The 144,179-nt window shown below is 41.9% G+C and overlaps 2 protein-coding genes across 2 annotated transcripts; both read left to right on the top strand.

Moving 5' to 3' along the window:
• Window positions 1-12,629: 12,629 nt before the first annotated feature.
• ZNF592 (zinc finger protein 592) lies at window positions 12,630-56,771 on the top strand. The gene is made up of 9 exons (XM_063449429.1): window positions 12,630-12,816; window positions 29,543-31,815; window positions 36,387-36,565; window positions 47,795-47,971; window positions 51,286-51,445; window positions 51,766-52,026; window positions 52,993-53,102; window positions 55,671-55,824; window positions 55,921-56,771. The coding sequence occupies exons 2-9, from the start codon at window positions 29,563-29,565 to the stop codon at window positions 56,377-56,379; spliced, it is 3,753 nt and encodes a 1,250-aa protein (XP_063305499.1). The 5' UTR covers window positions 12,630-12,816; window positions 29,543-29,562; the 3' UTR covers window positions 56,380-56,771.
• A 23,447-nt stretch (window positions 56,772-80,218) lies between these two features.
• Window positions 80,219-121,369, top strand: SEC11A (SEC11 homolog A, signal peptidase complex subunit). The gene is made up of 6 exons (XM_063449436.1): window positions 80,219-80,337; window positions 92,943-93,052; window positions 99,327-99,476; window positions 100,357-100,476; window positions 114,014-114,071; window positions 120,660-121,369. Exons 1-6 carry the CDS (start codon window positions 80,287-80,289, stop codon window positions 120,708-120,710), a joined length of 540 nt encoding a protein of 179 aa, XP_063305506.1. The 5' UTR covers window positions 80,219-80,286; the 3' UTR covers window positions 120,711-121,369.
• The last annotated feature ends 22,810 nt before the right edge of the window (window positions 121,370-144,179 follow it).

The following is a 144,179-nucleotide window of genomic DNA, read 5'->3' on the forward strand; positions in this document are numbered from 1 at the left end:
CCTCTCCCTATAACTCCTCCTATTACTCCATATAACCTCTCCCTATAACTCCTCCTATTACTCCATATAACCTCTCCCTATAACTCCTTCTATTACTTCATATAACCTCTCTCTATAACTCCTCCTGTTACTCCATATAACCTCTCACTATAACTCCTAATATTACTCCATTTAACCTCTCTCTGTAACTCCTCCTATTATTCCATATAACCTCTCTCTATAACTCCTCCTATTACTCCGCATAACCTCTCACTATAACTCCTCCTATTACTCCATATAACCTCTCCCTATAACTCCTTCTATTACTCCATATAACCTCTCCCTATAACTCCTAATATTACTCCATATAACCTCTCCCTATAACTCCTCCAATTAGCTCATATAGCCTCTCCCTATAACTCCTCCTATTACTCCATATAACCTCTCCCTATAACTCCTCCTATTACTCCATATAAACTCTCTCTATAACTCCTCCTATTAGCTCATATAACCTCTCCCTATAACTCCTCCCATTAGCTCAAATAACCTCTCCCTTTAACTCCTCCCATTACTCTATATAACCTCTCTATAACTCCTCCTATTACTCCATATAACATCTCCCTTTAACTCCTCCCATTACTCCATATAACCTCTCCCTATAACTCCTCCTATTACTCCATATAACCTCTCCCTTTAACTCCTCCCATTACTCCATATAACCTCTCCCTATAACTCCTACTACTACTCCATATAACCTCTTCCTATAACTCCTCCCATTAGCTCATATAACCTCTCCCTTTAACTCCTCCCATTACTCCTCCTATTACTCTATATAAACTCTCTCTATAACTCCTCCTATTAGCTCATATGACTCTCTATAACTCCTCCTATTACTCCATATAACATCTCCCTTTAACTCCTCCCATTACTCCATATAACCTCTCTCTATAACTCCTCCTATTACTCTATATAACCTCTCTATAACTCCTCCTATTACTCCATATAACCTCCCTAAATAACTCCTCCTATTAGCTCATATAACCTCTCCCTTTAACTCCTCCTATTAGCTCATATAACCTCTCCCTTTAACTCCTCCCATTACTCCATATAACCTCTCTATAACTCCTCCTATTACTCCATATAACATGTCCCTTTAACTCCTCCCATTACTCCATATAACCTCTTCTTATAACTCCTCCTATTACTCCATATAACCTCTCCCTATAACTCCTAATATTCCTCCATATAGCCTCTCTCTATAACTCCTCCTACTACTCTATGTAACCTCTCCCTATAACTCCTTCTATTACTCCATGTAACTTTCCCTAAAACTCCTCCTATTACTCCATATAACCTCTCCCTATTACTACACATAACCTCTCTCTATAACTCCTACTACAACTCTATATAACTTCTCTCTATAACTCCTCATATTACTCCATATAACTTCTCCCTATAACTCCTTCGATTACTCCATATAACCTCTCCCTATAACTCCTCCTATTACTCCATATAAACTCTCTATAACTCCTCCTATTAGCTCATATAACCTCTCCATATAACTCCTCCTATTACTCCATATAACCTCTCCCTATAACTCCTCCCATTAGCTCAAATAACCTCTCCTTTTAACTCCTCCCATTACTCTATATAACCTCTCTATAACTCCCCCCATTACTCCATATAACCTCTCCCTATAACTCCTCCTATTACTCCATATAACCTCTCCCTATAACTCCTCCTATTACTCCATATATCCTCTCCCTGTGACTGCTCCTATTACTCCATATAACCTCTCTCTATAACTCCTCCTATTACTCCATGTAACCTCTCCCTATAACTCCTCCTATTACTCCATATAACCTCTCCCTATAACTCCTCCTATTACTCCGTATAACCTCTCTCTATAACTCCTACTCTATATAACCTCTCACTATAACTCCTCCTATTACTCCATATAACCTCTCCCTATAACTCCTCCTATTACTCCATATAACCTCTCCCTATAACTCCTCCCATTAGCTCAAATAACCTCTCCCTTTAACTCCTCCCATTACTCTATATAACCTCTCTATAACTCCTCCTATTACTCCATATAACCTCTCCCTTTAACTCCTCCCATTACTCCATATAACCTCTCCCTATAACTCCTCCTACTACTCCATATAACCTCTTCCTATAACTCCTCCCATTAGCTCATATAACCTCTCCCTTTAACTCCTCCCATTACTCCTCCTATTACTCCATATAAACTCTCTCTATAACTCCTCCTATTAGCTCATATGACTCTCTATAACTCCTCCTATTGCTCCATATAACATCTCCCTTTAACTCCTCCCATTACTCCATATAACCTCTCTCTATAACTCCTCCTATTACTCTATATAACCTCTCTATAACTCCTCCTATTACTCCATATAACCTCCCTAAATAACTCCTCCTATTAGCTCATATAACCTCTCCCTTTAACTCCTCCTATTAGCTCATATAACCTCTCCCTTTAACTCCTCCCATTACTCCATATAACCTCTCTATAACTCCTCCTATTACTCCATATAACATCTCCCTTTAACTCCTCCCATTACTCCATATAACCTCTTCTTATAACTCCTCCTATTACTCCATATAACCTCTCCCTATAACTCCTAATATTACTCCATATAGCCTCTCTCTATAACTCCTCCTACTACTCTATGTAACCTCTCCCTATAACTCCTTCTATTACTCCATGTAACTTTCCCTAAAACTCATCCTATTACTCCATATAACCTCTCCCTATTACTACATATAACCTCTCTCTATAACTCCTACTAAAACTCTATATAACTTCTCTCTATAACTCCTCCTATTACTCCATATAACTTCTCCCTATAACTCCTTCTATTACTCCATATAACCTCTCCCTATAACTCCTCCTATTACTCCATATAAACTCTCTATAACTCCTCCTATTAGCTCATATAACCTCTCCATATAACTCCTCCTATTACTCCATATAACCTCTCCCTATAACTCCTCCCATTAGCTCAAATAACCTCTCCTTTTAACTCCTCCCATTACTCTATTTAACCTCTCTATAACTCCCCCCATTACTCCATATAACCTCTCCCTATAACTCCTCCTATTACTCCATATAACCTCTCCCTATAACTCCTCCTATTACTCCATATATCCTCTCCCTGTAACTGCTCCTATTACTCCATATAACCTCTCTCTATAACTCCTCCTATTACTCCATATAACCTCTCCCTATAACTCCTCCTATTACTCCATATAACCTCTCCCTATAACTCCTCCTATTACTCCGTATAACCTCTCTCTATAACTCCTACTCTATATAACCTCTCACTTTAACTCCTCCTATTACTCCATATAACCTCTCCCTATAACTCCTCCTATTACTCCATATAACCTCTCCCTATAACTCCTCCTATTACTCCATATAACCTCTCCCTATAACTCCTCCTATTACTCCGTATAACCTCTCTCTATAACTCCTTCTATTACTACCCATGCATGCGCATCAGGTCTCCCCCGCCGGCTGACGTTGGCAGGGTAGGAGCGTGGGCAGAACCTGACCCAGCGCCGAGGGACATCGGCGCTGGATTCAGGTAAGTCACTGAAGGGGTTTTAACCCCTTCAGCAACATGGGATGGGGGGTGGGAGGGAGCACTGCAGGGTCCTGTAGTGCCAGGAAAACGGATTTGTTTCCTGGCACTGGAGAGTCCCTTTAAGTAGTACTAGTACAACAATATATAAGTAATCGCATTTTGTATTTTATCCTTATCTCCTTTACCTATATGTCCCACTTCCATTTGTTTCTGATATTTAAAAAAATATATATCTTCTTATAGCTTCATCAAATTCCAGAAATCTGTACCACCAATAATTTATATTTTTACCCTAGAAAAGGGAACACAGCGGGATGCCTTCTCTCCCCTTTATTATTTAATTTGACAATTGAACCTTTAATCCTAATTTTCCAGTTAGATAGATTGCATAGGGGTATCTCTGTTGGAGGGAAGGAGCTCAGCATGGGGGCATTTAAAGACAATCTCCTCCTATTTCTATTGGGGGCCTGGAAGATAAATCCCCCCCACCTTGTGTTGTTCTTTGAATTATATTTTGCGGACTCTGGCTTTTAATTACGACAAAACCAAAGCTCAACTGAAATATCCATGAGCACAAGGATGACGGAGATTTGATATAGAATTTCTTTTATACATTGCAGCAACTTATTTTGTAGGGGAGAGATATATTCCCCATATTTATAGGAAAACAAACACATAGATATGCTATAGACTGGATCACTGACTCTACCACACCATCCTTGGACGTAGCTTTTAGCTCAGTGATGTTGGAGTTGGAGACACATATTGGGGTCCTGTTAAGCCCTGAGTTGGACATTGCCATCCTCTCAACTCATTCCTGAATATTTTTTGCAGTGTGGCAGGGAGCAGCATTGCCATGAATGGGTGTATGTGGTCTGCAACAATCTCTCGGTAGGTGGTACATGTCAACGTAACATCCACGTGAATGCCAGGACCAAAGGATCCCATTGCCCAGAACACAACACTGCCTCCACCGGCCTGGCTTCTACCCATAGTGCAATCTGCTGCCATGACACACCAGGCCTCCCATTTCTAAAAGAAAATGTGATTCATCAGACCAGGCAACCTTCATCCACTGCTCCATTGTCCAGTTCTGACGCTTTCAAATTTAAGGCTAGAGTAGTCAAACTGAAAAATGTGAGAATTTTTTCCAGTTAATTTTTCTTTTTACCTTTAAATTCACTTTGAATTCTCACTTTAGTATGACACCCTCTTACTGATTGTATGACACCTTCTGATCCATTTGAGGAAATTCACATTTTAGATACATCTACCCCCCCACCCCCCAAATGTTACTGTAAAAATAAAATCTCATGGGTTTCTTATCTCAGTGTTGGAGATGCCTCCTGCCATTCTACCGACCCCCTTCTGAGCTCGACTCTCTTCTGAGTCACACCACGCCACCACACATCTCAAGGGGAAGCTGTAAGATAGCTGGATGTGTCAGGAATACATCAGCCGTTACACACGTCTGGCTAGAGGAAGACTCATAACCTCGGAACAGTCACACCAGAGAGATGTAAACAGCACAGATAGTGTGATTCTTCCTGTGACTTGTTAGCATTTCAGATACAATACAGTGACATTTCAGGAAAGAATCCTCTGAACTAAAAAAAATCCGATAAGGAATGTGAAGAGTTCTTTTTTGTAATCTTCATTTTTGATATGAGGAATGAGAATAGTTTTAATCCTTTCCTTGCCATCGGGCCTGAAAGGGTTCTGTTAACTTATACTATATAGTTATTTCGCTCTGCTAGTCATTCATATTTAGCATCTTATTCACCCGAAAACTGGTTATCTTTATAATCTAAGCCCCATTTGTTTTACACAAACAAAGAAAAATCTGAATTTGCTGGGATAATTGCAAGGAGACATTGTGTTGCGCCCGTCAGTGTGCCCTGCTTTGGAGAGAACATAGGGCAAATGCAGACGATGTGCTTGAGCTTCAGCAGGGCAGGATCAGACACCAATTTTTACATACATTTTGTTTAAAAAAATTAAATTACATTTTATAAACACAGATTCAATTGCTACAATGAAACTATTTAATGATAGTTCTGCTTTAAGCTCTGTTTCTGTTGTTAAATTCATTTACCCATAATTCATTAGTCAAAAGAATCCCACAGAAGAGCAAACTGCAAGACATCATGGGCAGAATAGAGGTTCAAGTATTAAAATATATATATATATATATATATATATAAAAAGATAATAAATATAAAGTGGCATGGGGTGAGATGTTCAAGATACACATGGCACAAGGGAAATAAAGTGGTAAGAAAAAAACAAAAAAGGAAACAATTATTGTGCAGCATTTCACTCCAATTCTGTAAGTCTTCTTCGTTGAGCTAAGCAGGTCTGATCTGAGAGCTTGCTTATTTGCTGAGAATTCCTAGCAGACTCTGAACGTGGCCCGAGTAGCTCAATAGAGTTTACCAGATTGTCCAACAAAGAGAATCCATAAGCAGGTAGAATAGACATATGTTATAAACTGTTATAAAATAGTTTGACAAATTATTATGGGAGTGTGCCGGGACACTAAGCACCATAATCATTACAGTATGCTAAAGTGGGGATGGAGATTGGATGGTTCCTTTAAGAGGTACACTCTAGGCCAGGGGTCCTCAAACTTTGGCCCCCAAGATGTTGCTGAACTACAACTCCCATGATTCTTTGAATTACATAGATAGCCAGAGAATCATGGGAGTGTTCGTTCAGCAACATCTGGTGGGCCGGAGTTTGAGGACCCCTGCTCTAGGCACTATAACAGCTTAATCTCAATGAAGTGGTTATAATGCATGGAGTCCCCGGCGCAATCCTTTCATTCAGCATTAAAGGGTCAATCCAAGCACCAAAACAACTCCATCTAAATGAAGTTGCTGCTGGGGGAAATGCACATCGCAGCTGGAGGCAACTTTGGGGTTAAACCATTCGAGAACGGTTTAACCCCTTGAGGCAAGAGTGGCTCCGGGGGCCTCCTGGCACCATAACTTAATTTAGATGGAGTTGTTTTGCTACCTGCAGTGTCCATTTAAGCTATTTTTGAATGACTTCACTGGGGGGGACTTCCCTGGGGTTTAGTGGTTGCCTCATGCTGCTGGGAGTCGGAGCTCCCACTCTGACTCCCTCCTCTCCTCCCCGGTGGTCTCCTCCCACGGGGCGCTCTGTTAGCTGGGAGGAAGTGACAGCCTCCTCCCTCCCACATCATCACTGGGGCCCGATCGCACTATTAGAGCACCGCAGTGCTGACCGGACCCCAGGAAATCCATTGCCATCGAGTGGCCCCAAGAGCATGGGCCACCTGATAGGCCCCTTAAATGCAGCCGCACCACAATGGATTGACGGGCCTGGATTGACGGGGCCGGTCACAGCTGTGACCCCTGCGACCGCGGTACCTATCATCGTATTGTCTCCATTCCTTTTAAATCTCAGTTATATCAATTAAACTGTTAACAGTCTTTCCCTCCCCACACCTCACTTCTCTTCACTTCCTCTTTTCCAAATGTGCCATGCATCAATTAACATTTCATTTTATTTTAAACTCTCCTAGCAACTAGCATTTTTTATGTATGAAATACATTTTACTCTTACCATTTGAGTGATTTTCCCACACTCCTCTGTATGTGAGCTGTGAAAAATGTGTAGAATTCTGCACCGACAATGCTGTAAATGTGTGCCCCCATCTTAGCCCAATCTCAATCATCGTCTTAAAGGGACACTATAGGCACCCAGACCACTTCATCTCATTGAAGTGGTCTCGATGCAGTGTCCCTATTGCAGTTAGTGCTGCAATGTAAAACACTGCAGTTCCAGAGACACCTCTGGTCCGGTAAATCGGTAAATGATGCTAGACGTCTTCACCCTCTGTATGAGGACATCCCGCGTCAGATTTTTCCCCATAGAAAAGCATTAATTTAAAGCTTTCCTATGGGGCGTCTAATGCACGCGCAACATTTGCCGCGCATGAGCATTAGTGCATGCTTATCAAGGGACGCAGGAGGAAGTGGAACTGTGACCCAGCTCCAAGGGACATCAGCACTGGGTAAGGTAAGTAAATTTTTTTTTTTAACCCTTTATTCACTAGGGAGGGTGGCGTGTGAGGGAGGGGGAAGCTCTAGTGCCAGGAATACAGTGTATTCCTAGCTCTTATAGTATCACGTTAAGTTCTGTCTGCACTTGGCAGCCAATGTATATATATATTTAGAGAGAGAGAGAGAGAGAGAAAGAAAGAGAGAGAGAGAGAGAGAGAGAGAGAGAGAGAGAGAAAATGTTTCTCCTCTTCATTTGCAATGCTTACCCAGGGTTTACCTGGTCTGAACAGGATTATGATGTCATTTGCAAAAGCTTTTAAGGGTTCCTCAAACAAAACAGAAACACAGCGTTTTAAGAAACACTTCAAACAACAGAAAGGCCAATTTCCTCCTGTAGCCCGATCCACCTTGGCTGGCGTAATATATGCTGCATTGAATTTGAAAGAAACCGGAACTTTCTATAGTTTATTTAATAGTGCAAATTTAAATGAAGAGACAGTTCCTCATTTAGGTAAAAAACTAAGTCATGTTGGGCATGAAAATATATATACTAAATGGACCTTTATTTAGAACAATATGTTCTTTGCATTAATTAAGGTTTAAGAAGATTTCTTGCTGCTATATCCCTGTAAGCAGTGTTATCCCCTTAAAGGATCACTATAGGGTCAGGAACACAAACGTACTCCTGACCCTATAGGGTTAAAACCACCATCTAGCCCCCCCCCCTCTCGGGCCCCTCATGCCTCCCTAAATATAGAAATCTTACTTGTATTCAAGCCTGAAGCTGCTAGCCTCTGTTTCCTTTAGACCTGCCCACTGCCTGCTGACATCATCAGAAGTGGTAGCCTGATCCAATCACAATGCTTCCCCATAGGATTGTCCGAGACCCCTTATGCCTCCATAAATATAGCAACATTTTACTGTATTCAAGCCTGAAGATGTAGATCTGCATTCTGTTTGTCTCAGAAAAAAACAAGCTGTCTGCTGACATCATCAGAAGTGGTAGCCTGATCCAATCACAGTGCTTCCCCATAGGATTGTCTGAGACTGACAAAGAGACAGATCAGGGGCAGAGCCAGCATGATTCAAACACAGCCCTGGCCAATCAGCATCTCCTCATAGAGATGAATTGAATCAACGAGGAAAGTTAAGTGTCCTCATGCAGAGGTTGGAGACACTGAATGTTTGGATGCATTTTAGGCAGGAAGGATCTCTAACAGCCATCTGAGGAGTGGCCAGTGAAGTTATCACTAGGCTGTAATGTAAACACTGCATTTTCTCTGAAAAGACAGTGTTTATAGCAAAAAGCCTGAAGGCAATGATTCTACTCACCAGAACAAATTAAATAAGCTGTAGTTGTTCTGGTGACTATAGTGTCCCTTTAAGTTCATTAGCCCCGCACCTAATGGAGAAATTAAAGTGTTCTGTCACTAGCGTTAGTAGATATTCCTCCACCTGAAGCAAGGAGGGTAGGAGCACATAAGAGATATTATAACTTCCCATAGTTAAATGGAGGTCACATTGACCCACATAGTCTTTTTTGTATTATTCCTTTGGTAGCTGGCCCATTCGGGTCAGTTGCCACATAACCAAAAGGACCACTCCAGACACCATAACTTTATTTCCACATTATACTGTTAGGCAGTCAGAATCATTGACTAAAGTCCAAATGTTGACTAAAATCTAGGAATCGACCAATTATCGGTCTGGCCGATATGATCGGCAGATATTCTGTATTTTCGGCAATATTGGTATCGGCCTATATAGATACCGATATTGCTGATAATACAGACCAGGACCGCCGGGCCCATTAAAAGCCCAGCGGTCCTGGAGGGCCCGCAGCAAGCTCTTACTTACCTGCAGGCTGCGAGATTTAGACAGGGGAGCTGAATAGACCTGCTTGGAAGGTAGTTAAGAGCTTGCTGCAGGCCTCCACTGCACAGTCCATGACACAGGACCACCAGGGAATGCTATATCCCCCCTCCCTGGCCAAGTAACAAGCAGGAAGGGGGGGACTAAAAAAAAAATTTTAATAAAAGATACTCCACTCCCCCCCATTTTACACAAATTACATACCTACAGAAACACACGCTCTGCATTCATTATATACACACACACTACACAAACACACTCTGCATTCATTATATACACACTACACAAACACACACTGCATTTACTTTATGCACACTACACACACACACACTGCATTCACTATACACACAGTACACAAACACACTCTGCATTCACTATATACACACTACACAAATACACACTGCATCCACTACACAAACCCACACAGCTCCCCTGTCTAAAACACACTGCAATATTTTATGCATTTACCTTTAGAAACAGTTTATTTTTTCGAAATGGTAAATGTACAGAATATCGGCAAGTTATTGGCTATCGGCCTGAAAGATCACAGATTATCGGCTCTAAAAAAAAAAAATCAATATCGGTCGATCCCTACTAAAATCTACTGGGGATTTGGTTGACTAAAATAATTCAGATGACTAAATTACGACTAAAATGGCTTTTTAGTCAAAAGTCTATGCCTAAAACTAAATTAAAATTTGCTGCCAAAATTACCACTGCAGCACAGTGGGTGTGGGCACATAGTTAATATTATAACTTGCTATAGATAGATGGGGTCACATTGATCCTTTCAGGCATTTTTTTTCTTCTGGATGCAGGTAGCTGGCTAGCAGCCACATAACATAAAGGATCATTAGTCGCACCACAACAACTTCATCACAATGAAATTCATATGGTGCAAGGGCACCCTCACCTTAAGGCTGTCCGATTGCTCTGCCCCTCTACTTCCATTACTGGTATCAGGAAGCCTCAGACCAGGTGGGGCTGATAGGTGACACTCTTAGCCATGAATAGCACCCCTCATCAATTCTGAATGAGGAGCTAGTCATAGGCTGAGCGTGTCACCTGATACTCTGTCCGAGGCTTCCCGATTGTAGACTCAGAGAGGAACTAGTTAGATAGAACTCAAGAGAGGAACTAGTTAGATACAGCGATCGGGCGACGTCTTCCACAGTTCAACAATTAATTAAATGATTTAACCACTTAAAGGGACACTACAGTCACCAGGACAGCTTAATGTAGTGGTGCCAGTGTCTATAGCCTGTCCCTGCAGGCCTTTTAATGTAAACACTGCCTTTTCAGAGAAAAGCCAATGCTCACATTGCTGATTAGTTATTCTATATCGGATCAGTTGCACTGATATTCAATGCATGAGGCCAAATTGTGCAGATTCAGAACAAATTAATTTCAACCGGATTTGGTTGCGAGTCTGGTCATTTTTTACCAAATTTGGCCCCATCAGGGTAAAATTTGATGTTAGTAAATAACACCGTAAAAAAAAAAATTCTCTTTTATTCCAGGCTCTGTGGGTTTCTTACTCTACATCCCCCTGGCTGCTATGTGTTTGGTTTAACCCCCATGCCAGGTCTCTCTGTCAGCTATCAGTCTCTCCCCCATGCCAGCTCTCTCTGTCTCTGTTCAGTGTGTCTGTCAGCAATCAGTCTCTCCCCCATGTCAGCTCTCTCTGTCTCTGTCAGCTATCAGTCTCTCTCCCATGCCAGCTCTCTCTGTCTCTGTTCAGTGTCTGTCAGCTATCAGTCTCTCTCCCATGCCAGTTCTCTCTGTTCAGCGTGTCTGTCAGCTGCCAGTCTCTCCCCCATGCCAGCTCTCTCTGTTTCTGTTCAGTGTGTCTGTCAGCTATCAGTCTCTCTCCCATGCCAGCTCTCTCTGTCTCTGTTCAGTGTGTCTGTCAGCTGTCAGTCTCTCCCACATGCCAGCTCTCTCTGTCTCTGTTCAGTGTCTGTCAGCTTTCAGTCTCTCTCCCATGCCAGCTCTCTCTGCCTCTGTTCAGTGTGTCTGTCAGCTCTCAGTCTCTCCCCCATGCCAGCTCTCTCTGTCTCTGTTCAGTGTGTCTTTCAGCTATCAGTCTCTCCCCCATGCCAGCTCTCTGTCTCTGTTCAGTGTGTCTGTCAGCTGTCTGTCTCTCCCCCATGTCAGCTCGCTCTGTCTCTGTTCAGTGTCTGTCAGCTGTCAGTCTCTCCCCCATGTCAGCTCGCTCTGTCTCTGTTCAGTGTGTTTGTCAGCTATCAGTCTCTCTCCCATGCCAGCTCTCTCTGTCTCTGTTCAGTTTTTGTCCGCTATCAGTCTCTCCACCTGCCAGTTCTCCCTCGCCTGTGTCATCCCTCTCTTTTCTTATGCCAGCTTTCTCTGCCTCATCTGTGCCATCTTCCTCTCTCTTTCATGTAGTAGCACTTTTCTTCTTCCCCCTCCCCCCCAAGCCAACTGTCTCAACCATGTCAACTATCACACTGTACTGTGCCACTTCTTCCCTGTATCAGCTCCGTCTAACTTTCTGTCCCATGCCATCTCTCTACTTTTCTCTCCCATGCCAGCTCTTCCTCTACTTGTCTCTCCCATACCAGCTCTCTCTACTTTTCTCTCCCATACCAGCTCTCTCTCTCTTTCTGCATGTTTCTTCCATGTTAACTCTCTCTCTTCCAAGTCATCTCTCTCTCCAGCATTCTCTCATTCCCTTGCTGTCTCTGTCTTCTGCCCCTCCCTGTGCCCCTCTTCCCCCTCCTCCTCCCCCCCGCCCAGTAACAGTCTGCCATCACTCTGTGGTTGACCTCCTCCTCCTCACAGACACAGTGTATCCATCCTCCCTCTGTATGTAGAGCCCTCCTCTCCCCAGTGCCAGGCTCTCCCTCTCTGTGAGACCACCCTCTCTCTCTCAGACCCTCCTCTCTGTGAGACCTCCCTCTCTCTCTCAGACCCTCCTCTTCTCAGTCCCAGGCTCTCATCCCTCTCTCTGTGTGAGACCTCCCTCTGTCTCTCAGGCTCTCCTCCCCCAGTCTCTCCCCCTCTCTCTCTCTCTCAGACCCTCCTCTCCCCCTGTCTCTCTTCCCTCCCTCCCCCCCAGTCTCCCTGTCTCTCCTCCCCCAGCCTCTCATTTTCTCCTCCCCCCCTCTCTCCTCTCTCTCAGTCTCTCCTCCCTCTCTGTGTTCGGGCCCCACCTCTTCCCCAGGCCCAATCTTTCTCCGCCATGTTAGTTTTTCCCGGTCCCGGCCTACTGCCCAGGCCGTCTCCCGGGTTTCTAGCTTGGCAGCGGGCGCAGCTGGCCCCCAGGGGCCCCGGCGCGTGACCGGCGGACAGAGCGAGGCTGGGTGAGTGCACAGGGCCCGGGCAGGCCGCACGGCCCGGGGGGGCCAGGGCTTACAGACACAGGAGCTATGTGCACAATATAACCCTATATACAATCTATATAATACCCAGCCTGGAACTCTACCTCCAGGAGGGGGATACATAACATTCTATTTATATATACACACTATATTATATATACACTATGTAGCACCAGCTGCTGTGCTATGTGTAGTCATAGACATTTGTTTTATTTATTAACCATTGCAGGAGGTCTGCCTAGAATTGGGTCTCTTTCCATATGTCATATTATATATATATATATATATATATATATATATATCTATATATATCTCCAATTAAAGGGTAATAATACAGGCAGAGAGCTGGGTTCATTGCATATGGATGTATAGGTAAAGAGGGGCGTGTATATGTTTGTGATCTGTGTTGTACTTGGTTGTAGGTAGGCTATGTGTGAAAGTCCTAACTAAAAACCTTACTTTTTTTGTGTATCTACATATAGAAATTGTGACATATGTGGGGGTCAAAATATATACATACACATAAATACACTGCATGTTTTATTCACTGGGCAATTTGCATTTGTTAGGAAAAGCATGCATAGGGGGGACTTCTGCAGTGTATGAGAGACCCTCATTGCTTTTAGTAATATGTGAGAGTTTGAAGGAACCGATTGCTTTCTGTAGTAAATGAGAACTGGGAGGCACATCATGCTTTCTGTGATAAAGGAGAGCTAGAAGTAATCTCATGCTTACCCTTTGTACACTAAATATAACATGACCCTTCATACAGCCAGTTGCCCTGCCTGATGCACTAATTGCTTGGTGATAAAAGGAATTGCAGCAAAACTATTAATAATAAAATAAATTCGGGATTGTAGAGCTCCAGGTGTAACCTGGAAATGCTCCTTGTGAAAACCACATATGGTTATTATATCAGTACTCCTTTAATAATGGCTAAGGTGCACACTGCTGATCTGCCACTGTTGCTGTTTTTAATTTATCAGGTACCTCATATAGTGAAGAGGGACACCTGCAGGGACAGAATATAATATATTGAGGACCTTCTATCGCACTTGGTAAAACTTCCCTTGACAGATGGTGATGTGAGTTATAATCGGTACATACTACAAAGCACATCAGATTTGCTCAAAGTGGGGCAGGAGTACAATGTAACAAGCAAAAAATTTTATAAGGGTGCTTTATTGCACTCACTCATGTCTAAGCCAGTAACTTTTTAATCTGATTTCTTATGTTTGTGCGCAAGGTAATAAGTGACACTAAAATTAAATTCAGAGTCTGTTAAGGGATACTCCAAGCACCAGACCACTTAATTGATTTATAGTTATGGTGCCTGGAGTCTATACATCTAATGTTTCACTATAAAACACTGCACAAAGTTTAACCCCTTTGCTGCTGGACGTGTAACTCCACCATTGGCATCGGCATTATTAGCCAACACGGAACACAAGTTCTAGTCTGGCTATGTCAGTTCTGTGCATATTGTTATGCACAGTGTTGTATTCATTGGCTAAATGTGGTCAGCTGATATTCTCTGCTACTGAAAGCTTGGCAGCGTTGCATCGGATGTCATAAGCATTGCAGAAAAGGAGACCAGGTTGTCTACAGTGATCTAGTTAAGAGGGAAAATGTTTGTAAAACAGTTTTTCCAATTATTGGGAAACTTCACCTGGGTACACCTACCATCATAATCACTAAAGTGGGCTGTAGTAGATATGATGGTTGGAGTGACTCTTTGATAAATCAATTATGAAAATATCCATATACTCCAGTCACTTTTCTTGACAAGACCTCCTTTATAGGACCTATTCAAGTGTATGTTAGCACATAGCTTGTTGTGACTGATCTTTCAGACCCCATACAATGGGAGCAGCTTTTCACATGTGGTAGTTGAACTCTGTGGTACATCCGACAAGTCACGTGGTAGATAAATATGTATTCCTGACACTATAGTGTTGAACTATTTAGGGGACTGCCCCCTCTCAGTTCACATGGGAAAGGTGTTTTACTCACTTTTTTTTTTTTTTTATCTCAACCAATCGTACAATAGGAAAGCATTGGGAGGCTGTTGCACATGCACGACAAAACGCCACGCTGCACCAATCAGCATCTGCTCAATCAATGCATCTCTATAGGAAATGTTCTTATGTTCAGTGTGTGGAGACGTTAAACACAGCAGTTGATTAAAAAGCAAATCTAGTTGCTGTCTGATTGACTGCCACAAGAGGTGTTCCTAGACAGCAATGTAATCACTTTTTTTTTTTTCTGAAAAAAAGACAGTGCTCAGCCTGTAGGGACAGGCTGTAGACACCAGAACCACTACAGCCCCACAAGCAGTTATGGGTCTTGGAATGCCCTGGACCCACGCAGTCAGGGTTATGCATTCGAGTCCAAATTGGCAGGAATTTAAAATAAATTTTTAAAGGCCAGAATAGCCAAACAGGAAAAATTATCTAAGTCAGCTGTGCTTCCAGTTTGGCTACCTTTTGCCCTTTAATTTGAAACTCACTTTTGAATTCCAAACCGTTTAAAAAAAAAAAAAAAAAAAATTATTTGGCCCCCCCTTCCCAGGCACCTACACCGCATCGGGTCTTTTTCTTTAGACAAGCTATCTTCGTTGAGCTAAGGATGACCCATCTAGGACCATGCTCATTGGCTGGAAGCACTCAGCTGACACTCTCAGCCAATAAAAGCAGTCCTACTCAGTTCAGTGGAGCAAACAAGATTATCCTTGGAAGTGCTGTGGTTTCCCAGTGGAACCCAAATCGGTTATCAAACTGTTCCTAAACACTGCCAAATTACGCAGGGCACCTGGCTACACAACTACAGGCAATATGCAAAATTGAGATTAAGGCGGTCAATATAGAGTTGGAAGGCTTTTCCAGATTGGCTATTTTGGCCTACATTTGGTTTTCAGTTTGGTACAGTGAGGTGGTTACTGCTAAATCTCATAAGAGCTGTATTAACTACGGTAAATGTCGTGATTTAAAAACTAAATTCTAAAAATAGGGCAAAAATATCTGGTTTGGAAAAATCCTCCATCTCAGCAAATTTTAGCCTGAATTATTTTTGTAACTTGATTTTCTGTTCACTTAGCTCTACAGTTTAGTAAATAAAGCTTAACCTCATTTAAAAGGTTAATGTCAGAGATGTTTTGCTAGTTGCAAATTTATTGTTTTGCTCGTATATGTGAACATTTGTTTCTGATCATTTACTTGTAAGCTTAGTTGAGCATTGTATATCAATGGAGAACGTGTTTGCAATATATAAATATAATCATCTTAAAATAATTGAGAACATCGGGTATGGAATGTGTTTAAATGCCACAGTAAGGCCTCTCCAAGTAGAGTGCCACTTCATACCATGTCTATAAGGCTAGACTGAATGCCATCTATGTATATCTTTGTGAGATTCCAAGCAGTTTGGGAACAAGACCTTTGTCCATTCTTTGTTTGCACTAATCCTAGTTGTCCATTGTTGTATTTGTAAACATTCAAGGAGCACAGGCATCTATTTCCTCTCTTACAAACACTTAGGTAAAAGGTAAATCCCAAAAATCTAAGCACAGCAGGGTTTTATGGATTATGTAGATCCCCACTCTTCATGACGGGGAGAGGGGATATGTATAAAAGTGTTGTAAAAAGTGACTGATTAATACCAACATTATTTTGATTGCATTTATGAAAGTGATGATAAAAAAAAAGTTTTAGTTATGGTGAATTTCACCAGTTTTAACAGAAACTTCCATTTCAGAAGACTGTCATATCTACACTGGCAGGAAAAAAGAGAACGGAAACTGAACAATTTGTGGAAAAAGTGTCTGGGAAAAAATGGCGTGTATTCAAAAATGACATTTAGGATGCAAAAAAAAAAGGGAAATAAATGAAATTTTTGATCAATTGTGTCAAATTGTTGAAAAAGTATCATAGGCACTTTGATGAACCTTAGCTGGTGTGTCTGCAGTACTTGTTAAAGGGACACTATGGTCACCAGAACAACTACAGCTTATTGAATTTGTTCTGGTGAGTAGAATCATTATCTTCAGGCAGTCTTTTTGCTGTAAACACTGTCTTTTCAGAGAAAATGCAGTGTTTACATTACAGCCTAGGGATAACTTCACTGGCCACTCCTCAGATAGCTGTTAGAGATCCTTCCTCGGTCCATGGCTGCCTAAAAAGCATCCAAACATTCAGTATCTCCTCCCTCTGCATGCAGACACTGAACTTTCCTCATAGAGATTCATTGATTCAATTCATCTCTATGAGGAGATGCTGATTGGCCAGGGCTGTGTTTGAATCATGCTGGCTCTGCCCCTGATCTGTCTCTTTGTCAGTCTCAGCCAATCTTATGGGGAAGCACTGTGATTGGATCAGGCTACCACTTCTGCTGATGTCAGCAGACTGCTTGTTTTTTTGTTTGTTTTTGTTTTTTTTCCTGAGACAAACAGCATGCAGATCTACAGCTTCAGGCTTGAATACAGTAAGAATGTGCTATGAGGCATGAGGGGCCTGGGGGGCTAGATGGTGGTTTTAATGCTATAGGGTCAGGAATACATGTTTGTGTTCCTCACCCTATAGTGATCCTTTAATAGAAGTCACTTGGAAGGTTTCTCTTAACTTGGACACGTTGTTTCAGTTCTTGTTTTCCATTAGTGAAACTGCTCACTACTAGGTCTGCCACACATGTGCCAACCAATGTTCTACAGGTATTTCATGGAAAGCTGTGTGAGCATAGCAATTACTAAATGCACACACAGTTTTCCTAACCGTTGGTTATTGGCTTTATTTTAATTTACATGCGCATGCTTTGGGTACACTGGGCAAAGCATACAGTTTTGTTAAGCAGTATGCACGAGGTGCCTATGGCAGTGTTGTTGAAAGTGCCAAGCTCTAGGCATGATGGGATAACTAGAACATGGAAATCCAGCAGATTTAAAGTCCTCCCTCTTCTTAACTCCACTGGTTTATTCACTGGCGTAAAAATTGCGATTGTTACTGGGATGAAGTTCTGCTTCAAGAATGATTATTGCACGGTAAATGAGAGTTCAAAGGAGCCTCAACTTAATTGTGTGAGAAACAGGGTTAGCAAAAAAGGTTCTAGTGCCCTGGCACCCTCCAATATTAAAGGAACACTATAGTGCCAGGAAAACAAACCTGTTCTCCTGGCACTATAGGGTTATTAGGTCCCCCCCTCCCCCCCCCCTCCCACTGGGCTGAAGGGGTTAAAACCCCTTCAGCCACTTACCCTAATCCAGCGCCGGGCTCCCTCTGCACTGGTGACCTCTCCTTCCCTGCCGACGTCTCATGTGCGGCCAGAGCCGTGCGCGCATTAAAACCACCCATAGGAAAGCATTACTCAATGCTTTCCTATGGGGATCTGAACTCACGCTGCATGAGTCAAATGCGATTTTTCACACTGAGAATCGCGGAAGCGGCCTCTGGTGGCTGTCAGGTAGACACCCACTAGAGGCGGGATTAACCCTGCAATGTAAACATAGCAGTTTCTCTGAAACTATGTTTTCAGCTGGAGGGTTAAAACTAGGGGGATCTGGCACCCAAACCACTTCATTGAGCTGAAGTGGTCTGGGTGCCTATAGTGGTCCTTTCAGACCACAAACGTTTTGAGAATACTTTGACAACTGACTTGAGTTCCTCAGTGGAGCTAATTGCTCCTGGCTGGAGAATCTAAGACGGGTAGTGCAGCTGTGTGTGCCCAGAGGGACACAGGCAAGTTATCAAACTGCTCTTCAACGGTTTGACTACCTACTCTAGGAGGGTAGGTCTCCTGATGTGTCATGTGTCAACAGTTTAGGATTTCGAAAATTCTATATTTTTTTTCTTCTCCAAGTAAGAGTATTGATTGAAATCTAGGGTGTTGGAAGTTTATGGGGATGAGGAAACAGCTGATTTACTGTGGAACAGTTTGACTTGGCTAGCTCTATTCATATATTGATTTGTATTACTTGAAAGAGCCCTTTTCATGCTTACACTTGACTGACAGGTCCACATTAGCCTACTCAGTTTTTCCTGACTAACTTGGGTTAAAGAAGCACTCAATGTATCATAACTCACAGTTAACATAACTTCACTAAAGATGCAGGCAAGCTGGAAGCTTCTGCTTAGGGACTTCTATTGCGTCTCACGAGCTAAGCCCTGCACTGCCAGGCCTGGTTTAGGGAGCTTCCTGCTCTCCTGTATTTGTAGTGTAGTTGGGAGTTCTGCCCAGCAAGTTAAGAAGTAACATTTTAGAACTAACTGTTCTAAAATGTTATGGCTACTTACAATGGTGGAGAATCCAGGCACAGTGTGCTGTAGTGGTTATGTAGCATTTTCCTTTAATGAAAAATAGGTAAAAAATGGCGTAGAAGTAATACAGAATCAAAAAACTATATGGAAATATTGTCCTGAAAAGAACACTATCAATCATGAGAGCATAAACACACACTGTATTTAGCATTAGGCTGTTTTGAAACATATCCAATGTTTTTCAGAAGACATCACTGTTCCTGTTAAAGGGACACTATATAGTCACCTGAACAACTTTAGCTTAATGAAGCAGTTTTGGTGTATAGAACATGCCCCTGCAGCCTCACTGCTCAATCCTCTGCCATTTAGGAGTTAAATCCCTTTGTTTATGAACCCTGGTCACACCTCCCTGCATGTGACTTGCACAGCCTTCCATAAACACTTCCTGTAGAGAAAGCCCTATTTAGGCTTTCTTTATTGCAAGTTCTGTTTAATTAAGATTTTCTTATCCCCTGCTATGTTAATAGCTTGCTAGACCCTGCAAGAGCCTCCTGTATGTGATTAAAGTTCAATTTAGAGATTGAGATACAATTATTTAAGGTAAATTACATCTGTTTGAAAGTGAAAACCAGTTTTTTTTTTTATGCAGGCGCTGTCAATCATAGCCAGGGGAGGTGTGGCTAGGGCTGCATAAACAGAAACAAAGTGATTTAACTCCTAAATGGTAGTGAATTGAGCAGTGAAATTGCAGGGGAATGATCTATACACTAAAACTGCTTTATTTAGCTAAAGTAATTTAGGTGACTATAGTGTTCCTTTAATGTTGTTGTGAAACTGCAGCTCATTGCGACCACCCACTCGCCTAGTGACCCTGTAGCTTTGAATTATCACAAGGCTGCTTGCGATAAGATATCAGCCTTTTGCTTAATGACAGAGTATTAAGTTCCACTCTGATGTCCAAAAATGTTTCTAGATCTTAACCACATTAGAGTGCTTTTTGGCTATGTTGGTTTGGTAGGAGTGATGTATACATTCACTTTTGTGAGAGAGATTGTGCAACCCAACACCATTTTTTTCTGCGCATTGCTTTCTATAAGTATGGAAGCAGTGAACCTCTACGAGAGCAGGGCTTCATTTTAAATACTGTGTAGACATGGGTGCAAATGTGGGTTTTTAGAACCCTTTTATGCAATCCAATACTCTGATGTCTGTAGTTGTTTGTGCACAAGCAATGCAATAATTCAAAGTTGTGGTGCTTTCTTGTTGTCCTGTATAGGTAGCAAAATCTTGTTAATTACCATGCTTAGTGGTTATTTGCAGATCTCATCTCCTCTTGTGACTGTTTTAGCCCTTGTTGCTTTGCATTCATTGATTGACAGTAGCTTACACCTTAAAATCAGGTAGCACAAAAAGTACCTAATAACATGTCGTTTGGATTATATGGGTGGTAAAAGCTTAGGGCGTCAGAATACACACATGCTGAGTTAAAGGCTCACTGCAAAAAAAGACAAGAATTGGAATGAGGAAATACAGATCATTGTAATAATGTAAAGCACTGGATTTTGTTGGCGCTATGTAAATGGCGATAATAATCTAATTAAAGCTCTTAATGCTAATACGTTTTCATATATTGTTTCTTCATTGAGAGCAAAGCTATTCTGCAGCATTGTAAACAAATACTGTAGGAGCAAAGGAGCACATGGAGCCTGGCGTTTATGACAAATGCATATTGCTACAGGAAATGATACCTGTCTGTCAAGAATGACTACAGTGTTCATCTTGGAAGAAGATAAACTTTTACTGCTTCGCAGGAGCACACCTAGTGGAGTTGGAGAAGAGACATACTGGGATTGTGACAGAGAGTATGACCGTGTGTTTAAGAGTTTGATTGTATTCCTGTAACTTAAATGATGGGCACTTGCTGCAACCTGCCTGGCTCAGACCCAGGTGTATGTTGGCCAACAGGTGAATCAGGAGTGCCCCCGAGTAGGACTCTGGTTCTACAAATACATTATAAAACACATGCACAAACAAGAATTAAAACACATGCACAAACAAGAATTATGAATACTGCCCAGGAGCTTGATGGCCCTTCTTGTGAGCTTACGTACGAAATGATTAATTGGCATAATTGAGATGCAAGGTAGTGAAAGCTAATAATTATTTAAAGTGGTAGTGTTAAGCAATGAAGCTGTTTACACAACGGTGTAACCCAATGAAGCTGTTTACCCAACGGAAAACAAACTTGTTTTGCTTGCACTATAGGGTCTTTAGGTCCCCCCCACCCGCGCGGTCCTACACCCGCTGGGCTGTAGGGGTTAAACACTTACCTTTCTCCCTCGCCAGGCTCCCTCGGAGCTGAGGAACTCTCCTCCCTATGCTGACGTCAGTGTTGAATGCGCATGCGCGTCCATTTCTCAATGCTTTCCTATGGACGTCCAGCGTCTTCTCACTGTGATTATCACAGTGAGAAGCGCCTCTAGCGGCTGACAGTGAGACAGCCACTAGAGGCTGAATTAACCCTAGTGTAAATATAGCAGTTTCTCTGAAACTGCTATGTTTACAGCTACAGAGTTAACAGTAGATGGACCTGGCACCCAGACCACTTCATTGAGCTGAAGTGGTCTGGGTGCCTATAGTGGTCCTTAATGCTTTAATGAATGAGCATGCTGTATCCTTTAGGATACACTTTAAAGTCCTATCATATTTTTGTTTAATTGGAGGTATATCTAAAATGGCTTGCACATTCTTCTAATTTAGTCTGAAAAATACCCTTAGAAACCAGTATTGAACTTCATTAAAGGGACACTATAGTCACCAGAACAACTACAGCTTATTGCATTTGTTCTGGTGAGTAGAATCATTACCTTCAGTGTTTTTGCTGTAAATACTGTTTTTTCAGAGAAAATGCAGTTGTTTACATTACAGCCTAGGGGTAACTTCACTCCTCAGATGGATGTTAGAGGTGCTTAATGTGGCAGTGCTGCACAGCAAATTTGTTATGTGCTCTTTTTGCTTCCTCCCTAAACAAAAACAAAGTGGATGTTTGCTATTTCAAAAATCTGTTTAAATTTAGAGAAGTGGCTTCCAGCTCCTTGGTCAGGATTCAATAATCCTATACTGTTGCTATATCCGTGATACCGCTCAAGATCAGAGCAGGTACATCCTATTGATCAGGCCCCAGACAAGTACCCACAAAACATTAAAAAAGTGCTAGCAGTGACTTCATAAGTGAATCAAAGAAAACCAAATTGCAGAATTTCGCGTATTTTTTCTTTTTTTTTTCTTCCATGGGCTCTTGTCCCAGTAATTTTTGCCTACATTTTACAGTTCAATACAATTCTGAATTTATTGAATTATCCTTAGTTTATGATTTGACCCTACTTAAAAAGAGCACTAAAACCACTACAACATGATAAGTTTGACAACTTGGCTCCATCATGAATGTATATGAGAGCATCATGTACATTTACGTTTTTTTGATGGTATTTGAAGCTTCAAGTCTATCAGCCATCACTCAGAATGTCTCTCCCAGTACATCTATTATTTTCTTTTTTTGTCAGTCTTTGTTTTTATTGAGGCATATAGTAAAACAATACAGAAATTAAAGCCAGGAGTTAGTGCACATAGATCACATGGTGTGTAAAACATAAAGATAGCAAGGTCGCTGCTGGAACTCCTGCAAATAACAGCCTCTATTTTACAAGTTTTAACTGAGTGTTATTATACATTTTTAACGATACAGAAATTAAAGCCAGGAGTTAGTGCACATAGATCACATGGTGTGTAAAACATAAAGATAGCAAGGTCACTGCTGGAACTCCTGCGAATAACAGCCTCTATTTTACAAGTTTTTTTTTTTTTTTTTTTTAATTCTTTATTTTGGTAGTGCATTGTTAAGTACATAGGAAACATAAACATGTCAATAAAGAGCAATATAGAGTGTCACAGGAAGTAATATTATACACGTTGAGATTGCTGCACTTTTTTTTTTTAAATGGAAAGAGAATATTAATGAATAGTGGTGTTCTGCGCTTTGGGTAGGGGAGAGTGAAAGGTGTATTATCATAGGCTTCGCACCGACTATGGTTATGAGGTATAAGGATTCAGTATTGAGGTGATGAGCCGATTACAGCTTGTTGGTGGGTAGAAAATCTAGACCTATAGATAAGCATGTATGCAGACTGCAGATGCGCGTTAAGTAAGGCCAGTACCTAGGCTGGCAGCTGTAAATGAGCCTATCGGGTAGAGCTGTAAACCATGCTATAGCAGATGTTTAGAGGTGGTACCACCGTTATGAGACCTGTTTTTACGTAAAAGCTAGCTTGGGACCAGGTACAGGTCTTAAGTTACATCTAGTGGTTTCCGCGTTAGGGTGTCGGTAGTGTGAGTGGTGCCCTCGTCTTTTCAGGGAGGGGGTGCTGCCTGCTAACGGGCATGGCCGACCTCTCGGTGGAGGTGTTGCCCCTAACCAAGGGGGTAGCGGGGGGGGGAGGGGGTATTAACGAGTCAGTGACTGAGCCTGTGTGGCTGAAGAGAACCGGACTGGGTCCATGGGAGGCACCACTTTATGTCGAATCTCCCTCCTCCTGGGTGGTCAAGGTCGAAGATCGTGTCTTCGTGTGGGAGATTCTGCAGTGATAGACAGAAAAGGAAAAAGAGAGGAAAAAAAATGAAAAATATATAAAGACATTCGGTGAAAACAAGCAAATAAAGTCATATCGTTAAAACTTTGCAACTCTGCAACTGTGCAGCCTAGAGCTGCTGGTGGAGCAAGTCCCTCCATTGGGTTTGGGTCAGGGCTGGTAGAGTCCCTGTCAGTCAGGTGTCCGGCGGGTCGTTGCTTGCAGGTCTTGGCACAAATGGTATCACTTTGGATGGGTCCCATCCGTGGGTGTGCTTTGGGTCCGCCGTGGCTGTCGTCACCTCCTGTACATCCATCGCTGCGAGGAACGCTGGGATATCAGTCCCTGTGGTTATCTTTCGTGTGATCCCCTTGTGTGTAACTAAAAGTGATCGTGGGGGTCCCCACCTGTAGGGCACTCCTGCAGCCCGCAGTCGGGCCGTGACGGGAGCCAGGGTTTTTCGCCACTGCAAAGTGGCTTTGGATAAGTCCTGGTAGAAGGACAATTGTGCGTCCTCGAATGTAAGCGGGGTCTTGTTCCTTACCGCTGTCATTATTTGCCCCTTGTCTTGAGGCAGTGCGCAGCGGAGTATGACATCGCCCGATGTTGTGGTATCGGTAGCGGTGGGCGTCGGTAGGCGATACATCCCAGCGATGTTTACTTTTTTAGCGGTGGCGGGTGGGAGCACAGTGGTTAGTAACCTTCTTACGTAGTGTGGTAGTTCCTCCTGAGGAACGGTGGCTGGGATGCCCCTTATTTTAATGTGGTTGCGGCGGTACCTGTCTTCCTGCGTTGCCACCTGTAGTGATAGAGCCTGTTGGGCTGCCTGCAGTTGGGCTATAGATGCCTGTATAGTGGAGGTGTCCTGGCGAAGCTCTTTAACGTCTGCTTCTGTAGCCACCAGTCTGCCTGTGAGTTGTTGCATGGAGGATTTCAGGATGGGCAGGTCAGCAGCAAGCAGGCCCTGAATGTCTTGTAGCATAGTGGATAAGATTAGTAGGTCTTGTTTAGTTGCAGGCTCATTGTTACCTGCAGATGCTGTGGGCTGTGGCTGTGTGTCCTCTTCTGGGCTCTGTAGCTGGGATGCTGCAGGGGCTGCTGTGTGGGGAGGCCCTGGAGAGGGTGGGTGGTCTGAGGCCGCCATTGTGGCTGAGGTGTGCCGCTGGAGCATAGCTCCGATGTCCCTGTGATCAGGTACATTACCGGGTGTGGGTTTTTGATTTCTGCGCCCCATGGGTGTATTGGCAGGTGTTGTTTGGGGCGACCACAGCTCCGCTGCGTTTCCTTCAGGTTCCCCGCCCCAGAGAAACTCGAGGTCGTGGTATGAGGGCTTGTAGTAGGCCCCGGTTTTGCGTTTTGCCTTAAGGTGCTTCGGGGAGTATTGGAAGGGCATCTGTGGATTCAGCGGGGTGTCCCCTGGCTGTGTCTGGTGTTTGCAGGGCCGGATGGTTGCTCGTTTCCGAGATATCGTCGAGATTGTATGTGGATTTGGCGGAGCTGGGAGAGATGGCGTCCGGTCCGGTTCAGTGCCAGGCTCCGCCCCCCACATCTATTATTTTCAAATTACTTTAGTTATGTTTGCAGATTAATGAAAGCCATCTCAGAATTATCACACTGATGGCAGAGCCTGCTCTGTGTTCATTCAGCGCTCACACAAATGTGTTTTTAAAAGGTGGGAGCACCTACATCTGTAACAGGTTTAGAGCCAAAGTGTAAGAATGTTTTTTTTTTTTTTTTACTATATATATATATATATATATATATATATATATATATATATATATATATATATATATATATATTCTATTTTAAAACATGCACCTGATATTACACAAATGTATTGTTTCACTTCATAGGCAGAGAATCTTTTTTTTTTTTTTTCACCTGACATCTGTATGTTTTTATAAGTAAGAACATGCTATGACTGTTCTTGGAATCAACAGCAAACCAGAAAACAAACTAATTTGAAAACGGAGTTAAAAAGTTTAAACATTATTTGTTAAAGGAACACTACACATGTTTCGTGTTCCTATCTAAAGTTTTGTAGGTCCTGTGGTCAATTAGAGGGTTAAAAACCCTTGCATGGTTAGAATGGTTAAAATTAAATATAATCATTTCATCATTTATTGAACAACAACATTTTTCACACACAGTATGTGATATCCAATTCTCCAGCTATATACATACTACTTTGGTTGCAAAGTGTTTGAAAACAGTCTTTTTAGTTTTCCCTACTTTTGTGCATGGAGTGGAGCAGGAATGATCATAGAGACTGTCTTTTTTCAAACACAGTATGACCAAAGATGATGATAATAACTAGTATTTTTATATAGCGCCTTTCTCCAAGTGGGACTCAAAGTGTTTGTCTGCGCACGCTCTCGGAATTAAAGGGACTCTCCAGTGCCTGGCACTGCAGGTCCCATCTCCCTCCCACCTCCCTTCCCCGGTTGCTGAAGGGGTCCCTCGTCGCTGCTTCTTCCTCCGCCCATGCTCCTCATCACATCAGTCGGCATGGGAGACTGATCAATGCCGCGTACGAGGGACCCCTCCAAAATGATTTTCAATGCTTTCCTATCAGGATTTTAAGCGATGCTGTAGGTCTGTGCTAAAATCCCGGAAGTGCCCTCTAGTGGTTGTCTAGTAGACAGCCACTAGAGGAGGAGTTAAAAGACCACTATAGGCACCCAGACCACTTCAGCTTAATGAAGTGGTCTGGGTGCCAGGTCCAGCTAGGTTTAACCCTTTTTTTTATTTTATTTTTTATTTTTTTTATTTATAAACATAGCAGTTTCAGAGAAACTGCTATGTTTATAATAGGGTTAATCCAGCCTCTAGTGGCTGTCTCATTGACAGCCGCTAGAGGGCTTCCGCGCTTCTTACTGTGATTTTCACAGTGGGAAGACGCCAGAGTCCATAGGAAAGCATTGAGAATGCTTTCCTATGGACTGGCTGAATGCATTCGCATTCAGCCGGTGACGGAAGAAGGGGGAGGAGAGGAGGAGGAGAGCTCCCCGCCCGGCGCTGGGGAAAGAGGTAAGTTTAACCCCTTCCTATCCATCCAGCCCGGCGGGAGGGGTTCCCTGAGGGTGGGGGCACCCTCAGGGCATTATAGTGCCAGGAAAACGAGTGTTTTCCTGGCACTATAGTGTTCCTTTAACCCTGCAAGGTAATTATTGCAGTTTATAAAAACTACAATAATTACACGTTAAGGGTAGTGGGAGTTGGCACCCAGACCACTCCAATGAACAGAAGTGGTCTGGGTGCCTGTAGTGTCCCTTTAACCAAATCGGCAGCTGACTAGTAATAGATGTTGTTATTATTATCTAATTGATGGTACTCATTTTATCGACCTCGGAAGGCTGAAGGGCTGAGTTGACCCTGCCGGGATTTGAACCTGTGACCTTGCATTTTTGGACAGGTTTAGATTGTATATGCTGAAGGATCCAGTCATTTATTAAAAGTAGGATTGTATTTTGTCACTGTTATACATATAATATAAAATAAAAACAAACTTTATTTTTTTTCCTTTTAAAACTTGATGAAAGGATTAGTATAGTAAAAACAAAAAAAATTTAGGTGAAAGCTGACCTTTGACCAATGATATAAATATTATATGCACTGTCCTCTATATCGATGAGTATTTTAATACATCCAAGGTTTGTGTTTAATCAATGTATCACAGTTTAGCCATAGCAGTAGGGGAGACAGAAGCCTGATTGTATCTACCTGGCTTGAGTTATTTATGCCAGTAAGCTACATAGCACTGACTTTTCATTTCAGTACATCTAGCTGAAGAACACAGTTAACATAACAAGGATAGAAGCTATAGATTTCACCATAAATATTGAATTTTGTATTTAAAATGATGTACATAAAGCTTGATTTGAAAGATACACTTGTGTGTACATATATATTGTATACACACACAAAGTGTATCTTTCAAATCAAACTTTATGTATTAGATATATTTGTTGCATCACACAGTCATGTATACAAAATAACTACTGCAGTAATAAATCCTGTAGTTTGTTCCTTCACTCCCCCCCCCCCCCCCCCCCCCTTCTTATGCATCATAATATTCAACTAAAGTTCTGTTTTCTCTATCATTCTATTTACTTGTAGTTAAACTAAGAATGTTTACATGGGGCCAGAGTTAGCAGGACCTATCATAAAAAAAAAAAAAACTTGTCAAAGGGGTGGATTGATAAAAAAAGGGCTAGTTTGTACCTTGCTATTTTCTTCTCCCCTGACTCCAAAAGTTTTATTTTGGGAGTGATGGGGGTCCTCATATCAAGATATTTAAGCAAGGGACTGGAAAGGAAAGCTTCTAAAGTTTCCATTGTTTATACAGTGTGATGTTCCTCTGCTTTAGTCTCTCTCCTGGGAGGTGAGAGCGCACAGACCAAGTTCTGAGTGTTCTATGCCGAATGCAGAATATGGATAATACAAATTTTCCAGCTGATTGACTGACAGAAGGCAGAGTTGGAGCTCTTGTCAATGAAGACAAACTAAATATCTCAGAACTTGTTTAGTTGATAGTTGCCTACAGGGTCAATGTAACCCAGTAGTCTAATCTAAGTATCTCAGATCTGGCAGATTTTTTTGTGCACTCTCCTGCGCAATCAGGAGTGTGCACGAAAAGCTACAAACGGTGCTGTAACCATATAAGTAAGATGATTTGGTTATGGTGCCTGATATGTACCTCTGCAGTTAAACAAAAAAATATTGAAATATCCCCCCAAGTGCAAAAGTGCCACCACCCAGTGTATAATATTACCATAAATTGGTAAAGAAACATAACTAAAAAAAGGGACAGCAGCGGGTGTACATTATGGATGTCCCATTTCAGGCTCAGAATATTGCCTGATTTTGTGTTTTAATGGTTATTAATGTATTTACGTGTTATCTGGCTACTAGATTAGTCTGTTAAAGCGCTGTTTTAAGCACCCCCCAAACTGTATTCCATAACAGCTTCTGTGGCTGCCACCACTTTTCCATGTAATTACATATTTCAGCAGCACCAATGAAACACGGTTTTTATATTGTCTGAAACGTGGTGGGGTTGTAGTGGTTCTTGGAAGGAATATTACTGGTCTCTGCATGCATATGTGGATACAGCCCTATTGTAGCAGTATACCTATTTGATTCCTTGCCAGTCTAATGGCAAGTGTATAGTACATCTGAAAGGAGTATACTGCCCTTTAGAAATACAAAAAGAAAAAAGTCCTGCGCTCACTCCCATCACTCCTGGGCGGCAGCAATGACTACTGTACACATCAGCTAATACATATAGTAAAAACCCATCTAGGGGGGGTCTGCCTTGACGTTGGCAGGCGGGCATTCTCTCCAGTGGCCATTGGAGTAACTTAATGACCTCCTTTTGTTTAAATATACATAGGGATTAAGGAGAGAGCGCAGGTAACTTTTTCTTTTCTTTGCCCTTTAGAAATAGTTGCTCTCTTATACCATATCTACTTAATGTACTTCCTCAACAAGCACTGAATAGGGATGCATTTATTGAGCATCCTTTATCCACCAGTCCCCGAAATATCTTCTGATTATGGGATTTTTATGGTTTGAGTTCGCTGGTTTCATTTATACGTGATTGGTATCGGCTAAATTTCCCACCAAAAGCGGCTATAAATAATTATATAATCCATAATTTTAATTATATAAATTTTACACTAAAGACTATTTTTCAAAAATACTGCCGGGCGCTCCTCCTTGCCTCTACTATCTTTGGCTGAAAGCTACTTTCCATTTCAGGATATAATTTGGGACTGAATGGTTAATTGATGTAAATAAATGGATAGTAATTTTCTTCTATCTTTGTTGCAGTTATTGTCACTCCACCAGTCATGGGGGACATGAAGACTCCAGACTTTGATGATCTTCTGGCAGCTTTTGATATTCCTGACGCCACAAGCCTGGACCCCAAAGAAGCTATCCAGTCTACAAGTGATGAACCAGAAAATCACCTTAAGCCCTCAGGAATGTGCTTGGATGAAAACTTGTCCTTGTCTCAGTCTGTGCCAGCTCCTGATGTTCCTGCGGTCAGTGTCATTGTAAAGAACACCAGTCGACAAGAATCCTTTGAGGCAACTGAAAAGGAGGGTAACCACATGGGTTCAACTCTTCTGCAGAATGGCTTCCGTAGCCCAGAAGTGGGAAATGAACCACATGCTCCTGAACAGGCGTATGTCAAATTTGAACCAGGCTTCATTAATGGAGACAGTTCAAGAGGTTATAATGACAAACTAGAGTCACATAAGTCAGAACCATTACCGACGTTTAACCAGTTTAGTCCAATTTCTAGCCCTGAACCTGATGACTCTTCAAAAGATAATGGAGTTTTGAGCAAACATAAAGCAGCAGAAAGTTCTTACTTCCCACAGTCCTCTATTTACGTCCCTACAGAACCTTGTGTTGTGGATTCTCTGCGGAAGCCTGCAGAAACTGAGCTTAGCATGTTTGATGAATACTGCAAGAAGGAGCAGAAATCTGACTGCAAGGAAATGGAGAAGGAGAGGTCTGCAGAGCAAACCAGAGACACCGATAAATCCAATAGTTTTCTTGGTGTGTCTTTGCCGTTTAAAGATGTTCAGGAGAATACAACAGCTGAAGAGAAGGTCTTTTCAGAGTCAAGTGCGTGTTCTTCAGCTGTGCCTCCTCGACAGCGTATTAAACCTGCTCATTCTAAGCTGTCTTCCTGTGTGGCTGCTTTGGTAGCCCTGCAGGCCAAAAAGGTTGCCATGGTTCCAAAGGAAGAACCAATGAGTACGCCTAAGGAGACAGTTGCACCATTAAAAGAAAGTATTAAGGGAAGTCCAAAAATGCCCAAGTCCCCAAAAAGCCCTAGGAGTCCACTGGAAGTGGTTAAGAAGATTATTAAACCCCCTGATAGTCCAATGAGTGTCTGCAGTGACACAAGCAGCAAGGATTCTCCTTCTGTCTGTGCTGGCTCACCTCCTGCTATCCCTAAAGTGCGGATTAAGACAATAAAGATGTCTTCTGGGGAGATCAAAAGAACAGTAACCAGAATTTTGCCAGAAGTTGAATCTGATGACATGGTAAAATCTCCAGAGGATTTGCAGGGTGAGAACTCCTCTGGTGAGGATGTAAAAACCACTATTTCTTTGGAGGATGTGTCTTCCTCTGAAAAGTTAAAGACTCCAGTTAGAACTGCAACACCCACCAACAGTCAGGGACCCAGTGCAACAATTCCCCAGGTAACCAATTCCAAAGGTGAGAAGAAAAAGAGTGTGCCTACTTCAAATCTTCATAACCCTGGCAGCGGCTCAACAAAGACTTCAAACTCTTCACAGACCAAGAAGCAGTCACCAGCTACAACTAAGGCAGCATCAAACCCAACCACTCAGCTTCCCAAAGCAGTCCATCTTGCCAACCTAAATTTGGTTCCTAATAGTGTCACTATACCTGTGGCAGCAAAGACTACACCAGTCAGACCAATACAACCTTTGACTGTGCCATTGGTACACCAAGTTAAGGTAGCAGCCCCTGTCATTGTTGAGGCTTTTAATAAACTTCTGCACAGTGCAAATCCTGTACCAACATATGCCCCAAATTTAAACCCACCTCCTGAATGTAATATTCTGCTTCCTTCTTCTGGCTATACATGTTTGGAGTGTGGGGACTCATTTGCTTTGGAGAAAAGCCTTACCCAGCACCACAACAGACGGAGTGTGCATATAGAGGTTATGTGTACTCAGTGCTCTAAAACAGTCCAGTTCTACAATAAATGCAGCTTGTTGGGTCATGCCAGGGAGCACAAGAGCAAGGGCCTTATTATGCAGTGCTCTCAACTCATGATGAAGCCCATCTCTGCAGAGCAGATGCTTTCGGCACCCACTTTAATTGCTCCCGCATTCACTGCACAGCTTTCACCTGCCGTTCAACGGACAATAGGTTCAACAGCGTCATCAACCACGTGGTCTGGGGGGACTTCATATGCACCCGCCATGCCTCTTTATGCAGACCCATACGGACTCATACGCCATGGGTTCAAATGTTTAGAGTGCAGCAAGCAGGTGGAGGATTATACTTGTCTGGCAGGACATTATCAGAGGGTGGCCGAGGAAAAAGATGGACTGGTGAGTGTGGGTTGGTCTTCATTCAAGTTAGGGTGTAACTGTATTTTGCTTTCAAAATCATGTATTCGTTCTATTATGGTTACTTGATAAGAACTGTGTTTGTGCGCACTGACTAGTAACATTACAGAACATTGTTATCATTAGGCATTTATAAGATAAAATAATTTGGATCTCAAATCCTTTATTTTCATTTTTGTTTTTCACTTGTATTACATGTATATATTGATTTGAAAATTTTAGTTTGGTGTTTGAGACAGACAGTTCTTATCTAAAATAATTATAACCATGAAAACCCATTAGCCTAACCAAATCCAGAATTATAATGTGTGTATGTGCGTGCAATTTAGATACATTTAATGCTGCAAATTCATTAATGAAACACATGTCCAGTATCACATTGGTGCATCAGTGTTGCCTTTTCACATCTTTTTTTCACTAGTCAGGAGGCCAAGAAAGAGAGTTGTTTGCAGAATGCGCCTCCTAAGCCACACTCCCTCACTCCAGAAATATAAACATCCTTGTCAAATGTATGCGCTCAGCCACTCACAATACTGAATGATCTGAATTCTAAAGCATTAGGAGAGGATACCCAGGGAGACATAGTGAGGATATCATTACCTGTTTGTAGTATCCCTGACAGTCTGCAGTCATGTTTTTTGAATTAAAAACCGCTGAGTGTTATAGGGGCTGAGCTGTGTCCATACATTTGATAAGGAAGTTTTTCTGACATGAAGGGCTGTGGCTTAATGTGCAGCATTCTGGAAAAATATTAGATTTTTGTACAAAAACTATAAAGACGTGAGTGTGCAAAAAAAAAAATTTTAAAAAAAATATATATATATATATATTTATTATTAAGGAGGCCATATGCATACAAGTTGTATTAGGGCCTAGAGTGCCCCTTTAACTATGTAATTAAAGGGACACTATAGTCACCAGAACAACTACAGCTTATTGAATTTGTTCTGGTGAGTAGAATCATTACCTTCAGGCTTTTTGCTGTAAACACTGTCTATTCAGAGAAAATGCAGTGTTTACATTACAGCCTAGTGATAACTTCACTGGCCACTCCTCAGATGGCTGTTAGAGATCCTTCCTGGGTCATGGCTGCCTAAAATGCATCCAAACATTCAGTATCTCCTCCCTCTGCATGCAGACACTGAACTTTCCTCATAGAGATTCATTGATTCAATTCATCTCTATGAGGAGATGCTGATTGGCCAGGGCTGTGTTTTGAATTGTGCTGGCTTTGCACCTGATCTGCCTCTTTGTCAGTCTCAACCAATCCTGTGGGGAAGCACTGTGATTGGATCAGGCTACCACTTCTGATGATGTCCGCAGACTGCTTGTTTTTTGTTTTTTTTAGGCAATCAGCATGCAGAGGTACAGCTTCAGGCTTGAATACAGTAAGATTTTGCTATATTTATGGAGGCATAAGGGGCCCAGGGGTGCTAGATGGTGGTTTTAACACTATAGGGTCAGGTATACATGTTTGTGTTCCTGACCCTATAGGGATCCTTTAAGAACTAGTGGTTATTAACCAAATAAGCACCTCACATTTATCAGTTTGCCTGTTAAATAATAAACAATCCTGGTCACAATCTATGCTCACTAAATTCTTTATACAGTCCCCTTTCTCTTATACATACCCACATATTATGTATGATATTTATGTAAAGTATTGTATGCAGTGTTTTTTAAGGTATGATAATGGCTCATTTCAATTGTATAAACACTGGAAGCAACATAACCTTTAAAGGGTCACTACAGTGTCAGGAAAACAAAGTGGTTTTCCTGACACTATAGTGCCCTGAGGGTGCCCCCACCCTCGGGGTCCTCCTTCCGTGGCACTGAAGGGGTTAAAGCCACTTGCCTTAACCCAGCGCCGGGCTCCCTTGGCGCTGGTGACCTCTTCTCCCCGTCCGACGTCAGCTACCCCGTCCGATGTCACAGGAGCCGCATGCGCATTCAATGTGTCCATAGGAAAGCATTTCTCAATGGTTTCCTATGGATGCTCTGCGCGATGGAGGCAAAATTTGCCTCCAGCGCCACAGATGCGCCTCTAGTGGCTGTCCGTAAGACAGCCCTAGAGGCTGGATTAACCCCAAATGTAGACATAAGTTTCTCTGAAACTGTTATGCTTACATGTGAAGGGTTATAACCTGAGGGACCTTGCACCCGGACCACTTTATTGAGCTGAAGTGGTCTGGGTGACTATAGTGTCCCTTTAAAGATTGCTGTTGTGGTCATATTGCCTCTGTTACCACCACATGTTTAATTTCAAACCTTTTAGCAATGGTTTGATAAAAACTAGAGAATTTCCCAGGCCCCGGGGGCGTTCACATATCGGCCATGTTGGTTGGTTGAGAGTGATGAGCAGACATACCCCCAGCAATCACTGCTGTCCAGGTTTAAACAAAATTGACCATTGTTATGCAAATAGTTAATTACACATTATGAATTTGGCGATGAGGATTGCTGGTTTCAGTCACTGAGCACAGTCCCAGTTTATATTGAACTTTTCCTAAACTGTTTGATATTACACCATTTTATGGGACAGGGATACTTTAGGCTACCTAACCACTAGAGCAGGGATAGGTAGCCTTTTAGTTGGCGTGCTGATCCTATTTTTCTTTTTCTTTTTTTTAATTGAGGTGTGTATGTTGTCGTATTTTGCTTGTCGTATTTATTGGTGCTGCAGTTGCTTTGGAGAGTTGTTTGTGTGTGTATATAGGCTGTTATATGGTACAAGTTCATAATTAATAGTTTGTGGTATTGTGTATGATACCTATCAATGTGGGCTGCTTATGGATTTGTGTGTGTGAATGATATGTCACATTGTGTGTTTGGTGTGTGTATGTATGTGTGGGGCTCCTTGTGGTATTGCATGTGAGAGACTGCTTGTGGGGTTGTGTGCATATATATGGATTGTCAGTGGAGTTGTGTTTGTGTGTGGGAGGTTTATAATTTGTATGAGTGGAAGGTTTATTCTGCAGCCCTATGTATATCTATCAGTGTGGGTGACTCCCAGGGGTCCAGTAAGGACCAAACTGGCTAAGTACAGATCAAAGGTGGGAGCTGCAATAGCTGCTGCAGGCTTCTCTCCTCCATTGCAGATTTCTATTCACAAGTGGTGGGAGGAAGTGATCAGAGATCCCTTGACTACTTTTTGCACGAGCAGATATCTGAAGTTCCACTGGAACTCCTTATAGGCCAGAGACTGTTTGGTTCTGGCAGCCTTGAGTGCCGTGCAAATGCACCTCAAGTGCCATTGATTGATTGACCCCTGCACTAGAGCAAGCTGTAGTGATTAATTGTCATAAATTGCCTTTATTAATTGTTATTGTTAACAATGATACAAGTGCCTGTAAATTAAATTGTTATGGGAAAGCCCTCTCTTATGTCATTTGTTTTTTGTTTTTTCCTTCTCTGTTCTGTTCATCAACTATCCTAACTAGAAATGGATAGCCTTGGTATCCCAGATGTTTGTATAGTCCTTTTCCCTTGATTGCTCAACCAACAGCATGGGAGGTAGCATTTACTAAAATCTGCTGGTAAACAGTTGCTCATTAACACACCCTCAACTTTTAGAGCTTGGTACCTTAATTAAAACGTGGAGAGTCTGCTTTTCACATTTTATATGCAGTTTGTGCTTTTTGCTGGGGCAACACTAGTTGTTTTCTTCTGCATAGCACTTTTGTAGTCTTCTACTTCTTTGTAGTCTCACTGCGGGAAGTCATTTCACTTTTAAATTATATTGATATCACTACTTCTTGATTTCACTCCTGCTTCTCACCAGCTAATTGTCAGGTTGGATTATGGATTGGTTATTAGATTTTTATTTTTCATGTACATTTTATATGAAGTCTTAAATAAGGTGTTTACGTTTAAATCCCAAGATCTTTTTAGTTTATTGAATGGCATCTGATACTGGGCTATATCTTACATAATTGTGTGTTTTTTTTTGTAGACCGGGTTGATACAATACTGCCCATCACCTGGCATGTTAAATCAATCCAGATCAAAATGTACTACTAATTTGATACAATTTGTGATTTTTAGTGGTGATATTTTTTTTTTAAGTCTTCATGTATTGGTATGGAAATAAATTTACAAGATACAATATCTTTGTCAATCTCTTTATATGCTTCCTTAAATTATAAGGGTGGTGCACTAGACTTATTTATTGAATAAAACTCCACAGGTAAATTTGTACGTACCACCTGAAAAGAATATACGCACATGTCTAGGGTGCAATGTATGTGTGTCATCTCACAGTATTTTTATTTTATTGTTTAGGCTGAGAGTAAAAAAAAAAAAAAAAAACACTATCCTTTATTTAATTTTTTTTTCTGAGCTGTTCTGATTTATTCCCTGTATATATTTGCATACTGTGTTTCTCCTTTTTTAGCTTCACACTTTTTTCCCCTCCGTTTTTTTATACTTTTATTTTATAGCTTTATTTTTTTGTTTTGTTTTGTTTTCCATCCCTCTCACTGACATGATAAATGTATGAGTGCACAAGTTGTATTCCTCCCCCCAATCATTTTATTTTGTCTTTCCTCATCCAGACATGCCAGGTATGCCAGATGATGCTTCCTAACAAGTGCAGTTATGGCGCTCACCAGCGCATTCACACACACAAGTCTCCGTATTGCTGTCCAGAATGTGGGGTGCTCTGCCGATCTGCCTATTTTCAGACCCATGTGAAGGAGAATTGTCTACATTATACTCGCAAGGTGGCATTTCGGTAAGTCTTCCTATCAGCTCTGTAAAATATCATCCTCGGTTGTACAGGCAAAGCAGTGAGAGACATTGTGTATGTACTTTGTGTTTGAAATTTGTATCCGTATACCCAGTGTGTAACAGCATGCATAGCGTCTTGCTACTAGTCCAGATGCCTGTGAGAAAACTGGTACATTAGTTTATTTTTGTTTAGTTTCTATACTGCCTGAAGCTCAGCAGTGATTTTCTAGGCATTATCAGTGTAGAACACATCACCACATATTTGACAATTAAAGTAGATCTGTCACTTTCGGGGATCTCTGCATATTTCACAAAGATCCCCCAAAGTGACTGATCCGGTGTGGGTCTAGTGGTTGCGGTGTGCAGGGGAAGTACATTTTAATGCATGCTGCTGTCCTCTACAGTTCCTGGCACTTAATACGCCAGGAGCCGTGTCAGTGCTATACTCTCGCACAAGCGCTAGAGTACAGCTCTGAAGTCTGTTGAGTATCCAATGATTCATCAGGAGCCTCCATAGATCGATGTCTGAATCCCACAGTACTCAATTGTGAGGACTGCTGGGATTGGACAAAAGTAGAGTTTCGCCTTTTGTCAACCTCAGATATATCATAAGACAAAGTAGTCCCTAATTTGTCATATCTATTGATTGTGTTGGAATTTCAGTGAAATTCTAAAGCAGTCTTGATCTGTATTCCAGAAGGATTATGAAGAGTATGAAATGCTTGGCAACGTAATGTTAGGTATTTAAATATATGTAGTTTTCCATACTCTGTGAGATTGCCATCAAAATTGTATTCTTTTATTTTTCATTTATAATTGATATTGTGAATCATACCAATACATAAATATGCTGAAATAATAAGACAAGTCTGAATTGAAATGTCACACAATTTAAACATGTATACAATGCATTTTTATTAAAGGAACACTATAGTCACCTAAACAACTTTAGCTTTATGAAGCAGTTTTAGTGTATAGATCATGCCTCTCGGGGTTTTACTGCTCAATTCACTGCCATTTTGGCGTTAAATCACTTTGTCTCTGTTTATGCAGCCCTTGTCACACCTCCCCTGACTCTGATTGACAGAGCCTGCGTGGAAAAAAAAAATGGTTTCACTTTCAATCCGATGTAATTTATCTTAAACAATTGTATCTCTTGCTCTGTAAATTGAACTTTAATCACATACAGGAGGCTCTTGCAGGGTCTAGCAAGCTATTAACATAGCAGGGGATAAGAAAATCTTAATTAAACAGAACTTGCAATAAAGAAAGCCTAAATATGGCTCTCTTTACAGGAAGTGTTTATGGAAGGCTGTGCAAGTCACATGCAGGGAGGTGTTCTAGGGTTCATAAACAAAGGGATTTAACTCCTAAATAGCAGAGGATTGAACAGTGAGGCTGCATGGGGCATATTTTATACACCAAAACTGCTTCATTAAGCTAAAGTTGTTTTGGCGACTATAGTGTCCCTTTAAAAGAAAAACAAAAAGCAAAAGTATATTTTATTTAAATTGAAACCCAATTCATATTACTATAGTAGGATGCCATTTTGTATCAAAGTTAAATATTTAAGTAATTATCTGGAAAAAAAACTTCCACCAAAGTAATCATCTCATGAGTTATTCACTAAAATCTGAAAGGCCCTGTACTGAATGGAGCAAAATCCAACATTGTTCACAGTTGACAGGATTTGGGAAACCAAGCTCTGAATGAGCCTGAATTTGGTCCTGGTTTCAGCCAGACTGAATGTGGATCCAGAGTGTTAAAAACCAGACCCAGTACTTAAAATCGGAGTCTGGGTTTTAAAAATGTGATCCATTTGCACCGCCAATGGTAAAATATGAGTTTAAATTATCATTCACTTGTAAAAAGCAGGTAATGAATATCTGAGAATGTAAAATTGATTGTGTTCTACCAGTTGCATTCGTTTTTTTTTGTTTATATCAGTGCTTTGTAAATATTTCAGATCCTACCCTTTTGTATAGGGTTTGGATGCACTGATTTTTAAATCAAACACCGAATGCATCTTTCGGATTTTGTGTAGATTCGGTCAGGTTGACCAACTTCTGACCAGAGTTGGCGTTGGCAAATATGAGAGATGCTATTTTGGTTGGAATTTGTCCATTTTCACTGAAATCTTCCATCTGGATAAAATTAATGTTAATATGAATAATCTTGTAAATATTTTTTTCCTTTTCTGTTGGCAACATATTATTGTTGGATTGAGAAAAGTCCCTCACAGATCAAGAACTACAAATTTTTATATAGAACTATGTATTTTTTTTATTTATTTTTTTTACTCGCTCTTCTCAATGACGAACTAGTGTAAGGCTGAGAGCGTCAGCTGATGTCATTAGCCTATCACTGGCGCCTGGTGCAAGCTTTCCGAACTAAAGCCTCAGACATTGAGCGGAAGTGCAGTGTCAGAGCGATCTGGTGCCGGCTTGCAGACTTTGGAGTTAAACCATTCATTAACAGATTAACCCTTTCAGGTAATAGGGTGCCTGGGACCTGATTACACTACAACAATTTAATTTCATTGTTGCTATTAATATATTATTTTCACCAACAGATTGCTTGCACTGTAACCTGTTCATTTTGTTATTTTGAAAATTTCAACTTAATGGCAAGGCCACCAAGTATGTTCAAAGTGTACTATGTGAATTATAGCTTGTATACGGAAACTACCAGTACCATATAAGCTTTTTGTGCTAAAGTTAGGAAGAACTTGGTATGGCCATACCAAAAGAGCTCTAGTGATTCACAGCTGCCAGATTGTCCTTGGCCTAGTGCACAAACACACAAGAAAGTGAAATTTAGTCGTTATAATATTGCAGTAAACCATAGTTAGGATGCTTGGAAAATGTCTACATAAAAGCAGCTTAAATAATGGACTTATGTACAGCTTTTAAAATGAATAGCAATTTAATCAAACTAATACACCTTTCTAAATAACTAGTGTAATGATCCAAGAAATGGGCTAAACCTGCAGACTTTTTATAGCAATTTGCCTCATGTTCAAAGGAAAACATGAATCTTGGTCCTGGGAGAACCTTAAATTACCTATGTCATCCCTTAATGGACAATCATAAAGGTCTCTTAACAGTAACCAACCCATAGTTTATATCTGTTATGTATTCATTGAATATCTTGAGAACTGTAACATATGTTTGGAACACCAAGTTATGCTCTAACATAGATGTCAAGCATACCTTGCTGCAGTAATCTGATAATTGGCTTGTGAAAATCTCAGTTTCCTATTAAATAAACTATTATACATTTATAAGAAACATAATATAATAAAAAAAAAAAAATTTAAATTTTTTTTGCATAAGATGGTGATTGCAGTGTCTGGGGAGTCTTTTTGGTTTTCCAAGCAGAATTGACTGCAGTATGTGACAGATCTAATAGAAGGCCATGTACATTGCAAGTTGGTTGTCATGAGGAAAAAAAATATGCTATATTTTTTGCTTGTCAAAGAGCACAACAATTGAAGTAGACAGGAGGGAGTTAGATGCCTATATTAAAATGTATAAAACGTGTAAAAACAAAGTATGACAAGACTTCTTTTTCAACTAGCTGTAAGCTCAGCGGATTGTAACCAGGTAACTGATGATAGATTCTCAATATAGATGTGTTAACATTAAGAAGTGTTTGAGAACACACTGAAAAAGTGAGGGAAACCATATATATGTAAATGGTCATAGGCCTAAATTTGTGGGAGGAGTTTTCCTATATAAACTGTACCCCCTTACTTACCTATGCCATTTCCTGTTCAAGCGACCAGGTTGCCACGACAACCTGCACTTCCGTTCCGGTCCTTCCCGCCAATTTTCACCTCTCCGACCCAGCAGCCCATGGACCCGGCTCCCGTGTCAAAAGACCTGGCACGCTTACGTATGTAGTCGTGGGAACCAGTTTGCAGTGTTCCCACGTTCGGGCATACCAAACACAGGGATTGGCTTTCATTACGTTCTCATACACATGTACCTTGGTTTGCTTTCGTTTGAACTCTCCTGTGCTTATTACTGACATTCGTGGGTTTCCGCTTGTTCCCATACAGCTTGTTCGTTCACTTATGTTCATTTGTCTGGTTCAAACCGTACGTTTGTTTACTTTATTCCCTTTGTACGTTGTTTGAACCATGCGTTCGTTCGGTTAAATCTCATCCTACTTAGATGCTGACACTTAAGCTTTCGTTTCATCTGTTTGGTTGGGCTTTCTCAGAAATTCATTGTTCGCATAACCTATAAGGGTTGGACAGGGTTCACTGTTCGTTTCAACAGGCACTGTATTTCACTCCATTCGTGCAGGCCTTTCTGTTCGGTTTCTTTCCTGCACTTATTAATAGATATTTGGATTCCCGCTCACTACCTCCATCTGTGCATTTCATTGCTGTTCAAGGTTCGGTACTTTCCCAATGTTCTTAAATATATGGCACGTTTTAAATTCACATATCTATTTGTAAAGCGTTATGCGCACTAGGCTACATAGTCTATTAAACCTGGTCCAGTTCATCTGGGATTCCGGTTCACAAATTAATATCACTAGGTGGTCACATACGCTTGTTTGTAATAACGCTAGGTAAAACACAATTTTAGTGCATAGGTCTTTTCTATTACATATATATTTCCCAACTTCGTACTCACTTTATCTTATTATACCATGTACTTTAGGTGCCCATATCAATTTAGTAGCAAGCTTATTAGGAAAACCAAGAACAGCGGTGTTCATTCAGCAATCTTGTTCCAGGTATTTTTCCTTCCGTTTTATATATTTTTCATTAAACCTGTATATTAAGGCCTCACTCTGCCTTTTAAGTTACACGTTTGTGCTTAATTAGGGGCTTGTCTCGTTGCATCGGACCCACATTTAGGTCCTTAATACGTTTACGTTCATACAGTGACTTCTGTTGTACTATCTGTTTTGCAGCCTTTACTATTACTCCACTAGGCAAACTAGGATACTGAAGTTATATTCCCACATCTATCAGGTATTTTATAAAATTTTATCTTTATCTCTTCTCCTAAATTTGTGCCTTCTTTCTTTACCCACACATATCTTCAGTTATTCATAGGTGCACTTAACAGGCCCCTCTCTGGTTATAAGTACGCTCTCATCAGCTCCTTAAGGGTATGTTCTGTTTATATATACAAAACATTGAACCAGTATATCACGTGTCACAGTTTAATTGTTGATCTTTATTTCAAATAGGTATAAAGATCCCTGCTTTAGGATCCCACGAGGCCAACTCCCCACCTCTCTCGGAGGTATTGCCCACACTGCCCTACGTTTAGATAAGCTTGCCTTAAATCCCCTTCTGCAGGGGTTTTAGGGTGTCGCATGCCACAGCCATACGCATTTTGACTCTTTACTGTCACAGAGAGGCAGACACCCCGCCATACCAATAGTGGCCACGATCCCACACGGGGCAAATCACAGGTAGAGCCTCTCATGGCCACTTGGCAACTAGCAGGGATTCACCTGTCACAGGGTAGTTAAGTTCTACGCCACCGGCACTAGCTAGCAAGCCAGTTCTACATACGGATATCATCATTGGCTTTCAAAATAGCTTTATTTAGTAATTTCTTTATAGGATGTCGCAAGAATCAATCAAAGGTGACGACCTGTCTCTCCAGGGCACTCCTTCCAGGCCCAGCATGCCTGTTAGACCAAGCTCACCTGCAGAATCTCTCATTCCCTCTACCCCTGAGTCACTGAGATCCTGGACCATACCTAACCTAGCCGCAGAACTACGCTGTAGAAACATCTCTTTCCCAGCCACAGCTAGGAAAGCGGAGCTCCATAGGTTGCTAGCAGTTCAGTCCACTGATCACATCCTCGGCACAAGTTCACAGGAGTTCCGTGCCAGCAGTTATGGACAAGTTCAGGACACCTTGTCATCTATCTTGTATACCCTTCAGTCGCTTAACGAAAGGATGACCAAGATAGAAACCATCATCCTTACTACTAGCAACGCTTCTGACATTCCAGTCTCCACACCTGCACCCTCAAACACACAGGGTAGTGCCATTACTTTCGCTCCCACGCCCACCACTTAACGCGTTATTGCACCTGCACACTCTGTTCCCGCTTCTATTAAAGACATTCTTGATGGTTAGGATGTCAGTCTAGTCTCTCTCCTTAGTGCTTCACAGGACGTAGTAGAAAATAGAGCTTTTAAATAGAGATATTTTGGTGATCCTCGTCACAATAAAAAAACTCTCCATCCCCGAATTTGTCCTCTGCTTTAAGTTATACATAGGTAATTTGCTATGTATACCCCTAGAGGTGAGAGGAATTCGACCTCTATTTACACAAGGTGGTGGACCTGGGGCACAAGTATGGGGGTTTCGCCTTTTACGATTACCACAAGTCTGTATCAGCTAAAGCAGCAGCAGCTCTGGCCCAGTTCAACACACATCGATTGAAGTCAGTTGGACACAGAGCTGTTCTGCAGGCATTTCACAGTCTTGAGACCCCCTTCTTGTTCGTTTTGTTCCTCCACCACTCCTCCAACTTGTGTCCCTGCGAAGGAGACCCCTCCACGTCCCACCCCTCTACCACCCCCTCTGTCAGTCAGGATAGGGGCCAAAGAGATAAGCTAGGCAGACTGGTCGTATTCTTGGGCAAGGCACAAGAGTGCAAAATTTTAACGCAGGGACTTGCAATTACAACACTTGCAGATTGTTGCACATTTGCTCCATCTTCAGGGCACATATACAATCCATGTCCCTCTCTAAGCTTTTCTCTAAGAAATGACTGAGATTAACATCGACACTTTAGCCTATCACTTGCGCACCCACCCCTCCTACCACCTGATGCAATTCTTGATAGTTGGATTTTCTAATGGTTTTCACACAGGGCTAGTAGCACTCCCCACAGGCACTCTAGAATGCCCTAATTTACTCTCGGCTATAAATGACCAATCTGCAGTTGACGAATTGCTACGGAAAGAGACCACGTCACGTTTTATGATTGGTCTTTTTCCACATGGCGGACAAACCCTATTGGAGTGTTTACCAACAGCACCTCTAATATAAAAAAAAAAACGTTTAATCATCGATCTGTCCGCGCCTCATTCTTTGCACAACTCAAGTTTAAATCAACTGATACCCGCCAAAGAATTTTCTCTCCACTAAGCCACCGTGGATCATCCCGTACAAGCTATTCTACTGGCTAGTGAACACGCCTGGCTAAGTAAAATGGCTATTACAAACGCATTCAAACTATTACCTATTCATCCGTCACTCTGGCATATCCATGGCGTCAAATAGATGGAAAATTTGCCACCAGGCTCACTTTTGGCTCCAGGAGCAGCCCAAAACTGTTCGACATCTTTGCAGAGACTCTCTGCTGGCTGCTCCTAAACGTAGTCAATTGTCCCATGGTTATATACTATTTGGACGATTTCTTACTGGTCGAGGCAGGTTCCCACACACCACGTAGCATCCTGAGCACCACAGCACTGTTTTTAACACCAGATGTTTCATTGTCCCCTGACAAAACATTTGGCCCCACGACAAAGTTGGTGTTCCTGGGTATCTTACTAGACTGTATCAATGCAGGCACGCCTCCCTGATGTGAAATTATAAAGCATTAAGCAAGAACTAGACCAATTCCTTCAAAAAGGTTCTGGTACACGGAGGGATCTTCAGTCTTTACTGGGATACCTCAATTTCGCGATGGCACCATAGTCCTCAATCCCCCATCCATGGCTGATTTGTTCATGTGGAAGCATGCTATACCAAAACAGAGCCATTACAAAGATAACCTACAGAATATTGATTTGAAATCAAGCTAATCTGTGATCTATTCTAATAAAACATTTTTTTTTTTTGTGTGCAATTATATACAGTAGAACTAACTGTAGCATGAACTTATCATAAACATGACATAAATATATAAATTCCAGTAACAAATATAAGACTTCGGAATATCATGCTGAGATTGTGGCACAGAAGGCTTGTACATAATTGTTTGACATTAGGGTACACACTATTCGCTAACCAAATGCGCTAACTGTAACCTGCTATATATGGTGTTTTAGGATTATAAAAGTATACAGTGATAATTACGCATCACCTGCACATTTTATACTGGTAAAATAATTTGTGTATAAAGACAGAATTCTAACATCTAGATCCATCCAGGAGGCCCCCAGACTGCTCAGATAGTGTAATTACCGTATATACTCGAGTATAAGCCGACCCGAATATAAGCCGAGGCCCCTAATTTTATCCCAAAAAACTGGGAAAACGTATTGACTCGAGTATAAGACTAGGGTGGGAAATGCAGCAGTTACTGGTAAATTTCTAAATAAAATTAGATCCTAAAAAAAATATATTAATTGAATATTTATTTACAGTGTGTGTATAATGAATGCAGTGTGTGCGTATGTGTGTGTGTATGAGTGCAGCGTGTGTGTATGAGTGCAGCGTGTGTGTATGAGTGCAGCGTGTGTGTGTATGAGTGCAGCGTGTGTGTGTATGAGTGCAGCGTGTGTGTGCATGAGTGCAGTGTGTGTGTGCATGAATGCAGTGTGTGTGTATGAATGCAGTGTGTGAATGCAGTGTGTGCAGGGCCGGTGCAAGGATATTTGCCGCCGTAGGCAAAACATTTTTTGCCGCCCCCTCCCCCCCCATATGTCCTGACTTCCCCTCCTCCTCCCTCAGTGGTCCTTATCCCACCCCCTCCCTCTCATAGTGGTCCTTATCCCCCTTCTCCCTCCCATAGTGTTCCTTATCCCCCCCCATCCCTCCCATAGTGGTCCTTATACCCCCCTCCCTCCCATTGTGGTCCTTATACCCCCCCTCCCTCCCATAGTGGTCCTTATACCCCCCCTCCCTCCCATAGTGGTCCTTATACCCCCCCTCCCTCCCATAGTGGTCCTTATACCACCCCCTCCCTCCCATAGTGGTCCTTATCCCCCCCCTCCCTCCCATAGTGGTCCTTATACCCCCCTCCCTCCCATAGTGGTCCTTATCCCCCCCCTCCCTCCCATAGTGGTCCTTATACCCCCCTCCCTCCCATAGTGGTCCTTATACCCCCCCTCCCTCCCATAGCGGTCCTTATACCCCCCTCCCATAGTGGTCCTTAACCCACCCCCTCCCTCCCATAGTGGTCCTTATACCCCCCCCCCTCCCATAGTGGTCCTTATACCCCCCCTCCCATAGTGGTCCTTATACCCCCCCCCCCCTCCCATAGTGGTCCTTATACCCCTTTTTTTGTTATTATTAATTTTTGTATTATTATTATTATTTTTATATTATTATTTCTTATTTTATTAATATATTTTTTTTTCGTCCCCCCTCCCTGCTTGATATATGGCAGGGAGGGGGGCTCTCCTTCCCTGGTGGTCCAGTGGCAGTTCAGTGGGGGGGAGAGGGGGGCTGGCAGAGCTGTACTTACCTGTTCTGCAGCTCCTGTCAGCTCTCTCCTCCTCCGCGCCGTCCGTGCAGCTCCCTCTGTCAGCTCCCAGTGTAAGTCTCGCGAGAGCCGCGGCTCTCGCGAGATTTACACTGGGAGCTGACCGAGGTGCTGACCGGACGGCGCGGAGGAGGAGAGAGCTGACAGGAGCTGCAGAACAGGTAAGTACAGCTCTGCCAGCCCCCCTCTCCCCCAGTCTGTATTATGGCAATGTAAATTGCCATAATACAGACCTTGACTCGAGTATAAGCCGAGTTGGGGTTTTTCAGCCCAAAAAATGGGCTGAAAAACTCGGCTTATACTCGAGTATATACGGTATGTCTAGAGAAAGCTGAATAAATATGAGCGAAACTAAAAGGAAAAACCAAACAGTTTACACCACATAGACTTATTTGTGCAGTAATGATGAATGGCCATATGCCAACCAGAGGCCAGCCTGTGTCTTCCAGGGGTAGAACAACATAGTTTTGCACCAGAGAGAGCAGCTCTTCAGGCCTAGTTGGCCAAGTGGAAGTAGGTGTGTTGTTCTGCTGTAATATTGGGATAGGCCCATAGCTGGCAATATGCCCTTCAGCGACCTAGCCCGTCATGAAATCTTGCAACATGCCTCCTGCGGACTGTGTCCGCACAGCCCTCTACAAGGCTGGTTTCTCTGGCCTCTGCATGCATGTTCGAGCATTTTCTTTGGTGAAAGCAGGCATTCACTGGGGACTTAGAGGCAGTCTCTGAGATGGGTGACCACTCTACTCCTGTGGTTTAGGTAGGTACCCTCTGTCTCTGCCAAAATATAGCAAAGTTTGTGTCTAGCTTATGCATAATACTGGAATACTCACTGCTGTAGTCCGGGGAGCATGCACTGCCCGCCATAGCATGCGCTACTCTTACGGCAGCAACACATGGCCCCAATGTGTCAGGAAAGCCTCCGGGGGTGGGGGGCAACTGGGTCATTGTAGGACTCTGCAATATGCAATTTTTATACTATTTTCAGATTTGTAGTTGAGAATAATATAGGATTATATTGTATTTTGTATTCTTTCGTGAAGTTTAGTGCATTACCATATAAATATCAACAACAACAAAAAAGTCTTTAACAAGAAATATAGATTTTGTCGCTGGGTGACATGTCCACTTGCATGGTGGTGGCCGTGGAGAAACATACCTTTTTAGTTTATGCGCAAAGAGCAGTTCCTTCTCATCTCATAGAATACTGTACTGTTGTGTTATCACTCTATACACTGGCTCAGATCTCTCTATGGGGAAAGGAGAGAACCTTCCCTATAGAGATGAAATTGATTGCAACCCAGATTATTTTGCTCATTGATGCCTGATTTTATAATCCTAGTAGGCAGTCTTATAGTAGCAGTGATTTTTTTTTAATTTGATTTTTTTTACAAATAACTACTTTGTCCGTTACGAAACGGAGTTCAACATGCAAGCTGCAAATGGTGCTTAGACTAACACCGTATCGTGTGATTTCAGCCATGTGAAGATATTGGTGAAATTATTATATGTGTAAAAAATTAGTGAACTACAATATATAGAGTTCTGTTCTCGTAAACTGATTAATGAATAGATATTGACATTTTATGAAAATATCAGTTTATAAAGAACTACAAGTAAAAGGGAATTTTTCACCTGAATTGTTTTTTTTTGTTTTGTTTTTTTTTCTATGTTTTACATTGCATTAAAAAGGTAAAATGTAGTTCTCGGTAGTGGGGGTCTTAAAGAAACCGTTTTAAAGGGGTTATGTATTCCATCTGTATTACAAAATCTAATTATTTCTCCTCTCTTGCCTTGTCAACAGGTGCATCCATTGTGGAGTGGTGTTTATGTCTCTAGGGATGCTGAAAGTTCACATTCAAGACAAGCACTGTGAGGTCTTCCACAAGTGCTCTTTTTGTCCGATGGCCTTTAAGAGCGCAGAAAGTACAGCTGCTCACATCACTACCCAGCATCCCACTGCCAACCATAAGAACGCGCAGTAAGTCCGGTTATATGACATTCCATGTAATAATACTAGTAGGTTTTTAATTTGTGTGGGAATGCATGTGCACATTTTTGTATATATATTTTGGATTAATTGTATTCATGAGAATTTTGTTTTAATTTGTGTGAATATGCATTTGTATGTGTATTTTGCAAAAAAAAAAAAAATTACTATAAATATTTCTTTATTGGGAAACATTTTTGAGAAAAAAGACAGGATAAGGTTTGAAGGTCTAGATGGTCGTGCAGGACCCAATATGTAGACAGGACATGGTAAACATAATAAATCCAAAGGGGAAAAAGGGTAAGAAAAGCAAACATAGCCATGTATGCAATTATTTCCAATATTTATCAAGCCTTAATAGTGTGCCTTCTTTTTTCTATACCAGCATTTATCTTCACCCCCTTACACCACGACCAAAAACCAGAAAAACAATAAAGATATATATATATATATATATATATATATATATATATAACAAAAAAAATTTTTTTATTTTTTTTTATTCTTTATTTTTATTCGTGCATGGAGTAACAGTAAAGCGTACAGCGCCACAACAGCTGCTGCAAGCGGTTTGTCATCATTTCAACATGTGGCTTGTTATACAGCACAATTTTTTATGTTTTAGAACATGAAAATAACAAGATGTAGGCAGTTGCATAGAAATACAAAGCGTGGTAAACATGCGATTTGAATTGTGAAACACTCTGAATTATTATGTCTAAGGCAGTAAGACATGATAGGGTTACAGGCTTGCTTCGGTAGACATATGTGCCCCTACAAAATATGTGGACGTACGCTGTCTCACCTATGAGGCAGAAAAATATACAGGTAGCTTGACTTTTTAAGCGAGTTACAAACGTGGGTTAATGGTGCTAATTTAACCTGCTGGGTGTGCATTGCTTGAGGTGCAGGAACAGGTATGTTAGAAAGGATGTATGCACAATTTTGACATCAACACTGTCAATATTAACAAGCTGAACAGAGCTTATTGTTTGCGTTAGGATATGCTTGACATCGATTTTTAGAGTACATCATGCCAGGCCATACGTGTATAAAAAACAAAAATGTTTTTAAGTGATTAAATAAAGATTATAAAGTCCTATCCTCTGGCCCCTGGCCCATTAATTATTTAATATTTAAATCTATAGCCTCAAGACGAAGCCCTAAATCTCACCCAGAATTTGGCAATATATTTATCATTCCCCTCCATCCCAGCATAAACTAAATGCATTATAAAATATTTTTTTTGATATCCTAATATAAATCATTAATCTATTATTTACAAAAATTTCATTAAAATAAATACAAATGTAAAAATAAATTTTTAAAATAAATAAAAAAGAGAGAGAGAAGGGGAAAAAATATAGAGGAAAAAGAAGAAGAAAAAACCTGTACATACTCATTTCTGGGCACACGTGTCGGATTTCTGTGCCCTTACTCAAAAACCTGCTCTGACATCCCTTTTTGACAAAAAATGTGCAGGTACCAAGTCTCAATGTGTTTATCTCTATCTCCCAATAGTTCAGCCTGTAGTGCCTTGGCAGCCTGGATCTCTTCTACATTTGATAGCCATTGTTTTATTGACGGGGTGGCTGTTTGCTTGCAAAGGGCAGGTATCAACGATTTTGCTGCATTAATCAAATGTCGGAGTTTCAACTTCTTGTATTTGGAGAGATAATTGTATTGCATGTAAAAGGACATGGTCTCTCTCGAACAGGGGTGCCTCTCCAAGGATATGAGCTAATTTAGCCGCAATCGCATCCCAAAATGGTGTGATAAGATGGCAATCCCACCATAACCTCTTTACCAGCACATATCCGATACCGAGGGAAATATTCTGTGCAATAATACCCGGTGTTCTGTACCAAAATGAGAGTAATTTATAATTTAGCAAAAACATTACATTATGACCTGAAACTTTAATTTGCTATAATCTCACTTTTAGTAAGTTTTGTTTTCTAAGCCTAGTGAATGAGTGAGCTTTGCAGATTGTGAATATTGGATTACATGAACTGCACGCAGGATATTTTGATTTTGGTACACCTGTTTGTTAAAAAACCACTCCATTTTAGTTTTTTTGTTTCACTGTTTAGAAGATATACCTCTAAATACAACTTTCATGCATTTTGTTCTGCATGTTTTCTTTGGAGGTATATGAATAAACAGCTTGTAAATGCTGCAGACCTGATGCCTGCACCCGTTGCAAATCCTGTCCTCTTTTGCAGACTAGTCGGTCTCATTGAGTACATGTTTTCTTAAGGCTCTCTAGGTCCCCAGATTAACAAAGGATATGCCGAGATCTATTGCCTCATGCAGTGTCCATGTTGATGAAGACCTTGACCAAGAGTAAATCTGTATGGCTTTAAAGTGGTTTGTCTTACTTGCGGGGCAAAAGCACCCCTTCCTGCTTCCACTACTGACAAAGGAGAACTGGAAGCTCCTAAGCAGGAGCTTCCAGTACCTAGTACCACTGGACTGGGCTCTGACATAAAACTACAGCATGCTTAAGTATTTTTGGTGCTAGGAGAATCCCTTTAAAAAATATTGCTACCTATTGCAAATTTGCCAAATAACACTTCTGAAATAACCAGTCTAGATGGTTTTAGATGCATCTGACATGAAGAAAGGAAAAGAGACCATATATATATATTTTACGAAACCGTTTTCTATGGTGGCAGGGGCAAAACGTAACATTTATTGAGAGTTAATAAAGAGTTTAAGGAAGTTAATCACAACACTAACTTTATGAAGGTACCAGAAGGCAGTGTTGTCCAAAGAATGGTCCCAGGTGGATTCTTGTGTTCAGTGTGAAACAATTCCCAGAACAAAACATGAAGGACTGGGTTGTTTAGAGGAGAGTTTTGTAATTGGAGATGGGCAACAAAAAAAATGTAAAACTCAAAAAACATGCAAACATACAGTGCCTTAATCTAAACACATGGTTTGCGTATTCTGCACAATTAAGGCATGGTGCCTATTTTTTTAATGGTGTAGAATAATAACCTGCACAATTCTAAAGTCCAATAATGCTAAATGGTTCACGCAGGCAAACCAGGTATTCGTGTAATTCCTGTGACATTGAGTTATGGGGGATACATGGCCTCCAAGGGCATTTGCAATCAGTGGGTAATCTCCGCAATCAGAATCTGAGCATAGCCTGGAATTCTGCCTGGGGTGCTAAAAGATGTTCTGATATTCAATAGTTTTAAAGCATTCAAGTAATCTAGTAACTAGATTTTTCATTTTCTTAATCCGCTTCTCGAGGAATTTAGCATGCCTATTTTAAGTCCGTTTTTATATTGCAGAATAATCTACAAATGTTCATGTGAAACTGTCTTCAATAAGAAAAGACTGCTGCACCAGCATTTCTACCAGAATACAAACTCCCTGCTCGTCAGTGTGTTTAAATGTCCAGAGTGCCAGCTGGCTTACATGCAGAAACAGCTACTAGTACAGCATCTCAAGGTGAGGATGATAAATGTCTCCCTATGCAGTGAAACAACTCCCTCAGTGAGATGTAAACATTCACACGAAACCGAAAATTTATCTAGATCCGCAGCGTGTAAATACATCATAGAATTGCCTAACTACAATGTGTATCTGAATATAACCAGAGTTTTGAACATCTTCTACAGTTGGTGCATTAACTCATGGCTCGCTAACCTCATCACACATGAATGCATCTGTAACAATGTTATCACATGACCATATGACCGTTCCCAGCTGTACCACCTAAAAAGCCAGTCTTTGAGTTAACATTATGATATGACCATTCTCCAATGCAGAATGTACATGGCCTTCCTAAAGCCTCTGAAGACGCTGCAGCTGCTCAGAAGAAGTCCGATACTACAGAGAAAACCGAAGACTCCTCGTTACCAGGAAAGTCCGGGGGAAAGGCTGAGGGGTCGTCCTCATCCAAAAAAGAGACTGGATCTTCAGAGTCACAGCAGAATGTGAAGCTGTCAGGCTGGACTTGTGGAGAATGCTCAGAGTGGATTCTGGACCGAGAGACCTACATATTCCACATGAAAAAGAGTCATGGAAAAGTAAGTTTTATTGTAATCCATAACTATTCATTTGATATATTGGCCAGCAGCCAGTCTCTCCTCTGTGATGGGCCTCTTCTATCCTTATACCACCTTCTTGTTTATCCAACTTGTCTTGATCCATCCTACCTTGGCTTACGTTTTGTATCCGTTTTCATCTTTTTGATTTTTTTTTAAATGTATTTATTTCAATATACTGTCTTTCTATTTCCCCAACTGTGTTTGTTCTGATCCACCCTATTTCAGCCCACTTTATGGGTCAGGTATTAAGTGTTTTTTTATTTATTTATTTGCAATGGTCTGGATGTCTATAGTGTCTTTTTAAAGGACCACTATAGGCACCCAGACCACTTCAGCTCAGTGAAGTGGTCTGGGTGCCAGGTCACTCTAGGGTTAACCCTGCAGCTGTAAACATAGCAGTTTCAGAGAAACTGCTATGTTTACTTTAGGGTTAATCCAGCCTCTAGTGGCTGTCTCACTGACAGCCGCTAGAGGCGCTTCCACGCTTCTCAATGTGATTTTCAGTGTGAAGACACCAGCATCCATAGGAAAGCATTAAGTAATTTCCTTTGGAATGACTGAATGCGCTCTCGGCTCTTGCTGTGCATGTGTATTCAGCGGATAATGTCAGAAGGAGGAGGAGAGTCCCCAGCGCTGAGGGAGCCCGGCGCTGGAGAAAGGTAAGCCTTTAACCCCTTCAGCCTGGCAGAAGGGGGGCCCAGAGGGTCGAGGGGACCCAAAGACCCTATAGAGCCAGGAAAACGATTTTGTTTTCCTGGCACTATGGTGGTCCTTTAACCACTTAAGGACCAAACTTCTGGAATAAAAGGGAATCATGACATGTCACACATGTCATGTGTCCTTAATGGATTAAGCTATATTTTATTCTCAAAATTACTTTTTTTTTTTTCTTCTTTGTTTAGAATGTCGTCTTACTATGTCTATATATATTTTTTTCTTTTTCAGTGTATGAAGAGGTACCCATGCAGACAGTGTGAACGATCTTTCAATTCTACTGCTAGTTTAAGAAGACATGTCCGCAACAACCATGACACAAAAGCAGATTACTCATGCTGGTAAGACACTTCTAGGCCATGCATGCCTGAAGGACTTGGAAAAGGGTGTCTTCAGTGTTTTTCTCTACAGACGTTTTCTTTGAATGAAATGTTAATTTCTACCTATCCTGGATTTCATTTGGGTACAGAACACATTTTGCATTCATAGGCAGTTCAAGCAAGCATTTAATCTTCCCTACACGGTAGAAAAAAATAAGGTTGGTAAAAAAAAATTAATAAAAATAAAAAAATGCCAAGTTCTGGCTAGCTACTGCCATCTAAAGCGGACAACAATACATGTTAAATACTTAATGTTTCTATGGTGGCCATCCACCAAAGATGCACAATTCTTAAACTTATAGTTACTGTTGTTTGGGTAAATGGAAAATATCAGGCTGCTAGAAACAAATTATTTAAAGGTATTGTAGGAGATTGTGGCATAGGCGCCATGCTGGAAGGACATCTTTACCATGAGCTCCATTTTTCAACTGAATTTATTTGGCTAGTAGTTTGCAATCCACTTATTTATTCTACAACATTGGGCTCTATATGACAAGAGTGTTACTGAACCAATATCCGCGTATATTGTCATTTTGCTATATTGGCCCCCGAGTGCCATGCTTGTGAATTGCAGGCTAGCTCCACATGAAAAAGTCTAGCTTCTGAGCTTAATTTCAGCAGTAACCAGAGAATCTCACAATCTCCTGTACAGCATATTTTGTATTGCAACCTGGCGGTCAGCGTGCCTGGTACTTTCCCTATTCTTATTTAGTATAGTAATGTTATTATTCCTTTAAATGGTGCATTATTCAAACCCCGTCTGTAATAAGTACTACCTAAGTAAAAATAGAACAAACAAAAATTGGTGTAGGTTATATGTCCTTGGTTCTTAGATCCTTATATTGTGAAAATGTCTTATGTCTGTTTTTTGAATGGGGGAATTTTTATCACTCCTAATAAACCATCCTACTTCCTATCAATTTATTTCCAAGAATTGTTTTGCTGCAGACTTGTAGTCCTTGCAATCTTTGATGTATGATACTGTTTAATAGTTTGAATGACTGAGCATTTTAGTGGGGATCATGTAGCCGCATGTGATAGACATACACCTTACTTGTAGATGTGACCTTTAACTTATTTTTGGTTTCATAACTTTGCTTGAGGTCAGTCATGACAAGTGTGTCTCTTTGTCTCCACATCCTGGAACATCGATAACCGTATTCTTTTAAAATTCTTAAATACCATACTTTACTTCATATTATAAATTATAAGGTATTCCATGTTTTCCATAACAGTTTTGTGAAAATGCTTAAATTTAGCTTTAGCCGGTCACTGAAGATGCGTTTGATTTGCGTAGCTCATTTGTTTGCATAGTTAATCTCTGCATGTTGATAATCATGTTTGTAAAGGTATGTGAGGGTGCTATTTCCATATTCATTAACTTCCTTTTTAGGGGTTTGTGTAGTTTTTGTTTCCCTAGTAAATTGTGTTTCTGCTGTAAACTTTGAGAAGTGTAGAGATCCTTTTTATTTGGTTAAAGGATCGCTGTAGGGTAAGGAAGTCAGGAACACAAACATGTATTCCTGACCCTATAGTGTTTAACCCACCATTTAGGGGACTTGCCCCCCTTTAAAAGTCTAAACCTCACCTTATTTCCAGCACCGCGCGGGTGTCCCGGCGGTGACACTGCCCCCTTTGTGACACCATCAAAATGGCCGATTTTTAGCCAATCCAATGCTTTCCCTTTATTGGATTGGCTAAAATCTGCACAGGGGCAGGGCCAAATGCCATTTTGGCCAATCAGGACCTCCTCATAGAGATGCATTGAATCAATGCATCTCTATGCAGTAAATTCGGCGTCTCCATGCAGAGCGTGGGGACGCTGAACGGCAGGGCTGCTTACTGTGCAGCCCTGAGCCAGGAAGCCCCTCCAGTGGCCATCTAAGGAGTGGCCACTTGGAGGTGTCTCTAGAGGCAATGTAAACACTGATTTTTCTCTGTGCAGTATGAAAATGCCTGAATGGAGCGATTATACTCACCAGAACATTTACATTAAGCTGTAGTTCTAGTGACTATATTGTCCCTTTAACCAGCCATTTGCAGTTGTTTTCTTGCTGCTTTCCATTAGGAGTGCATTTTTATGTCCGATTTTGTTTGGGTTTTTGTGTGGTATTACCAGAACAGAACGGAACACTTTTAATGCATGACCACGCTCATTTGCTTTCACACTGCATTCTTCTCATCCTCTATCTTAATGACATCACATGTGGTGAGCATTTAACATTCTAGACTATTTTTGACAGACCTGAAGATATACCCAATCTCTTCTTAATTTTCTATCAATATGCTTGCTAAGAATCAGATTAAAAAAAGTAGTGACATTATTAGTCTGCTTTTACTCTTATGGTTAATTCATTGGTGGTGAAGGCAGATGTTCTCCTTACTTGTGTGTTTTGTTTAATTGATTCAGGTACCAAATTAAACTGGGTCTCAAGATGTATCTGTCAAATACCTCATGCATGTGTATTTTAGAATACATAGAATTATAAAAGTTTATTTTATTTTTTTTCTCCTCTCTCTGTATTCCAGCTACTGCACAGAGAAGCCGAAATTTGCCAAGCCATCCCTGCTGGCCAATCATATCCTCCTAATGCATGGTATAAAAAACCCAGAACTCAGCCAGGTGACAAAGAATGCGAAGATACCACCAGATACACCAACACAAAGTGGAGGAAAAGAGCAGGTATTACTCTTCACATTTATCATATTGTGTTTTAATGATATTACACAGATATATAGTTGTTTTATTCTCTTTTTCCTTTTTATTTTCCTCTTTTAGACCACAGGCACGAAGCGAGCAAATAAAAAGGCGCAGGGGGAGTCGGGTGAGAAGGGGAGTCCTGATGCAAAGAAACTGAAAACTGTGTATAAGTGTGCAAAGTGTGGCTTCACTACAGACACCAGCACAGAATTCTTAGAGCACATACCTCAGCATAAGACTGACAACTCCACTCGCCAGTGTGTGCACTGTGGCTTGTGTTACACCTCCCAGATATCACTGAACAGGCACCTCTTCATTGTGCACAAGGTGAAGGAGGATGAGGAGGAGGAGAATGATCAAAGAGAAGTAAGCTCTGACCCCAAAACCTCACAGCGCTCACGCATAAAGCAAGATCATGGAGTGTCTTGGGAGTGCAACCAGTGCAATTTAACCTTTGACCTTGAGAGTGCGCATGATGCTCACTTACGGACTCATAAGGACAGCTCCCATAGCAATCAAAAAAAGGTTTCCCAGTAGCCTATACGGTTTGGACTCTGTGTAAAAAAATCTACTTTTGGAAGCAAAACAAATGTGTAAAGACTTAGAAAAAGAGAGAGTTTAACTGAACTATTTTTACTGAGAAATTGAAAAGGGTATTGGTTTAAATTAAAACAAAACAAAAAAAACACACAAATATCGATTAAGGTACTGTGTATGTTTATATTGTTTATATGGACTGTTAAATGTTTATTTAGGAACCAAGTCACAGTCGTCCTTTACATGGACACACAAGGCCCAATATTTAAAAGGGGGGATCAGCAGAAAGTGTTTTTTTTTTCCTTTTTTTTTTTTTTTTTTTTTTAAAGAGAGTGTGAGATGTCATTTTGATTCCTTTTATTTTAAATAACATGTCTCCCATTTCAACAGTATTCATTTCTGTCATGTCTGGGTTTTTGTGTTTTTTTTTTTTTGTTTTTTTTCTCTTTTCTCAAGTAGGGCCTGCAAAATGTGTGCGACCAAAGGGTTGGGAACAGGGGGTTTTTAATGCTTTTATTTTAATCCACTGTTATTTTTTTTTTTTTTAGGTCTTATTTCCTTGTCTCCTATTGCCTGCCCTTTTACGTAGCTTTAATTTAAATAGGTTCCATCAAATTGTAAGGAGAAAAAAAAAAACTGCGTTTTTAAAAACCGTAACATTTTTTTTATTTTTTTTATGTGCAGTATAACCTTTCTTGACATGTGCTGATACTTTTTCTGCCTAATGGAAAGCTGGAAGTATTGTTGTCCCTGATGTTAACAGAGAAGCAAGAATGCCTGACACATAATGTCTAACTATACATTTCTATGGTGTATTCCTCCAGGTACTGGAAGTAGAATCCTGGAAAACTATTTTTAATTTGAAACCGTGGGAGGTGTCTGGAACATATTATAATAAAACACAATTAGAGCAAGTAAATGCACACAAAACAACACTCCTTGTTTTATGAGAACAAATAGAAACTAATTACTCTTAGAATATCAGGAATTGATCAGGAATACTAGTTTGCAAGAAATTGTTTTGAAACAATTCTGCCTCTTGCCTGGCGATATGTCTAACTGCTTGACTGAAAGGCATGTTGAATTCTGCCTCTTTATGATCACATGTGTCCAAGTAAAATGACAGTGATTCATTCACAAGTCCTGGGGGTATATACAAATGTTAGTGTAATGTATAAAGCTGTACACTGAGAAAACTACCATCAAAAAAGTATTGCCATTTTTAAATTGAGCTGGCAAGTATGCAGTCTGTAACTTTTCGCAAGTAGTCATGAAGGCAAATGTACAGATTTAAGGCGCACTATTGTGTTCGGAATACAAAGACGTATTCCTAACGCTATAGGAACCCACTGCCTCCCCCGAGCAATATAAAAGGTTAAAGAACTCTTTAACCCCTTAAGGACACATGACATGTGTGACATGTCATGATTCCCTTTTATTCCAGAATTTTGGTCCTTAAGGGGTTAAACACTTACCTGAGGGACATTGTGCTCCTCCTCTGCCAACATTGCACATATTAAGCCTTCCCCATAGGAAAGTGTTGACTCAATTCTTTCCAGTGAGGATTCAGAAAACATTGGAAACCCTCATGCAAAGTGTAGAGACACACAGCGTCTTTCCCCAGAGTTAAACTCTCTGTGAAACTGCAGGAAGCACCTCTAGTGGCCATCTAGTAGACGGCCACTAGAAGCAGTCTTAACCCAGCAATATAAACATTGCAGTTTCTCTAAAACTGCAATGTTTTACATTGCATAGCTAACGGGGACAAGGACACTACCCAGACCACTTCAATAAGACAAAGGGGTCTTGGTGCCTATAATGTCCTTCAGTAAAAAAAAATAATACAATCTTTAAAGTATGCTGTTTTTGTTACGGGTGGCCAGTAGGGATATCCAAAGCTGTTTTGGGTCTATATTTTCTGTAATGCGAAGGCTGGTTTAGTAATTGGAGTGTTTTTTTGTTTTTGTTTTTCCACCTATGTTGATATTAAGATTTCAGGTAGTCTTGTGTGACCTACACATTACGGCAGTACACAGAGTTGGGATTCCAATAACCCTCAGTCATTCTAATGTTTAAGCGGCAGATTATAATAAAGTAGAAATATCCAGCATTTGTACTGTATAGCTAGCAGAATGCACCCAATCTCTACTTTGTCCAATCAAATGGCTCTGTACATTGTTGGTTACAGAAAACACTTTGAGTCTTATTGTGGTTGAAATAGAAGCCCCTGGTTATATCAGCTGCCTTGGTAGTCAAATTCACATCAAATTATTACATTGGTCTTCCAGGAAGTCCAACACCATTAGATCAGTGTGATAACGATGTAAAATCCCATTATGGTCTGTTTTTTGGGGGTTTTTTTAAATCTATCTTTTAACATACATAGTACCTGTTACAGATGTTGATGATACTGCAGTTAGGTAGACTACAAATATTTGGTTGTTTTCTGTTGATCAGAGGTTGTCTTTCTACCTGTGCAATTTGAAATGCTGGTTTGGACAAATGAGGGATCCCTCCTTCCTTTACATCTAATGACACTGATAACAAGGCATCTGGGCTGTCTAAAGGCAAATGTTTAAGGATATTTTCCATAACACAAGTGGCATTTGCCAATTACCTCTACTACTCATGGTGTCAAACTGTCACGTACAGTTTGGTATTAAACTAATTTTGGCCCTCTACACCACTCTTATGCTGAATTGTTTTACTAGCACTGTCAGATCTTTTGCATGTGAAAATATATCCAGGAATGCCCATCCTCTCAAAAGAAAATATCTTCATAACTAGTGGCAGTCACGGTTGGTACTGGACCATCCTACGTTAAGATAGATGTGGCTTAGCTCGTTTATCATTAGCAGGGTTATATAGAGTTGATTGTAAATTTTGACATTTTTTGCTTGCGCAGGGGAGAACATTTTTCTTTAACAGGGTTATAAAATTGTTCTAGTTTCTATGAGATCATAAAACAAGAGTGAAGCATTTGATTCTCTTGCTTTTAGAATCTTGTTATGAACAGTTGGACTATGATTACTTGAAAATGTCTGAGAGAAACAGTCAGCCGAGAGTAAATGCTAACTTTTGGTTTTACAGCAAGCACTTATTTTGATATATAGAAATATATATAATTTTTTTTTTTTTAAATCATTTCAGAACCCTGCTTTCTGTTTCTGGTCTCAGACATGCAATTTAAACAAAATGAACTAAACCATAACATAAATTGAAATCAAACAGGAAAGTTTGGCCTGACTAGAAGAACCGTAAAGTGGAACTTAGTTTCTAAGCAATGTCATTTTACTATAGATTTTGAATTCAATTGTCAAAATACCACAATTACTGTTTTAAAGGGACCATAGAGTCCCCAAAATAACAACTAATAACAGTTTATTGTATTTGTTCTGGTGAGTATACTCATTCCCTTCAGGCTTTTTGAAGTAAACACTGCCTTTTCAGAGAAAATGCAGTGTTTACATTATAGCCTGGGGATAACTCCACTGGCCACTCCTCAGATGGCTACTAGAGGTGCTTCCTTCGGCAGTGCCATTCAGTGCCTCCTCCCAATACATGGGGACACTGAACTTTCGTCATAGAGATTCATTGATTTAATGCATCTCTATGAGGAGATGCTGATTGGCCAGGGCTGTGTTTGGATCTGCCCCATATCTGCCTTCTTGACAGTCTCAGCCAATCCTATGGGAAAGCATTGTGATTGGCTCAGAACACTTCTGATGATTTCAGCAAAGCAGGCAGATCAGGGGCAGAAGCATCAGCTGCAGACTTGAATACAAGTAACATTTTACTATATTTATGGAGGCCTGAGGAGGGGGGGTGCTAGATGGTGGTTTTAACACTATAGGGTCAGGAATTACGTTTGTGTTCCTGACCCTGTAGTGTTCCTTTTAAGTTTAGACAACTTAAAAGGAGAAAAATAAGTACTTTGTTTATATTGGACATTCCAGGCACTAACCCAACCAAAAGATAAAAGATACAATTTCATTTTTAGAATTTCTAATAAGTGTGCACGGACACTAAAGATTGTGTCTACGGCTGTTCCCACTTTATTATATTCTCTCTATTTCTCTTTATGCCCAAACTTTACACAAAATGTGTGAGTATGCACCAAATACACTAAAGTTTGTTAAAGAAGTGTTCTCTGCATTATTACGGTTTTATTTCCCCTTTCTGTGCTGTTGATCATTATATTTGCCACTGTGCAATATGGAGACAAAAATTCTGAACGTAGAACATTTGCATGGTGGTAAATTAGTCCGTGTATTTTTCCCCTATGATTATCCCCTCTCCTTTTATGTTCACAATAAAGGTTTAATGAGCAAACATTTAACTTTCCCATAAGGAATCGACTGGGATTTTGAACATGTGCAGCTCACTTGCAATTGACTTTACATTTGGCATGAGAACCCCTATATAATTCCCCATAGGAAGCACTGCATTTATTTTGTACCATTCTTGTGTAGCATATATTCACATTTTGATTCAGCTCTCCTGTAATTACCTACAGATGAGATGTAAACTCCCTATATGACCAAGTAGTTGAGGGGAAGCCACAGCTGTGACCTTCTCTGTATTCCTCACAATGTTTCCTCTGAGAAGTGGCAGAGAGTGGGTATAAGCAATCACGGAAGACTATTTTGCATATTTTTTAGCGAAAGAAACTTAATTTCAGGATGCATTGTTCATTGCCTTGCATTGTATGAATTATTACACTTGGTGCCTGGAGTGTCGTCCTCATGGTAAATGGCATAAATGGGAATATGTTTCACAAAACTGGCTGGGTATATATGATATATTAATATCAATTTACATTTATATTTTCTTTAAATGAAGGAGATCATGCGTGTTCTGCAAAAGTTAGTCATTCGAGAAAACTCAATTAAGTCCAATAACCTACCCGTTAAACAGAATCCTATTTCTGCTTTGATCTCTTTTAACTATCTATAGAGTGGTAGACAAGTAGAACAGACACAATTACGTTAATCCCCATTACCTAATTGTGTCCGAAGCTTGGGGAAAGTACTCTTGGTGTCAGTGCATTCACATCTGTATTAATTATTTAAAAAGATACACTGGTATTGTTATCATGTGCATGTTGACCGTGGTTAAGGGCATCTCCATTCAGTTGCAATAACTTGTGGTCAGCAAATATGGCCTCTGTTTTTATTTTATTTTTTAAGGAAGCATATCTTTTAGAAAAGTGATAAGGACTTAATTGCAAATAGAAGTTATCTCAGAAAAAGTACTGTAGAAGGTTGTAATCTCCTTGGTTGTCTACTTTAACATATTAGACATGTTAAATTAGTGGGCCACTCTACTCTCCATAAGTATTACAGGACATCACAGTGGTCATGGTGCTTGAAGTCCATGGACATTACTTGTCAGATTAACCATTTCAGAGGGATTCAACAAAAGCTAGGGTCCTTCCCAGCACCCATATCCCACCCCCTGCCGGGCAGCAATGATTGAGCACTAGGGAAAGCTTAGCAGACCTTTGTTCCCACCATATCCTAGCTATCCTTGATCAAAATTACAGTAAACAATGCTGTAGAGGAAACCGTCAGTGAGTGCTAGTAAGAGCCTTGGTTTGTCGAGTTTTGTGTTTGTCAAACTGCTGCAAACATTTTGACAAATATAAATAAATGGAGGAAGGGATACCATAGACTTCAGACACTATATAAAAAGTACAGTGCGTTGCAGTAGTTATGGTGTTTAGAGCTGCTCTTTAATCTCATGCTTGCATAAACTCGATGTAGGACGAAGTCAGGAGGAGGTTCCCCACTATTAGGCAATGGGCCTGGGGGATCTTAAAACATTAAACTCCTTAGTTACTCTATAAAGCCAATACATGCACTTGAATATAAAGCTTTATAGAATGATTATCTCTAATGTAGGAACAATACATTCTTAATTCTAAATCGCTCTCCCTTAAAAAAAAAATGGGGGGGGGGGTTTAAGCGAAGCCATAAATGTTACATTTGATAAAATCATACATTTCAGTAGCATCCTAATAGCAAGGCTATAGTGAAGACTGCAGAAAGTGATTGCATGTTCTTGTATGATCTTCATTGACAAGCTCTTACAGAAAGTGATTACGGTTTTCATTATTACTGTAACGTGCAACATTGTGACTGCTTAACTAAACAGGAAATGGTATGCAACGTTTAGCAGAAACTATACCTAATCCAGTAAAAGGAAGTGGCTGTTTCATCTGAAATGCATTAAAGTTATATTTATTGTCTAGCCCCATGCTTAAATCTCATTCTCCAATTTGGATATTTTATTCCCACCCCACCCCCCAAAACGTGTGTGTTTGTTTTTTACTGCCGCAATTTGCAACATATTTCTTTTTCATAACCTGTTACATTGTTTTGCAGTTCTTTGCTGCTTTCCTCTCCACCTGTCCCCTTGTTCAGGCACTTAGTAGGGTCACAATGAAAGTGGTGTTCTGCCTATTCCCTTGCCTTGTATAGCCTCCCAATTTGCAATTTTATAAATTACTCATTGGATATCATTTTTATTGTATTTAAATGTAGTCATATTGACTATGTATATATACATACACATATATATATAAATATACACATCAACTTTTTCTTAAAGGTGCTTTTCCACTTGCCACGTATGGTATGAATATGTGTGGGTGTAGACCGTTTTATCCATTAAATACACATGTCCAAAAAATGTTTTTTTTTTTTTTTTTTTTAAATAGCATTTATACATATATGCTCAACTGGATCACCTGTTATTGTTAGATTCCTACAGTTGAGTTATCAGTATTGCAGACATGGCAATTTGGGGGACACTGTTTTTGTGACTGGTTGCAAGTATTTGACGACATTCTTTCTGTGCTAGCAATAAGGCCTTACGGCTGGCAAAGTATAGTGAGATTTGTAGTTCCTCAATAGCTCATACGGCCCAACATTTTGTAATGCGTACCTAGCCCTCTGATTACACAAGTTATCCATCCAAGGCACATTTGAATGTTTTCATTTGGCTATAAACATCTGTAGTCCGACAGCTGTTAAACCCTGATATTAGTGATATGGTATAACAGCTGCAGAGCGGCTGGCTGACATACAGCCTGCCTGAAGTGTTTTTACAACCCATACATGCTGCTAAGTGGCACTGCACCTTTACATTTAACATGCATATATTATACCTGCAATATGATCCATTTTTTTCTGCTGAGCCAAGATTTTCTCTTTTTGTTTACTTGCTTTAAATGATTATATAATTTAATAAAGAGAGAGAATTGCTATTTATCGTGTCACATTTAAAAATTAGAAAATTCTACTTTCCTTTCCTTGTGTTTTGATACAAACAGATCTGACCATTTCTACCCATTTTCTAACAATGTGCAGAGTAGCTTAGAAGAATGTACAGAGTAGACTGTCCTCGTAGATTTTATGTTATAAGAAAGTCCTCTTGCGTTTGTTTAATCCAGAGGATTGTATGTATGTTTACTTCCAAATATTTGAAATAAATGTTTTAAACAGGCCTACTGAGTGACAGTCTATTGTCTGTTTGTAAATTAAGTTGCTGGCATGAGCAGGGGTACTAGAGGCTTGTGTTGACCTATTTAAAAGGGACACTGTAGTCACCAGAACAACTACAGCATAATGTAGTGGTTCTGGTGTCTATAGCATGTCCCTGCTGTCTTTTCAATGAAGATGCTGTCTTTTCAGAGAAAAGGCAGTTTTTACATTGCTGCCTAGAAACACCTCTAGTGGCAGTCACTCAGCCAGCCACTAGAAGTGCTTTCTGGGTCAGTGCTGCGATGTTCTGCGTCTCCACACTCTCCATGGAGGCACTGAGCATTCATCATAGAGCTGCATTGATTCAATGCATCTCTAGGAAAAGATGATTATTGGTGCAGTGTGGCGTTTTGCAACGCATGCGCAATTGCCTTCCAATGCATTCTTATGGGAAAGCATTGGACTGGCTGAGATTGTCAGTTTTGATGATCTCAGCCAAGGGGAAGGAGCCAGCCGTGGCGAATCTGCACAGAGCTGTAGTGAAGGTAAATTTTAACGGGAGACGGGCAGCCAATTAAATGGTGTTCGTAACACTGTATTGTCAGTAATTAATATTTGTATTCCTGACACTATAGTGTACATTTAAAACATATAGATGCATTAAAAGTATGCAAAAACAGGAATTCATTTTTTTCAAAAAGGGAAAACTAACATTTGACGTTCCTGTGTTTGCTGCAAAACTCCAGTTTCTGCAATGAGCTCTAACTAAATAAAGGAAGTATTTTGGATTTGATATAAATTTGTCAGGAAGATGCAATCCTTATTTTGACAAGGATCCTACTACGTGTCTGAGTCAAAATATAAAATGCTTGCATTATTTTAAAACCAATAGTTAAGAAGCATGAAAGAATTAATTGTGAAATTATAGCATGATTATATTACAAGGGTTCTCTATATTCCTATCCAATACATCAAGCTGGATTGGTTATGGTGGCAGGAGTCTCCTGGTGGCATATGGTAACTTACCTTGCTGTGACTGGTGCATTCCACTCTTGAATTACAATGCTAAAGCAGAAGTTGATTCTTCGCATTACCATGCCAACCCATGCCAGGCTTGGGTGGTAATCATTGGCTGAGAGTCAGCGGCTGGCACGTTCAGGTGTATGCTTAACAGACTGCGCACAAAACTCAACAAAGTCATGCTTTGTGATGATATAAACTACTCTGCGTGGATACATTTTCTTTTTCCCCATCATAATTCCCTGCTGGAAAAGGAATTATGAAATAAGATTAGTCCCTTCAGACCAGAATGAAACGCTCCTGAATATAGCCTCTCATCCTGGTGTGGGTGGCGATCCACTAAACATGCGCCTAAGTACTATTTAAAGGTATGTAACATTTTATCTAAATTACTATTTTATTGTAAGCCTTCTCTTTAAAAATATACTGGGTGAAATTAACTGAAGAACACTTTAAAAAAAATATATATATATAAATTTATAAAAAAATATATATATATTTTTATATATAAAAATATATACCCTAATATATATATTAAGGTCTATTCACTGGAGAATGACCAGCTATTGTAGCCGCCATAGTTTCATTTAAAATGAATGTCATTGTATTGACATAATACAAGTGTCTCCCATCAATCCAAGGCACTGCTGTGAATTGGCAGTATGCTGAACATACTTCTATACATTCCCTCCGAACTTGCTTAAAACCAAACAAAGGCTGTTGTTGGATCATCACAAAATAGTGATGTTAGAAGGTTTTAGCTTGTTTATCTACTGCAGAATGTAATAAGATCCATTTTTAATATTCTAGTTGTAGCCTCATTACAATCAAAGGAAAAACCAAACCCCATTCTACAAGTTACATATAACATGTGAATGAGAGTAGGGTTCAGGGACTCAATTCAATATTTGTTATAATATGTGTGGTTCAGTTTGAGTGTAAAAATAGATGTAATGTAATTCTGTGGAGATAAGCGCCTCCACGTGTTGGGTATGAAACTCTAATTGCTGCCTCTGGGAGAACGTTGGTCCATAAAACAGTCGTAAAACAAATATGTAGATTCAAGGCTTAATGGAGGTCCTCAAGGTAGTAAGAAGCTGCATGATGTTATTGTGTAAAAAGAAAACCACTATGCTTTGTAGATTATTAGGGTCATTCACGATAGTGAGAATTGACAGGTAATAACTCAGTGTATTTCACAATTAAGTCCAATGTAGGCATACTGGGAGAATTCTCCAAGTCAATTCTGTTCGCATTTTGGCTGATGTGGTATAAAATTCACATTGAATTCCTGGCAATTTTCTCTTTAGTAAATAATCCTTTTTGGCGTTTCCCTACTAGCAACACCAGAAATGAGATTTAATCTGGGACAAAGGCAATGTATGATAAAACATCAATCCAATTGCCCCCCCAAAAGAAGGGCAGAAGGTGCCTGTCGCAAGTGTGTTAAAAAAAATAAGCTTAGAGTCATGTCTACAAATGCTCGCAGTTTAGGGAATAAGATCCACGAACTTGTGGCAATAATGGCAACTGATGATGTAGATTTAGTCGCTGTTACTGAGACATGGTATAAGGAGATAAATGACTGGGACATAGCAATACCAGGGTACTCTTTATATAGAACAGACAGGGAAGGCAAGAAAGGGGGAGGGGTGGCCCTGTATGGGAAGGATAGCATAAAATCTAGCCAAATAAAAGTTAGTGAGGCGAACAGAGTCCGTTTGGGTTACGTTAGAATTTGGTAATCTTTAATCTTCCTGATGTGAATTGGAAAACAAAAATAGCTGCTTGTGCCAGGAGCACACATATTCTAAACTCCCTACTGGGATTGTCTCTAAAACAAGTCGTTGAGGAGCCAACTCGTAAAGAGGCCATACTAGATATAGTGTTAACAAATGGAGATTTGGTATCAGATATTATTGTAGGTGAAAGTTTAGGATCCAGTGATCATCAGTCAGTGCGGTTTAATATAAGAACAGTGACTGAGTCACACCACACAAAAACAAAAGTTTTAGACTTTAAAAAAACAGACTTTTCTAAAATTAGAATTTGTGTAAAGGAGTCATTATTAGACTGGAGAAATTTAAATGGAGTCCAAGAGAAATGGGATTATTTAAAAGATGCACTGCTGAAGGCAACAGAAATTTGCATTAGGCTTGTCAGTAAAAGCAAAAAAAATCAAGAAACCACTGTGGTACTCCGCAGATGTGGCCAAAATAGTAAAAAACAAAAAAGTTAGCATTTAGTAATTTTAAAAAAATATGACATTACGCTGTGAGATACATAGTTGTAACTTAAAGTGGTTGATCAATAATCATGCAAGGTAAACGTCCCTCATCGGTACACACTAACTATCAAACAAGCCATCTGCGTACAACTTGAATTAAAGATAGGTATAGCACAGTACATGGTAAGATACATTAACAGGAATAATATGGATTGTTCTGTGACAATTTTGCATTTAGTGACTTGCCGATGAGGAAGCCCATTTTATATGGTAATTATAATGTTGAGCGGAGATGTCTAGTTAATTGGGGAAATAACACATTCAAACATAGAATAGCTGCTAGACATGATGAATAACTGTTAGCTGAGTAATGCCACTGGGTGTCAAATGCTTGGGGAATTGGTGTACACGGTCACAATGAGATTATTGCCCGCAGAAAGATAAAGGGCTGCAGACAAGAAATAAGTAATTAAGGGGTTCAGCGTACTCCTTTCATATAGTGAATGTTGTCATAGGTCCCGGGAAGGTGGTGTGTAAAGTAAGTCTAGTTATTTGTTTGTTACAGGGGGGTAGGCTGTCCATGCTTGGCCCTTTTACAGTCGCCCTAATCGAGGCCATCTTCGGCACCCTGTCCCCGTATCCCTGAGTGGTCTGTATGAGTTTGTCCTCTCTCTACTGTTGGACGATGTACATTTTGAGGCATTAAGATAATTATGACATGCAATGGCAGATAACATCAACAACGGAACATAAGATTAAAATCGAAATTAAAATTAAAACTCAGCAGTATAGTCGGACAGTTCTGGTAGTCTGTTCCCCTGTATACAACAAAAATTAAATACTGCACTCGAATATATTGTTATATGTCAGAAAAAATGAAGAATAAGTTACTATTCAATATGCAAAAAAAATTCAATTTAATCAATTATCCACTTAATATCTGAATTCATATATGCAAAATATGTACATCATAGTAGTCTGATGGTCTCCTTCAATACATCAAATTTCATCAAAATAGATAATATATCCCTTATCCTATGGATACTGCATTTGTGATCAGTTCCTGGAGAAAAATTCATCTATGATACAAAACTCTATCCACACTTCTTAGGCTATGCATAGCACTCTATAATGTCCAGTGTTCTGATGGATCCATTCCTTAGAAAAAATAATGTATATACAAAAAAGCAAAAAATGTATAATGAAAAAAGGGGGGAAACAAGAAAAAAGGTCCTTTGTAAGTTCACTATATATGTATATAGTATGAGTCTGGTTGGATCTCATCACTTTGAAGATTGCAGTCAAGAGTTCAGATGAGCACTATAAATACTCCGATAGTTGAGCTTATTCCTAGGAGCCAAAAGTGTCTGGTAGAAATGTGTGCTCCATCTGTACCATAGCAGTGAAGTGTGGATGATAATGGAGTAAACCACGGGCGGCTGAATCAACTTCTGGCGGCTGAGTTCTCCTCGGGCGCAAAAACTTCTGGCGACTGAGTAATCCCCCTGTATACACCTCCCTGACTCAGGTGCCCGTTGGTTGGCGGCCGACCCTCTGTGCTCTGAATGTGGTGGAGGACAAGGTGGAGGTCCCAATCGGCTGGAACGGTTGTATTTTGGTCATGTCCCAGACGTGAGGGGGCTGTTGTCTTGCAGCTTGGGTGGTTGGTGCTGGGTATGTCGGCAATCCCAGAGCTATCAGCACTGAGTCCATTTCCGCTGCGTCTGTTAAGCGAGTTGTGGCTCCCCCATGGGGGATGACCAGGCTTCTGGGGAATGCCCACCGGTATGGAGTGTTGGCGGAGTGTGGTGGTCAGTGGTTTGAATTGGCTTCTCCATAGCACCGTGGGCCTGGACAAGTCCCGGTAGAAAGACAAGGTGGCTTTTTCAAAAAGGTGGTTAGCTTTCTCTCTCACCGCTGTCATAAGGGTTAATTGAGCTGCCCGTGTCTGTAGTTGTAGTATGACATCCATTGGGGTGTCTGCTGGGGCTCTGGCGGCTCTCAGTATGAGGTAGACCCTGTCGATAACGGCAAGGTTTGCTTGGTGTGGTGTGAGTAGGGAGGCAAGTAGTCTCCTGCAGTATTGCGGTAAGTCGCTCAGGGTCACTGTCTCCTGGATTCCCCGGATTTTTACATTTCTGCTCCTGTGCCGATATTCTAGTGCGTCGAGGCGGCTGGTAAGATGAGACTGGTTGCGCTGCAGCTCAGTATTTTGGGCTTCCAGCTGTATGCATTGGGCTGTTAGGTCTTCTGAGTTTCCCTCCATAGTCTTGACTCTCCCCTCCACAATTTGTATTTCCTCGCTCAGTGTGGCTACATCTGCAGCGAACATCATGCGGAGGAGGGCTTTAATATCTCCTTTTGTGGAGGGTAGCTCTCTATCCTTGTCGGAGGAGGGGTGGTGTAAGCCCCCAGAGCCCGGGAACTCATCTAGCTCATCCATTGCTTGTTCCTCTGAGGAGGCCGAGGTCGCGTCGCCATGTTGTTTTGGCGCGGTGAGGCTTGAGGCCTATGCGGGACGAAGGAGAAGGTCCCCAATGTCGCGTGCCCCAGCTGGTTTTGTGGTTCCCTGGTGCTTGGATTTCTTCCCCATCCTGCGTTATCGTAGTGGGGGTTGAAAATGGTGCTTTTAGGGTGATTAAATCGCTTGTTTCAGGCTTATTTTGGCGGAGCTCTGCTGACACGCGTCTGCTCGGGTTGGCTTCTGGCTCCGCCCCCGACAAAACATTTTTTAGATACATAAATGAGAAAAGGAAAGTAAAACAAGGATTAGTTAGATTAAAAAAAGAAGGAAGGTATGTAGAAGAGGATAAATATCTAGCTGACTGCCTCAATGAATATTTTTGTTCAGTATTTACAGATGAAAATGAAGGAAAGGGACCTCAGTTAGGAAAAAGGACAAATGAGTCATTTATTACACGTGAGTTTACAGAGGAAGAGGTTCTATTTCAACTGTCAAAAGTAAAGACAAATAAGTCAGTAGGACCTGATGGAATACACCCAAAGCTATTAAAAGAGCTTAGTGGTGTACTAGCAAAACCATTAACAGATTTATTTAACCAATCATTGTTAACAGGAATAGTCCCAGAAGATTGGAAGTTAGCAAATGTTGTGCCCATTCACAAGAAAGGTAGTAGGGAGGAGTCGGGCAACTATAGGCCAGTAAGCCTTACTTCAGTAGTGGGGAAAGTGATGGAAACCATGTTAAAGGATAGGATTGTTAAACATGTAAAAACACATGGATTTCAAGATCAGAGACAACATGGGTTTACTTCAGGGAGATCATGCCAAACTAATCTTATTGATTTTTTGATTGGGTAACTAAAATAATAGATCAGGGTGGTGCTGTAGACATTGCTTACCTCGATTTCAGTAAGGCTTTTGACACTGTAGCACATAGAAGGCTTATCAATAAATTGCAGTCTTTAAGTTTGGATTCCAATATTGTTTAATGGGTAAGGCAGTGGCTGAGTGACAAGCAACAGAGGGTTGTAGTTAATGGAATATATTCGAAGCTTGGGCTTGTCACCAATGGGGTACCTCAGGGATCTGTACTTGGACCCAGTGGTGTATCCTGGTTTTGTGCTGCCCTAGGCAGGACAAAACTCAGGCACCCCCCCCCCCCCCCGCGCCACCCCCACCCAACCTTTACGCCGTCCCGCATTCTAAATACACACACACACATTCACTGACAGATACGCATACACTCGCTAACAGAAACACACACACTAACAGACACACTCACACTCAGTAACAGACACACTCACACTCAGTAACAGACACACTCACACTCAGTAACAGACACGCACTAACAGACACGCACTAACAGACACGCACTAACAGACACGCACTAACAGACACACACTCAGTCACTAGCAGACACAAACTAGCAGACACACTCACTAACATACACACACACACTCACAGGCAAACACACTAACAGACACACTCACACTCAGTAACAGACACACTCACACTCAGTAACAGACACACACTAACAGACACGCACTAACAGACACACACTAACAGACACACACTCAGTCACTAGCACACACAAACTAGCAGACACACACACTCACTAACATACACACACACACACACACTCACAGGCAAACACACTAACAGACACACACACTCACTAACAGACACACACATTCACTAACAGACACACACATTCACTAACAGACACACACACCCACTAACAGACACACACTCACTAACAGACACACATTCACTAACAGACACTCACACTCACTAACAGACACACACACACTCACACTCACTAACAGACACACACTCACACTCACTAACAGACACTCACACTCACTCACTCACATTAACACTTTAAAAAAAAAAAAATTTACTTCCCCCCCCCCCCCCCCCCAGCCTCCTTACCTTTGGGAATGCTGGGGGGGGGCATCTTTTTTCCCTGGTGGTCCAGTGGCTGCTGGGCTGCTGCTGGGCTGTCGGGCGGCGCTCTTGGGCGGCTGGCGAGGGAGCACTTCATCTGAGCTGTCTGCTCAGCTCCCTCGCGTGCCGCACAGTGAGGCTGGGAGGCGGAGACGGAATATGACATCATATTCCGGCTCCCAGCCTCACTGTGCGGCGCGCGAGGGAGCTGAGCAGACAGCTCAGATGAAGTGCTCCCTCGCCAGCCGCCCAAGAGCGCCGCCCGACCGCCCAGCAGCAGCCCAGCATGTCTGTTAGCCGCAAGGCTAACAAGACATTTGCCTTGGGCATTTGGGGGGCGGCTTTTTTTGCCGCCCCCTAGAAAATGCCGCCCAAGGCAAATGCCTTGTTTGCCTCGCGGCTAATACGCCCCTGCTTGGACCCATTCTCTTTAATATTTTTATTAGTGATATTGCAGAAGGTCTTGATGGTAAGGTATGTCTTTTTGCTGATGATACTAAGATATGTAACAGGGTTGATGTTCCAGGAGGGATAAGCCAAATGGCAAATGATTTAGGTAAAGTAGAAAAATGGTCAGAGTTGTGGCAACTGACATTTAATGTGGATAAGTGCAAGATAATGCAACTTGGACGTAACAACCCAAGGGCAGAGTCCTAACCTCAACATCTGAGGAAAGGGATTTAGGGGTGATTATTTCTGATGACTTAAAGGTAGGCAGACAATGTAATAGAGCAGCAAGAAATGCTAGCAGAATGCTTGGTTGTATAGGGAGAGGTATTAGCAGTAGAAAGAGGGAAGTGCTCATGTCATTGTACAGAACCCAGGTGAGACCTCAATTGGAGTATTGTACGCAGTACTGGAGACCGTATCTTCAGAAGGATATTGATACTTTAGAGAGAGTTCAGAAAAGGGCTACTAAACTGGTTCATGGATTGCAGGATAAAACTTACCAGGAAAGGTTAAAGGATCTTAACATGTATAGCTTGGAGGAAAGACGAGACAGGGGGGATATGATAGACACATTTAAATACATAAAGGGACTCAACACAGTAAAGGAGGAGACCATATTTAAAAGAAGAAAAACTACCACAACTAGAGGACATAGTCATAAATTAGAGGGGCAAAGGTTTAAAAATATCAGGAAGTATTACTTTACTGAGAGGGTAGTGGATGCATGTAATAGCCTTCCAGCTGAAGTGGTAGAGGTTAATACAGTAAAGGAGTTTAAGCATGTGTGGGATAGGCATAAGGCTATCCTAGACTTAAGATAACACCAGGGACTAATTAAAAGTATTTTGAAATATTGGGCAGAATAAATGGGCCGAATGGTTCTTATCTGCCGTCACATTCCATGTTTCTATGTGTACTATACTCAGGGCCGGCCTTAGGGGTGTGCGAGCTGTGCGGCCGCACAGGGCGCCATGGTGCAGGGGGCGCCCTGCGGCCGCATAGCTCACACGGCATGTCTGTTAGCCGCAAGGCTAACAAGACATTTGCCTTGGGCGGCATTTTCCAGGGGGCGGCAAAAAAAGCCGCCCCCAAATGCCCAAGGCAAATGTCTTGTTAGCCTTGCGGCTAACAGACATGCCGGGCTGCTGGGCGGCACTGGCGAGGGAGCACTCCCCCTGAGCTGTATGCTCAGCTCCCTCGCGCACCGCAGAGTGAGGCTGGGAGCCGGAATATGACGTCGTATTCCGGCTCCGCCTCCCAGCCTCACTGTGCGGCGCGCGAGGGAGCTGAGCAGTCAGCTCAGGGGAAGTGCTCCCTCGCCGCCCGCCCAGCAGACAGCCTAGCAGTAGCAGCGCCGCCCGACCGCCCAGCAGCCACTGGACCACCAGGGAAAAAAGATGACCCCCCCCCAGCATTCCCAAAGGTAAGGAGGCTGGGGGGGTGTCTAAATAAATTTTTAAAAATGTGTTAATGTGGGTGAGTGTGTGTGTCTGTTAGTGTGTGTGTATGTTAGTGTGTGTCTGTTAGTGTGTGTGTATGTTAGTGTGTGTCTGTTAGTGTGTGTCTGTGTCTGTTAGTGTGTGTGTGTATGTTAGTGTGTGTATGTTAGTGTGTGTCTGTTAGTGTGTGTCTGTGTCTGTTAGTGAGTGCCTGTGTCTGTTAGTGTGTGTCTGTATGTTAGTGTGTGTCTGTGTATGTTAGTGTGTGTCTGTGTCTGTTAGTGTGTGTCTGTGTCTGTTAGTGTGTGTCTGTTAGTGTGTGTCTGTGAGTGAGTGTGTGTGTCTGACTGTGTGTGTGTGTGGCTGTCTGCCTGTGTGTGTGTCTGTTTGCCTGTGTGTGTGTGTGTGTGTGGCTGTCTGCCTGTGTGTGTGTCTGTTTGCCTGTGTGTGTGTGTGACTGTCTGCGCGTGTGTGTGTGACTGTCTGCGCGTGTGTGTGTGACTGTCTGCGCGTGTGTGTGTGACTGTCTGCGCGCGTGTGTGTGACTGTCTGCGCGTGTGTGTGTGACTGTCTGCGCGTGTGTGTGTGGGACTGTCTGCATGTGTGTGTGTGACAGGGTGTGTGGGAAGGGGTAAGGAGTGGGGGAGGGGGGGCGGGAAGGGGGGGCGCTGTGAAGATTTTTTGCACAGGGCGCCCAAATGCCTAAGGCCGGCCCTGACTATACTGGTATCATAAAGTAATATTAACAGAATACATCCCAACATCTCAAATGGACAAAGAGGGACACTTTCGTATTACGCCTGTGGGGGTTGGCCAGGTGACTTACTAATAATTTATACAACTATAATGGAATTGAGAACAAGAAGAATGTATCTTATTTACACAGACTGATTTCTAAACACACATAGTGTAGTTTAAAGACACATTACTGGGAGTATTGTTGCTGTGCCACTCTCTTATACACTGACACACCAACAATATCGGGAAGGGACAAAGGAAAGCAGCGCCTTAAAGGGTATCCTCAGAGTTCAAATCATGAAAAGTCAATATGTAATAACAAGAGGACATTATTAACTAGAAAAGAGGGACAGAGGGATTTGGGTCCAAAATAGGGACCGTCCTTCCTAATAGGGAAACTTGGGAGATATGTAACAGGGCAGAATCTGATAAATGAGGTCTATCACATGTATGACTGTATGAGGCTTAGAAACCGATTTCACCAAAAATATTAATAAATGAAAAAACATGAAATGGGTTATTGCAAATGTATAACCTTCAGGTGAGGCATTTTCTGTTAAAACTGCTTACAACATTTAAGCAGCTGTAGTATCTAATTTAAAGGTTCAGTATTGTCTTCTTAAAGGGACACTGGCTGCCTAAAATGCATCAAAACATTCAGTGTCTCCACCCTCTGCATGCAGACACTGAACTTTCCTCATAGAGATTCATTGATTCAAGGAGATGCTGATTAGCCAGGGCTGTGTTTGAATCATGCTGGCTCTGCCCCTGATCTGCCTCTGTCAGTCTCAGCCAATCCTATGGGGAAGCAATGTGATTGTATCAGGCTACCACTTCTGATGATGTCAGCAGGCAGTGGGCAGGTCAAAAGGAAACTAACAAAGTAAGCAGCTCCAGACTTGAATACAAGTAAGAGTTTACAATATTTAGGGAGGCCTGGGGGGCTAGATGGTGGTTTTAACACTGTAGGGTCAGGAATACATGTTTGTGTTCCTGACCCTATAGTGCTCCTTTTAAGTCAGGGGTCAGATGCTGGAGAGAGACTGGTTTAAGGGAGCAGATGTAATTTTAAGGGGTGGGGCCGGGGTTGACCTGGCCTTAATGCTTGCTTTCCCCCTAAAGAAAGATAATAGAAAGAAAGAAAAAATAGGTGATATCTACCACTGCTAGCTTAATGGTCAGATTATTTTTTCCTCTCCCCTAAGCTTGCTTTGATGCAGACATCAGGCCCTTCAGTGAATTTAAATCTAAATTGCAAAATGCACATGAATAGAAGTGATTGTAGTCAAATCCACTGCTTTGTCCTCAATATAGCCATTTTAATGTTCAATTTAACATTAACGATTCACTGTTTAGAGAATAAGTACTTTAGGTGTTGGCTGTTGGATACCACCAACTGTATCAATGTGAAACCAGTTGGTGATAAATCCTGTAAAGGAAATATTGCCTCAGGCTATTAAATAATTGTATCTCTTGCTCTCTAAATTGAACTTTTATCACATACAGGAAGCTTTTGCAGGGTCTAGCAAGCTATTAACATAGCAGGGGATAAGAAAATCTTAATTAAACAGAACTTGCAATAAAAGTTAGGATAAACATTAGATGACTCTTTACAGGAAGTGTTTAGGAAGGCTGCGCAAGTCGCATGCAGGGAGGTGTGACTAGGGTTCATAAACAAAGTGATTTAACTCCTAAATGGCAGATAATTGAGTAGTGAGACTGCAGGGACATGTTCTATACACCAAAACTGCTTCATTAAGCTAAAGCTGTTTTAGTGACTATAGTGTCCCTTTAATACCCTGCAGAAGATTTGTATTAGTATGTAATTTGACACATTCATGCTACTGCTCCTTACCAGCTGTAGAGATTTTCTTTATTTCCCCAGTACAGAACTGGGACATTTGAAAAGTAACCTGGGATAGGAGGGCGCGTGGTCCAAAACTCATTCTGAATTCCAGAATGTTTAAGGGCCTTTAAATGACAGGACTTTGGGTAGTACAAAAAAAAAGTCTTAGCTACTGGAAAGATTGCAATGATTTGGGGATTATGGATTTCATAGAATCTTCTTCTTGAACAGTCACAATACATGGTCGCTGAAAATTCTGTAGTATTTCCTTGTATAAACAGTAGGCTTCCACAAAGATGATTCATTCCTTTACAAAAGTATTTGTAAACCTAATTATTCTCATAAACGAAATCCAGCCTCAAGCTCAGCAAACTGTTCCACTTTCATGGCTGTGATTTAAGACCCTTTGGACCCGGCCGGGTCATCTCATATGCAATGTTTTTCCTTTAAATGTTCTGAAGACTCATTCAGCAGAGCAGAATGTTGGCATTTAATAAATAAAATTGCAGCATTATGCCCATATTTGACACATACTTCAGTACCATTGTGCAACAACTCCAGCTCTTCATACTGAAGTTATGAAATATAGTTTTATCTATACCTATGTTTGGTAAGGTATAGGATTAAAAAATATAGCCAATCATTTTTGTTATCTTACTCCTTCCGGAGACGGATTATAACCTCTGCAGGAGCTCTATCAGATGTCAGTGTTTGATTATTCTTCTTTACAACCAATCATAGCGCTACCACTGAGTAGTTAAAGGAACACTATAGTCACCTAAATTACTTTAGCTAAATAAAGCAGTTTTAGTGTATAGATCATTCCCCTGCAATTTCACTGCTCAATTCACTGTCATTTAGGAGTTAAATCACTTTGTTTCTGTTTATGCAGCCCTAGCCATACCTCCCCTGATTGACAGAGCCTGCATGAAAAAAAAAAAACTGGTTTCACTTTCAAACAGATGTAATTTACCTTAAATAATTGTATCTCAATCTCTAAATTGAACTTTAATCACATACAGGAGGCTCTTGCAGGGTCTAGCAAGCAATTAGCATAGCAGGGGATAAAATCTTAATTAAACAGAACTTGCAATAAAGAAAGCCTAAATAGGGCTCTCTTTACAGGAAGTGTTTATGGAAGGCTGTGCAAGTCACATGCAGGGAGGTGTGACTAGGGTTCATAAACAAAGGGATTTAACTCCCAAATGGCAGAGGATTGAGCAATGAGGCTGCAGGGGCATGTTCTATACACCAAAACTGCTTCATTAAGCTAAAGTTGTTTAGGTGCCTATAGTGTTCCTTTAACTAAAGTGGAAATTTAAAGAATGTTATTCACTAGACAATTAATTTTGTCAAATTGCAATTCAAATGGAAAATTTAGTACATATATCGGATGTAAAAAAAAAAAAAAATCTCCAACTCTTCTATAGTTACAGCTTGTCAATTTTTGCCTGAATTTTGTAATTCAGATATTAATTTGCACAAGTGAGTAAATGCCAAAGCCACCCCAAAATATAGGCCCAAGAAGCCAAAATAAAAACCAATTGCCTTAGAGAATATATTAAATAAAGCTATTTTGCATTAAATATAAAAATTTAGATTCCCAGACAATTCGTGCCATCTTTGACAAATATGACATTTTGGTGAAAGGGGTGGGTGGAGGAAAGAACCAGCGCCTTTCAGTGTGCATAGCTGTAATTCAATCAGTGCCATGGCCTGCACATAAAAGGGGTGTGTCATGTGGTGCGTATGCAGGCCAGGATGGCCGGCTTCTGAATCGGTTGTAGATGATTTTTAAAGCAATGAAACACATTAATGTATGCAGCGGCTGATCTTTCCCTCAGTCCTCCTGAAACTGCAACAGAGCTGGTTTGTTGGGTGACAGTGTGATTTGTAATGTTCCCTCAACCACACTTCTTTTGCTGTCCTATGCTCATTTGCGCCCGCTAGAACAAAGGAGGTTTATGTTCTGCTCTGATCCTCCTGTCCCACCACCTGTTCCCTCGATCCCATTCCCTCGTATCTCATCCACACTTTGTCTCCTTCTCTTGCTCTGCCTGTCACTAAAATTGACAATTTCTCCCTCTCCTCTGGCATATTTCCTCTACCCTTCAAACATGCAACCGTAACCCAAAAGCCCAACTTTGACCCTAATTCCCCATCCAACTACCGTCCTATATCGTTACTGCCGTTTGCCTCTAAGATCCTTGAAAGAGTTGTCTATGTGAGATTGGCAGACTACCTTAAATCCAACTCTCTGCTTGACCCACTTCAATCTTGATTCCGTGCTCGCCACTCTGTTAAAACAGCTGTGACCAAAGAATCCAGTGATCTTAATACTGCAAAATCCGTGGCAACTACTTTATCCTAATTCTCCTTGACCTTTCTGCTGCTTTTGACACTGTTAATTATCAACAGCTTTTTCTTATCCTCCGTAATCTCGGTCTACAAGATACCACTCTCTCCTGGTGCTCTTTCTACGTCTCCCAATGCTCTTTGAGTGTTTCTTTCTCCGTCTCTGCCTCTTCTCCCCAACCCCTCTCTGTTAAGCGTTCTCCAAAGGTCTGTCCTTGGTGCCCTATTGTTCTCAATCTATACTGCCTCCCTTGGTAAACTCATCAGCTCCTCTGGCTACCAGTATCATTTCTATGCGGATGACACACAAATTTACCTGTCCTCCTCTGATTTCTCACCACCCCTCTTGACTCGTGTCTCTGAATGTCTCTCTGTGATTTCCAACGGTATGGCTGCTCATTTCCTTAACCCCTTAAGGACACATGACATGTGTGACATGTCATGATTCCCTTTTATTCCAGAAGTATGGTCCTTAAGGGGTTAAACTTAACCTGTTCAAAACAGAACTTATGGTCTTCCTTCCAAGTTATTGGCGCTACCATCCGCACTACCTCTCAGGCTCGCTGCCTAGTTGTTCTCTTTGACTCTGACCTCTCCTTCACCCCTCATGTCAAATCAATCATCAAATTCTGCGCTTCCATCTCAAAAACATAGCGCACATTCAACCCTTATTAAACGCCTGATATGGCTACAATGCTTGTCTATGCCGCTGTCCTCTCTCGCCTTGTGTTCCCAACTTGTTACAGTCTACAATGAGTGCGGCGGCGAGGCTCATCTTCCTGTCCACCCGAACCTCCCAGGCCTCCTCCTTTAAGATCCTGGTACTTTCTTACAAATCTCTACACAATGCTGCTCCATCCTACTTATCCTCACTATTACACCAATATGTCCCATCTAGGCCCCGACGCTCTGCCGGAGACTTACATCTTACCTCTGTTTGTACTCCTACCTCTAATGCTTACCCTAAAGACTTCTCAGGGGCTGCACCGTTCCTATTGAATGCCCTTCCCCTCTCTGTTAGCCTCTCACCCAGTCTCCACTCCCCGCACCCTGATTCCTCTCCTGAAACTGTCATCAAAACAAAACACTAAGCCCTCAATGAACACTATCCTAACAACCTACTTTTCTACCCTACCCTTACCTTCTGTGTCACATTACCCCACTCCCTCTAGCATGTAAGCTCATTGAGCAGGGCCATCGACCCCCTCTGTAATTGTGCCTCCAACTTGTCTGGTTACACCCATTGTACAGCGCTGCAGAACTCGTTGGTGCTTTATAAATAATAATAACAATGTTTCCAGCAGCTAAATGACCATGTATTCCACTAGAAGAGGAAAAGAGATTGTTATTTTTGACATTAAAATAGCGGCAACTTATTCCGCAGCCATTTACAATATTATTAAAGGGGTGAATTTAACAATAAATGAGACAATTGCAGAATGTTACAAAAACAATAGATTAGGACCCTGCTTATATGAGCCTACCGCCTAGAGAAAAACAAGCAACTGGTAAAGAAAATATCTCTGGTGTTACATGTGGCATTCAAGTGACAGTAATTTATGTACTATTTCTCCAACTGTCCCTAAACTGCCCAAGTTATGGACAATAAAAGTAGACAATGCCGCCATTTTGAGTTTGGGCAAACATGGGGGAGGGCACAATAAATAAATATCTTAAAATTAATAATAGTGCGTTTTACTGCTAGTAAAGTGTTTTCCATTGAATCCAGTTTCTGAGATGTTATTATTTTTTTTTTCTTCATACGTTACTACCATCGGATGAATGACACTTGCCCTCACTTAAGATGGCGGTTCTTGAGCCGGAAGTTGCGGAAGTTGTGCGGAATGACGTCGCTCCCCCCTTTTTTTCTTTTGATTGTAGCTTCCGGTGCCGCTGTGTCTCCGGTTTGGCCGGCCAGGCAGGGAGGAATTAAACATGATGTCAATGGATTTTCTGGACGATGTGCGGAGGATGAACAAGAGACAGGTGAGATAAATGGCCCAGTAGGAGTAATTACTGCATGACTGGTATCCACCATGAGAGAGAGCGAGAGAGACTGGTATCCACCATGAGAGAGAGCGAGAGAGACTGGTATCCACCATGAGAGAGAGCGAGAGAGACTGGTATCCACCATGAGAGAGAGAGACTGGTATCCACCATGAGAGAGAGAGACTGGTATCCACCATGAGAGAGAGAGACTGGTATCCACCATGAGAGAGAGAGACTGGTATCCACCATGAGAGAGAGAGACGGGTATCCACCATGAGAGAGAGAGACGGGTATCCACCATGAGAGAGAGAGACTGGTATCCACCATGAGAGAGAGAGAGACTGGTATCCACCATGAGAGAGAGAGAGACTGGTATCCACCATGAGAGAGAGAGAGACTGGTATCCACCATGAGAGAGAGAGAGACTGGTATCCACCATGAGAGAGAGAGAGACTGGTATCCACCATGAGAGAGAGAGAGACTGGTATCCACCATGAGAGAGAGAGAGACTGGTATCCACCATGAGAGAGAGAGAGACTGGTATCCACCATGAGAGAGACAGAGACTGGTATCCACCATGAGAGAGACAGAGACTGGTATCCACCATGAGAGAGACAGAGACTGGTATCCACCATGAGAGAGACAGAGACTGGTATCCACCATGAGAGAGACAGAGACTGGTATCCACCATGAGAGAGACAGAGACTGGTATCCACCATGAGAGAGACAGAGACTGGTATCCACCATGAGAGAGACAGAGACTGGTATCCACCATGAGAGAGACAGAGACTGGTATCCACCATGAGAGAGACAGAGACTGGTATCCACCATGAGAGAGACAGAGACTGGTATCCACCATGAGAGAGACAGAGACTGGTATCCACCATGAGAGAGACAGAGACTGGTATCCACCATGAGAGAGACAGAGACTGGTATCCACCATGAGAGAGACAGAGACTGGTATCCACCATGAGAGAGACAGAGACTGGTATCCACCATGAGAGAGACAGAGACTGGTATCCACCATGAGAGAGACAGAGACTGGTATCCACCATGAGAGAGACAGAGACTGGTATCCACCATGAGAGAGACAGAGACTGGTATCCACCATGAGAGAGACAGAGACTGGTATCCACCATGAGAGAGACAGAGACTGGTATCCACCATGAGAGAGACAGAGACTGGTATCCACCATGAGAGAGACAGAGACTGGTATCCACCATGAGAGAGACAGAGACTGGTATCCACCATGAGAGAGACAGAGACTGGTATCCACCATGAGAGAGACAGAGACTGGTATCCACCATGAGAGAGACAGAGACTGGTATCCACCATGAGAGAGACAGAGACTGGTATCCACCATGAGAGAGACAGAGACTGGTATCCACCATGAGAGAGACAGAGACTGGTATCCACCATGAGAGAGACAGAGACTGGTATCCACCATGAGAGAGACAGAGACTGGTATCCACCATGAGAGAGACAGAGACTGGTATCCACCATGAGAGAGACAGAGACTGGTATCCACCATGAGAGAGACAGAGACTGGTATCCACCATGAGAGAGACAGAGACTGGTATCCACCATGAGAGAGACAGAGACTGGTATCCACCATGAGAGAGACAGAGACTGGTATCCACCATGAGAGAGACAGAGACTGGTATCCACCATGAGAGAGACAGAGACTGGTATCCACCATGAGAGAGACAGAGACTGGTATCCACCATGAGAGAGACAGAGACTGGTATCCACCATGAGAGAGACAGAGACTGGTATCCACCATGAGAGAGACAGAGACTGGTATCCACCATGAGAGAGACAGAGACTGGTATCCACCATGAGAGAGACAGAGACTGGTATCCACCATGAGAGAGACAGAGACTGGTATCCACCATGAGAGAGACAGAGACTGGTATCCACCATGAGAGAGACAGAGACTGGTATCCACCATGAGAGAGACAGAGACTGGTATCCACCATGAGAGAGACAGAGACTGGTATCCACCATGAGAGAGACAGAGACTGGTATCCACCATGAGAGAGAGAGACTGGTATCCACCATGAGAGAGAGAGACTGGTATCCACCATGAGAGAGAGAGACTGGTATCCACCATGAGAGAGAGAGACTGGTATCCACCATGAGAGAGAGAGAGACTGGTATCCACCATGAGAGAGAGAGACTGGTATCCACCATGAGAGAGAGAGACTGGTATCCACCATGAGAGAGAGAGACTGGTATCCACCATGAGAGAGAGAGACTGGTATCCACCATGAGAGAGAGAGACTGGTATCCACCATGAGAGAGAGAGACTGGTATCCACCATGAGAGAGAGAGACTGGTATCCACCATGAGAGAGAGAGACTGGTATCCACCATGAGAGAGAGAGACTGGTATCCACCATGAGAGAGAGAGACTGGTATCCACCATGAGAGAGAGAGACTGGTATCCACCATGAGAGAGAGAGACTGGTATCCACCATGAGAGAGAGAGACTGGTATCCACCATGAGAGAGAGAGACTGGTATCCACCATGAGAGAGAGAGAGAGACTGGTATCCACCATGAGAGAGAGAGAGAGACTGGTATCCACCATGAGAGAGAGAGAGAGACTGGTATCCACCATGAGAGAGAGAGAGAGACTGGTATCCACCATGAGAGAGAGAGAGAGAGACTGGTATCCACCATGAGAGAGAGAGAGAGAGACTGGTATCCACCATGAGAGAGAGAGAGAGACTGGTATCCACCATGAGAGAGAGAGAGAGACTGGTATCCACCATGAGAGAGAGAGACGGGTATCCACCATGAGAGAGAGAGAGAGACGGGTATCCACCATGAGAGAGAGAGAGAGACGGGTATCCACCATGAGAGAGAGAGAGAGACGGGTATCCACCATGAGAGAGAGAGAGAGACGGGTATCCACCATGAGAGAGAGAGAGAGAGAGAGAGATGGGTATCCACCATGAGAGAGGACTATTATCCATCCAATTTAGAGAGAGAGAGAGAGAGAGAGACTAACAAGTGTCCACTCATGGTAGAGAAAGGGAGGAGAGGTTATTGTCCACTATGGTTTCCTGGATACATCACCTGTGCATGTTGATGGACAGGTTAGGAAAAGTGTATGTATGCAGCTGCCTTTTCTTTAATGATCTGATTTCTAGACTAGAGCATATGCATGCCGTGTACAGCAGAACCTATAGGTTTCTCGGAAAACATGGTGACTCTAGTAAACCTAGATTGAGATGATGGAGGGTAGCTCTGCAAGAAGTGAGACAGCCAAATGCTTGCATTAATGACAGTAAGCACAGATTACTCTGTATAAAAGAGTCTCAGGCGCTAGATCTCCTTTTGGGGACAAGGCCCCTCTTTATCTTTTGTATCGGTCTGTTTATATTGTACTGTCGTTTTCCCCCATTTTAAAGCTCTGTGGAATATGTTGGCACTTTAAAAATGCCAGTAATTATGCGGTAACATTCTCCATCCTCAGTACTGATCATACGTTCTCTGCATTTCCCATTTCGTGCTTCTTAAAGGAACACCGTAACATTCCAAATACATATATTTCTTGATAACATTAGATTAGGGTGTCTATGTGTTATTGGACCCCACTGATTTTAAATAAAACATTAGACGAAAAAGCCTTTAAACTTACCTGTAATGCAGTGCCAGTCTCCTCACACCAGCCATCTTTGTGAGATATTTAGGATTAATGATCTCTATCCAATGCTTCTCATAGAGAAGAAGAGCACTTGCACAACAATCCGTGTGCTCCTCTAGTCAATGCTTCTCATGGAGAAACATTAGGAGTTTGTGTTGTACTCACTTTTCTGGTTATTTTTTCTGTCACTTTTCCCATTTGCAATCATTTATTAATTACTGCAACACCTCTTTCATTTACCTGTAGCATTGTGGCAACCCAACACAAATGTCTCCCTTTAAAAATTAAAAAGTGCAACAATTCACCTCCATTTTATTTTGGCACTGTCTGTACTTTTTAAAATCTTACTAAGCCCTTCATATTGTGAATGAAGGTATGAATGCCAACTACCAGCACGCAGTAATAGAATGTGGTGAAAATGTTACATCACCAAGGCATTAGAACCACCAGTTCCCTTAAAAATGGAGGTATAGGAACAATTGTAAATTGATAACCTAAGTTTGCAAATTCTAAAATATAAGAGAGCCCTAAGAAACCCATTAGTTTATGCAATCCTTTTTTCAGCGACAGAATGATTTTATCACCCTCTGCTTGTTTTTATATGTACTTAATTAGTTTTGTTACGGGTATACATGTATCTGCTCTTATTTTCGTGCAGTGTTAAGGGACACTCTAGGCACTATAAACATGTGTGGTATGAAGGTAATTTGTTTTAAATTGGCGTGTATTGAATGGATAATCACAAATAATACATCAAGTATGACACCGTACGTCAGTACAATAAAGCCACGAAAACGTTCTCATTATCTGATGGTAATTTGTGTGTCGCTCACAAGCGATTCTTCTGGTCAGTTAGCCGATAATTTGAAGATCATTACCAGATTGAAACTATATACAGGGATGCAAATTTTTTTTCTTAAAAACAATCTACTTTTCCAAGTGGTCGTCCAATCAACTTGTCCCGGCACAAAATAGTTTTAATTAATAATTGATATTGATTATTGATAAACTCTGAATTTTCACAAAATAAATCTGAAAGGAAAAATGGTGGCAAAAAGTAGATACTGTGGAACAGTTCTCTACCACTGCTATGGTCATGGTCACAACATGGCTATATTTGCCTCAGTTTTGCCTGTTGGAATTATTTAGCAAAAATTCCCAGATTTTACTAGTAACATGACGTAAAGTCATGATTTTATTAAAGACACGGAGGCGAGTATTATGCATATCTCTTTCTTTATTTCCTCAGCAGCAAAGATAGAGGAATATAAATATTATCAAAAATGAAAGAAAAAACTGTACAGGCATAACAGGTAGCCAATCACATAACGGAGGAAGTAGCTATATAAGTCCTGTGTCTCCCACAATCCCCCTCTTTCTTGCGAAACCGAAGACCAGGTAAGATAAACGATGTCCCACTTGATCCAAACAGGAAACGGGAAACAAAACGATAACTTCAAGCTAAAAAAGATAGAGAAATATGGTAATTTCCAAACTCAAAACTGTAGACTTACCAAACATAAACGTGAGGGATCTACATGAAACAGTATTCTGAAATAGAAAAATATATAAGATTAGAAATCAATATAAAACTGTCAAATCATCTAAGCATGATAAAACTACACGATACAAAACATGAACTCAATACAGACCCAATTGACAACATACTTGTATAGCATCGAAGCATCACTAATCCCAAATCCACACCGGGAGGGTGGGAGGGAATAATACTCGCCTCCGTGTCTTTAATAAAATCATGACTTTACGTCATGTTACTAGTAAAATCTGGGAATTTTATTAAAGACACGGAGGCTCCTATTATGCAAGTTCAAAGCTGTGCTATCACCTGAGATGCGACGTGTTCAATTGGTCTGAAATAGAAGTCTCTGAAGGTCGACTCCCGGGACCAGTCCGCTGCGCGCATGATGTCCTCCAGGTGGCAACCAACTGAGGATGCCTTCGAAGCCATAGCACCCCGTACAGAATGAGGCGTAAAGACATACGTGTCTATACCCGCTAGGGATAAAAGCCAACGAATCCAACGCGCTAGCGTCGGAGTCGAAACTGGGCGATGAGGAGTCTTAAACGAAATGAATAGGGGATGGCGTTCAGGTGAACGCAACGTACGTGTAGCCTCTAGATAGGCCTTCAAACAATCCACCGGACAGAGTGCCGGACATAACGTGAATCTAGGATATACGAAGGATTTGGACGCCGACTTAGTTCTCCTAGATATGGTGAAAGTAACGCCATCCGGCGTAAACACAAAGGCACCCCAATCAAGAGCCCTAACATCGGAGACTCTCTTACAAGAGACCAGGCAAAACAGCATAACCATCTTGGAGGATAGTTGTTTAAGAGTCAAGTCCTGGTTAGGGTACCATTCCGACAGGAACCGCAACATAATGTTGACGTCCCAAAATGTCGAAAACCGCGACCTAGGCGGACGGACGAAGCGAATACCCTTGAGAAGACGGCATACAAAAGGATGTTTGCCGACGGGTAAACCTTCCAAACCACCGTGACCGGCCGATATGGCCGATCGAAAAACATTGATAGTCCTGTACGCCTTGCCTGAGTCGAACAGGGCTGTGAGAAACCCCAGGATCAAATGGAGAGGGGCAGATACGGGATCCATTGCCCGTTCCACGCACCAATCAGACCAAGACTTCCATGCAGCTCGGTAAGCTGATCGCGTGCCCGGAGCCCAGGCGTTATCGAGGAGCAAGAGAGTTGACTGCGGAACGTCAGGGACAAGCCAGCGTCCCCTGAAAGGAACCATGCTACTAGGGGCAACTGGTGCTGGAGCACCAATTCGTGCGAGTTCCCATCCGGATCCAGAAGGAGGTTCTGAAGGTTCGGCAACAGACGAGGGAAGTCTATGGACAACTCCATCAAACGAGGGAACCACGGACGGGATCTCCACAGAGGGGTGATCAGAGCCAGACAACAGTCGTGACGAACCAGCTTCGAGATCGTACGAGCGATCATGTTGAATGGGGGAAAAGCATACAGGTGGCCTGGAGGCCATTCTTGAAGAAAGGCATCCGTCGCCACTGCCGCCGGGTCCGGTCACCAACTGTAGAACTTCGGCAACTGAGTGTTCAGTCGAGATGCGAACAGGTCCATCTCGAACCGACCCCACAGCCTGGTTAAGCCTTGGAAGACCGAGGCGTGCAAACGCCAGTCTCCTGAGTCTCTCAAATGTCTGGAGTTCCAATCCGCACCTGAATTGTCCAGACCCGGAATATGTTCCGCCGTCACCGAAACGTTGTTTAGAAGGCAGAATTGCCAAAAGTCCTTCGCCAGGAGAGCCAACATCTTGGACTTGGTGCCGCCCAGGTGATTTATGTATCGGACCGCCGATACGTTGTCCAACTTGAGGAGAACACAACAGTTCGCCCTTCCAGGGGTAAGGCTGCGAATCGCAAAGGCCCCCGCCAGAAGTTCTAGGCAGTTGATGTGTAACGACTTCTCTGTGTCGGACCATCTGCCTCCCGTGGAAATGTCGCCACAACGAGCCCCCCAGCCGTGTAAGCTGGCATCTGATTCTATGATCACGTCCGGAACGGAACCGAAAATTGCTTTTCCGTTCCAGGCTTCCATGTGTGCCAACCACCATACCAGCTCGTCTCTGGATTCCTCGTCCAGACAAATTCGGGATTCGTACGATCGACCCGAACGTAGGTGTGACCCCTTGAGCCGCTGGAGAGCCCGGTAATGTAAGGGGCCTGGGAATATTGCCTGAATGGAGGAGGCCAGCAGGCCGATGATCCTCGCCAACTGCCGGACTGACAAGTCCGAAGCACGAAGAGCTCGACGGAGCTCCTTCTGGATGGCTTTTATCTTGGATTCTGGCAAGTACAGGAACCGCCGTACGGAATCCACCTGGAACCCCAAGAACTCCATAGACTGGGCGGGTTTCAGGACCGACTTGTCCCAGTTGACCAGAAAACCTAGGTTCTGTAAGAGGTTGATCGTCCAGTCTAAATGCAACTTCAGGCATTCCAACGACTGGGACATGATTAGGATGTCGTCCAGGTAAATAATCAGTCGAACCCCTCGGGTACGGAGGAACGACACCACCGGCTTCATAACCTTGGTGAAACACCAAGGGGCCGAGGAGAGACCGAACGGAAGGCATGTAAAACGCCAACGCCGTCCGTGCCAGGTGAAGTGCAAGTAGTCCCTGGACTCCATCGCTATTGGAACCGTGAAGTACGCATCCTTCAGGTCCAATTTGGCCATCCAATCCGACTGTCTCAGAAGGTCTCTGAGACAATGAATGCCTTCCATCTGGAAATGTTGGTAGCGTAGGAAGGCGTTGAGAGGGCGAAGGTTTATCACTGGGCGGACACCGCCCCCTTTCTTGGGTACAAGGAAGAGATTGCTCGTAAAGCCTGGGGTGGCGAACGGCAATTCCTCGATGGCGCCCTTCGAGAACATCTCCGCGACTTCCGCGGATTTCATCGCGTCCTGCTCCTGTGGGAGGGACAATTCCCTGGGGGTATACGTTTGGACAGGCAGGGAGACAAAATCTAGTTGGTAACCCTCTACGCATTGCAGAACCCAAGCATCTGAGGTTATAACTGCCCACCTTGGGTAAAATAAGGCTAGCCTCCCCGCCACCCGAACCTGATCGAGAAGGGAAGAAGGGGTACTCACCATAAGGGCGTCTGCCCGACGACCCAGCACGGGGGTATCTAGAGCCCCACGATCTCCCTCTAGCCGGGAAGAAAGGAGGCGTTTTCGGGTCCTGGAACCCTCGAGAGGGGAAAAAGGAACCTCTGTTGGCACGGAATGAGCCTCGGAAACCACGGCCGGGTGGACGGTTCCTGCTACGCCCGGCCCCACCGAAAACCTTGGGCGCGAAGACGCGCTTCATATTTGCCTGCGCCTTGTCGATAGCCGTAAAGGTTTTGACATAGGACCCCATGTCCTTCACAAAGGATGTGCCGAACAACATCCCCTCATCGGCTGAGTCAGGTTCAGCTACGGCCATAGCAGCCAACTTAGGGTCTATTTTCAGAAGAATAGCCTTGCGTCTCTCGGAAGACATAGCCGTGTTGGCATTCCCCACAAGGCATATAGCTCGCTGGACCCACCCGATGGCCACATCCATATCTAGAACTGAGTCACCATTACGGGCTGCCTCAAGGAGCTCGTACAGCTTAGACAGGGGGCCCAGCGTATCCAGAATTTTATCCTGGCACCCTTTCAGGGAGTGATCAAGACCCTTTTTAGGCTTCCACCCAGACTTATTAAGAAATTGGGCAATTTGAGGGTCAACGTCTGGGGTCTTACAGGCAGCGCCAGGGAGGGAAGGTCGTGGGCATTCGGCACGCAATTTATTGCGGCCTTCCTTTGACAGAGGCGTGCGAATCCTCTTAGCCACATACTGGGCGATATGGTCCGGAGGGACCCATTCAGCAGACCGCGGGTGTCGCAGGTCGTCCGGGTCAAACAGGGGGTTACCCTGTGGGTCTAAAAGCCCTTTATCATTATCCCCAGCGGGGTCAGGCACTTTGCCACGTGGAACGGCAGAGGACCCAGAAGGGGTTACACCCGTAAGGGGTTGATCCTCGCCTGACTCGTCCTCCCCATAGGAGTCATATTCCATAACATCGGAATCATTGTCCACACTCCGGTCGGTATCCGACCCATCATCCAGGGCTCTAGCCCGTTTCCACAATCTAGCCTTTTTAGCCCGGCCAGGGGCTCTTGTGCGCGTGGGATGCGCGCTGTCTGCGACCGCCAGAGGCGTGTCAATCATGGCAGGCAAAGCCTGCATCGAGGAGTGGGATCCGATATGTCTAGATTTTGCCTTCGCCTTACGGGCACCCGGCACAGTTTGGGCAGGGGAAGGGGACCCCACACCCAGGGGGTTAGGGGCAGCCATGGAAGGCAAAAACACAGACTGAAGTGACTGGGCAAAAGAGGATGAGACAGTCCCCATAGCGGAGGCAATAGCCTTCTGCAGGGAGGAAGCCATAGTGGCTTCTAATAAGGCCTGGAGTTCCTGAGAGGCCATAGCACCTTCAGGAGTATCTATTGGGAAATCCCCAGAGGGGTCAGTAGGCCCGTCCTTGCTATCCTGCATAATGAGGCACAATAAAAGCAAAATGAAAACTAGAAATGGGTTGATTAACCCAGCAGAACAGAAAAGCTAAACCTGATCGTTGGTGTAGTAAGGGGACCCGGAGCAAAAGGGACCGACCGCACGGCAGAACAGGGTGATACGAATGACCGCCCAAAATGGCCGCCGCACGTGTCAGGGTGTGCCCGTGGACCGGCTCCAGGCGGGGGAAGGGGCGCGTGCACCTACCCGCGTGGGCAGCCCGCGAGAGAGAAAAACGAGCACACTCAGCCGCGGCCACAGAGAAGGGCCACGCGGCTGAGATAGCGCCGAGAAGCGGCAATAGGGACGGTAGGAGGGGAAAAACAGCCCGCGGCGGCGGGCAAAGCCCCCGGGGGAACCCCCAAATACACCAACGATGTAGGTACCAGATAGTTATCAACAATGAATAAAAACGACAATAATGAAACAAATCATAATCAAAACATGAGCACAAGTAAACAAAAATGCAATGAGTAGGAGAGCTCAAGTAAAATACTTAGCTGTCTGAGGAAGCAGCAAAGAAAGAGGGGGATTGTGGGAGACACAGGACTTATATAGCTACTTCCTCCGTTATGTGATTGGCTACCTGTTATGCCTGTACAGTTTTTTCTTTCATTTTTGATAATATTTATATTCCTCTATCTTTGCTGCTGAGGAAATAAAGAAAGAGATATGCATAATAGGAGCCTCCGTGTCTTTAATAAAATTCAGTCTTGCGAATACCCTGAGAGTCTTAATATCTGTCCACCCGTACTATCCTTTCTCACAGTGTGTGCAGTCTGTGTGTGATGTGCGTGCTGAGAGTACTGACTGTGGTGTGTGCGCGTGATGGCTGTATGTGGTTGTTATACACACACACACATTCACACACATTCTCTGACACTCACACACAGTACAGATTACCACCAGCAGCCTGTTCCATGCTGCCTCTACCCATAAACAAAATGTTGGCCGCTGGGATATGATAAGAAGCCATTAGTCCTGAGCATTGAGAGGTTGACTGCTTCCCTGTGAGCTGCAGAGTGTCACAGTTATGACATCCCGGTATGCCAGTCTGGCTTTGCACATCCTGTTTGAGACACTACCTGCCCGGCACTAATTCCCCTAAGACCGCAAACGGCAGAGCTAAATAATAAAAACAATCGTCCCTGATATACATGGGCTGAGAACCAATACCTGATACCCTTTGCCAGTGAGTACTGTCCACACCTAGTATTAGCTGGTATGATAATGCAGCAGTGTGTAGTTCTGCATTATCAGACCAAATAAGAGGAAGGGCTATGGGCACCCGACACAAAACAAACTATTCATAAACATTTTGACAGATTACTGTCAGGTGGCCTCTGAGGAGTCCTGGCACCATAATCATGATACAGTGGGTGTCATATTATTTTATATATTAAACCCAATAAACGATCGGCTTGAAATGTATAGCATTGGTTGCCTCAAAGTTTAAAGGGCTCTGCCATATAAGGTCACACCACTATAAGAAATGGCACTTAAATTAGCTGTAATGAATCCACTTTAGAAACAAAGCACCTTGTATCGGTTATTTAGAGAATAAGCTTACTACAGTCAGTTTTTGTGAGAGAACTACATATGAACCTTCCTTCAGTGGTGTATTCGAGTATTTATATGAGGTGTGCGTTTTAAAAACAAAAGGGGGGGAAAAAAGGGTAGGACCGCTTTTGGGAGCTTGTGTCTCCATGTGGAAATCAATGATTGCTTGTTCCAAAAAGAAAATATTGCTGGTCTTGGACCTGTGTTGACAAGTAAATTAATGTTTCCTATTTAAAAGTCCCAAAGAGTTTTCCTAGGACACTCTTAGCAGTAATCTTGGAAAAATTCAAAACTCAACTCAATAATTATTTCAGTTTGATGTGATAATCAAACGGAGACTAGATTCATGGTTACCTGTCTATTAAAACTCTGTCATTGCTTTTGGACGGCATCATGTTCCTTGTAGTTGTAATATGATTTCTTGTTTTAAAGGGCTACTCAAGACACTATGACTACTTCAGTGATTTGAAGTGGTCGAGGTGCCTGCAGTCTCTAAGTGCAGCCTTTTGCTTTTAAACTCTGCACACACTGATTTTTAACCCCTCTGGTGCTGGAGGTGTAGCTCCACCTCCGGCAATATCATTGGAATATTGTCAGCCAGCCTGGAACTAGAGTTCTGGGCTATTTAGAGGCATTTCTGTGCAAATTTTAATGCACAGAATCAAATTCATTGGCTGAGAGCGGTCAGCTGACAGTCTCAACCAATGAATAAGTGGCAGAATCTGTGTCCAGTTTCTACAGCTTCGAGATGTTATAAATCCTGCTCCAGTGGCGACCCAGCACCTGGCAGAACAGGCTAAGAGAGCAAACCATTGTAAATAAGTTTGCCCTATTACCAGGGAATGGTGCCAGGTTACTGCCACCATCATATTGATTACAGCAGGCAGTAGTATTTATGATGGTTGGAGTAACCCTTTAAGCTAATGGGTTTTTCTGGGAGAATAGTGACCTTTATTGTACCTTTAACTAAGTGGGAAACATTTGTTCCTTCTGAATTCCAAGAATGGAGCACTCATTGGGTAATTCCTATTGAACTCGATAGGAGCTCAAACCATGTAGCTCAATTTTCCAACATCTCCAAATTTTAGTGTGTCAGACTTTTTTTTTGTGAACAAATCCTTAAATGTGATTTATTTTATTTTTCTATAACGCTTTTTAATTTGCAGCAGATCCACACCTCACACCGGTCCTTTGCTAACTTTGAAGCTTTCGTGTGTTTTCCATATATTCTCAATGTGTGGAGAGATTGACAATGAAGTTTTCTCTTACAGCTTTACTACCAGGTGTTAAACTTTGGTATGATCGTGTCCTCTGCACTGATGATCTGGAAGGGACTAATGGTGATCACCGGCAGTGAAAGCCCTATAGTGGTTGTTCTTAGGTATGACCTTTCATTTTACCCTCTTTCTTTATTTTTCCAGTTATCTTTCTTTTGCTTGCATGTTCATAGCACATAAGAGCAGGGCTTGCTCAGTTTACTTGCCTTATAAATGCATATATATAAGCCATACTACTTTTATTGAAAAGTTTAGAAAGTGACACATTGTGTTAAAATGTTGATAAATTACACTTTCGTATTGTTGTGGTGCAAGGAGGTTATGAGTGGATTGACAAAAAAAAATAAAAATCGACGGATTTGCAGCAAATTTTACCCCTTCCGCTTGGAGTGAGATAATGAGGAAATTTAAATTCTGCATTGCTGTTCCAAAATATATATACGGGGGGGGGGGGGGGGGGGGGGGCGGGAGTATTTGATCCACTGCTGATTTTGAATGGTTGCCCACTGACAAAGAAATGATCAGTCTATAATTTTAATGGTAGGTGTATTATAACAAAACAAAAAAAATCCAGAAAAACGCATGTCAAAAAAGTTATAAATTGATTTGCATGTCAATGAGTGAAATAAGTAAATCTTGCTGATTGATAAGTATTTGATCCCCTATCAATCAGCAAGATTTCTGGATCCCAGGTGTCTTTTATACAGGTAACGAGCTGAGATTAGGAGCACTCTCTTAAAGGGAGTGCTCCTAATTTTAGCTTGTTGCCTGTATAAAAGACACCTGTCCACAGAAGCAATCAGTCAATCAGATTCAAAGCTCTCCACCATGGCCAAGACCAAAGAGCTGTCCAATGATGTCAGGGACAAGATTGTAGACCTACACAAGGCTGGAATGGGCTATAAGACCATTGCCAAGCAGCTTGGTTAAAAGGTGACAACAGTTGGTGCGATTATTCGCAAATGAAAGAAACACAAAATAACTGTCGGCCTGATGCTCCATGCAAGATCTCACCTCGTGGAGTTTCAGTGATCATGAGAACTGTGAGGAATCAGCCCAGAACTACACACGAGGATCTTGTTAATGATCTCAAGGCAGCTGGGACCATAGTCACCAAGAAAACAATTAGACTGAAAATACTGCAGCGCCCGCAAGGTCTCCCTACTCAAGAAAGCACGTGTACAGGTCCATCTGAAGTTTGCCAATGAACATCTGAATGATTCAGAGGAGAACTGGGTGAAAGTGTTGTGGTCAGATGAGACCAAAATCAAACTCTTTGGCATCAACTCAACTCGCCGTGTTTGGAGGAGGAGGAATGCTGCCTATGACCCAAAGAACACCATCCCCACCGTCAAATATGGAGGTGGAAACATCATGCTTTGGGGGTATTTTTCTGCTAAGGGGACAGGACAACTGCACCGCATCAAAGGAACAATGGAGGTGGCCATGTACTGTCAAATCTTGGGTGAGATCCTCCTTCCCTCAGCCAGAGCATTGAAAATGGGTCTTGGGTGGGTATTCAAGCATGACAATGACCCAAAACACACAGCCAAGGCAACAAAGAAGTGGGTCAAGAAGAAGCACATTAAGGTCCTGGAGTGGCCTAGCCAGTCTCCAGACCTTAATCCCATAGAAAGTCTGTGGAGGGAGCTGAAGATTCTAGTTGCCAAAACTAAGCCTCGAAACCTTAATGACTTGGAGAGGATCTGCAAAGAAGAGTGGGACAAAATCCCTCCTGAGATATATGCAAATCTGGTGGCCAACGTCTGACCTCTGTGATTGCCAACAAGGGTTTTGCCACCAAGTACTAAGTTGAAGGGGTCAAATACTTATTTCACACATTGACATTCATATCAATTTATAACTTTTTTGACATGCGTTTTTCTGGATTTTTTTTTTCTCAGTTATTCTGTCTCTCACTGGTAAAATACACCTACCATTACAATTATAGACTGATCATTTCTTTGTCAGTGGGCAAACGTTCAAAATCAGCAGGGGATCGTATACTTTTTTTCCCTCACTGTATGCGTAAATAGATTGTGGTCATATCTAACCATCCTGGTGCCACTGAATTTATAGAAGATGTCTTTAAACTTCTTTTCCCTTCCTAACGAGAGTGGATGGGGTTTGGAGTGCTGACAAAATGCAGTTTTTTTTGTTTTGTTTTTTTTAATAAGTAAATGAGCTGTAAAATCTACTAAAGAACCTTCCTACATGTTCTTTGATCACCATTGCCCAAACATGCGTGTCGGAGGTGTATTTCTGTGGCTGAAGGTTCAATCACAGCCTTACCCAGGTAACCCATCTAATTGACTTGGAGATCTGACTGTATCGAGATTGTCAGGGTCGAAGGAGAAAACAGATGAGATTATTTTATTAAACAGGAATCTAGATCCCTAAATCTGAAACAAAAATTACATCAAATATATTTATTGTTCCCTTAACTGTAATGCACTGAGGAGAAACATGGATTTTTTTATTTTTTTTTTAATTTATTTTTTTATTTTTTTTAACACAAGCCGAAGGCAGTGGTTCGGTTTCATCTCCAACAATAAAGCAATTTCTTAGTGTTGCAAAAAATATAATATATATCAAAATCTTCAAGCAGGCATAGCAATGTAATCAATTCTCTCCAGAAAGTGTATAGATTAATGGACATGCTAATTTGAACCTGAAGTTTGCTGCTGCTTCCATGATGATGGCCAGTGCATTGGAGCACTTATGTATGTAGCGACTGGACCTGATCTGTGTTGTTAATATGTAACTTGTCTGTTACCCATGTCATGTGATATTATTTTCTATTATTTTAATAATTATTATTTCTTGACTCCGTGAAGGCAGTCTCCTTCACTGCACTTTGTCAGTGCCCGAGCATTGTTTCATAATGAACAAAACGTAACCATGTGTCTTGCAATGCTTCGGGATTTCTGATGCTGAATCTCAGTGACATTAGGGGAGAAGGCGTTCACAGGCCATTCTCCTAACACAATCATTGTGGCGGCTAGGCTTAGTTATGAATCTCAAGCAGGACACTACTTCTGCCACCAATATTTTTTTTTTGTTTTTTTATAAATACTGGTAGTTTGCCAAAATCTTAAAACTGGGGTTAAAGAATGCAACAAGAAAAAAACAAGACACTGGAATCCATTTTATATAAAAAGTCTAATATAACTTCATTATAGTAGTAATTTGGAGCGTAGATGCTGTCTCCTTTGCAAACCATGCTATTTCTGGAAAATGGCACTGTTTAAATTAAACCCCACTCTCTCACACACACCTCAAATGACTGTCGGATCATTGTGATTGCCACATGTGTCCACAATGCTTCTCCGTGAAAAGAGCGCTGTGAAATTTGTTGGCGCTATATAAATAACACAATGTCATCAAACTTTCTGACTTCACAGGAGTATTGGGCTTCAATGTGGCGTGTTTCCCAGTGCTGAATTTTACAATTATTGTTATGGGAAGGGAGTGAATCTAAACAGATAAAGAAACAGCAGACTTTTTTTTTTATTTATTTATTTATATATATATATTATTTTTTAATTTTATTTTTAAATAAAAAAAAATCATTCACCTGTTATTTGATGCAATGGGACCATCAAAAAGGATAAATCATGGCATAGCAAAATTCTGAAAGATGCCCTTTCGTGATGCTAGTTATGTTGTGTATTTGCTGGTCACAAAAATTTAACTGGATGCATGATCATTTTAAAGGTTGTCAATTTTGGTTTCTTCTGTTCTCCTCTATTTTAGCATGTAGTAAACCTAACAAAGTGTTTTATTTGGATAGAGCAGTCTTTGGCATTCATTAGGCTTAAATGGGGCCATCACTTATGGATTTATTGCCATTTCAATGACAATACATAAAGATGATACAATAAAGTTGTTGTAAATGTTTTTTGTTCTTTATACTCTGTTTCCATGAATAACTGCATATGCACCTCCATGCACATGTGCCTTTATTTTAAAATGCTGGCTGTTGCACAATTGTGCGATAGTAAGATTGTTAGTCAATGCTTGACTGCGGCCTACCTAAAATGGGGAGGTACTGCCTCCCTCCCACCCCCCACAAAGTAAAATGTTTAAATTGCTACTTTATAAAATTATCTCGCAACATGCAATCGTACATTCCGGTGACCTGTCCTCTTTTTTTTTTTTTTTTTTTTTCTAACATTTGCTAGTCATCAAGTATTATCTTGATAGCTGTTAAGTTAATGACCCTGGCTTATGAGAATCTGGACCTCATCAGATGGCAGCTAATCATTATTATGCAAATTTCACAGATAACAGTATTTTTCTTGCGATGATCTCACACAGACCTGTCCTCAAGGTTTCGCTGCTAATCAACTTACCCTTTTGCTTATCTCATGCCCATTTATTTGTTTTTTGTTTTTTGTTCCCCAGTCCGTTATATATCTTTATTTTGATTGATAGCTCAATAAAGCAAATACTTACAACACCTGACATCTTTTCCTCAAATTAATGGAGATTACCTTTAAAGGTCACATACTTCTTAGCGCTATTGCCTCTGGTCTTATTTGGATGTCCCCCGGTGTGTGTGTAAATATCAAGAAGCGTGTTTGTAGGATAGTAGCATGCTGGATCTTAAAGAGCAATTGACTAGGAAGGTTGTAAAAGTCAATGGAAAGGTTTTATGAATTTGTCCTTTTACATTGTTTTCTAAATCCAATGGACCAGTATTTTTGAGAAAAAGACATGTGTGTATATATATATATATTTTTTTATTATTTTTTTTTCTTGAAATTCATCCTTTAGATTTTAAATTATTCCAGTTTCATTCTACTTGCACAATTAAGAAATTGCACAAACATTTCTAAAACTTGGCGGGGACAGGGCTCATATACAAGCTACATTGTTTGTCCCTTCCCCCTCTTATACCAGGGAGCAGCACAGCGATTCTTTGGGGGTAAAGTCTTGTTATCTACCTTCTTAGTCCAGGTAGGCATTGTCTTCCAGCTAATCTAGACATCTCTGCCTGCTCCTGCCATCTTCTTTTTTTCATTTATTTTTTTCAAGCTACAGTGCCGATAGGTCCTCAGTCTCTGTAGCCGGTCCCAGCTGCCTTTTGGTCCTTCCATTGGAATCACTTTTTTTTTATATAACTTAGAATTGCTTTTCACAACTTTACATTCATTGTGATAAGAATTGCAAAACACATAAAACATTATGGGGAACCATAGGCAGGCAGATGTCTACATTGAACACGTGTCGTGTTACAGATAGAACATTGCAGTTAACATGCCAGAGCTCAAAATTTCCTCTAGCCATTGTCGAGTGAAAGTGTAGCCCTGGTGAGCATTTATTCACCCTCTGGTGTGTGCCATCCACCATTCACACTTGCAGTGGCGAGTAACTTTTAAGGCCTGACTAGTAGCGTAGGACTTTAAGCCCTGCATTGTGTGTTGGGTATTGTTCTGTTTGCTATATAGCTTATTTGTCTGGTGACTTGATGCTCTGCATCCAATCTTCTTCTGTAGGAGAATCTTGATTGTTCTGTAAAGAAAAGCAGTAATATACTGATTGGCTGAGCGCGTCAGCTGAGCGTTCTTAGCCAGGGAACGTGGTCCTGCATCTGCTGCTATGCTCTATGCTCTTTTCTATTGAAACATCTAGCTTCTCCTACAGGCAGGTAAGTTGTCAAAACATACTAAAATGGTTCCCGTGGCATGGCCTGTAGTGGTCCTGGAGCTTAGTGTGTTCCTTTTAAAGTCTTGGTTTTAAAATGTACAAACATTTCTTCTTCTGGTCAGACGTGAACGATAAACAGGATTTTGAAACTCATTTGTACATTTCTATATTTTATTAGTTCCCTGTGTAGAGCAGATTCTGACCATTATTTTTAGACCATGTACATGCAACACAGAAAGTGCATATATTTTGCAGACCTGTGTCAATATGTAAAACCGTGTCTCCCAAGGCGTCACTATGTGCTCTTTGTGTTGGAAATGGTTCTACCGCCTGGAATTAATTATTGATCTTGCCTAACACTAAAGATTTCTTTTCTTTGTATTAAGTCATGTTTGGCTGAATGTGTATATTTTCAATATTGTGATAGCTTTCATTTTATGTTTAATATCCCCTCTAACATTTCATAACAAGCAGATATATCAGAATGACCATATGGTTTTGGGGGGGGGGGGGGGGGGAGATGGGAGTAGATTTCTGTAAGGAACCAAGAAACATAGCCCGTAGGTAATTGAGAAAGTATGTCCCTTGTGGGTTTCTGCCTTAGCAGTGGGTTTCTGCCAAGTGATGCTTAAGGGTTCCTTTTGCACAAAAAACATATATTTGGGGTTTCTGTATTCTGGTCTCTTCATTCGAGGGGTGAACAAAAATATTCTCTTCTGTCCACAGTGGCAGTATGGAGCCAGCTTTCCACCGAGGGGACCTCCTTTTCTTGACCAACCGTGTAGATGATCCCATCAGAGTGGGCGAAATTGTGGTCTTCAGGATAGAGGGGAGAGAAATTCCCATTGTGCATCGTGTCCTGAAGATCCACGAGAAGTAAGTGTAGGTCTGAGTACCTACCTGGAAATGGACTGGTGGTGGGTTTATGAAAATTACAGTGTGCTTTTGTGCATTTTATTATTTCATTAACGCTTTCTCTTTATGCCCTTTCAGTGTGAACTAATTGGCACAGATGTATTCTCTAAAGGGTTGATGCACTAGGCAGTTAATTGTGGTGAAATGAAAACAGATTTTTAAAATTCAAGCTAAAATATTCTTTCATTTCCTCTAAAATTATTACAATTCCGATTTTACTTCACTCTAGTTATTTGTATAATAAATTAACCACTGTTTCAGTTCAGCTGGTCTGAAATCGTTAATGGTGGTTGACCACTGATGAAAGGGCTGGAGAAACTCAATGTGGCCTGATCCTCTGATACAAGCAGGTACACATTGTGAATATGCAATGCTCTCAGCTGAGAATTGAATGACTGGTGAGAGATGAGACTAAATATTTACATAACATTTAAAGCCGAACTGTCCATTCCAGAGGTGTTCCTTCACCCCACTAAACACAAGTATGTACAGTATGTACGCAAAGTGAACAGAGCAGCAGAGGTAACAAATAAAATAGCCTCTGCTGCATTTTCCGCATTGGTTGCTCGCTTGGCATCGATTTGGGGGAAATGTCATACACGCAAATGCGCATCCGGCATGTAAACAAGCCGTGCCGTTAACACATTAGGGTACTTCGCCCGACAAAGTATGTAAATGAAAATAAAATACATTTCAGACACTTTTTTTTTTTATAGAACTTTAGCTTAACCTTAACCTGGTTAACTCTTTAGTTACCTTTTTAGGATGTGCTGAAATTGGGGAAGTGAAATTTCCTCTTTCAGGCTTTTTCATTTAACTTTTTTTTTTATCTGATCTAAAGGGAAAATGGTGACATCAAATTCTTGACCAAAGGAGACAATAATGCAGTAGATGACAGAGGACTTTACAAGCAAGGCCAAAACTGGCTGGAGAAGAAGGATGTAGTTGGACGAGCTAGGGGGTGAGTACATATGTCATAGAAGGTATTACATAAAGTTTACACCACTGACTCAAATCATTTTATCAGTGAAGACCTGTAAATGGGGTAATAGTTTGCGAAAGAAGACCGTTATTGGTGAAATGAGAGGAAACCATGGTGGAGAAAGGCTTGACTTTCACCTTTATTGTGCTCATCCATTACATCACGGCAAAGTTCATCATGGATTTACATGAAATAGAAACAGAGAGAGTAAATTTTACATTTAAATCCAGAAGCCAATCACTTGGCAGTGGGCTTTTCTATAATCTGCATACACAGCAGTTCATTTTAAGTGGAGCCTGTCACCAGCTAAACATGTGATAAGTTATGCATGTTTTAAAGGGACAATAAGCACATGAACTACTGCAACCGCTATTCAAAAAATACAATGTAACAGATTCTCATGAAAGCTCTATGGATACATTTATTTGACTCCAAGTTATCCACACATGCTCTATTGTTAGTGCATTGACCAAAGGGACTGTAATTCAACCATGTCTTTTGACCAGCAGCACTTCAACTTGCAGAACAGAGATAAAAGGTTTACAGAGTCCATCACAAAGTTGAATTAAACTCACTTTCATCACAAATGGCCTGTTTCTCAACATAAGCTTGCCGTCAGTCTTTCCAAAACCCAATGTATTGTTTGTTTCTCTCTGTCAAAAAATATCTAATGTAGTGTTATTTATACTCCCTATATGGTCATTATCCTATCATTTCTATTTTTTTGTAAGCTTTGTAGTGGGCTCTAGTGAACAGGCACAGATTAGCTCCTTAACCTGCACTCCTTATTTCTCTTCTACTTTTATCACTCCTGTTCCTCCTTTCATTTTATCATTGTATCTATTTATGATCAGGTGGTGTATTTTGGATCTGTACTGCCCTAGGCATGACGGAACTCGGGCACCCCCTAATTTACACCTGCCCCACCCCTTCCAGTCAGTGCCACACCTCTTCCTGTTAAAGACTAACACACACTTTGACTGACAGACACACACTCTCTCAGATACACTGATTTGACACAATCTGACAGACGCACACAATCACTGACATACACACACTCACACACACACGGACAGGCATACACAATCACTCAGACTCACAGACTCCCTCACGGACACACACTATCACTCACACACAGGCTCCCTCACAGACACACACAGGCTCCCTCACAGACACACACAGGCTCCCTCACAGACACACACAGGCTCCCTCACAGACACACTGCCAGCCAGGCGCACGCACACACTGCCAGCCAGGGGCACACACGCACTCATTCCCACCCCCTGCTCCCAACATTCACAGATTATTTTACATTTAAATCCACCCAGCCTCCCTACCTTTGGGAGTGCTGAGTGGATTTTTTTTACCTGGGGTCTGTAACGGATCGACGGGCACCCCGACTGGGTACCTCCATTAAAGGATGCTCCTAGCGTTTCCTGAGGACTCCAAGCACTCTGGCAGACACCACAATCAACGAACCGGAGAAGCATATGAGTACTCTCAAGCATATGAATGCTATAAACAGCTGAATAGGCAAAACCATACGAATAGGTTTAGACTCCTAGCAGTCAAACTGGAACAGCATACAATAAATCCTTCCCCAATAATGAGACGACACTTCACTTTGAGGGTTAAGCAGGAACTAACTGTACTGGCACATACAGCCTCTTTTATTCACAATCCACAAAACATAGTACTGCCCACAGGGTTTTGCAAAACAACCAATAAACACATTACAACACATACAATGCAAGTACAGCAGCCAATCAGACACAATGGGACAATAGAAACACACCCAGCATATTCCTCCCCTCTGCTTAGGAGATAATTGAGTCAATTACTGTATCTACTCAATTATCTCCAAGCTGAAAAGTTACTTTTTATAAATTTTTATAACTTTGTGAGTTAACATCGCTCATACATAAAACTTATATTATTTTAACCAGTATAACTTGGGGACAAACCTATCCAAAATTCACTTGAATAGGTTCAGGGGTTTAACGGTTAGGTCGAAGTCCTTTGTTTTCACTTGCAAGCATGGCTTTTCCTGCCCAAGCCAGTTCCCACTGGTCTGGCAGTGTCCCTGGGACAACACCCTGCTGGAGAACAATGGATCCGGGGGAGGGGAAGAGGAAGTGTCCAAAAAGTTTCAGTATGTCCATACCCTGTTTTTAAAAGGCCAGCACAGTACAATAAAAGTCCATTCACTGTGCTTAACCCTTTAAGGACACATGACATGTGTGGCATGTCATGATTCCATTTTATTCCATAAGTTTGGTCCTTAAGGGGTTAAAGGGCCAGTAGCCGCACAATAAAATACAAAAAGCCCAAATATTGCATTCAAAAGTACAACTTTGCCAGGAGCCATAGTCAGCAGGTAGGAGGCGGGCAGCCAGGCCTCTCCAATGCCCAGTGGCGAGGCGGGTTCCGCCACAGGGTCCAGTGGGGCTGCTTGAGCAGGGAGGGAGGCAGGCGTGCAGGCAGTTGGCGGCTAGCTGAATTCCAAGGCTTGTGGCGAGGGAGCGCTGATTTGTGAGCTTTCTGCGCTCAGCTCCCTTGCATGCCGCAGAGTGATGCCAGGAGCCAGAATATGACATCATATGGAATTCAGCTAGCCGCCTGCCCGAGGCTAACAAGGTATTTGGGGGGCGGCGTTTTTTTGCCGTCCCCTGGAATGTGCCGCCCAAGGCAAATGTCTTGTTGGCCTTGCGGCAAATACGTCACGGTTTATGATTCTGGTGTCTGTGATCAGAGTATAACTTTAGCTAATCTACATTAACATACCAGGATCTCAGATACGGTCACACAGCAAGACTAGTAGCAGATACTGTGGGTCTAGCCCATTGGGTCGCTAGATATTGAACCTTTATCTTCGGCCCAGCTATAAATAGGCCCCAAGGCACATCTGCCGATCATGGATATTGACTCTTATTAAGTGTTAATAAACACTGGAAATTGGCAGCAAATAGCAGGCTGCTATTGATGTGGACAAATAATTTTGAGTGGTTGATAATAAGGCAAAGTAAACACTACAAATGTACCAGGGAACACTTAATGACATGTCTGCAGTAAACGGCCTTTAGTCTGACTATCTCTATGGCCTCTATATCTTTGCCCCTGTTCCTTGTGTTGACAGTAACAGAGATATGTACTTTGTATTGCCTGCTGTTAAATCCAAAGGAGCTTGCTTGTAAACCGTCAGCTGACTTGGACAACTTAACATGTAGTTCATTACAGCTGACTTGGCTCTGAAGTCACTGAGACTAGTTGTCCATGGTGTAGAAAACTTCTTGTGACGTTTTTATTATTACCCCCTATTTTGTATACATGGCAAAGATACTGCATTAAAAATGTTAAGCAATTCATTAATGCTCACTCGGTAAAGTTTCCCTCGGTGTATTGTGTAGTGGGCTTGCCTCCACAGCTTGGGTTTCTGGGTTAAGTAGTTTAATATGTATATGATTGCATTTGTGAACACAGACAAAAATCATCAGGCTTGATGCTTCATAGGTTATGCAAGTAAGCTGTTATGGTAAGTTCTGTCGTAGCCAGACCCCCAGTGGGAGAGGGTCTGTGAGAAGCCAGGGACCCCTCATTCAGTGTTAAACTGCTTGAAAACCATTTAACAGTGATTGGAGTGACCGTGCCAGGAGACTCTGGGAACTATAATCAATTCAGTGGGAACCTACAGTGCCATTTTAAGTGTTCTGAAGAACCTTTTGAACATAAATGCCCTTGCGAAAGCTTAAACCGTGTTTCATGTACAAATTGGCTAAAATGAACACGGCCGTGCTAGCAAACAAAATGTTTCCAGCTGGCAGATTAGCAGGTGCTAGAAGTGAAACGATGTCTCAGTTAAAGCTAAATATCTCAAAACTGGTGGGTGCCATTTCATGCTGAGGCTCTGCACACATTGGGTCCTTGCACTAACCACTTCACCCTTTAATTAAACCCATTAGATTTATGGCCTCTATATTTAATATTGTTCGATAAGTTTAAAAAATGATTTCATATTTCTGGCTAAATCTTTAAAATTATTTTTTTTTTGACAATCTTTATGGTTTTATACCGAACTGTAATACAGCAATATATAACGTGTAACATGTATCATGGGATATGCGTAGTGTTTCATTTAAAGCAACTTCAGCGAAATAGTGACATTATGAGGTTCTTTGCCTCTAGCCGTCTTTGTCGTAGTTAGCCACTCACATAACAAAACACCACAGCGCTAAGTTAAAAGCCCTTTCCTTGACATTAATGTAGTCTCATGTAGCTTACATTATCTTGTTGTCCCCTACTCTCGGGGTTAGTGTAATCTGCCATGTTGCTGTCTCTAGAGGCTAGTGCTAGTGTTAGCTGAATGTGCCCATGCTCTGTCCCTCTCAGTGGTCTATCTGCCAGCATTTGGTTAGCCGTGTCTATGCCCATGTGAGCCTCTCCATCCCGTGTATCTCTTCCACTTTGTCCATCCACTGCTGAATGGTAGGCACCTGGGGGGACCGCCATCGAACCGGGATCATGAGTTTGGCGGCGTTGAGGAGGTGCTTGGTTAAGGAGGCTTTGTATCGTGAGATGGGCATCGGGGTATGGTGGAGCAGCATCTGGAGTGGCTGGAAAGACAGGTCGCTGTCCGTAACCTCTTGTATCGTCTTGTGGACCAGAATGTGGTGATCTTATTACAGGCCCACCAGATGTGTAGAGCTGTACCCGGCCGCTCCCCGCATCTCCAACACGCGTCCAAGACGTCAGGTAGCATGCGGTGTAGCCTGTCTGGAGTCCGGTACCTTCCGGTGAGCAGTTTGTAGTTCAGCTCCTGCATTTAGATCATATGGAGCTTTGATGCGTCAGTATGTATATTTTCGCCCATTCTGGGTCAGTGAGCGTGATTCCCGTGGCCCTCTCCCAGTGTTCTGCGTGTTTACTTGGAAGTAGCGTAACCTATCTAAGGGAGTCGGGGTCCTGTCCCCCAACAGGTCTGGTAGTTGTTTGAGCTCGTCCCTTGAGCACCACTGTTGCATGTAGGACCAGTCAGTTCCGCCGAACGCGAGGAGGTCCGCGTGTGCTAGGCCTCCCGCCACCTCCGGGTTGTGCGCCACTGGTGTCAGAGGCCCCGGTACGGTGGTGAGCGTGAGTTTCGTCCTTATCGCACACCAGATTTTCAGAGTCGCACCTATGAACGGGTGGTGCTGTGCTTGTGTGTCTTTGATAGGTTTGTATCTCCATATTGAAGCCGGGAGCGCCCCTTCCATCTGGGCTCTATCCACGTGTATCCAGATCTTGGCTGTTCCGGGCACATGCCATTCCACTATGCGCTGTAAATGTGTGGCTCTGTGGTAATTCCAGATCGAGGGGAGTCCCACCCCTCCCTGTGCCTTCGGCCTGTGTAGCAGTGTTTTTCTGATTCAAGGTGATTGGTTTTGCCAGATAAACCGCGAAATATCGGCGTCTAGTTGTTGAAAGAAGGACATGGGCAGGCAAATTGGTATTGTTTGGAATAGATAAAGTAGTCGAGGGAGGAGGTTCATCTTTATGGCGTTCATTCTGCCAAACCACGAAACACACAGGCTAGACCACCGCAGCATATCCCTTTTTAGAGTCCGTAGGAGCGGAGCAAAATTGTGGATATATAGCAGGGTGAGGTCTGCTGTTAACCAGATACCTAAGTATTTCAGTTTGGTCTCGCACCATGTGAATGTGAACTGTGTTCGCAGGTGAGTGGCCTCCTCCTCCCTCGCGGAGATGAGCAGAGCCTCCGACTTTTCAGTATTTAACTTCAGGTTCGATATACGGCCGTAGTCCTTGAAAGCCTTCAATAGGTTTGGCAAGGATACCAGGGGGTTGCTAATGAAGAATAGCATGTCATCGGCATAAGCAGCAATCTTATGGGTGGTTCCTTTCAGGGTAAACCCCGATATACCCCCGTCCCGTCTGACCACCCCCAGGAAGGGTTCCAGGGAGAGGGCAAACAGAAGGGGGGAGAGCGGGCACCCCTGCCTCGTCCCATTCCGGATTTGGAACGTTGTTGTGAGGGCTTCATTTATCCAAATCCTGGCGTTCGAAATTGTATATAGCGATGACACCCATGCCATTACGCCCGGCCCGAATCCCATCGCTATTAGATTTGCCTTCATATACTGCCAATCCACGCGGTCGAAGGCCTTCTCCGGGTCCGTAGAGAGAAGAGTTTGTTGTTTGAGCCGTCCGGCCGCGTGGATGATCAGGGCCCTGGTGGTATTGTCTCTCGCCTCCGTTTCGGGGATGAACACCACCTGATCCGGATCCACCAGGTCCGGGAGGACTCCGCTGAGCCGGGTGGCCAGGATTTTTGTGAAGAGCTTCAGGTCGGCATTCCAGAGGGAAATTGGTCTGTAGCTCGCACAGCTGGTGGGGTCCCTCCCCTCTTTCGGAATGACCGTTATTGTTGCAGTCAGAGTGTCCCTCGGGAAGGCACCCCCGTCCCGGATGGAGTTGATACCTTTGAGGAGTCTTGGCAAAAGCACGTCTCCGAATTCCTTAATGTAGCGGACCGGTAGGCCGTCTGGGCCTGGAGCCTTGTTCAGTTTAGCGGCCTTTAGGGCTGCCTGTAATTCCTCTAGTGTGATTGGGGCCTCCAGGGCTTCCACGTCCTCTGGACATAGTGTCTTAGTTACATGTTGCTGTAGGTATGCTGTTATCTGAGCTGTCCTCTCCTGCTCCCCAGCGGTTCGGTCCCCCGTGGCAGATTGTAGAGGGCCGAGTAGTATTTATGAAATTCTTCTGCGATTTTGTCTGGTAGTTGGGTCGCCAGTCCCTCTCGGGGCTTGATCTTGCTGATATGGCACATGCGTCTCTGTTTTTGCAGCATTCTGGCCAGCAGTCTGCCACATTTGTTTGAGCATTCGTAGAAAAAACGTGCGGATTTGCGTATGGTGTGTTGTAGTTTTTGGGCAAGTAGGTTCCTGAGTGCCCCCCTCACGTCCAGCAGGGCTTTGTAGATGTCGTCTTCCTGCGTGGCTTTGTGCTTACCTTCTAGTTTGATTTTCTGAATCAAGCCAGACATGTACTTTCTGTTCTCGTTTTCTCTGCGTGCACACCCTGGTGAGATGTCCTCGGATGACGCATTTATGCGCCTCCCAGGTGGTTAGCGGTGGAGTCCATAAGGCCTGATCCCCCTCAGTGCCTCCTTGATGTCTCGTAAACAATGGGTCGGTATTGAGCTGACCCCCGTGGATGTGTCCAATTGGGGGTCCAGAGCCACCTTGAGATCGCCAGCCACCACGAGCAGTCCTTCCTGGAACTGCTTGAGTTTATGCAGCGTGCTTCTCAGAAAGCGGTGTTGCCGTGTGTTGGGAGCGTAGATGCATCCAAAAGTATACTTGGTGTCCGCTATCGAGCCTCTCAAAAACAGATGGGGTCCCGACAGATCTCCTCGCAAACAAACGGAACAGTGCTCGCGAACAGCACTGCGACCCCAGCTTTTTTAGCTGAGGGATGGTTGGCAAAGTACCCCACTGGTTACCTGGAGTCACGGAGCGCCGGGCCAACCAATCCCCTAAAGTACGTCTCCTGTAAGAATGCGATGGAGACCCGGGATGCCCATAGGGAGCGCAGGAGGTGGGATCTACGTTCGGGGGCGTTCAAGACCCTCACATTGTGCGACCAGAGATGGAGCGGAGCAGGCAAGAACCCCTGGGCTGCCGAGGGGCGGCAAGGTCGGGGCCCCCCAGGGCCAGCAGGGGGAGGAGGGGAGCCTCCCAAAGGGATCACGGGGAGGGACATGAGGGGATGGGGGAGAGATCCCCAGCGGGACCGGGACAGCAGGGATGCAGATGCGACGAGGAGAGCTATGAACCTAGGTCAAGTTCTGAGTTCCCCCTGTAGAGGGGCCCCACCGGGATTGGGGCAAGACAAGCGGGAGCTGGACCCCAGAGCAGGGGTATATGGTAACTTGGTACCTGTGGTCCGGTGTCGAGTGGTGCACCCCTTATCGGCGCTAACCGGTCCCCCCAAACCAGGGCAATTAAGGTACCTGTCACTTGGGGCGCGCACTGGCGTGCCCAGCGTAGTGCGCGTGTCTAGTGCACTTGTTACTAAGCTACTGAAATTTTATAACTCAACCAGAGTTTAACTGGTAGGATAACTAAGGATAGCTAAGGGTTTTGAGTGTGCGCCTCCCCGGCCGGGTTGGCTGATGCGGCTTTGTAATGCCATGGTCATATACTCGCTATTAGGGACAGTACGGTCCAAGGCGTATGCTTGTAGGTGTGAGTGGAAAGCCCGGGTGGTGGGTGACCCTTCCTCCTGCCCGTATCTTGGTCTCTCTCGTGGGTCTAAGCATTCCAACAGTGGTGGTGGTTTTGTGTTTGATCTCTACGTCCCCCATATGAGGTCTCGCCTGGGCGTCGGAGTAGTCAAGGGCCCTGCCGTCAGGGGTCGGTCTTGTGAGTCCCGTCGAGCTGTGGTGTGGGTCGTCCCGTCTACCCTCCCTGTCGTGCGTGGTCCCCCTTCTGTGATGCCTGTCTGGTCCCCATGTCCCCTCCTCCATCCCCCCCCCCCACCAGATAGAAACACTCGTGCGTGTGGCAGTGAGCTCCCTCTCCCCCCGCCCTAATCTGCGTTAATTCCCTACGGTAGCTAGAGTGTAATCAATGCCCACCCCCGTGTCAGTGTGCTGCCTGGCAGCTGCATGTTGTGGGGTGTTGGATGTGTAGGAGTGAGTCTGGTGGTTTTCCGCGTATTGGCAGCCGGCTCCGGGTCGAGACTTGATGCCCCCTCCACTGTACCCGGCTGGCCGTTGTCTGGAGTACTGTGGTGTGCCATCGTTCCATGCCAGGGGCCCTCCAGTCTCTAGTCCCCCAGAGTTCCGCTCCCCCCCGTTCTCCCTCCCAAAAGTGTAGGTATGCTGAAAGCTTATACTATATCCCCATGGCCCTGGCCAAACCCGTGGCTAAGTGTAGTGCAATGTATCCCCTGATGGCCCCCCCCCCCCAAAAAAAAAAACGTCCTCCGACCAGCCATGTGTCCGCCTGTTCCCTCCTAGAGTCCCCCCTTGTACAAGTCAACTCACCGACCACCCGCCACTCAGTCAGCTTCACCGGCCTCCTATTCTTCCGGGCCGGAGAGACCTCCCCACCGGCGTTGTGGAGCATTCCTCTCCCGCTGCGGTCCCTCATGGAACACTGGCGTCAGGGGGTCCTGCCACGCCGCAACGGCTTCTTCCAGGATCCAATTTCTGACTCTGACCGCCGGCAAGTGCAGGGCCCTCAAGAAACCCGGGATGTCCACCGCCCATCGTGCGATCACCCATGAGTTTCCTTGCTTCGCTTGGGGGCTAAAAGGAAATCCCCAGCGGTATGGGATCCGCTTGTCACGGAGTGCGCTTGTAACTGGGCGCAGGGCTATTCTTGCATCCAGCGTTAGTGTAGACAAGTCCTGGTACAGGGATATATCTGCTCCGCGGAACCTGATGGTGGGCTCCCCTCTCGCGGCTGCCATGATCTTTTCTTTCAGGCCTCCGTCGTGCAGGCAGCATATTACATCTCTAGGGCTGCCACCCTGTCGCGTGGGGCCCAGTGCTCTGTGCGCCCTCTCAAAGCGAATGGCGTCTGGTGCTTCGGCTCCTAGGACGTGCTGGAACAGCGCTTCCAACGTGCTGGTGAGCGGGGCAGCGTCCGTTTCAGGCAGGCCGCGCACCCGTATGTTGCTGCGCCTGCTTCTATTCTCCAGGTCTTCAACTTACCTTCGTATGGTGAGCAATAGGTTCCCCTGCCTGGTGACCGCCATTTCTGTAGCCTGGTGTTGCTGTGAACAATCTTGGGCCGCGGCCTCCACTTCATCCACCCTGCCCTCCAGCGCGGTCAAGTCCGCCCGCAGACCTGCTAGTTCTTCCCGCAGTGCCCCCCGGAGTTCCTGCACCATTTGGTTAGTGTCTGCTTTGGTGAGCATCCTGGACGAGATTTGGGTGAGTTCAGCGCATATCAGCGCCAGTTCCCCTGCTGGGTCTCCGTCCCCCTGGGATTCAGCCGCGCTTTCCTCCTCCGGCGCCATCTTGTCTGAAGGCCGCATGTCACGTCCGTCGGGTTGCGAGGCAAAATACCCGTCAATCGGGCCCGTGTGGCGACCGGGGCAGCCCGTCGCGGTAGTCCCTGGGATTGACTGCTTCTTATTGCAGACCATTTGTATAGTTAGGTGAGTGCAAATGCTAATTTAGTGCTGATGTTAGTCGTCCAGGGACTCGGAGCTCAGTGTCTAAGCGTCCTGCTCCATACACGTCCAGGCCACGCCCCCTCCTTTAAAATTATTTAATGTTACGAAAAATATTTAAAAGTCATATTTTCATAATGTTTGCTATGCTAATATTTTTATTTATTTATAATGTTATATTTTAATATTGTAATGTATAAAACAGATGGTCTGGGTGGACCTTAGACTACCAGCTGTTGTAGAATTACACTTCCCATGATGCTTTGCCTGCCTTAAAGGTGTACTCGAAGTACACAAACTGCTACAGATTATGGGAGTAGTTATAGTCCTTAGTCTCCCTTTACAGGGAGAACTTTAAATCTTCATCCGCTAATACACTGCACTAGATGAACCAGTACTTGGAAGCAATATGACATTTACTATCCATGCTGTTGTCTATCCAGGTATTGCATGTCTAGGCCAATTATTGCTCTTCAGACACCAACTCATATTTTATAATGTCTAAATAGCCCTGTAACTCTTCAGAATGAATAGGTTACAGGATAATTGGTGCGTGTCAGTGTAGCGTGTATGTTAATCGGCACTTCCTCTCACTGCACAGTCTCTTAACCCCCTAATGTTACCCACCAAAGCGTTGCACAAGAACTGCCAAAAATTCATCTGATAAATATCGTTCCCATGCCAAGTCCACGGGATTTATTAGTAGTCCTACACTGACATGCGCATAGGTCATTGTCACTGATTCGCATCATTAACACACCATGAATAATTCTGTGTCTTATCCGCATCATGGAGGCAAGCAAACACATCAATACAGAATACATTATGATCCCCCAAAGTACTGCAGGCTACTACGCAAATATTGCCTTCTTAATACCCTTTTAATACGCAGTAACTTTCTTCAATTTTCATAGAAAGTCGTTCTTTATCATTATCTGTATAGTGTGTTGTGAATATTTGACAGTTTTGCTTCAGTTCGAAAGTCATATTTTAAATAAAAAATATCTGAAATATATTAAGCAGAAACCTTACTGCAAGAAGGAGGAATGTGCTTCTTTTTTGTTTGTTTGTTTGTTTTTCCTTTTGAGTTGTGATCGCTCGTTTGTCACACTCCAGGCCTCCAGATGTTAATCGAATCACCCAAAATTTTGAGAATGGAATAGATTGACGGAGCATTATGAGATGTAGCCCAACATCTGGGAGGCTTGTTTTTTTTTTAATTCTTTTTTTCATTGTGCATAAGGTAACAGTATACTTGCTCTGCCACAACAGCAGTCACAGGCAGTATAGTAACAGGCATAACAGGTATGGCATTGCATAAGAGTAAACGGCACTTTTTTTTTTTTAAGGTAATTTGAAAGAAGATTAATACAGTGGAGTTGTCATTTCAGAAAATTGAAAGCGTTTTCCTGTCTGTAATGATAGTGTGAGTCAGTGTTATGCATTGTAGATGATGTGTGGCTGGGTCTGTCTAGCCCCCTCTTTCGTTACAGGTAGGTTGCATACATGATTTAGTTGATCGGGTGGCTAGGTGATAGACTAGGTTGACTGATTTAAAGTTGGTTACATGCAGACTAGGCAAATATCATATCCGAGGGAGAGAAAACAACAAGGAGAAGAGTCAAGGACAGAACTTAGTAAAAACATACGTTGCATAGTTACTCTGGACCTGTGTGTCATGAGAGCCAAGTCAGGCTAGTGCATTCACATAAAACAGGCATGGCGATTATAACAGGATTGTGAGTGTTTGTGACTAGCATTTAAGTGTGGGAGCGGTTAGGCTCTTCCATTGAGTGTGGCATAAGTACATGTAATATCGTGTGTGTTATTGAGCATATAAACATTTTAAGCTATATTTTTGAAACCGTTGAGTATCAGATAACAAGCAAGTGAATACTCATTTAGCTCTGCTCTGCTTACCGGAGTGGTGGCAGGGAGAGAGGCTACTGCAAACCTTCACCCTACGCCACTGGTGTGCTGGAGCAGGTAGTCCATGCTGTGACTTGTCGTGTTGCCGTTGATCCGGTTATCCGTGAAGGGGATCTGAGATGGGGCGAGATGTTGTGGGTTTTTGGACCGTGCTGCTGATGGGAGTTGCCATCCCGTAAGTCCGTGAGTGCCGGTGTCCCGCTGCAGTATGTCCCACACTCCCTAGGCGACCAGCTCTCCGGTACCTTCTCAGCCTCCACCTTGTGCGTAGAGGATCCCATGGGACAGGCACACCCTGTGAAGGTCGTAACGGTGCGTTAGATTCTTTTGAGTGAGTATGTAGCTCTAGGTCATCAGGGCAGTGCCGAGGTTTCTTTAGTTGTGTGCCCTCTTTCTGCCCCCGTCTGCCGTGGTGAGCGGGTTTGTTGCTTACTTGGCAGGGAGCACGGGAGCATTGACAGAGAGGCGGTCCGGAGTGTGCCGGTCTGCTGGGTCGGAGACTTGGCTGGAAACAGCTCGCTTGTGTACTTGAGCTGGCGCCTTGCCTCCAGTTTCGCCCAGAAATTGGCGAAGTGAGAGTCCAGTCGGGCTAGGAACCTGTCTATGTAGGCCTCGGCTGGGAGAGCAACCGCAGGCGTCGCCATATTGCTCGCATAACGTTTGTCGGTGCTGGGTACAGGAGGTAGTGGTAGGTGCCCTCCTGGGACCGGGATGACCCCCGCCGGTCCGTAGGGGGGGGGGGGGAGGGGTGCAGAAGTCCGCTTGAATAGTTGTATTTAGCGCTCAGAGAGCGGCCGTCCCTCCGGCGCCAAAGGTGCTTGTAGGCCGCACTTGGTGTCAGCGTGGCTGCGCTAACCAGGTTGTCTTCGTTTTTGGTATCTAGCGATTTGTCGCGGTCACTGCGGTGCACGGGTTTTTGCGGTGTGATCTGCTGACTGGCGGGATTTATGAAGGATTTTGTCGTGTGGAGCCCAGGAGCTCAGGAAGCATGCTGTCATTCAACCCGCCAGTCAGGGTCCGCCAACTGAGCATATTTTATGTACATCTTTTTTATCCTGTAACTGTGTGCCTCCATTTTAGCTCCCTGTCAATCATTGTTCTGATCTCTGTCCTTTGCACCTTATTTTCAGTCCTGCCTGGGTTTGCAGCCTGGGAGGCTAGTTTTTGACGAGGTTTGTTTACACCTGGTGTAAACAAACTTTATTTTTTTTATCTATGCTTTTGAAAGTTATTTGTCTATATGTGCATGTTTTGGGTGTGACACATCCACTTTTATTGAACAGTATATTTTCTAGAGGAAATGTTTATGAATCTTAATGCTTACAGAAAAAAATGTATGAAAAAGCTATAGAGTAAGAAAAAAAGAAAAGAATGGAAACTTGTCTCAAAGATTGTTTTATTTCAGGTTTGTTCCCTATATTGGAATTGTGACGATCCTTATGAATGACTATCCCAAATTTAAGGTATGTAAACGTTTACACTAATAGTCTCCCAGGCCTTTTTAAAGTAAATTTTTAGGTAAACCTTTTGCCAATTAAAACCGTGTAACAATTGAAAAAGATGTATCCTCGTCAAATAATAAATGGATAAAAAAAAAAAAATAATTAAGTCAAGATGAGAACAAGCAATAATCTTATAAATGCAATACAGACATGTAGATACACAAGAAAAAGACAGACGCACATTATTTGTACAAATTATGCATTAAATATTCCCATATACATGACCATCGCAGACTGCCTTTCTAATTTACTGGATTAAACAAATGAGGAACTGAGATCAGGAAACCTAAAATTAAAGCACTCCGGGGGAGAGTCTCACTATGTCTGTAATTAACAAGTGCATTAGTCAACTGTGTTCACCTTATGTTGTCATCAAGAAAAAAAAAAACCTCTATTTTTGATAATGACCCTCTGGTACTTTATGGAAGGAAAGAGAAGAGGACCAAGACATAAGGAAAATAAGTCTTAGCATGGTCTAGCTCTAGCAGATAATAGAGAGGTGGCGTGGTGGTATGATTTGATTTCAAAAGCACCCACGTATTTTGGAAGGTGCACATTGTGTTTTAAACCTGAGCAGTTAGCTTATCCATCAGATGTGTCAATTATTTTAATTAGAATTGCTTCTGTATTTGGTACCTCAGTATGTAGCCATGCTTGACTCAGTGTTTAACCATTTTTCACCTCCTTGAAAGCCGTCTAAAGGTTTTAATAAGGACTATGGGTCTTGAGCAGGGGTGCCCAAAAGGTAGATCCCCAGATTTTTTTTAAAACTACAACTTCCATCATTCTATGTCATATCTGGGGATTTACCTCTTGGGCACCCCTGGTCTAGAGGTATCTACCTTTTGAATAACTGGGTTAGTAAGTTTTGAATTTTAATTTCCAGAACACCCTCAGCTTGGGGTAAAACCACCTTATGTGTGCATATGAGCCTCTGTGACCGCACAGGTGCCAGCCTGAATCAGAGGGCTTTTTTTCCCCATGTGGTATAATTGCACAGGAGTTGTGTAGCACGAGAACAAATTTTTGTATGATTGCTTTTGGGTGGTTGTGCATATAGATGTCATAGAACAGGCCTCACACATCCTCCCATTCTCCTCCTTCACACTATCCCTCCCCCTCCGATCTTACATCCATTTCATAGTGTAGTCCAGGTCTCCTCATTCCCTAGATTCTGAGCCCATGTGACTGCATAGGGTGGTGATGAGTCCCCTCCGCAGGGTTTCGGTTAAGCACAATTTCTCAGAGTAGGGCTGGTTATTGCTGTCCCTATTACAACAGGCCTGGCCGCAAAGTCCTTCAATTGTACGTATATGAAAATAATCTCGGTTACTGAAATCTGTTATTCTTGAGTTCTTGGAACAAGACTATGTTGGCATTTAGTTACAAGTGCATGGCTCATTTTAGTCCCCTAAAGTTTTGTGCTCTAATGCCCGGTAAAAAGTCCCTATTTTGTAGTTCTGCGTCAATGAGGCTGCATATGGGGGTCACCCGGTCTCTTTGAGTCCAGGCTGTGTAGGAGTGTTATGAGAGCAGTCCTGTCCCTTGGGTAGGTATAGAGTGATTCTCTTGAGGTCGTGGTTGTGTTACCCCGGTGGATCCATTAGTGGCGGGGGAGTAGGGTCCGTCAGGTTGTGATGGTTGGACGGATGAGGACTCTATGTTAAGCCCTAGACCCGGTTCGTCCCTCTAGATTAGTGTTTGCCCTGTGGGTGGGCCAGAAGTACCTGAGCAGGTTGTTCTCTAGGGGTGTTCCCCAGCGTCTGCTTCCCTCCTCCCGAGAGCTGTTATCTATGCTGGGGTTTGTCCTGGGTGTCCCAATATTATATCCCTGTGTCTTGGCTAGGTGTGAGTCGGGTCGGGAGCTGTTGGGAGCGAGGGTGTTTACAGGGAGTAGTTATGTCTCAGTCCCCTAGGTAGAGGTACGCCTAGGGGTCTATTTTTGCCCCTCTTTCCCTCACTCCTATGCTATATGATTTCCCTGCTTTGTCACGTCTTGTTATCGTGGTTTCGGTTAATCTGTTATGTGTATATAGTTGTTTTTTGTTTTTTTTTTATATATATATATGATATTTTTTTCATTATATATTTTTTTCATTATATATTTTTTTTATATAATTTTTTATATTTCATTTATTTTTTAATTATTTTATTTTTTTATTTTTTTCCCTTTTTATTTTTTTTATTTTTTTTTTTTTTTCCCTTTAAATTAATTTTATTAATCTTAATATGAACATGTATAGATGGATCTTTTCCTCCCCCTCTCTTTCTATAGTGCTATGGTAAGGTTATATTGCTAGTGGAGGGGTTAGGGTCTGAAAATGGAACTTATATGTGTGCTACCGGTTCTTCCATACTGCACCGTGGCCCTGGGTGCTGAGAGTGCGCCTCATTTAGGCCAGAGGTGTAAAGAGGTCGGCCCTGGGTATGTGCTAGGGGGGGTAGGCCAGAAGGTGAGCACAGGGAATGTACCTCCCAAGTAGCCCAGGGATTTTGCAGAATGGATCATGCCGGTCTGGCCGGTCCTGGTCCCTGAGGTCCCCCCTAATAAAGATTTCTCGGCATACTTGCTGTTACTTGTCAGAGTCCATGGGAGAGTTCCTTGTCTTAGGCACAGTAGATGAGCCGTCTGGGGCCGACGTGGTATTTTTGCCTGGGTAGCGGTGTGGTGAGCTAGGGTGCGCTTCTCTGCTGGGTCCACGTGCGGCAGTCCGGGTCAGACCCTAGCACAGGAGTAAAGTTCGATGCAGGTGGCTTGAGCTTTTTCTTCGGAGGGGGTGTCCGTTGTGTAGCAGGGTAGCTGATGAGACGTGCAGGGTCGTGGTGAGTGGCATCTTGGTGCGGGTAATGCTGGGGTCAGGGAAGTGTTGTGGTTACCAGTCCTGCGATGCGTGGCCGGCCTCCGGTTCCTGCGGTTGTGATCTTTTCTTTCTGGATGGACGAGGAGAACGGGGTCTAGTATCCGGACGGAGGGCGGGGGTTTGTTGCAGTAGTTGGACCCCCAGCGAGTCGGCAAAGGGGCCCATCTCCGACGGGTGCAGGAGTATATGAGATTGTTCGTCCTTTCTCACAATCAATTTGAAGGGGTGGCCCCATATGTACTTCAGCCCCTGTTGTTGGAGGGCCAAGGTGAGGGGTTTAAGGTCTCTCCTTTTCTTCAGCGTTAGCGGAGAGAGGTCTTGAAAGAAGGTAAGCGGAACGCCTTTGAATTTGGGCTGTTTGTGTCTGGCTGCCTGGGTCAATTTTTCCTTTGCCGTGAAGTGGTGAAGGCGGGTGATGACGTCCCTCGGGATGGCTTGGTTCAGGTTGGGCGGTTTCAAGGACCGGTGGGCCCTATCTATTTCCAAGTCACTTGGTGTAAGGTCAGGGGCCATCTCTTGAAATATGGCTTTGAGTGTGGGCAGCAGCTGCTCCTGGGTGACCGTCTCAGGTAGGCCGCGGATTCGGAGATTGTTTCTCCGCGACCTATTATTGAGGTCCTCCATGCCGTCCTCCAGGGCTGCGATTTTGCCATGGAAATATGCGATGTCCTGGGCATGTTCCTGTGTGGTAGCCGCAATTCTCGATATGCGGCTCTCTGCCTGGTCTGTCCTGGAGGCAAGGGTGGCCATGTCAGTTTTGAGGCCTTCTAGCTGCTTGGTGATTTCCGCGGCCACGTGAGTTTTAATGTCGGCGGTTGCCTCGCGGAGCATGCCTTGCAGAACCCCGATTGTGAGTGGGGCAGTTGGGTCCGGTGAGGGGATGGCATCTTCGGGCCCAGAATCATCCTCTTCAGTCGGTTGGGAATCCGTAGGCCTCTGTGAGGTGGTCGGTGTGCGGAAGAGTGTCGCCACCGATGGGGTTTGATCCTTTTTCTTTTTCCCGCCGCCCATTGTTCTGGAGGTCGGGTGGGGTGAGTGGTACCGTTCAATGTTGTTTTGGGATGGTTGTGACTATCTGGGGTTTCGATGTTGGTGGATTATCGTGCTGTGGGGAGAGAGAGCTCAGGAATCAGGCGTCCATCTTCCTTCGCGGTCAGGCTCCGCCCCCCTTTGTTTTTTCTTTTGTGTGGTTATTTTCATAAAATGCCCTCTAACAACTGCTTTGTGGGCAGCCCAGGTTATCAATGGTGATATGTCAAGGGTAGAGTTGCTAGTGAAATAAACTGTTATTGACGCCCTTATCTCAACCACCACTGCCTTATCTTTTAAGGAGCTGTCCCTTTTTAAATACCATAAAAATTTTTTTTTTATATATTTAAATCTACACATTCTCTTTCAAAAACCTTGGTAAAATGTTTCAGATTGCTATAAAGTGTGATTCACTTTACAGAGCAGATGTTGTCTATCCATTGTTGTTTTACTATCACCATCTACAAGTGAAGATATTGCACTTAAATTTTTTTTTGTCTTTCTTACTTCTATGCCGTTGCATAGCGTTAAAGAATATCAAAAATGAGGCCTGTGAGCTTGGATGTCTTGATGTCTCACCAGTCATGCGAGAGATGAGGTTACTTATTGTAACACAATAGCATTCATGTGCTTCCCTTATAAGGAACACTACATTAAAAAAAAATATATATAGATATTTTTATTTTTAATGTAGTTTTCCCTTGATAAGTGAAGTCAAAAGATTAATAAAAGTATTAATAAATATATAGCATTACGATTATTTATATATATATATATATATATATATATATATTTTTTTTTTTTTTTTTTGTATTATATTTTTTTTACTTCCCTTATAAGGAACACTACATTAAAAAAAAATAAAAAATACTATATATTTTTTGGTTTGTATAATTGTAGAAAACAAACCTACAAAATTAGGCCCTGTTCTCATACTAATCCTGGTCCCAATACATGCAATAAAAACAAGTTCCTTGCACACTATTCCAAATCCCTAAGAACATTTAAATAACTGAAATAACGAGGTTTTTAAGCATCACTCCAATGACCAACATTAGCATAAGGATGTGGGATAATGCACAAGTAACTTAGTGGGTTTGTAATTGCTTTTGTACATACATGTTACAGTGCTGCTGCCCAGCCCATGCATTCTCTTTTAAGGGTTAAAACGTGTGTAGGGTTTTAAAAAAAAGAAATTTCATTAGAGATTTTGCCTTCTAGTTGAACCTTGCTTCCACGCTCGACCCCTTCCGGGGTATGGGGCGCCAAAGTTAGATCTTCAGAGACTTTTGTCCTGGGCCATTCTTTCTAGTTGACTCCAGGTGTAGCCCATCCTTGTGATGTCTGCCTCGAGGTCGCGTCGCCAGGTGTTTCTTGGACAGCCTCTCTTCCTCTTTCCTTGGGGATTCCACCCAGAGCCTGCCAGGTGATGTTGGTTGGCGGTTTGCGTAGGGTATGCCCTATCCAGCCCCATCTTCTGTTCCAGATTTCTGCCTCTGCTGAAAGTTGGCAGGTCCTTTCCCATAGGTTGGTGTTACTGATGGTGTCTGGCCAGCGAATGTGGAGATTCCTTCTGAGACAGCTGTTTATGAATGTCTGTCTGGATTCTTCTGTTGGTGGTTTTGGTTGTCCTCCAGGTTTCAGCCCCGTACAGCAGTACTGACTTTACATCTTGGTGGTCAAGGTTGGCTCTCTGGAAGACCAGATATTCTTGAGCTGGATAAGGCAACTCTTGCTTTGCCGATCCTTGCCTTGACATCTGCATCTGTTCCACCTTGCTGGTCGATGATGCTGCCCAGTTGAAAGCAACAAGGTAAAATGTCCGTGTAGGACTCGCCTAAGAGGTTTTGATTTGACATGGCAGGTGAGCTTACACTTAGAGTGATACTACAAAACGTGCATAGGGATTTGGGATAGTGCGCAGGTAACTTTTAACTATTTTAACACATATACCACAATGAAAACATGCATACATTTTATTTCTGCATTTTTTTTCTTTAAAGGTCTATCTAAAGCAGCTTGCAAAAATTACAGATCTCTTCTCTGCAGTCTTTGCAAGTCTACACCTTCTTCACCAGAACACACTTTCAATACTCCATTCAGGGGCTTCTCACTAAGACTTCTCAATGCACGGTGCTTAGTACTATAACCCCTTAAGGACCAAAGTTCTGGAATAAAAGGGAATCATGACAAGTCATGTGTCCTTAAGGGGTTAAATAACTTGAATGATGTTTATGAATTTAAAAACATCAAAAGTATTTTGAAAGAGATACTGCAAGTATGATGCTCAGATGTATGTAAACAACTCTTATACGGTCAGTGTCCCTTTAAACACAAATATAAAGTCTGCTAGAGGGAACGAGGAACACTTGTACTAATTATTGCAAGTAGCCAGCTGCACATTAATCTTGTTGAATGATACTGGTTCTTGCAAAACCATTTTCTGCTCTTGCTAAACCGATTATTAAATGTTTTATTAACAACATTTGTAAAAGTTGCATAATAGTTTTAGTGAAGCTTTGTTGTGTTCGTTTAGATTTATGGTTTCCTTACCAGCGATATGTAAATTCCAAAAACTGCTATACAACTTAAGCAACGTCGCAAGAGCATAAACAATTTTCATTTTAACTCTTGGCTGATTTAATTTCTTTCTTTTCAGTATGCAGTTCTGTTCCTCTTGGGATTGTTTGTCCTTGTACACAGAGAATAACGTGGGGACTATCAGACAGCAGCAATTCACCTATAGTTTGATCATCTGTAACTCAACAGAGCAACATACAAAAGGACAGACCTCATCTAGTGTAAAGTTTTTTTTGTTGGTTTTTTTTTTACATTTGGAGACCAGTGTTTCTTATATATTCTATAAATATGTATACCCTTTCCTGTGTTTACAGGGATAATAGAGTATTTAAAGATGGCCTGTATCTCTGCCACATTTCTCCACCTCAGTGGCAAACAACTGGCCAAAAAGTCATATCAACATGCGCTGTTTACAGTTTTTTGCTTTTCATATTTTTTTTTATATATCTATATATACTTTGGGTGGATTTTTTATATTAAAATTTAAAGCCAAAGTTCTCAGCGTTTTTTGTAATATTTTGAAGCTTTATTCTAAAGTGCCTACTCTAGAATTGTTTTGTGTGTCCTGATATTACATTGAATAAACTGTGGTCTAGATTTGTATATGTGGCAAGAACAGTGTGATTTTCATGTATCACAACACATACAAATAACCCAAACAGCATCCTTGCGAGTACAATGCCAATCATCCAAGCTTTTTATCTGTAATGACTATAATGGTTCTTAAATCTTCTATTAACCAGATGTCCGGTCAACTTCTTGTGAGAATAAACAGAAACTTGAAAGCTATTTAGCTTGCTACATATTATTTTTATTATTGCCATTTATATAGCGCCAACAGATTCCGTAGCGCTTTACAATATTATGAGACGGGGGATTTAACTATAAATAGGACAATTACAAGAAACCTTACAGTAACAATAGTTTGAAGAGGACCCTGCTCAAACGGGCTTACAGTCTATAGGATGTGGGGTATGAATCACGATAGGACAGGAAATAGCAATCAAATAAGGTAGGAGTGAAGCAGAGCTGGAGGAGAGAGTAGTGCTGCCTTTTAGGAGAGAGCAAGCGGCGGGTATGTACGGTAGAGGTTACTCTGGGAGGCCATAAGCTTTCTTAAAGAGATGGGTTTTAAGGCACTTCTTAAACGATGAAGACTAGGGGAGAGTCTGATGGCGGATGGTCCCTTGGCATTGGGTCAGGCTCCGCCCACTCTCCTCCCCCGCCGACTGCGCGCGCATTAGACCTCCCCATAGGAAAGCATTATTCAATGCTTTCCTATGGGGAAAATCTGACGCTGGAGGTCCGTGAGGACCAGAAGTCCGTTTGGATTCCGGAAGCCCTCTAGTGGCTGTTTGTTAGACAGCCACAGAAGGCAGACTTAGAGCTGCAATTTAAACATTGCAGTTCTCTGGAACTGCAATGTTTTACATTGCAGCACTAAGTGCAAAAGGGTCACAGCAACCAGATTACTTCAATTAGCTGAAGTGGTCTGGGTGCCTGTGTCCCTTTGAGTCACGTTAAAAAAACGCTTCTAAAAAAAAAAAAATAGCTGCATATAAAAAAAATACCCTTATTATGTATATCCTGCTTTAAGACGTAGAACAATACACTAGAAATGATGATTTCTAACTGGCCTTCCACATTTGTCCAAACACTTTTCCAATGTATATTCTACCTCTTAAAACCAGTAATCTTGGTATCGTCTGCTGTCTCCAACAAACCTGTGCACAGTTTGGTAATAAAAAAACAAGCAGCCACACAAGAAACTTTCGAGTATATCTGTTGGGGTGAAATCCTGAGTAAAGATGCGTTCTGTTAGGGTTCTTTTATGCCGTTTTTGCCTCTATTCTATTTCCATTTTTTGCTGCTTGGCTAAATGTTGAAATAGAAATAAGAGGAGGTGGACTATTGAAGAGCATGTATAATAGTTTGATTGGGATAATCTGCCTCTCAAAATAGGATTAACGTAAGTCACCTGGTATGTGGTGTCCCTGCACAAAATGAGTTTACGTCTTATATATTTTGCATTTGAGTTTGGAAAACAAAATTTAACTTTAAAAAGACCGCTAAGAACAGAATGCACCAAGTAGAGAAACAAAGTAACATGGCTCCAATTATTCTATATTTATGTCTTTTTAATTGAAGAAAAAAAAAAATCTTACAAGCTACGTGGAATGAAGAGGTAAAAGTTCCTGTGTGATGTGAAAACTTGTTTTGGGGAGCAAAATGTAGGCGATGGAGAGGGGTGTATAATTATTAGGTAAACCTAAGCTTGAGTATTTGTAAGATGCAAACATTTGTGCAAAATTGGACATTGTACAAGCAAACTAGAGTCAGTGCAACCCTGTTCCCACACTAGAGAGGAGGAGAAGATTGAGCAGGAAGGGACTGATGTACAAATAGTAACCAATATAGTATCGAAGAAAACAATAATGGCAGAATATGAGCAGACTACAGAAGAAGGACATCTGAGATGCAAGAATGAAAGGAGCACGACTACATACGTGAAATATGTCCGATATAAAAAAAATAATCCTAATATGCAACAGTAAGATGTCCAGCAGTGTCATCAGCTCAGAATTGACCAAAACAAGTGGAACCCTGGTACAGCCATCTGATGGCCAGAGAAGTCTGCTCAGAAGTGGTCTTCATTGGAGACTTGCAGCCCAAAGGAAAAAAAAAGCTATACCTCTGGCATTTACACAAGGCCAAGCAACTTAACTAGGCATGAAAACAGGAACTGGGGTGGAAATAATGGCAGCGGTTGTCCTGGACTAATGAGTCTAGATTTGAAATATTTAGCTGTAGCAGAAGGCAGTTTGTGCACAGAAGGGCTTGTGAGTTGCAAAAGTGACGTTTGGTGGGGAGGCTCCTTGCAAGTTTTGGGCCACCCTTCTGCAAATGGAGTTAGGATTTAGTTAGCATTAATGGTCTGCTCAATGCTGAGAAGTATAGCCAGATACTAATGCAATCATAGAGACATCTGATTCCCCAACTCAATTCTGCATTATGTTAAAATAAAATAGAAGCATGGTATACCGGCGCTTAGCGTAAGAGCTAAACAATCAGTGCAGCTTAAAAATCCACCGTGAAATAAATCCCGAATTTTCACAACATAAATATCAGAAACAAAAACACCACATGGTGCATAGTGCACTATACATGAAATATAAATTGATTGTGATCAGTATATCAACATATGACTTTTTATATACTTATAGGTGAATAAATGAGAAATATATGTACCCTTTTGTAGAATATCCAGAATGTTTCTGAAAAATAAAATGCTCACAATAGGGCAATACAACTAATATCCAAGTAATAAAATATTCTAGAAATCTTTTTATTTTATATCCCACTCACATTTTATTTTATTTTTTTTTTTTTATTTTTTTTTTTTTTAATTCTTTATTTTTGTAGTGCGTAAGCGTATAACATTTGCATGTGAGGTACCCCAAAGGCAATCCTCTAGCATATTACTAACAGTTGAACATAGAGGTACTAGGCAGATCAAGCACATTTTTATATATAAGGGTAGAAACAATGTAGTTTTACTTTGTTTAGGCATTTGTATAATATAACAGAGTGATTTCGTGTAACTGTTTAAACGAGTGATTACTCTGCAGTGTCAAGAGCTCAGCAAGCTGTGTGTTGGTTACACCTGGGGTCATATTCTAACGAGGTTTGTTTTGTAGCTCAGTCAGCAAGATGGAGCAGTAGCTTTAGTTAGAGGGTATAGGGTTAAGACAAGTAGTAGGTGTATGCTCAAAACATGAGCTAAGGTCACACTGATGCTTATAAGTAAACAATTGTATGTCTGAATAGTTAACAACGTATTTGCAAGTTGAGAGGGGGAGATGAGATGGTCATGTTAAAGATTAAACAGTTTCTATTAATGTCTAGTTTTCTGCTCATGCTAAGACCACGGATATGAAGCACATAGTTAAGCCAACCATTTAAGCTGAAATCATAAAGGTCACGGCAGAATTAGGCAGGGAAGAATCTGCGAGATCAACATAGTCACAGTGATAAGGCAGCTCTCTATCCCCTCGTGAGGCAACAAAAGTCAGCTTGCTCCCTTAGTCGGTAAGGTCAGGACACTTACTGGTGAGTCACTGAGAAAAGGAGCAGGTCGGGTCTTCTTCATGCGCTGTGTGTTGCTGTTGAGGGGGAGCCCCGGTCTGACTTCTATGTGTATTTCAGCCGACTCCCTTCACGGGTATCTCCAGTGAAAAATATTATTATGTACTTTAAATGTATTTAATGTGTTGATATAAATATTATAAGTTTTATTCAGATTGCTTCAAGAACACTGAAATTGAGAAGCCATACCTTGGCCTATAGAGTATTACAGACTTTCATTGTATAAGGAATGGAGACCACATCTGGTTCACTTTAAGAGTGATGTTGAAGGGCTTGTTTATAGTAACCTTTGACCTAGCCTTGAAAGCCTGAATTCCTTTGAAGACTCACATTTCTACAGGCAATTATTCATTACATCATGTATATAGAAGTTCTTTGTCTTACACATCTTGCCGCCAAATATAACGTATGACTTTAATCATAGATTTCAAATTATGCTAAGTAACTCCCCTTTTTCTAAGATAGCCACTTATTTTAAAGTAAGGCAATCTTATGTATACTCCCCTCTGTAACTGAATTTTAAACCCATAAAACTGATTGTAGTTTAGAATTCGTGGCCAATACCTTTAACATCAAAAATGGATAACAACTGGAAAATTGCTCTCTGTATTGGACAAAGAATGTTAAAGACATTTGTTATTACCAGATGGATTGTTATGTTTGAATAAACATAAGTTAACTGCAAGATATTTGATTCGATTGTTATGAAAACTGATATGTGACAAACAAAGATTTCACGGAATGCCAATTTCCTACATTTAATGGTGGAGAATGCGGGCACCAACAACAGCAAACTTTTGATTTAAGCCTGAATTATGACTGCTACAAGCTACAAGAAGATTACAATAAGAAGACAAGAAACTCACTGAAGAAAAGTTGAAATTGTTCCCTGAAGAAAAAAAGCTTTAGTACCCGGCTTGAAACAGGAGAAACACAATTGACTGATACAGCAGGATGGCATCCCAAAAATCCTTTATTTAAACATTCAGTTTTACTATGCGAAAATAGAGTTGCGCAGGGGAAATCGTTCGAACGTGGAAATAAAATATGCTCAGTACTGACGGAAGAATAAAACGATAATAATTGAGAGGACAATCTGTATCCTTTTATCCATACTTTATTTATGAAGAAATAAATGTTATGACGAATTGCAGATCGAAGATGGCATTTCGGAGGATTCTCAAGAAATAACTACATATTCCAAAAAGTATTCTTCCATCAGATGATGCGCACACCTGTGGAAATCAAATACTTCAAGGGTATGTGTCTTTAACATGTCTGTAGAAGTTGCTCATATGTATATTGTGTATTAACTGTTTAGTTAATTATGGATTGGCAGCAAATGACTGCTGTCAAATGTAACAGGATCTGTCTGTAAAAGAGTTAATCCTGAAAACGCTATTGTGTATTGAAATGGTTAGACAGATTAACTGGTATTGAGCAAAGCAATGTGGTTAAAAGGGAAAGAAAAAGTTGCATTACTGGCAAAAGGCTTTCTGGAAACTAATGATTCTATAAAGGAATGGTGTCAACTTAAAAAGACCAGTAATTGTTATGTTTGTAATACATCGAAACAAAAAAAGAAATGTGTTGTTAAAAACAATTGAAAAATATATGTGTTGTTGCAAGGTCTAGTAATTTACCTAGCCCCTAGTTAAACTGTAAATCTCTTTAAAAGTGTTAAACGAAGGAAATCGCCCCCCATGGCTCTCTTTTGAGAGTGCATTGGATGCAACATTAGTTGAAACAAAAACTCAGACTCTCGGCAGTTGTTGAAAGGATTAAGTAATGTCAAGGAAATTAAGATTTTAATATAATGAAAGAAATGCTTAAGAATCAGACTGATCTGTTAGACAGAACCCTTAAACAATTTCTTACATGTCCAAGATTAGACTTTGTTACTAATTTTGACAATTTGCAAAAATTGTTAGTCTGGGGAATGTTACAGATATTTTGTGGAAAAATCTGAAAGATTTGGATTCTAGTTTGGAAGTAGAAGTTGTGTGAAAAGGGCAGAAGAGAAGAAAAGATATAGAAAAATTGGGAAATTGTGCAAGAAAAAGGGTCAGATGGATACTCTCAGATTAGCCAGATTGATTAAAAATGTGTCTAAATATGATGAGCAGAGAGGACCTTTTTACAATATGAGTGTTTTTGAAGGTGAAATGAATAAACAAAAATTTAGTGATGTGGTAGCCACCAGATGTCGTTTGATCTGGCTGCCAGCCTCATTAAGTGAATGGGTTAAAAATTAACTCATTGATGTGTTGGAGGATAAAGAATGTGAAAAGCCCAGAGTTTAGTTGCAGGGATTGTTTCCAAATATATTGCTAATGGTTGTACAGTGTGCAACTGGTTTGAATAGTTTTGAATTTTCTATTTTTGATTAATTTAAATGGAGAAAATTATGATATACATGTTTGTGCTAATTTAAGGAATAAGGCATGGAATTTGATTAATGATACAAAACAGTCTACTATGTCTAAAGAGTAACATAGGCAGAGTGTTAGTGAATATGTCTCTATAATATCAGGGTAACCAAATGAGCTAGATTAAGAGATTTTGCTGCTATGAAAATTATGAAATCCTTGCAATTGTTAAAAAGGAAAAACACAGGAATAACTAAAATGTTGCACAGACACACTTTTGTCTAGGGATACTTCAGCAGGACTGGCCCCTATTAAAAATGTGTCTAGTGAAGAAGGTAGAAGGAGAAATGAGGTTATTAATTGAATATGGTAATTTTAGAGTGAGGTTTAAGGAAAGACCACAAAATTAACAAAATTACCAGGGTACTAAAAACTATTCGGCCACACCCCAAGATAGATATTATAGGGTTTTATTAGAGTAATTCTATGGTATGCTATAATTGCAACCAATAAGGTCATGTTAGGAGATATTGTCCTAAATATGAAGAAAAAAACTTACCCAGTGAAAGGGAAAGAAAATTGAATTTCCCAGACCATAAGAATCTACAGAGAGTGGCAGCTGTAAAAACAGAGCATACATCTTCAACCAACCCCCCCTCACATATCAAATTCATGTGAAGAGTGTATACTGATGTTAAGTGCCATTGAAAGAAAGGTGTCACAAATCGACAAGTAAAATCTGCCTAAACTCACCAATAAATAGGGATGTGAAACCCCTAGCTATTATCAGATCTATCATGCTGATAACGAAGTGAAGATGGGCGACCATATATTTATGGAAGACTAGAGGGAAAAATAACAGAGTTTTATTAGAAACAGGAGCAGGAATGACTCTAATAAAACACGCTTGCCTTTAAAAATTTAAGTTATTAAATTTGGTTTTATGGCAAGCTTTAGGTGAGAGCAAAACAGGTTGAGTGGTTAAACCTAATAATTTAAGATAGTTTAGTCATGATATAACTGTAAAACAGAGTGAAGTGTCACCTTCTATACAACAAGATGATGAGGTTGTACCATATCTTAAAACTAAATACCCCACAGTGTGCTCTAAGTCTAAACAAGAGTGTGGGATAGTGAATTTGCAAGTTGTAATTGTAGTTCTAGACCCCCTGCAGTTAAACAATATAAGATCCCAAAGAATAAGAAGAAGGTGTGAATCAGGTGATAAAAGCATTGGTATCTCAAGGAGTGTTGAGAGTGGGTAATTCCAAATGTAAGTCACCATTTGGCTAATAATCAAGCCAATGGCACTTATGGTTTAATTGTAGACACGTATGTGGTGAATAAGTAAATCTCATCAGATATCATGGCGCAAATAGATGCTAATGTTAAGTACTTTCTGTATTGGATATAGTCAATGTGTTCTTTTCTATACCATTCAATCCAGATAGCTAGTATCGCTATGCTTTTACCTTTAAAAATCATCAATATCTGTTCCAGGTGTTGCTACAGGGCTTCCACGCCTCACCAGCTTACTTTCATAAAGCAATGGCTCAAGTATTGGAACCCCTGGGGTATGGGAATAAGATTTTGCAATATATTGATGATCTGTTAAGTTCAAACAGTAACCAGGGAAGAGCGTGAGCAGATACTGTGTGATAATTGTCAAACACTGGCACATAATGGGTTAAAACTGAACACATTCAAAGTGCAGATCTTGAAGGAAAGATTTACTTTCCTAGGAGTTAATATAGATCCAGAATGTAAAACGCCATGTACAGCAAGGGTTAAAGCATTGCAGCAATTGCCAAGGCCAATGACAGTGTATCATCTACAGAAATGTTTAAGCTTGATAAATGTTAGCAGAGAATTTATATATGATATGACAGGGATAGCAAAACCCTTATGCAATATGCTAAAATATAAAAGATAAGATCATCTGGACAGGGGAATTTGAAAAGAGTTAAATCTGTTAAAAGATGCTCTCACACAAGCGCCTGTGCTAGCTGCTCCCATTGAAACAGTACCATATATTGTTCAATGTTACGCAGGTGTCTCTTCATTAATAGCAGTTTAATGCAAAGGTAGCATGAATCTTTACGAATGCTGGGATATTTTTCTAAAATTATGTATCCAGTGGAAAGAGGAATGTTTTCCTATGTAAAACAGCTCATGGCTGTATGATGTGCTTTAGAAGCAACACAACAAATGGCAGGATTTGGACAGATACATTTACAAACCCCCCAAATATCTAAAACTGTTACAAAATTGTTCTGAGTTAGGAGTGTATAGCCAGTTACAAAATAAACCACCCAGGGTAGAAACCAGTAAAAGCTATGTTATTCCTGATTTGATGTCAGAAGGAAATGGAAATATAATCCAGATCTCCTTTTGAGAAGCAAATAATACAAGGGATTTCTAGTTTGTATGTGGAGTGACGAGATTTTATGTTGATGGATCACATCACACAGGTTATGACATATATGACGATTAAACAAAAGAATTGCAAAGATAGACTGCCAGGCCATATGTCTGCTCAGAAAGCGGAGTTAGAGTCTGTAAAGAAAGTTCTAGAAATAACAATATATGACCCAGTGAATGTAATCAGTGACAGCAGTTATGTAGTTAAAGCTTTAACACTTCACCTCCCAATATGGAGAAAAGAGGAATGGTAGATTCTCAGGATAAAGCTTTAAAACATGCAGGTATTCTGGCAGAACTGTTTAATTATGAAAAAGAAAAAAAAGGGTTTAACTTGTTGTTGTGAAACAGACTTGTAGATCAGGAATCAAAGGAAACTTTGTTTGAGGAGTTGTAATACTTGGAAAATCTAATGAGTGCAACTGTTAGTAAAAAGACAAATAACAAATACCCTATAAGATCAGATAGAGAATGGAAGGATGTAGCTTTCAGTATAAAAAGAATGGATCTAGATACTGAAACTGGCATGTACAGGGTTAAACACAATGAAACACAAACATTTGTACCTAGTGGCTTATTACAAGAGCTGATTGTATTCAATCATAGTACACAGGGCATTTGGGTACAGGACAACTATTTAAGGTCCTGCAAAATAAATTGTATCATCCTAATTTAAAACAAAAAGTGTATAAATATATTGCAGAAGTGTCTCATATGTGTTCAATTAATCCAAGACCTAAATACAAGAAACCAAAATTGCAGAGAGTTCCTTTGGCAAAAAGCACATGGTACTCTATAAATTAAAATGAATAAAATAAAATAGAAATAAAAATGCTTTAAGATAAGAGTAATTGGTTAACATATTTACCAGGAGTATTAATGTCTATTCCTGCAAATCCAAACTCCAGTGTCACCTCATGAGTTAGTGACATGTAGAACTATGTAATCACTTTCCCTAATAAACCTTTTGTTCCAAGTACATTCAAAGTTACAGCAGAACATGCTGAATAGTTGAAAGTATTACAGGAACATCTATTGTTAGATTTGAAGTTTGCTACTTCAAATATCGTCCCTTATGGTAAACTATGTGTTAAAGTTGTACAGCGCTACGGAATCTGATGGCGCTATATAAATAAATTAAATAAATATAAAGAAGTAACACAGGGAAATTATGCAGATATGTTTAAGCCAGGTTACAAGGCAATGGTAAATCATTTAAAACACCAGGTCTATGAAAAGCAAGTTGGGAAGGTCCTTATGGTCCTTATGTTAGTCTAAGAATAAAAATTAGAACAAACTGTGCTATAGGTTTAAAAAGCAAACATTGGTACAAAGTGTAATAAATCAATTCTTGTGTCTAGTGATTAATGTATAAGAAATGTACTAAGGTATAAGAAATTTACTAATGTATAAGACATTTACTAATGTATAAGAATAGTAAACTGCCATCTGTTTTTCATTACAGAACCAATACTGTTTTACATGGACAAAAACCTGTATGATTTTAAATAAAAGGACAAATTGTTTGGACTTTCAAAGGACATTATGGACTTTCAAAGAGACTGTGCTTGTGGATTCGATTGGAGAGGACAATATTTCATGGACTAAATCAAACCGATTGTGTTTTCTGGTTAATGTAAACTGTATACAATTGCACAGCATAATAACTATGATACCGTTATTATTAATGTTCGGTAAAATCAATGCCCAAGGTAAATTAATGAATTAGTGAAAAATGTAAAAGTAATTGTAACAAGAAGGTTGTTCTTAGGAGTTCAGAAATGAAAGGGTTAAAATGACTTGCTTCTCCCTCTTGGAGTGTAAAAAGCAATACAGACAACTGGAAATGGCTGTGTTAAAAGGCCTTTCCTTGTAAACTGATACTTAGAGACCAATATCAGAGAACAACATTAAAATCCCATAAGTAATTGGTATAAGTAAATTATGATGCATTATATTCAAATAAAGCATCAAAGAGGGGCTTGAAAAATATTATTATGTACTTTAAATGTATTTAATGTGTTGATATAAATATTATAAGTTTTATTCAGATTGCTTCAAGAACACTGAAATTGAGAAGCCATACCTTGGCCTATAGAGTATTACAGACTTTCATTGTATAAGGAATGGAGACCACATCTGGTTCACTTTAAGAGTGATGTTGAAGGGCTTGTTTATAGTAACCTTTGACCTAGCCTTGAAAGCCTGAATTCCTTTGAAGACTCACATTTCTACAGGCAATTATTCATTACATCATGTATATAGAAGTTCTTTGTCTTACACATCTTGCCGCCAAATATAACGTATGACTTTAATCATAGATTTCAAATTATGCTAAGTAACTCCCCTTTTTCTAAGATAGCCACTTATTTTAAAGTAAGGCAATCTTATGTATACTCCCCTCTGTAACTGAATTTTAAACCCATAAAACTGATTGTAGTTTAGAATTCGTGGCCAATACCTTTAACATCAAAAATGGATAACAACTGGAAAATTGCTCTCTGTATTGGACAAAGAATGTTAAAGACATTTGTTATTACCAGATGGATTGTTATGTTTGAATAAACATAAGTTAACTGCAAGATATTTGATTCGATTGTTATGAAAACTGATATGTGACAAACAAAGATTTCACGGAATGCCAATTTCCTACATCCAGGTTGGGCAGTGTAGTGAGGTGCCAGGTTCGCCCTTCTGCGAGTCGTAATGGGACCCTCTGCCTGTGGTTCCCTCCTGTAACTGACCTCCCTGCCTCCCGGTCAGCGGTACGGCCTGTACCGTGAGCTCTCCCGTGCGGGAGTACATCACGCTGGGCATCGGATGCTGGGGTTATTGCAGGGAGAGTGGGTCGGGTCTCGCTTCGGTGCTTGGGGAAGTTAGCGCTGGTATCCAGGTGACATTGCGCTGTTTTTTTAGATGGTCTGCGGTTCCGTCGGTGGGCCGTTCTGGAGGCTCGAGGGGGGTTTACTCCCAGGTGGCGTCGGGTTGCCGGGCGGATCCATTCTGCTACTGCTCGCAGCACTTGTTTGAAAAGCAGTCTCTGGGCTTTTAGCTGTGTCCAGGTGCTGGCACGGAGTCGGTCGTAAAACTCCCGTGTGTTTTTGGGAGGCTTGGTGAGTGGTTTCTTTATTGTAGGCTGCTTCCGAGCCGCCATCTTGATTGGGCCTTGCTCTCCCCATTTTACTTTGGACTTCCTCGCTTGGTCAGGCATTCTTGTGGGGGTAGTCGCCCCCGGCGAGGACCGGGATATCCCCCGCCGGTCCAGAGGGGGGGGGCAGCGGGGCAACGTTTGATCGTCGCTTGTGAGGAGGTCCTGTGCTGGGAGATCGGCCGCTTCCCCCAGACCTCAGGCTCCGTTCAGGTGTAGGCCGCATGGCCAGTTCAGGCGCTTGCTTGGTTTTTCGTCGCAGGACGGGTGTCTCTCGGTTCCCTGTGTGGTCCTGATTCTGTTTTTGGGTTTCTCGTGTATTTAGCATAGTGTGGGTAGTCATGAGAGTCATTTTTATGCCTGTTGGTGCAGGAGCCCTTGGAAAGCACATCCGTCCATTTTGGCTGTCAGGCCCCGCCCCCATTTTATTTTATAACACTCACATTTTCAAGAGCCTGTATCCAACTCCAGGTATATAATTAGGGGGAGGGGGATAGAGGTAGTTCTCAGTTAAAAGACTTCTGTTTATCAATTTCTACCAAGAAGATATAAGGACAAAAAGCACCAGATGAGTGTAAAAATTACTAATTTATTAAACATAAAAATAAATGTTCTTACATATCAGTAAGTATGGCACAGCATAAGTCCTTCCCATTCGTAAAATCTATCAACGTGTTTCGGCTGATGCCGTCCTCAGGTGGGTGATATATTCCTATGTGCAGCTATCCTTTTAAATGCGGATACATTTGCGCCGGAACAAGGCACTTTCCATAGTATGAATGATGAAATAATAGACTGTAGGAGTGTCCATCTTCCCACCCTATATTGTGTGGCTAACTCTAGATCCCAGGTAAGAATTTAAACCATTCTAAAATGTGCATGTGGTTATGCTTATGGCTGCCAAATGGGAGGTGACTTATGGCCATATGTAAATTAGCAATATAAAAATAAAAATGGAAGGCATAAAAAAAAAATTATGTAAACACGCTGAAATAGAGCGCCCCGGCATTGTGGAGTGCAGAGAGGACGCATAGAATGTATGACATCATACATGCACTTCATAAGAAGGGTGTGACAGCATTGTGCAAGAGTAGACAGCACATGCAGACACGTTAAATAAATCAGGCTTACTGAGTTTAAAGTGCCTGGAGGACCTTTTTCTTCTATCTTGCATTAAACTGTTTGGGGTTTGTGCTAGCCCCTACTTGGCTGCACCCAATTTTTGCTCAAATGAATTGAGTGTAGTTCCTTTTGTATTTTGTTGGTATGAGTGTGTAGTTGGTGTCCCCTTTGCAGCTAGAACAGCATCTGACTTTTTTGGAATGTTTTCAACAAGAGTTTTGGAGTGTTTCTGTGGGAATTGTTTCCCATTCAGCCAGTAGAGCATATGGGAGGTCAGGCACTGATGTAGGATAAGAAGGCCTGGCTTGTAATCTCCATTCCAGTTCATCCCAAAGGTGTTCGATGAGGTTGAGGTCAGTGCTTTTTGTAAGCCGGTCAAGTTCTTTCACACCAAACTCATCCAACCATGTCTTCATGGACCTTGCTTTGTGCACTGGGACACAGTCATGCTGGAATTGAAAGGGGCCTTGACCAAACTGTTCCCTCAACGTTGGAAGCCTGGCATTGTCCAAAGTGTCTTGGTTTTCAGAAGCCTTCAGATTTCTCTTCACTGGAAGTAAATGGCCTAGCCCAACCCCTGAAAAACAGCCCCATACCATTATCCCTCTTCCACCAAACTTTACAGCTGGCATAATACAGTCAGACAGGTAATGTTCTCCTGGCATCTGCCAAATCCAGACTCGCCCATCAGACTGCCTAACAGAGAAGTGTGATTCATCACTCCAGAGAACTTGAGTCCAGTGGCGGCATGCTTCACACCTCTCAATCGGACACTTGGCATTGTACTTGATGTGAAGCTTGCATGCAGCTGCTAGGCCATGGAAGCCCATTCTGTAAAGCTCATGCTGCTCAGTTTTTGTGTTGATATTAACGCCAGTGGAAGATTGGAACTCTTAAGCTATGGAATCAGCAGAATATCTAGCAGGGATGACGATTCATAAACTGATATATTGCAAAGGTGACATCCTATCACAGTACAATGCTTGAATTCATTGAGATCTTCAGAATGGCCCATTTTTTTCGCAAAGGTTTGTAAATGCAGACAGCATGACAATGACAAGGTGCTTGCATTTATAGTGGCAATCGGTCTGAAACACCTGAATTCAATATTTAAGAGATGTGTGTGGCAAACGTGCCTATGCCACGAGCTCCTGGAAGAGCCTGCTAGCTAGCTTCCTACCCAAGGACTATGGGCCATATACAAAGACCCTGTTCAGGACTTAATCCACCCCAGCCGCCATTAGTAGCTTTCCCTGGGTGCCCCTGTCCATAGTGTATTAGGGCCTATATCTGCTCCATGCCCATTGTCCCGTAACCCATAGGCAGCGACCCTTTGTATCCCTCACTCTCCCAGTGGATTTCTTTGTTCCTCAGTCTGAATATGCATATGGATTTTTACATTTTATCAATCGTTTTAAGCCTTTGGGCCTTGCTCCTATTGAGACCTCTTGATGGACTCACTAATCACCAGCAGAAGCTGTTTAATGAGCTCACTTTTGCCATCCACAGGGAGCTGACTGCATCCTGGCTTAATGACATTTCTCGTCCGCTAGCTGCTGTAATAAACAAAATCAAAGATAACAAACTGATGGATGAATTGACAGCACTTGTACATCACAATTCCTCTGCATACTGGTTGTTACACTAATGGCACTTTCTCATGATGTATGCCGTGGAGAGTTATTGTATAATGGTGTAATGTACAAGTTGTTACCCCCATTTTTTTTGTATTATTATTTCCCACTGTTAAGGCTCATAGCCCTTGTAGTTATATAAATATTTGAAGAAATGTGCTTCTACTTGTCAGCTGTCTACGCCTGTATAATTTATGTGTCTTAAATTAAGAATTTAATAAATAAATACAATTTATAAACAAGAGACAAAGCAAACACAAATTCAGATTTTGTAGCAAGGCACATAGTAATTTCTTGCAAGATATAACACAAAGGGGAGCTTTCTTGTTAATATGTAGAACGCAGTGTGCTTCTCGTCTGCTGTTTGCACTGTGTCTGGTGGGACTTTGTCTCAAGGTCCCAGCTATGCTGGCAGGGGAGAAAGCAGTAGAAAGCATTTGAAGAAGGGGAATGATTGAACAGTGAATTCCCTAGAAATATTTGGCTAGTTTTACAAAATGTGAAAATTATTTTCATTTGATTAAAGTAAAAAATCGATGCAAGGAATATTAGCAGAATGTTGCAAGAACCTTCTATGAGAGAACCTGCTAGGTTCATAAATCGCTGTCTGCCATTTGTTCTTGATATCTGTCGTAATCTACTTTTCTTTGCCAAACTAACTAAACTGTAGCATCTTTGGATCATTAACCACTTACTTGCTTAGACTGAAGAAATTATATAGCAATATTCCAACTATTTAGGTATATAAAACGATCTAATATTGAACCTCACAAACATTACTTATCAGGCTTAAACTACTGAAACTCTCTGGACACAAAAATGATAATACAGTACTGTACAGCATTTTAGGAAGGTGTTCAAAAATGTTTTAATGATGTTGTGGGTGCACTGGGGGAGACTGGATCCTAAAAGCAGACCTAGCAACCTTACCCACCCCCCTTTTTTTTGTCTTCTCTTTCCTTTCCCCTCTTTGTTCATCTTCCCTTATCCATCAGCATATTTTCCATGATCCTACAAGAGGGAAGCTGGTGTATGTAGATGATGGGGTGGTGTAAATTGATGTACCACGCCTGCTAATATGCATTGGAACATGCACTTAGTACTACCTAACCAGCACTCGGCCTAGTCCTTGGTCATCCCGAATCAACTCAGATGCACAAAGCCATGCTATTCCTTTGTTATAATCCATCATCTGGGATACTGTTCATTGCATTTCAACTATACCTATGTTAGCTATGCAAGTTGTCAGGCCTATCTATACTGTAACTGATATATATTCTCTTACAATGTCTGATATGCTGCTGTGCTTCATGGTTCACTATATGAGAACATAAAATAAAGATTGACCAAGAAATAAAAAACACTGCTTTAAAAAAAAAAAAATAGAAATGTTAGTAGTGCATTTGTATCTCTAAATGAAATGCAAAGTAAACAGAAGAAACCAAATCAATATTTGGTGTGGCCAACCTTTGCTAATAGTCAACAATTTAATACATAGGTTGAAACACCATCCTTAAGTGAAACAAAAACAAATGTGTGGGAGGAATAAAACTGGGTAGGGAACAAACTGTGCTAAGAAGGTGAGGTTGCTGTAGATAGTTTAATAGCAAAAGTCATACACCTGACCATGGCAAGATTGAGCACAGCAACAAGGTAGTTATACTGCACAAGGAAGGTAGATCCCAGGCAGAATTTTCAAGACAGGGGTTTCCAGATATGCTTTCCAAGCTCATCTGAAGAAACAGGCAACGTTGAGGAACATAGATGCAATGGTCAGCCAAGGAAACTTAGTACAGCAGATTAAATATAACTTATACTTACTATGCTGTTAGATGATGTCCACCAATGCCATCAGTTCAGAATTGGCAGAATCAAGTGGAACCCTGGTACATCCATCTACTGTTCCAAGAAGTCTGGTCAGAAGTGGTGTTATACCTCTGACATTGACACAAGGCCAAGTCACTCAACTATTCATGAAAGCATACCAACTAGGGTGCAGAAAAATGTCAGCAGGTGCCCTGGACTGACGGGTCTAAATTTGAAATATTTAGATGTAGCAGAAGGCAGTTTGTTTGCTGAAAGGCTGGAGAGTTGTAGAAGGGTGAGTGCCTGCAGGCAAAAGTGAAGTTTGGTGGAGACTCCTTGCAAGTTTGGGGTGGTACTTCTGCAAATGGAGTTAGGATTTATAAAATACAAAACGATCAGGGATCCAGCTTGTACCACTAAAATGGAAACATAAAATACAACATAGTGTAATACAGTTACAACTTTGAACACTCGCTTCACATTTCAAGGTAACACTCACAAGATGACTGTAACGGATCGACGGGCACCCCGACTGGGTACCTCCGTTAAAGGATGCTCCTAGCGTTTCCTGAGGACTCCAAGCACTCTGGCAGACACCACAATCACCAAATCAGAGAAGCATATGAATCCTCTCAAGCCTCTGAATGCTGTAGACAGTTGAATAGGAACCATATGAATAGGTTTGCACTCCTAGCAGTCAAACTGGAACAGCATGCAATAAATCCTCCCCCAATAATGAGACAACACTTCACTTTGAGGGTTAAACAGGAACTCCCTGTACTTGCCCATACAGCCTCTTTTATTCCCAATCCCCAAACACATTACAGCCCACAGGGTTTTGCAGAACAACCAATAAACACATTACAACTCATACAATGCAAGTACAGCAGCCAATCAGACACAATGGGACAATAGAAACACACCCAGCATATTCCTCCCCTCTGCTTAGGAGATAATTGAGTCAATTACTGTATCTACTCAATTATCTCCAAGCTGAAAAGTTACACTTTTTATACATTTTAATAACTCCCTGATCTTACATCACATACGGATACAACTTATATTTCTGTGATCAGCATAACTTGGGGAGCAACATGTGTAAAAATCACATGAATCCTTCCAGGGGTTAAAAGTTAGGTGAGGTACCTTTATTATCCCTTGCCAGCATGGCTTTACCTGGTCTGGCAGTGTCCCTGGGACAACGCCCTGCTTTGTTGAGGTGAAAGTTGTATACGGAGTTAGGATTTAGTTAGAATTAATGGTCTACTCAATGCTGAGAACTTCAGGCAGAAACCATTATGGAGGCATCTGACTGGCCCCAACTTTTTTTCTGCATTATGACTATGACCTCAAGCATTCGGCCAACATCATTATATCTTTACTGAAATGAAGAACACCCCACAGAGCCATGATATTAACAGGCTGCCCTAATACACAGAAAAACTGTGGTTAGATCCAAGATGGTTGGAACAACCTACCTGCCAAATGTATTTAGAAGCATTGATACAGTTTTGAAGGTAAAGGGTGGTCACACCAAATATCGATTTGATTTCTATTTTTCTTCTATTCACTTGCTTTGCATTTTGTTAATTGATAAAAAAAAAATAAGCTATTGACTTTTTTATTTTTGAAAACATTCTTAGTTTACTTTTACACAGTTCTGTATATTGTACACTCATTATTGTCTCTATGCCAAAATATGCACAATTTAGCATTTTACAAGCTTTCTTCACCTCACCAACCATAGATACTTAGTTACAGACCATAACGATCACAGTTCTTTGAAGAAAAATATGATTTTGCATTTGATGAATTGATTTCTTACTCAAACATTTTCCCCACTGCCGGAATAAAGTCAATATTTTCAATGTAACCAGCTTTCCAATATAAATTACTATAACTTACTCCAGGGTGTGATCACCACTTCTATGACATTCCCTTTTAATGCCAGATTATTCACGCCGCCCCCCTTAATGATATTTTACTCTGGTTTTATTGATTTGGGGGGGGGGTGGGGAGGGATCTATTTCCGATGCATTTCATGTCTGGGAACACAAAATGCATCAGCTACTGATTTGTTTTTCACTTTCCTGCACTCCCCCAGGAGTCCACAACTTGGTGCAAAATAAATGCTATTTTTCTTCATTCACTTTGCAGACCTTTTTCGGCATACTCTTTGGGATCAAGTTCTTAATTGTACAAATCTTATCTGGAGAGGGGAAGCTCATGCCAGCTTTCCCAAGATAACGAGCTTTCACAATGTAAGAATATTTTTATTATAGATTTATTGTCTGACTGAGCCTGAGCCTGTAAAGAATAACTCCGTTAAAGTACCACACCATTGGTAGGTCCTAATCCACATTAAAATGAAAGATAAATATGTAAGCCACACAAAGCAATAAACCATCAGTATAATGTTTCTCCAAAGAATATAAATGTTAAGGTTATATTACAGTACTCAAAAACTGATCCTTTGATTTGAAAAATCAAAATCACCTTGTTTGATAACTTTCCAATGACTGGAGAATGCCATAATAAACCATGGCCGGACAGTTATCTGAAGGTTGGACTTTAGCTCCTGCTGGGGCTTTGCTGATGGTCATTTATTGATTTGGGAGGTGGGGTGGGGATCTATTTCCGATGCATTTCACAAATTTATAAAATTACATCCATCATCCGTTTTCATGTCCACACAATGAGAGCTGCGTGGTCAATAAAGAGCGGTATGCGCACGCATTTAAGCTGTGACATCATTTATATCAGGTCCATGTGTTTTTGCCTGGGGCATTAAGTAAAAGATATTATGTGTCCTTTGAATGTCACAGGCATTGCCTAAAGGAAGCCACATGCAATGACAGCACTTGTTCACATGTTTAACTTGTCCAATTTCTTATGAGGGCCTGATTCCATTACATTGGCGGAGCAGTAAGTAGACCACTTCAGTAGTGGACGTTCTTACATCTTAACTCCACCATCAAAATTGGAGATAATGCTCTTAGAAACTTGTTAGGATTTAAATTTTCTATTTTTTTTTTTAAGTTGCACAAAAATACTTCTTCATCGTCAACAAACAACTTTTCCTTGTGTTTCTTAAAAAGTTCGTCATTGCTCTTCAAAGCTGGGAAGCATCTTTATTTTTAATAAATTATGCATGTTAATTATGCAAAAAAAAATGATATCCAAACCCTTTAGGAAAAGTACATCTTAATGTCAGACACATCAACTGCGTATTTTCTTACATATTCGTTAGACAAAAAAATCAGTTTATGCATCTTTATGATAATTGCAACAGCAGAATATCATTTCTTCTCTGCATTTACTTTACATTTTATTTCTGGGTTTTTCTTTAAATTTGCAATTCATAAAAAGACATCTGTTAGTAGGAAAGTATGGTAAGATCTCTCCGTTCTAGCATTTCCAGTTTACTTTTGGGTGAAGGCAAATTGTTATTTTTTTTTAAACGCACATTGTACAAGTACAGTGAGGCAATAAAATTACACAAAATCATAAACTGCAACTGTATCGATGTGGGCAAAGCTTAATGGGACCCAAACACGCATTCACGAAATAAATTAAACAAATGTCTACAAGATCTAGTAAATAAACAAAGGTCCTATAAAACTGCGTGCAAATGTACATAGAAGAACTGATGCTGTTTTGAAGGCGACATACTGATTTGATTTAGATTTTTCTTTTGGGGAATTTCTGTTTTGTATATTTTATTTTTAAATAAAAGTTCCAAAATAGGTGGTTGAGTAACAGATACTCCTGTTGCATGTACGATAAGCCAGGAGTGAAATCAGAATGCAAACTAGGAAAGTCGACTCAAAAAAAAGTAGAGGGGGGGAGGGAGGGGGGGGAGAGGAAGAAAGAGCAGAAGATAATAGAACAAGTACTGAGGATAAAACCATTTCAGGAACAAAAGGGCCGTAGTATAGCTTCAGCCTGATGTGCTTCCACCCATACTTGTTGTGAGGTGTCCACAACAGATGCCTAAATAGGGACACTTGGAAGGTATGTAGTCAAATGTCAAAACATTACAACAGTAGTAGAATGGGCTCTTATTCATATCTATGTAGACATTCTTACTGATAAAACAGCAATATAATGGTTTTACAAAGAAGGAGGTAAACAGGGCTGCTGTATGGACAAACATCTGTGCACATCCGTCAATCAAACATCTCATTCCAGAACCGCAGTGATTAATTATGGAATGGACCCTTCAATACAGCTATAACAAACTTCAGTCTAAATAGGCTCTTCACTGGACACCAGAACGATGCTGTAGGGAATTTCTTCAACTTAGCTATAAGATTTTTAATGGAGTCAAGAATGGACAATGAGGTGATTAAGCCTAGTTTACAGTCAGTTGCTCTGTTAAATCCCATAGATGTTGTAATGTGTGAGGTCAGGGCACACTGTTGAATACATGGCCAAGCTCTACTCAACTCTGTTAGTTTGCTCTGTGCAAACATCATGTGCTTGTGTGCTTCTGTACCACCATGGAAACATGTTGAAAGCCATTTGAAGTCTTCAGTACATGTCATTCTACTGCATGTGTTAGTCTACAGGGATTTCATGGCTTTGCATGATCTTATACAACCATCTACAAGAGGATGCATACTAATCCACTAATCAGAAGGAATGTACACAAGCCATTGGCCACGCAGAGTAGGTTCATAAAACTATATGTACATATCTGTTAAGTAATATTATGAGCTTTTTGTAGTGTCTGTTGACAATTCCAGATGGTCTTTTTTATCAAGTACCTTTTATAACACAAAATAAATTGCTACCTATGATGTCAGCAAAGAGTTTGGAACCTCAACCTCAAAATATGCCGATGAGTTAGCGAAGCATCGGAACTGGATTATGATGGGTTCGTATGTTTTATTATGACTTTTACAACAATCTGGGTCTTTATGTTTTCAAAGCAAAATATGGAAAACCTCATAAAATATCTGGTGAAGAACAGGTGGATTTACAAAGGCAAGCTGACAACAAACTTCCAGCTAAAATGGAAAACATTTCCCACCTGGGTTGAATTAATGACATTTTTTCCAACAAGTCTATTTCGGCCCAAGCTTCGACAGGTGCTGTCCATTCATCCTTATTTGCTGTTTAGTGAATAGAGCCCTAAAAAGGTTATAAAATATGCCTTCACTTTGCTTTCAATTAAATGTGTTCTAAAAGAATGTCTGTTGAGATCAAATGTTAGCCCATGCTGTTCTGTCTGACTTTAAATTGACTTGATTCCATAGAACATTCAGGAGATAAAGCTTTGGTCCCTAAAGAGGTGAACATGTGTGTACACTCACCTTTCATCTCAGATGCCTCTCTCTGCCCTTTCAGCTCTGGGAATGTGGAGTGGGTAAAACATTTTTACAATGAAATAAGAAAAAAAGAAGCTTTGAGAAAGAATAGGCTCTTAGATGTGAGATGTTCCAGAAAGCACCTGTGGATATATCCTTAGAGAGACTTCTAACAGAAATATTTGGAGACCTTTTGCGAGGAGAATTTTTTTAATGTTCTCTTTAAAGCTCCAGCACATTTTCAGTACTTCGCGAAATGTACGAAATATATTATGACAAATGTTAAGACATGGAGAAAAATTGCAATATTGATAAGTGTATGTATGCAACCGATATTCTGTTTTAATGGTTTTTAGAGAGTTCCTTTAACCATTTAGATGCATAATGCCCCTCCCGCTACACAAAAAATAAATATTACTAACCTTTTTCTCTAGCGTTACAACAGTTTTCCTTAATTTTCAGACAATACTGGCACATTCGTGGCCATTGCCATGAATGCGCCAGTCAAATCTGCAATTTCAGTGACTGCCCTATAGAATACTTCTCATAGGTAAGCATTAGACTAATGCTACGCTTAAACTAAGCTTTCGCTAAGCTTTCGCTTAATCGATCATTCAACTGGAATGAATCTGGAAGCCCTCTTTTTATTGCCAGGGATTTATTTCTAGATTAATCCACAAAAGTGCAAATTTATCGTCAAATCAGGACTTTTATGTATAGGGACAAGAGGGTCCTGATGTTACCACCTAAGGCAATTCAGCAGTCTTAATTGTAAAGGGAAACATCTATAGTGACCTACAATGCCCCCTCCCTCGCTTCCTTCCATCACTTACCTGATTCCAGCACCGATGTCCCTCGGCGCTGGCTCAAGCTTCTCCTCTGCTGACATCAGCTGGCAGGGGCGACCTAAACAAAACAGTGCCACATTCGCTTTAGGACTACCCCATAGGAAAGCATTGCTCAATGCTTTCCTAAGGGGTTTTAGATGATGCTGGATGTTCTAAAGCACAGCGTGAGGACGTCCAGCGTCAGTTAGGCGTCCAAAAGTCGTCTAACCACCCTGGAGTGCCTCTAGGGGCTCTCTAGTAGACAGCCCCTAGAGGTGGACTTTACCCTGAACGGTAATTATAGCTGTTTATCAATAACTACAATAATTAAAATTGCAGGGTTAAGGGGACTGGGACTGAGCACCCAGACCACATCAATACGCTGAAGTCCCTTTAATGCATTTAATAATTGGCAACATTTCAAATAAACAAAAATGATCTTTTTGGACTTTTGTGAAATGTTTTGTGATAAGGGAAAAGGTCCATAGTTTGGTGAATGAAACAAAACTCACTTACAATATTTATTGTCATGTTAACGACCCACAGATGACCTGTTAATGAAGATGTTATTTCTAGCTCAGCATTACAGGAGTCTCGGGGCTAACATTGAAATGGTACCAGAATTAGATCTGGTGCTTTATAGGACCCCACTTAAAACTCCAGCCACTATCAGCCCCAAGCAGAACAAACATCACATCACATCACACCTTGCGATTCAGGCTGCATTATTGACAAAAAAAAAGAATTACAAGCTGAGTGTCAGTAAACATTATTGATCTATACAGATGATAAATAGTAACGATGGCCTTTGTTT

Source organism: Pelobates fuscus, chromosome 3, assembly GCF_036172605.1.
Source record: "Pelobates fuscus isolate aPelFus1 chromosome 3, aPelFus1.pri, whole genome shotgun sequence".
Lineage (NCBI taxonomy): Eukaryota > Metazoa > Chordata > Amphibia > Anura > Pelobatidae > Pelobates > Pelobates fuscus.

Bases quoted from the DNA above. Each gene is read 5' to 3' on its own strand.
- ZNF592 (XM_063449429.1), top strand. From the start codon at position 29,563: ATGGGGGACATGAAGACTCCAGACTTTGATGATCTTCTGGCAGCTTTT. The intron at 36,566-47,794 runs GTAAGTCTTCCT...CCTTGTCAACAG, and splicing joins ACTCGCAAGGTGGCATTTCG to GTGCATCCATTGTGGAGTGG. The intron at 53,103-55,670 runs GTAAGACACTTC...TCTGTATTCCAG, and splicing joins AAAGCAGATTACTCATGCTG to CTACTGCACAGAGAAGCCGA.
- SEC11A (XM_063449436.1), top strand. From the start codon at position 80,287: ATGATGTCAATGGATTTTCTGGACGATGTGCGGAGGATGAACAAGAGA. The intron at 93,053-99,326 runs GTATGACCTTTC...TTCTGTCCACAG, and splicing joins CCTATAGTGGTTGTTCTTAG to TGGCAGTATGGAGCCAGCTT. The intron at 114,072-120,659 runs GTATGTAAACGT...CTTTCTTTTCAG, and splicing joins ATGACTATCCCAAATTTAAG to TATGCAGTTCTGTTCCTCTT.